The sequence below is a fragment of the Plectropomus leopardus genome, chromosome 14 (assembly GCF_008729295.1).
Source record: "Plectropomus leopardus isolate mb chromosome 14, YSFRI_Pleo_2.0, whole genome shotgun sequence".
NCBI classification, from domain to species: domain Eukaryota; kingdom Metazoa; phylum Chordata; class Actinopteri; order Perciformes; family Serranidae; genus Plectropomus; species Plectropomus leopardus.
In genome coordinates this window covers 22798165-22907144 of record NC_056476.1, presented here as the reverse complement: position 1 = coordinate 22907144, position 108980 = coordinate 22798165, and the positions used below count along the sequence as shown (strand labels likewise).

Sequence of the window (108980 nt, the reverse complement as noted above, 5' to 3'; positions counted from 1 at the left end):
AATAGTAAAACTTTTCTTAACAAGGTTACAAAATGCTTTTCACTTTTCTCCTAAGTAGTGAAATTTTGTTCTAGTGCATATAACAGTTATTCAGGACACGTACAGAGGGTTTGGGGATCCTCTGCCAGAAATTTGAGCATCAAACACTTTCAACACGGCTGTGGCTCAGAGGTAGAGTGGGTCTTGCCCAGGTATCCTCTGGCAAGATACTGAACCCCAAAATGCTCCTGATGGCTATTCTATCCACTGTGTGCATGCATGTGAATGGCGGCGCCTTGAACGATCACTTTAGCTACCAGTGTTTGAATGTGTGTGTGTCAATGGATTAATGTGACTTGTAGTGTAAAACGGCTTTGAGTGGTCAAAATGACAAGTGCTACATTTACCATTAATCGTTGTGCCATAGTTTGCTCCTTTTCTGCATCAATTTAAGGTTGAAATGTCTTACTTTGTCAATATAAACGTCCTATATGACAGTTAGTTTCATAATTAGATTAGTTTTTTCATTCATTCATTATCTGTAACTACTTATCCTGTTTGGGGAATGAGATGGCATCCACCCTGGACAGGTTGCCAGACCTTCACAGGCACACAGAGATGGACAACCATTGATGCTCACATTCACAACTACAGCCCATAAGAGTCACCAATTAACCTGCATGTCTTTGGACTGTGGGGGAAAGCTGGAAAACAGGAGAGAACCCCTGCTGACATGGGGAAAATGAAAAATATTGAGGGTGACATGTCACCTCCGCAACCCTCTAAAATCTACACCTATACATGCATAACATTTTAGAGTTAAAAGATGAATGAGCTGACTGGGCCTGCATCTGGTGATGGTCCCCTCTCTGACAGCCGAAACAAGGAAAGAGAGACCATTTCCGCTGTTTGCACAAGAGTGCCTGTCCTACTTATTGATGTTTTCTTAAGCCGCTATGTGACTATAATAACGTTGGAGTTCTGAAAGCCATTAAGAGGGAGAGAACGGAGAGTGCCGATGTCGAGACATGAGCAAAATAGGAAAAAGTTGTTTCCTTTTTTTCAAAAGGATGTGAGCGGAGGAATAGAGAAAAAAAATAACAGGGTGTGGGTGGGGGGGTATGAAAGCAGCATTTTCCTAATGGGTTTAGATAGCTGCTGACAGAAGAAGAGAGGGAGAAACAAGTTGCTGGATGGAGAGAATGAGAGATTCTCTGAGGGATACCATGTACTCAGTTGAGCATGCTATGAGCCTCGGGGTTAATTAAGAAAAAAAAGGAAAGAGGAAAAGGACATATACTACATAGAAGGAAAAAAAACACAGGCGCTGACTTTTGAAAAAGCAGCTTTTATCTCAGAGAAGACAAACGTAAGGTTAAGAAAGTAGGGAGAGCGATGAAGAGAATGGGGGGGGGGGGGGGCACAAAGATGAAGCCTAATCAGCAAAGGAAGGTGAAGAGACTAATTACGCCTGGGTATAAAGGTAGAATGTGTTAATTTAACCAGCAATTCCTCACATCTAAAGAACCTTGCTCTCCTTTAGAATAAACACAGTCAGTATTTCAGATGTCAACTGCTTATTAAAATGTAATGGCTTTCATTCAGCTATAACACACATTATACACCTGAGGTATTGTGCTGTTAATGTGCCATCCAATGAAAAAGGTCAACATTTTTGCAGAAAATGTGAAGCAAAAACAAAACAATGCCTTGCGGTAAAAAACATGGCTTGTAAATATGCATGTCAAACACTGGTATCCATACCCCCAGGATTACATAATCTCCATAAAAGCCACCTTGGGATTTGACACATATGTTGAGTTAACACTGTCTGTGTAGTGTGTAAATCCAATCTAAGGCTACTCTCCAAATTTATGGTAAGTAAAGTGTACAGCACTTCTGAAACCTGAATGAAACCTGAAGAAACTTGTCATACTAAATATGCAACTGTCGGAGTGCAGAAAAGACAAGATGGAGAGACTGAGTTCAGTCTGTGTAAACTCACTGTTTAATCAGTAACAATAGAGGCTCAGGCCCCTTCTCTCAACTCTGAACTCTGCTTCTTCTACTTCTGCGTTCTTGTGTCCTAACACTGCCTCTGAACAGTAATGCCACACAGGAGTAATACTCTTTTTCCTTCAGAGTTAGTGTGTGTGTGTGTGTGTATTTTTATTTTATTTTATATTTTTTTAATGTGGGGAAACCCGTTAGAAATAGGCCTAGACTCCTTTCCCACTCCCAGCAGATGATCATCCCTTTCTGTTTTTTTTCTGTTGTGTCACATTTGACAACACGGACAGGCCGGAAAGCATTTTAGTAAGACATAAAGCAGTATGGAGGCCAGTGAGAATGTTACAGTTGTATCTTCTTTTTGTCTGTCTTACTTATTTGGTCTCTCTCTCAAACTCAGTGCACACTAAATTTTGAACAATGTTTGAGTGTTGCTATGACAGAGACCTACGTTATTGTGCCGCGGCTTATCATTGCATCACGTCATCACTGGCCGCAGCTGGAGCTGATAAATAACCGTTCCCTGGAGTAAATTCTGATTGTGAGCTTTTCTTTTAAATACAAAGGGCAAATGTTGATGGGTGTAAATATTTTTTTTTCCCAGTGGGAAAGGAAAGAAATGTGAAATGAATGTTGTTTTTTTCTGTAATGTATCACTATACTGTACAAACTGGATTAACAGAGATTGTACTACAACGGGTACCAAGTCTGTATGTGGCAACCCATTCACATCCGTATTATTTTGCTGTTAATCTTAAAGAGTATCAAACTATCAGCTGAGCTTAGATATGTTTTAAGTGTTATCAAGTGCTCTCTTCCCACATATCTTTTAAAAGAATAGTGTTCACCGCTCCAGTTGAGTTCTGTACCATAAAGTGTTGAGGCCTTCTGTCAGGACTGTTTATGTTGGCTTTTCCTTTCATGTTTCCTCCATCTGTATTTCAGACACAACCATTCCAGCTGATAACAGCTAACAGTGGCTAACATTCCTGGAACAGTGTGATTAAAAGGAAAGGAAAGCAGGAAAAGTACCAACTGCGGATTTATTTTATTATCTGTTTTACATTTCTATAATAGCGCTTCAATAAAGCTCACTGCAGCATTTTTTTGTTTGTTATTAAGAATGGACTGCACAGTACATACATACACACATACACCCATACCCTGGAGCTAGAATTAATTCAGAGTACTAAACATACATCAACAGTCTTGTTACCTTGGATATCAAAAACGTTTTTGTTTTCACCCATGAATTGAAATTACAAGGCATCAGCAGTATATGATGACAGGAAATGTCCTCACAAATCCATAAATATTTTCATATCACACTAAAGCATCACACTCCTCTAAAACTCAAGTCACGGCTGAGACAGATTATTATTTACTGACACACATCATTATTGCAAACATCTCGGCTTCAAAAACTCATCCCAACGAAATGTGTATAATTCAAGTTTTCCTGCTTTGTGGGTCTGCATGCTGATAGGTTTACTGTAATTGTATGTTCAGCCAAGATATACAGGCTTGAATGCATGTCCAGAGCAGATTGCACACACCAGAGAGCCTTATAAGAGGCTGATTAGACACCTCAAGAGACGAGTGTATTTAAGCTAAGAGGATTTTTTCAATGGAGCCAGTCCAAAATTGACTGGTCCCTATCTTAAGTCTCCAGCAGATGTTGAAAACACAAAACACTGTTTCAGTATCACTTTCTCAAAGAGAAGGTTATTAATCAGAATTTCAAAGACTTTGCTTGAATTGAGGTTGCACTGATTAAACAAAAAATTTAAAAAAAAAAAAAATTTTAAAAATCAGATGTTGCAGGTACAACATCCTGGAAACATTCTTAAAAAAATGCTCCTCTTAAAGATTAGACGACATCCCTAAAAATGGGTTCCTACTGTAACCTAAGTTACTAACATACATATTGCTCATTTTATTCTAGTGCTAAAAAATCATCTATTCAATCAATCAATCAACTATTCACTACAAGTATACAAGACCAGTCATTTAAGTGATGCGTGAACAAAGCACTCCAGAAGCTATTAAAATAACAGGACAAAAACGAATTGTCACTGAACCATTGACTTTAAAGTGAAAATAAAATGCATGGCATACTGCTGACTTATGCTATATTAGACATTTCTGGAAAGAGAAATATGGTGTTAAAAGAAATTCAAAAACAAAACAATGGTATGAGACAGGGTAGAGAATTCACCTTAGCTTAGGGCCAATCTGACAGATAATGCACGCCACAGAGTATAACACTGTAGGTGTAACACTGTTGTGACAGTATTTTCAACAGATGACACATCATGGTTAAGGTAACGTCAGATCTTTGAACGATGCGGCTGAGGCCTTACACTAACCAACACAATTTCAACACAGGTTGCAAAATGAAAGCAGCACATTAGCAGAGCAGCAGCTTCAGTCCTCCATTGCAGTCTTTACAAGATGCATTCAGCAACAGCACTGCCATATAGGTCACTTGTGTCTTGGCAGTGCTCAGAGCTGAACACACAACCATTTTATTTATGGGTGTAAAAAGGAAGTATATAGTAAATAAGTCTTGAAGCTTAAAAACATGTTTTGTTATCCAGACTGTGTAGACAGCTGTATTGAGTAAAATGCAATGTGTCAGACACGCGTTAGAAGGACAACTAATAAAGGAAGCTGTAACACTGTCTGTGTAGACAAGCCTTTTGTTGAATCAACGTGACTTTCCTGAAGACCACTCCACTTGCATATTTTGCTTCACCTGACGGATAAAATCTCAACAGCACTTGATAATGATGAATTTATTTGTACCATATTTCTGGATCAATCAAAAGTATTTGATACATGAAATCAAATAGTTGTTATTATTCTGTAAAGAGCAGAAATAAGATTCTCTTGACACAGAAATTGTATTGCTGAAGTATATGTTTGTGAAAGAAAATATTGGCTTGTCATTCTCACAAAGGGCAGTTACAGTGTGGTGACCCCCAGGGGTCCAGTCTTGGGCCTCTATTGTTCCTCATTATTGAGCCCTTGTATTAAGTAAAGTAGTTAACTCTGGTTTATATGAATGCAGAATGGTTCAAACTAAATAAACAGTCTCTGAATATTACAGAATATAACTTCATTATTTTCAGTAGCAAAAAGACATATTGTAGAAAAAAAAAAAATCAAGGATCTCACTTGAGAATAATGATATGCCTCAATTCCGTCCAACTAAATTCCTTGAGAATATAATTATGCATGTAAAAAAGTAACAACATGCATTTGTACAATTGTGAAATGAAGTTATTTTGTAGACAAGTAATGCCTTAACACCCTTTGCTATCCTTTATTCTATCCTTCTCATATTGCAATACAGTCAGGGCAAGTATATTTCCCACCACTCTTTGCAAAATGTTTTTTGTCAGAATTGCAACCCATTTAAATGTTTTCTCCCCACTGGCTTCTCCATTCCAAGAAACTCAACTTCTAACAATATATGATAGTAACATTTTCAACAAATAACAATTTATGGATGGAAATATTCTCCATCACTTCAACCCCTTTTCTAAAAGTCTTTCTCTCTCTCTCTCTCTCTCTCACTCTTGCTCAACTGGACTGCTGTCCTCCAAAACATCTCACACAAAGAGGCCAATTTTCAATCACATATTGAGCCCTAACTCTTTTTCTCATTTGATTAAAACGTTCTCCTCCTAAAGTCATTCAGTAAATAATACTATCCAAACATCAATGTATTTGTGTCATTAAAAACCCTACCACAAACACTACCACCAACTTAAAAGGCAAATGTAAGCAACAAGATTAAGTATTCTCTTACAGTTTTCATACCTTGTTGTGAAAATAGAACATCTTTACATCTCTGACCAAAACAAATGAAAAACGCATTCTTATTATTTATGTATTTAAAGGCAGGGATGATGGCACCTGGCTCATATAACCACATGGCACATTGATGTGAGGAGTCATGCAGGGCGATGGCCCCAGGCTTCACGTTTGACAACTCAGACTCCCTTTAATCACAAGTACAGAGGACTGCTCAAATGTGTCAACACTAGCACAAATGCCACTGTCAAAAGGAACTCATTAGTGTCATCAGATGTATCGATGAGGCCAATAAAACACAACCTCCGGGTTTTCGGGACATATTGTCAAATTCCTCAAAAAAATCTGCTCTGAGCTGACAGATCTGTTTTTGCTTCTATGGGTGACCACTGGCACGAATCAACGGGGACCATTAGTCATCAGTGAAAAAAACTCTATATAAAGGGCCTGCACTCACCTTTGAACACGAGACGGAGGAGCAAAAACACCATGTTTTGGTGGGCAGGTGAAGTACCTCACTCCTCCCACTGATCCATCGTTCTTACCACTTGGCTTGTCCAGTTCAATGCCCAACCAGAGTCCTGCAAGGACAGAAAGACAGACAAACCAGAAATAAAACATTCTGTCAAGCAACCATTGAAAGATAAATGCATACAGTGGTGAATGAAGTACCTGAAAGTGATACTTGAGTAAAATGTACAGATATCTTACCAGAAAATGACTTTGGTAGAAGTTAAAGTCGTAAATTGGAATATTACTTCAGTAAAAGTCTAAAAGTATCTGATATTTACTGTACTTACGTGAGAAGAGCAATTTTATGATATTAAATGTACTTAAGTATTGAAATAAAAGTACAAGTAAATACTGTTAATAAAAAAACAGTCAGAACTTTGCTAATTTTTAAGTTGATTTCTTTGTAACATACACCATTTTAAAAAGGGAGTGTACATTACACTTGAAGAAAAACAAAGTCTTTTTTACAACTCAGGATTTAAAGGACAAAATTCATTTTTTTCTTCACTCCCATTCCTTCATTTGTCTATTTGTTCCTTCCTTCCTTCCTATTTTATAGTAAGTAACTAAGATGCTAAGGGAAATGTATTGGAGTAAAAATATCTATTTAATTTAGGAAATGCAGTGGAGTAAAAGCAAACGTTGACAGAGAAATAAAAACTCAAGTAACACAAATACTCCCAAACAATACTTACGTACTGCAACAAAGTATATTAATTAGTTACATTACACCACTGATTACACATCAAATGGCCTAAGAAGAGAGATCCACCTTAAAGGAATACTTCACCTCCCAAATTACCATTTGTTTATCAATTACTCACACCGTGTTACGCTGGATTTGCGAAGAAAACATTTTTTCTCGTGCTCCCAGTGAACCATGAAACCAAAAACAGCAATGCTTATTGATGAATTAAAATCACTGATGACCACATTTAACAACAGTAAGACTATATTAAACACATTTTGTAACAAAATCCAGGTCCATGTATCCAGTCTTTTGCTCAGTGCTTCCCAAACACACTGTATTACCTTGCCGTCAGCTCTTTTTAACCGGGACTAAAAGTTAAACTTGTCTATGCTTTTACTTCCAGTCCCAGTCAGAAAGCGCTGATGGCAAGGCAATGCAGCGTGTTTGGAAAGCACTGAGCATATGATTGGATACATGAGACTTGAATTATACTGCATGAGCTGTGTGAAAATTTGTAAAAGGATGATTTGAAAAGTTTTTTTTTTGTTTGTTTGTTTTCAACAAATTCCACATAACATGGGGTTTACGCATTGGTATACACATGGTATTGGCAGGTGAGGTATTTAAAAAATGTTTGAGTCATGAACAAAGAAAGTAGTGTACTAGTCATTTAATGTTAGCAATTGTAAATATCTGATGTGTTAACACAGCAAGACAATTATGTTTGCATTATGTTTGTTACTGTACACAGCAGAGCTATTAGCTGTTGACTGACAATACAGAATCCAAAGGGTGTTACATCATAAGATGTGTGTGCCACATAAAGAAATAGACACAATGTTAAAAAAAAAAGTCAATTTAGTGAGAAGATTTCAGAAAGAAGAGCTGCTTTTGGTGTAAACACGAAGGCCTCATTGCTCTCAGGCTGAGATAACAAGGCATAGCTAGCACTGATTTAAGAGCATCAAAGGGAACTTAAGGCTGAAATCCCCTCAAACATGATCCTCAGCGGTGTGAGATATGTAAGTACTTATTCATACATGAACCATGACTGGGCAGAACTACTGTCAAAATGTTAATGTACTGTGAGCTGCCTTCTGTCTGGGTTTTAATGGCTTTTGCTCAACAGCAACTATCTCAGTTCTTATTTTTCAAAAGTATCTTCAGTCCAACTCAAGGCTGGCCGCTGCAATGACTTGTGAGGAGATATTTCTCCCAACATAACTTTGAAATAACGACACTGCACAGATGTTTTAATAATCATGCAAACAATTGATATTTCTTACTACAAAAAGAATAGAGATTAAACTTAAATTTTCAATCCATGGAAACCAAGGAAAACTTTACATTTGAAGACAAAATCCTTGATCCTGATTATTCATTTATCCAGAAACTTGTGAAAATATAAAAAAAACATTGAATATAAGCAATATGTACACAAATAGTCAGCCATATTAACTTTCTGTGTTCATGTTTCTGGAGAAACCTGACTAAATCTGATTCTTTTAATACAAAAAAATTAAAAAGAAAACTCAATTCATTTTTAACTTTGTGATGACAACAAGGTTACCTTAAGCTGTGCAATCACCAGGATTTAATTCATTAAAGTCACAAGCTCACCAGTTTGCTTCCAGGATGCATTTAGAGAAGCACTGAAGAAAACTACCGCAATTCCAATTCTTCACATCTGAACAGACATGATTTATTAAAAGGGACACTTAATATTTTAGTCCTTAAAGGCCTTATTTTAGATATTTGCAATACTCTTAAATGCCATATAACCACCACTAATAAAGCTGAAACTTTTCCAGAGAGTACAGTTTAGCCCTCTTGGAGCTTCACGTAAGATTCAACACATTTAGTGTATGCAAGTAAACAGAGGTCAAATTATTCATATAGTTCATTATATAAGAACTGTGCAGTCTACTGTTTCAGTATTGTAACTTGTTGGTAATTATAAAATAATGATTTCATTTTTTTAAGAATGTGGGGTTTAATCATACATCTGAACAACACAACTAAAGTTATGAGACAAAATGATGTTGATATACATTCATTGTGCATAATTGACGGAATATTCCTGGCAAATTAAACCTCAGAGAGCATTTCAATGTGACTGTGCATCTTTCACCTTTCAAATAATGCAATTTACCACAATTTACAATTCACATTAGAGATAAGTTGATGTTTTTTATGGAAATTAGACTGGATAACATCTTTGTGCTAATGATTCAGGCAAATGATTGAAGTGCCATCCTGATTACACAGATGAAAAGCATCGCTGCAAAGCATCTACCAAATAAAGAGTGGATTAATGGTGAAATATCAAAGAGATTTCAACTTTCAAATCTTTGCAGAGAGGGCAACAACTTTTAACAACTGACCTGGAGCAAAGCTGGTCTTTCCATAGAACTGGACTACACCAGTTCTCTGGCCTACCACCAGTACCCTCTCCCCAAGGCGCAACTCAGGGCCTCCACACACAGAGCTACTAGCTGAGGGGGTTCGACTTCGAAGACCTGGGAGAGATGAACAAAGAGTGTTACTCATGTGATCATTACTGCCCTGAATTTGATTCCACTGGATCTGTATGAACATGAAAAAAATCCGAAATAATGCAGATCTGTATTTAAGTGTTTACACAATACAGTATACACCAATCACCAAAAAATTAAAAACCACTGACAGGTAAAGCGATTAACATTAATCATCTAGTAACAATGCAATTTTCTGTTGGGAAACCTTTGGTCCTGGCTTTTATGTGGATGCCATCTATGTGCTCCATCCACCCAAATAATGCTGCAGACCCAGTTCACCCCTCATGGCATCCCATATTAGTGCACATAAAAAATGTAATTTACGTAATTTGGCAATGTTTTGCTGGCTCTTGGCACTGAACTACAGCTGGTCTTCCCCATTTTCATAGTGCCCACCAACCATGGCTCCACCACCACCACAGACTATGCTAGGAGTTCATCCAAAGATACACCCATCCTTCTCTCTACCTCTATATCAAACTTGAAATGTAATACGATCAAACAGTCAAACTAGGCAGTGCTTAACAAACAAAAAACAAGTTTACTGCATTGCCCATTTCTTGCCTCAAACATTTTTAGAAACATGCACTGTCATGCTGGTGGGGGGGGCACTACCGTTGAGGAATGCAATTGCCAAGAGAGAGGGTATTGGTCTGTAACAATTTTTGGGTGGAAATTTGTGTCAGATGGCATCCATATGAATGCCAGAACCCAAGGTTTCACAGTAGTAATGAAATGATCAATGATATTCACTTCACCAACTGGTAGTTTTTGTGTTTTGGATTATCGGTGTATAAAGTCTAACAATACAGACCTGTAGTAGTAAGTGCACTGGTGTCAGGTGAAGAGCGGAGCGCCGGTGACGGCGTGGTTCTTGGACTCAAGGAAGCACGCTCCCGTCGCTGTCTGGGAGGAAGACGTTGCCTTGGCAGTGGACGAGGCCGGGCACCTGGCCCATGCCGAGAGTCCAGTGAAGAGGAGGAGGAGGAGAGAGAGCGGGAGAGAACACCTGTGGTGAAATTGACACAGAGGAAGTAAGTGGCAAGAAACACAGAAAAGCAATTTAAGGAAAGAACCCAAAACAAGTGACTGAAACAGAACACACAATCAAAAGTGAACTAATAAAACCTAACCACTGCATCTACTTGTGGGCCCCACTTTTGGGACACTAGCTGTAAATGTTGATATCAATTTTGTCGCCTAAAATCACACGGCACAAACTGTGTGCCTCCCCTCTTAATGCTGAACCCATCATCCATCCATTCATGCTTTTTTCGGGGACTTTTGTAATTCCATTGAAATAATGAATCTCAGCCCATTATTCATTTTTTCCATTTTCCTCTTCTGAATGTGACAGCGCCAACAGCACTCAGATCCAGACAATTACCACTGTAGTTTCTTCAGAAATCCAAGCAGCTGTGTCACATGATTCTATGGCAGCACAAATCAACGGAGCACAGTCTGTTCAAGTTGCTTGTCCTGTTATCAAGGTCCAATTACCGGCCAACATGCTAAACCACTTCAAATTGGAGAGAATGATAGAGGAGGGGGGGGTGCCCAATTTCATTCTAAAGAAGCCATTTGGACACAGGACCTCATTAAGCTTTTAACTTTCACAGACCTTCACAGGCCATAAGTTCATTAAATGCCCAACTCTTAGAGGCTAATTGATTAAATCTGTGCCAAACTGATTTAAGTTAGAGAGAAGATTCAGCTACAAACAAATTGGAAACCAGAGAGTGACGGGGAAAAAACTTTGTAACCTTTGGTAAAACTTGTTTCCGACAGTAAGCCTTAGCCAAAGGGCCTCCATGATTGGGCAACAATACACAGAAATCCCATTTGAAGCAGCTGATTGTGTCATTGCTTCTGAGTTAATCAGTCCCTCATTGCCTTAACTGATTACTGGGACTGTGTTCACTGTGCATGAAACTAAAGCCGAATAGCTGCAAGTATGTTGTGTTTTCAGGTTGTGGAAAATATCAGCAATTCAGATTATTTGTGTTTCACAGCACTCAATAAAATAGGATTTTCTGCATTTATCATAAATTGTGTTATAGTGACAAATGAAATGAAATACAGTACTTTTTTTCTAAAGCCACTGATGTTACTGTTCGACTACCCATGAATGGATTATGATGTTGGATTCATGTATTAAGGCGCACTTATGATCAGAGACAGTCGATGTGTGGAAGTAGAGTTTGACAGTTTCCATCGTTTTAACCAAAGAGAGATTATAGTAACTCACTCCCACACCTCATTCTCTGATATATAGTGCGTTAAAGGCCACTCAGCTGTAACTGCAGTACCTGTCTTTGTCACTGAGGCGTCTCCCTCTGTGCCCTGATGGGGACCAGGTGGACTTTTTTGATTATCAAGGGTTTTTTTGACAGATGGAGACAAACCTTTCCACCCACACACACACACAGACAAAAGAGACACAGTGACTAAGTTTCAACATAGACATCAATATTCATCACAGTAAGGTCTGGATGACTGAAATTATGAAAATGTGCATTTATATTCTTAAATTTTACATCTGGAATAAGCTAAACTAGGATCTTACGCAGGATTCACTCTGAACACATACGCTGATTTTCTGTGGAGTGCTGCCTGCTTCCTTACAGCGCCCATGTTAACCAAGTGGGCTGTCCACAGTGGAGATGTTGCAGAACCAAACACTGCTGTCCGCCAGCGATCTGCAGCACTAGTTTCAGCGTCTGATCTATTTTTACATGAGCCGCAAGCAATTCTAGCAAGAAAATACTGAGAGTCTGTTATGAATGATATAAAGGCCATATAATATATATAGTTGCTAATGAACGTTCCTCCAGTTGACCTATTAGATCATGTACCAAACGAGTCAGCAAGCGGCAAACAGGTTGCATGTCGAACTGTGACAACATGGATAACTTTTTGGCGCATTGTCCGAAATCAGCCCTTGTGGCACAAAAAGGACTGAATGTCGGTATGGTTTGACCGGAGGAGTTTACTACTTGGTATCGGGTTATTTCCATTGATATCTTGAGACGTATTGAGTACTGATACCCAACTAATACAGAGAGGCAGCAGGCAAAGTTTGGGGAATTAAAGAGAATCACAAACGAGGAACTAAGAAAACACAGTGAAGCACTCCATGAGTGGCAGAGTTAAAGGCAGAGACAAAAAAGGCTACAATGACAAGATAAAACACCAAGAGCAGGAGAGTGATGAAATGCAAATGACATTGTTGAGTAGCGATGAAACAGGAATTACTCAAAGGCAATTTTTCTTGATTGAACTAAGACTGTTTCTTTAACTCCAACACACAATAAAAACACTTAAATATGCTGAGACAAGCCTTTACACCCACACAAAAGCCCAAATGACAACGAATAAAAAAGAAAAAAAAAACTCTTCAAAAGGAGTCTTGGTACCGACTCAAATAGCATACATTGAGACTAGCATTTCTTGCAGAAGTAAACATAATTATGTTCTTAACTATAGCACCAAAACTTAAAAACCTCAATCTTTTTATATTGTTTGTTGACTTGAATTAAATTTTCAGTTTAACTGAGAAAAAGCCTTTTAGACTCTGTTCTATTAGAGGCAATAAAGATCAACACGCACGTATCTAGACAGATTTAAGGCAAAAGTAATCACCTCTAATGAGCATTTAAGTTACACATTAATCTGCCCACATTAACTGTTTCACATCGCTCTGAAGTAATTAACATATCACCCAAGTTTGAACTTTATATTGCACTTTGAAAAAGGCATTGGAAAAATCTGAAATCAGCCTGGGATTTATGGATTGCCATTTCAGTTCACATTTAGAGGGAGCTAGGAAACGTTCCCCTTAGAGGCAGAGTTGTGTCTCTCCTTTGAACTCCAAAGACTACATTTCAACTCAGAATACCAAACATTTCTTGTCACTTGACCTTTAGCTTGCAGGGACCTCCTGGCTCTATCTATCCCGTCCACATAGTGACATTCGCTTCAAGTGACAGACTGCAGCACAAACGGAGGCTTTATGAATCAAGCAGTGATGCTTTGTGAGCGTTGTCTATGTTCCCACCGCCCTTTGAGGTCTGAGCTACAGTTGACACACTCTAATAGGGGCCAGCCTGGCATTCTGCTGTGTGGGTCTCTGCTGGTTAGCCAGGCGAGACACTTCCACAATGACCCTTCCAATCTATAGATACACACGAGCGGACTGTCTGCACTGCCGATCCAATGGGACACTAAAACACAGGTGGCTCCCACTGTTTGGGCTATAAATGGCTGACAAAGGCTCTCTGAAAGTGTTTGGCCATAAATTAGGCTGGTTCCTGGGTTGCATGGAGGTGCTGACACACACGCCCTCACATGCATTGCATGCCGCACATACACATTCACATGCGCCTTGTGATGAATGGCTGCCAGGTATTTCAGCCTGTCTATGGCCTAGTTATTAAACCTTGCTTAATTGGACTATCAATCACAGAATTCCACAGACCTCTCTGAGGTATGCTATTCCACTCACGTCCAGATCAACTGGCCTTCAAACCCTTTGAATATTACTTCAATATAATACAGCTGTGAACCAAAGAGGGCGCAAGAACCACAGAAATCTACCAAGACAATGTTCTGAGGTGACTGGACTATATTATGAGAGGACATTAGTCAGGAGTGAAGGAAATGGGCATCCAAGGACTGTGAGAGCAAGGTCCAGTCAGAGAATTTATGCATTGTCCTTTGGCACTGTTTAAGAATCCACTTTTCAAAGTATTCAAGGAAGATTAATATGAAAGCCCGGAAATCCAGCCATGCAGTGACTTAGCTCACAGGAAAGTTACGAAAGCCTCCATTTTGGCACAAAACTCCAGCAAGTGGCCTCATCTGGACACTGTGGGGGCCAGTCTCTCAGCAGTAGGCTAAAAGCCCACTGTGTCAGCATGAGAACTGTCAGTGCAATGACCCACATGGTATCTTAAATGTTCTACTACTATCAATACAGCTACAAAAACTTTTTTAATCACATCAAACACATTTAATTTCCTGAACTTAATACTCCTTTTGTTGAAAAAATTCATAGTTCATGCATATTTAAGATTCAGTTGCTTACTGATGTACTTACTGTTGTATCATTCCAATTATCCCTAAGAGATTTTCTTGTTTATCTGCCTGATTAGGAGACGAAAATGTAAAGTTAAAGCAAAGTGACTTACAAATCTCAATTACAGACTATCACATAGCATTACCTTTATATTACTGATTATGACTGCTGTCACTGGATGCCCCCTGAAGTTGTCAGTCATTGTGTACAGACAATGACAACGCTCTCATCTCGCTTTGAAACAAAAAAAAAAACTTATTTGGTTTGGTAAAGTAGTCCAGTGGCTTGCTGTAACAACCTGCAAAGGTCTGGTTTCACAAGCACAGATGAATTTGTCATAAACCCGAAACACATTTAGTTCAATGAATCACAGAGCAGAAATTACATTAGGAGATATTTAGAGGATTGGAAATGCAATTTTTGAGACTCTCCTCAATTGTTTATCTTTATTGCTTTCAGGAGAGCGTGTCTCCCAGTGGATCCTCCATACTTCAAACCGTGCCAAGAAAAATGTAGAATCAATCCCAGGAATATTCTCTGGACATTTTGTTCAGCACTTTTGCCCCTATAATTTAGAGGATTTTTTGCTAATAATATATTTACTGTACATGTTGACTACATTGAGTTATACAGCAGAGAGAGAGAGACAGGTGTTTTAGGATCATCAGAATGTCACAAACAGTGCGGACACTGTTGTAATCCAGTTAGTGCAGAATGAGGGACCATTACCACCAACAATTTTTAAGGACAGCATCTCAGAGGTAATGAAAAAATGGACAACCAACCACAAGCCGCTGTTTCTATTGATGCTCTTACTCTAAGTCCCAAACTCCCCTAAGTGAGCACACTGGAAGGATTATTTTTCTACTAACAATATAAGAAAGCCATTCATCAGACTAATACTGTTATTTCCAAAATGTTTGTGTTTCTATGAGCTTTTGCAATTCTTCTTTTTTATGTGATATGTGGCCTCTAATAATGTATCCAGTGGTCTCATCCAGGGGACTGTACATGAGATTACCTGTGACAGAAGGAAACAGTTGCCACTGTAACATTTTTTCACCTGTGTTCACAAAGGTTCACACATTTCTTCGCCCCCGGCGTCCTACAGGCTATTCAGCTCAACAGCCTTTGTAGTTTATGCCGTGACTTGATAATTTCAAGTCTTTTTTAATTTACGGCATTGTGTGCCAGAACACCGTAGGCAAACTTATTCTTCCGAAAACTTGTGAGCCTCGCGAAGAAGGTGCAGTGCTCAACCATCCGTAGCTCTCTCATCAAGTAGACCTTACAATTCCTGTATAATGTATCATATGTATCCTCTTTATACCCAACAAACATTTAAACACGTTCGTCTTCATTCAAAGTCAGTGCAAAGTGATAATTAAAATGCGTTCTGAGAGGTGTTATTAAACACCTGACCATATTTGAATCACCAACGAAATCGCCAGGTATGTAAAAGAAGGTCTCAAAATCAGTATTCAGTATTCTCTGATCTGAAACGCTGGGGGCGTGTCTGCTGGAGGAGTGTAGGCCACGGCCAATAGCGGGACTATGCAAATGATGCTTCTCGTTTTTATACTGCTACATTGTCAGGGGCAGTTATGCTGAGTATAGCTCCAGTGTTTCATCGAGCTACGGTTTTAGGCCCACCCAAAAAATCTTAAAACTGGAAAATGGTGAAAAGACAGTCAACCATCTAATTTTCACAATTTAGTACTATATAGGAAAGGGTCTTTGTAACATATTTTCAACAATCATTTTCCAACATTTATAATGTGTTTTGAAACAAATTCACTTTATACAGACTTTAAGTAAAGATCTAAGACTTTTAATGCACTCAAAAGAAATATCTTTCTAAAATTTGTCCACCAGAGCTGCTGCCCTGAACTGCATGCTTATTTCAACACCACATGATGTCTCCAATGTCCATTCCCTGAATTTGGCAGCACATCCAACCAGACTCACACACACACAAGTCAGTTATGATGACAAACCACAATCAGGTCAAGACCCTGGTGACGACGCCAAGCATGCAGATGAGCTTCCCTGAGACAATTTCTGACTGTGCAGATATTCTTCAGTTATGCAAACCACCTGATGCGTCAGCAATTTGGGATGTCTTGTGAGTGTAAATGCTGGATGCAGGAGTCTTTGCCTGGACTGGCTTCATGTGGTTTGTGGTCTTAAGAATGGTTGGATGTACAGCCAAGTTAACAGAAACTGAAATGAAAATTCAGTTCAAGGGCAACAGCTCTGTTGTGTGCATATACATGAAAAAAATATCTGTAACTTAAATCTGTAAAAAGAAAAAGAGCAAAAACCAAAGTATTACATTTAAATTTACAGTATATGTCTTGACTGAATACCCAACATATCAGATGCAGATTTTAATAGAGCAGCAATGTGAAGTGTTGTTGTTCTTTACCTGTATTTATCTTGGAGGTGATGCGAGACACGTCAATGCGACGAGGGGGGCGTATGGGCGTAGACGCCTTCCTGGTGCTGATTTTATGTCTTTCCAAAGGTTTGCTTATCTTGGACAGGGGAGCAAAGATTCCTGAGAAAGAAAAATTGGATTTTCATTCAAGCTACTCTAAATGGTTTGGTTCAAAATGCAGCTGCCAGGCTTTTTTAACAAGAACTTGCCGTCGGTCCCACATTACGCCCATTCTTGATTCCCTCCTTTGACTTCCTGTAAAATTTAGAATAAACTGCAAGACCCTATTTGAGGCACTGCATGATCTTGCCCCCGGTTACATCTTTGATCTCCTTGTTCCTCATTCTACTTCTCGACCACTCCAATCCTCAAGTGTCAGAATTTTATCAATCCCCCACTCTAAATGCAAAACAAAAGGTGATATGCATTTACTGTGCTTGCCCCAACACTTTGGAGCAATTTTCCTGATCCGTCACACTTGCTAAATCATTGAACTGTTTTAAGTGGCTACTAAAAACCCACCTTTACAGGAGAGCCTTTCTATGAGCTTCTTTGTCTATTAAGTTTTTGTTGTAGTTTTGTCTGTCTCTCATTGTGCTGTGTTCCATAATGTCCATATTTTTGTAAGATCTATTTATGCATTTACATTTTGAGATTAAGAGGAGATTAAGGTTGAGATATGCCCCCTTTCAGCAATAGACCAAATTACAATGTTTATTTACCATAACTTTGGGTTGGAAAACCGCTGCGTCCCGTACATATGATCCTACGGCACTGAGCAGACCCTTCTTATATTGATTGGTTTTAGGCCACCTATAAAAGGCCCACCTAAAAAAGTCAATATTAGTTTAAGTATTTGCTATATTTAGAATGTTTTTACTGCTTTACCATGCCAAAAGACAGTACTTTCTGATGGGGATTTTACTCCACCAAACAGCAGAGCTGCTGCTCTACCGCTGCCTCCATCAGCCTTTGTGTGAGGTTAAGCAGAGCAAATATTCAAATATAGTGTGAACCTAAAGTGACACAGATTTTTTTAAGTGGCTAAAATATGTTGTGCACAGCAAATCAGAGCATGCGCGGAATGCCTAGACCAGTTTGGGTCTGACTGAGGTGTATACATCAAAGCTCGATTCTGAACCGAAATATCTAGGTGTCAGTCCGACTACAAGAAATTCAATTCAGTACAATGTCAGACAGGCTAACGTTTACTTTTTCTAACAACCTGTTAACTTGCTGACTGTGTTTTTAAAAAGTGCTACATAAAAAAAGCTATATATACTCTATTTTTTTACTTCTTTACTTCTACACACACAGTCAAGATAAACAGAGTGATGATAAGACGAATGGATAAACAACAGCAAAAGTAACACTGCATATATTAAGTTGAACAGTTTTAATTTACTGACAATTGACAAAAGGTGCACATCTAATTTTATGGGGTGAGTTTCGATACCACCAAAACCTGTTTGGACCAATTAAGTCCTATAAAGTCAATGATGGTCGAGGTAATTGATAGAGCGAGTGGGTGAGTCAATGTGCTCGGCTGTGGCACGACCTACCATGTTTGAGACGACAGGTGAAATACTGAACCCCTGCTACCGAGCCATCGTTCTTCCCCTCTGGTTTGTCGAGCTCCACTCCGGCCCAGAGGCCTCCAGAGAACTCAGTGCTGCCACAGAATCTCAGGCTCCCAACCTGAAAACACATAATTATATACCAAAGAAAGTCAAGGCAAATATAAACACGGTGTGCAAAACAAAAACAAGACCTGGACGGTGCACAGAACAGTGTGTGTGAAATCATTACATCTTTATCCATGCATTATGTCAAGGGCAGAGCCTCAAAAACATTTTGATGTGCCCGTGTTAACTAAAGCAGCAGAAGAGACAAACAATTAAAAGGGAAAACAGAGATCAAAGCATGAGACTGTGCCAGAAAGAGCAGAGAAGATAATAAGAGTTTTGATTAGCCAATCTCTACGACTTGGCACACTCTGATTCTGCTCTCAGCGTACAACAAAAATCTATTAACGGCTCATTCTTTCAGCGCAAACGTCCGACTGGCCAAAAATAAGTATCTTATCATCTACATGTCTGCATCTACGTGAGTTCAGTTTGGACACAGCACAGACTACCACCACAAACAAAAAAATTACTAAGGTATACAGGGATTTAAGAGCCCTGATTAAATGGAGATAACTGGGACTGATAATGGTTGTTAGTGGTTTTCTTGTAGTCACCATTTCTGTGCAATCAATGAAAGTCAGGCTGTTAACAAAAGCTGCTGCTATAATGAGAGGTTATTTTTGTCAGACAAGCAATCATCACAATCACTCTTTTCCTGGGTTCATGTTTAAGCTCCTGATGGCTAGCAGCAGGTCAGTAAGCTTTCCTTTGACACTAAATGGAGGGTAATGGACCACTTGACTGCTAATGTGCAGATGGACGTGTCACACAGTACATAATCATGGACTTGGCACTCTTTAATATACAAGGTTCCCACACATTTTTACTCCTGAATTTTCAAAACTCTTCCAGAAATGTTCCATTATTTAATTTTTAACCTTGTTTCCATGACTTTATTTAAGTTCTACAAATGAGTAGGTGTATAAACACACACTTCCTGGTAATTTACAGATAAGCAAACTGCTAGCACTTACTATCTTAACTTGCAAGTTAGACATTCCTGCCACCAACCAGCTGCATAATAGACCATACTGGTATGTATGGCTATTTCACAAAATATCAAGGCTGCGCTACTTTTAAGGGGGTAAAAAAAACACAGATCCAATCAACAGTCAGGCATCACAGATTTTAAATAACGGATTTTGCACAATGTTCGACAAGTTTCGGGAGTTTTATGGATTAGTTTAAAAGACGGCCAAAATAAAGCATATTTAAAACCTTTCCAAAGCTTTTTATTAATTCCAAAGCAAAACAGTGATCTTAAAATTTTCAAGGAATTTCATGAGCATGGGAACCCTGAATATGGCTCTTCACAGAGAGACTGGCTATGAAAAACGTGTGTTATAGTGCACCGTGCTCCTTTAAAGCTCATGTTGGTAATGCTAGTTAGAGCTTGCAATATGAAGGCAGATGTGTCTGAAGATTCTTGTAGCTTTTAAAGCTTGCTGCTCTCCATTTATCCTTACTTGTCCTATTTTTACCATTAAGCATTTTCTTCAAAATATGTGCAGCAAAGTGGAGTTGTCTGAAAGGTACATGCACAGCATCTTCATAGTAAATTTGAAAATCCTTAAAGCCAGTGTTTACCTTGACAGACAGGTGGAGTTAATTCATACAACTATCCCTGAGCCTAGGACGACTCACTTGTTTGGGTATTTTCAACTTTTTCTATAATTCACACTGCATTATACACGTTAAAAGGTGGCTTACACTGACCATTTCACCTTGTCATCTCTTATCTCATTTTTAGGGCTCCATTCAAATTTAATAAACTCCTCAGCCCCTAGAGTACAAAAAGCCACTCTGATCTAATACGCATCATTTGTCAGGCTCTCTGTCAAAAATTGTAGAATGATTATAATTGTTTTATGCCACAAGAGTGAAAATCAGAACACTGTGTTCTAACAGTCAGGGTTTGCACACATTTTTACCAATGAATTTTCAAAACTTTCTCATAATTTTTTTTTTTTTAGTTTAAAAAAGGTAAACTTATAAGGCAATCACAGGACACAATACTAAGGCTCTGACTCCACTGTGCTAAGACAGGCATTATTAAAAAAAAATGCTTATTTAACATTTGAAAGCCATACATTATTAAACATGCATTTCCCAGGCATTGGCGAATGACTAAACTGCAAGGGCTTGCTACATTTACTCACTCAATAATCACACGGCCAACTAGTTCAATACTAGGACTTCACAATATCGTGTTGCTAGCGTTATTGTGATGTTATCTTGCATGATAAACACATTGCGAAAAATTGTGTTCAGGTATTTTTTGAGTTAGTTAGTTGTAGGAGACTATCAGTAGAAAACACACTTTATTAAACTTTATTAAATATAATTTGTTTTTATTATAGTTTTTTATTGTTAAGTTTAATGTTCAGTTGGTTTAATAAAAGAATTGACTGGAAATGTTTTTTTCTGTCAGTGTTTTAATCCAACTAGCAATTTGTTGTATTTTAACAGTATACTGAAAGCAGCAGAAAACTGAGTACACTTAAATATATATCTATCAATTGCAAGTAATATTGTTATCACAATAATCAATGACATTAACATATTGACTTTCAACTTTCAAATGACTGTCAACAGTAATGCAGTGCAGCACTAGATTTTCAATAAATATTTTGAGCAAAGTTTGTTGCATGTTTGACATGTTTTGGTCTTTTTCTGAATATATTTTTTTAAAAATTTTTTTAAAAAAGCCAAAACAATGAATATTCAAAACTTTAAAAAAAAAAATGCTGTTAATTCAAAACCATTTCCTTGAGTAATGACCTGAAAACATTATTATGTTGCAGTGAAGTTGACCTTTGACCTTTTGAATATAAAATGTCTTGTAGAACCTCATCATAATATCCTATTCAACATTGGTGTGAAATTGTGTTATAATTAATGTATGAATTCCTAAGTTATGGCTAAAAACTTGTTTTGTGTGGTCACAGTGACCCTTGATCATCGAGCTCTAATCCGTTAATTAAGTCCAAGTGGACGTTTGTGCCAAATATGAGGAGACACCCTCAGACCTTCATGAGATATCGTGTTTATGAGAATGAGAAAGTGAAGTCACAGAGACCTTTACCTTTTACCACCAAAATCTAATTAGTTCATCATTGAGTCCAAGTGGACGTTTGTGGCAAATTTGAAAAAAATTGAAAACATAATGCCTCAAGCCACAGTTATCGCTGGCACGGAGGCATAAAAAGCAGCTTGAATAAAGAGCAATGGGTAGCAGCTGTGCCAAAGGACTGCAAAGGCAATTGGACACATTCATCATTTGAACATAAGTCCCGAAAATCATGAATCATGAACAATGTCGCCAACAAGCTCATGTTTAAAAATGTGGATGGTTTGTGGTCACTGTATTATTGGGGTCTATAGTCTATGAGCTGACATGAAACTTAACTTCATTTCCCTTAAGTACTATTACCAATATCATTATCTGGCCTTTTTTTTCATTACTCTGGTAGTTATCTTGCTACACACTTCGACGACAGTGTACGACAACTGTTGCCAGGGCCAAAAGCACAGAGTAGAGCCTAACATAGGGAAACTTCAATGTGTCAAGGTTTGAAGAAGGAATGTGGAAAAAGCCGTTTCCAAGAAGAGCAGAGAATTCCTCATTTTTTCACAGAAATGATGGAAAACCATGGTCACGTTTTTTTCCTCACCTATGTTGGTGCACAAATGATAATATTTGAAGCCACTACCAGGACACAACATACAGGCAGAGACAGAGATGGTGTCTGCAGGCAGTGTAATGGACACAGGGGTCGGTGTTTAGTATGAGTGATGCAGCTGCAAAGATGAGCGCTATAATTAGTCACACTGAGGATTGGAGTAACCTCAGACTTTGCTGAGCTCATCTGCCCAAATAGTTCCAGACTTTTGGTCACATTAATCTCATGTATCTGGGGTTTCTGGCAGAGACTGGAAATGTCAGTGTTAAGTGCAAAGTCAGCTGCAAGTGATGAGAGAAAGGATGTCACGGATATTGCTTAACTGAGCACCTGAGCACGTACTCATTAATTTGAAGCACAAACGGCTGCAACAGTGGTGTCTGGTGATTTTGTGCCAATGGCACAACAGTGGATGTCTCTTTCACCTGCTTTGTTGGATCATTCAGCGAATTCAGGATGGACTGAGCCTGCGCGGTCAGCCTGATGGCTAAAGGCACACATCAGTCATTGGGGGAAAAAAAGCCAGTTTTTGTGAAATTTTGCACGGATTTCTGGGGTTTTCATTGCATTTTGAAGCAAGAGCACTGCGTAGCAAATTGTCAAAGTCCAACTGTGCCGTCGACATAGTTACAAAACTGTAAATTATTTGACCTATGGGGCTAAATCTCCAACGCTTTCAAAGAGCGCTTATTGTCAAAGGGATTACACATGGCTTACACCACCACACCGAAGTTGGGTGGTGAGGATGAGCAGCTACAATAAAGTATTTCTTTGCATCACAGGAAGGAATTGGGCAAAAATAAATTGGTTGTTTGATGAATTTCTTTGCCTAAATTCATGGGTAAATTTTCTTTCCCTGGCTTATTAAAAATAATTGTGTAAATCCACAAATTTCTTGCAGTTGTGGAACATTTCTTGCCAAGTTGCTCATTTCCTTTTTTCTTTGTAAGGAGGAAATCGCACCAATTTCCTCAGGGTTCAAAGTTTTAAATAATTGTGAAAGGCATGTTTAAGCAGCTTAAGAAAAGTGATATCTCTGCAGGTTTCAAAGGCTTTACAGAAATTGTTAAAACATATAGGGTGATTACAGGGTGATTGGTCAAGAGTAGAATAACACTACTAATGTGATTACTTCAGTGTACCCTTTTGTTTATACATTATCAGTTTTCCAACACTTGAGCTAATTGCACTTTTCACCGTTACAGAGAACGAACCATCACAGCAAAGAGAAGAGGATGATCAGCAGGCAAAGAGGAAGAGTTTGAGCATTTTAAAACAACTAACACTCTTACCAAACATTTATCAGAATCACAGTTTTGAGTTGGATGAACTTGAACATGCTCAGTTCATTCTGGCATATCATCAACTTCTATCTGTCAGACATAACCCTGAACGCTGGAAGGATGCCAGCAGGGTGTTGCTTAGCAACTGGAAACTATTTTTCTTGGTCAAAGGCTGAAATAATTGTAAAAAAAACATTAGCCAAAGCCTAATTTTTTTAAGGATAAACCACTGCACAGCTGCATGCCACTGGTGTGATGTGGCTACTGACATGACACCGTTTGTGTATCTTTCTATGTCATTGCTTTCCGTGATATTTATGCAGCGCACTTTAAATTCATGTGCTACTGTTAGTAGACTACAGTAGGTGTTTGTAAGATATGTCAATTCAATCAATAATCCCATGGAAAGAAAGATCAGTGCATTCTCTTCCAGTTCTGAAAAAAGGGCGGGAATTCAACCACAGCCATTTGATGCACAAATCTGCTCTGTGCCTCTGAGTGCACATTTGTGCTGTGTGTGCATTAGTGTGTCTGCTCCCCCTCCTGTACTGCCTCTGTAGTAATACACAGAGAAAAACATTGTTAATTTGAACATTTGTATAACTGCAGGACCAGTGGTTCAGTCAGCCTGTGTGCTTCCAGTTTAGCCCAGTGCTCTGTGTCTTTCACTCAGTGGTGAAAGCAGGTTAGAGAGACGAAGACAGTTAGAAGCGAAGGCCTCCAGATCACAAATGTTTGTCTTCCGCCCATGCCGCCAGCTCTTGGACCTCTATCAACGGATGAGTGGGAAGCTCTGGGGGAGGCCAAACACTGTTAATCTGCACTCACTGCGATGACACACAGCTGGTTGTTTCCCTTCACTGTTCCAATATAAAAGCAGCAGAGTAGCTCTTTATTCACTGTTGAAATCATTAAAAAAGAAGCCAAATCATGTGTAACATTACTACCTTGCTAGCTATCTAACCCTTCACTTTCCAGGGTTGGATTTTGGTTTTGGAATGTGGGTGAAATGTATATCTCCTTCCAATCTTCAGTTAACAAGTATTATTATAACATTTAGCTTGAATTCCACAAAACCAGCCTGAAAATGAAAGAAATCTGAAACTATTGCGGCAGAGTCTCTGGAGCAAAGCCCTGTACTTATCCGACCCTTTTCAGAGCTGGCCAATGCTATGCTATGAATGGCTAATCTACGTTTGAAGGGCAGCACTTAGCAAACAGTCAATTGTAGGAACCTCTCCACATTTGCAGATATACTGTGCAGGATTTTCCTAAGAATAAAACAATGTGTAGAGCAGATTCATACAACAGTAATCTCTCTAAATCACCCACTTATGCCCCCCTAAAAGTGGATGGCAGTGTATTTATTGCCCCCCGCCTGTTATCTCTTGCATTTTTGCTGTGGTTGGGATGTTTATAGGCATGTAGCTCCTCTACCTTGTGTTTTTAGGAGCACCCTCGACGCCTCAATTTGGGAAAACTTAACTAAGAGCGAGAAGGGGACCAGCATCATCACTGTTTTTTCCCCATTGTCCAGTCAGATGAATTGAAAGGTGGACCTTCTGTGGTGGTAATAACAACCAGATGATGGAACACTGTACATGGTTAGTGTTAACTATCTAATTATTTCACAGCAAAATAGCATTTAAGCTAAGGACACAATTAGGTGGTTACCTGGTGGTTATTGGTGGTTACGACAATAATTTTAAAATATTTTTAAAGAAAGACAGGGCAAGCTGCTAAACATGGCCTGTCTGATCAGAGTCTTACTTTGCTTAAGTATCTGATATCACTGCTTCAAATGGAGTGTGGAGCTCTGTTAGATGAGCGATACATTTTCACTGTTAACTGCTTTTCCCATTAAAATTAGCGCATGCACGCAGGTTTTTTAAACACAGACAGACCCACTAAAAATAGGCTTTTGACTGCTTTCTCATTGCCAGTAGAGCAGAGCTGTGTAGATGGCTCTGCAGCTGATGAGTATGCATGTGTGTGTTATTTTTTTTGGTGTGTAACGTTCGATATCACAGACGAACGGCCAACAGGTAAACAGTAGAGAACAGCATGGATAGAGGCCTGTGAAAACTTTATGATAGTTACTTCTCTTTACTTTTCTCTTACTTATTCAGTCTCTTCTTCAAACTTGGCGTAGACTGATTTGAATTGATGTTTTGAATTGATGTTGCGCTGCTTAGGTGAAGATGGATAGTAATTAGTGGTGGCAGGTCATTGCATCTCGCCAGTTAAGGAGCTTAAATTTACATGTTCACCAGGGTGTTGTGTTTCGATCAATGCTGATCAGAGCCGGAGGCGATAAAAACTCATGACTACTGCAGAGCCATTTGACCCGGGTGTGAATGCCAATTGTACACTCTTCCATTGGATTAAAAAGCCAAATGTTAGAAGGTGTTAGCGGGTTTTTGTGCAGTGGAAATGAGAGAGCTCTGTAAGATGAGCGACACATTTTCACAGTGAGTAGAATGTAATAATGGCAGCCCTCTCTCACTGCTGCTGGACATTAGTTTTTTTTCACAGACATTCCCCCTGTAACTACAGATGTGTGCGCTCTTTTGAATCAGCTAATCATTAGGTTGGGAAACATTCCTCTATAGTATCACTTTATTATATGGCAAAAGAAAAAGGACAGGATTTAAAATATAATAGATTTAAAATATTGGCACAGCTTTGAGGAGGACTTAAATACAACCACTGAAGGATTAATGAAGGTATTATTAATGATAATTCTTGCCTTTTGATAGTGACCTACCACACACCTTCTGTCCAGCGATCACCACACGGTCACCTAGTCGGATCCCCATGCTGGCGAGCTGTATCCTGGCCTTATCCGAGAGAACAGGAAGGGACTGGGCTGGCAGTGTGAGGGGCAGAGGGGAGCTGGGTCTGGGTAAAGCCTGTCTCAGCAAAGTCCGCAGCTCTTTGGCCACGGCGGCTGCATCTGCCATCTCCAAGGGCATGTCGAGGGGGTCAGGCACCACGTCTGCTGGGCACTGCCCTTTTTCATTCTGTGAGAAGAGACAAGGAAAAAGCACATAAGATCAATGATACAATGATGAACAAGAAGTGAAATCCATCCAACTTTCTCTTTTTTTTCCTAAACGTAATATAAATGATCAATATTGATAAATATCAAGTGTGGTATCAACCTCATGACAGGCTGCTAGGACATCAAAAAGAAAAACTTTTATTTTTGCTGCCATTTTGGAAAAGTTTAGTTATCGTTTCTATAATGAGGACACTGGGCTTAACAGAATCTTTAATCTCATCTCTGCTCCCAGAACTAAAACCCCCCTCTGTGTGTTTCAAAGCAGCTGATCTGCAGGCACACAACATGGAAGTTTAGTCAAGTGAATCAAAGAGAGTAAAGTCAGTGAGAGGTGAGACAGACTGAGTCAGCAAACCCGAGGGGAAGTGACGGTAGAAGGAAGCCGTGTGACAGACGAGGGAACCTCTGTCTGCTCTACTGTGCTGGAGTAACTGGGGCGCACTCGCATTAGCCATTCCCTCCAGCAATAATAAAACTGGTCTTTGATAAACATCAAAAAGGAGCTTGTCTTTGATTACCAAGGCCTGTTGTTCACATGTAACACCGAGCCAATGTACAAACCACATAATCTGCAACAGTGGCTTCAATAAATGTGTGCCGCTCTGTGTGTAGTCTTTTGAGGCACAATTTCACAGGGATGTTCACAGAAAGAAATGTTTAGTAAAATGTGGATTTTCCTTATTTTTCTTTTTTTTGAGTGAGTATTGAAATCATTCTAATTCTTCCTATTTTTTTTTTTTTTTACAATATTTAACCTATTCATCAGCCTTGCAGATATGAGACAAATGCCTTTGTTACATAACAGCCATACATGGGGTTTATGGGTTTAGATTTGTACCCCCGAATAAATATTTAAGTGATGGCAAATGGACCTGCACTTGTATACTGCTTTTCAAGTCATTCATACACTGGTGATTGAGGCTACCGTACATGGTGCCACCTGTTACTTACTGTTTCATACATTCACACGCACTTACACACTGATGGAACAGCCATCAGGAGCAATTTGGGGTTCAGTATCTTGCTCAGGGATACTTCAAAATATTGACTGGAGGAGCCTGGGTTTGAACTACCAACCTTACGATTAGTGGACAACCTGCTCTCCCTCTGAACCACAGATGCTACAGTAGAGGAGGACTTTTACTTTGAAAAAAGTAAAGACATTAACACCATGAATTAATGCAGCAAAGGCACAAATTAGTGCAGAGGACCCCAAACTCTCCTGCATGTCCTTTCCAATATTAAATCTACAGTCATACCGACAATGGTAGTTAGAGCATATGTTTCATTTTCTTGAAATCTACCCTAAAGAAAATAGTCATATGGTATTTGCAATATTACACTCTTAATATACACTTGGCATCGACTCAGTACAATAATAGGGTAAATAGAAAGACATTATATATTATAATATATTTAAGCCAAGTTATGAGTTATAGTTGGACAATTACAAAAAATACAATTATGCAGCCCTGGGATAAATCCTATCTTTATGGAGATAATGTTCAGTTTTTGTCAACACTGTTGAGGCTCTACTTATCTGCTACTGTATTGTCCACTGTCAAAAGATAGGATGATTGAAAATGATATTATGGTATATTCTGAACCCAGTCAACCCAGTCTGTCATGTAAGTAATCTGACAGTTAGGAAATTTTACAATTTTAAAATTACAAACCACATGTCTTCATCCACATGATGTATAGTTGTATACCAAGCAGTAAGCTTTACCTATCTTAGTTCACCTCAAACACAGCTATGGAATAAAGAGGCATCTAGTTTAAGTAAAAGAAGGATTTCCTCCCAAAATGCATGGCTGTTAGGAATGAACTTTTATTGAACTATTTACTTACAAAGTCATAAGACATCGTAAGTCAACGACAACGCCTGCAGCATCTGTATAAACCTCATGGGAGCTGTACCTGCTGGCAAAACATGATGGAGACAACTTTACTCTACCCACCAAAAATCCAGCACACACTAACAGACTTGTACCAGTGTCTCACTTCAAATCTAAAAGTGAAACAGTCAAGTAAGCAATCCACTACAGCAACCTGCCACTAAATTAAAGTAGGATGAGTTGCCACAACTATTATGGCACAAGATTTGTGGTAAGAGAAGCAGTATTTTATTACTTTTCCATCCTTATAAAAAAAACAAACTTTCCACTGCTCAAATTCAAGGTTAGTTGTGACGAAGCTCTCCTGAACAGGAGAAGAGAAATATCAAAATAAACCATCTCCAAGTCTGACCTTTACTCCAAAGGAAAATAGATTTAAAAGATAAACTATGCAGGATTTAAAAAAAAAGTATACACTCATACAAAAGTAATCCCTCTCACTCATCACTTATGACCCTCGAAAAGTGTGTGGTGGTGTATATATCTGCACAGAACCTGCCCTCTGACTGTATTCTCTTATTTTCTTCCTATTTTGCCATGTTCGCGACGGTCCTGGGCACACAGAGTGCAGGTGAGGACAAAGTAGTAGCCTCATAGTAAGCAGCATACATCCATGAAGATGCAACAAAAATAAAGCTAATACAAGGAGGCAAAATGGCAAGTGGAGTGAATATGTGGTTAGCTTTCATTTATACTGGCGATACTGTTTATAAAAAAGTAGTAGACAATTTCTGCATAGTGTATCTTTAAAGCTGGAGTGTGGAACTTTTGTCTCCCCCTCTGGCAGTGAGTAAATACATAAATACAGAGTACATTTAAATGCACAAAAAAGTCTGGTTTTTGCCCTTAATCCAAAAAAAGACAACCTTTCTACTAAGATGTTTATATGGCCAATGAAAAAGAATATCCCTCTACTATTGCGTTTACATGCAGCCGTGCATTCACCGAATAACATGAACTGACATGTTGTTAATCATGTCAAAAGATGGAAAAGTGGAACGGCTGAAGCCGCTTGTCATTTTGCTTCTTTGCATCAAAATAGGACTTTTTTTTTTAAGTTTCTACCAGTGGTTGATTTGTTGGACCATACAAACACATTCTCCCCCTTTTACTCCCTCAACTTTCTTCTTGAAAAGGTCAGCGCTGCAATATTTGCACAAATCTAGAAACCTGTGATATGCAAGTCTTTCATAATGTTATTTTTAATAGGTTATTTAGGGACAATGCTAATTAACATAGTGGAGCTTCTGCCTGTTACAAGCATGCTGTAGTAACTGATGTTTCACATATAGAGATTATAGCTATTACTAGTTTTTACCTCCTGTCCCTAGTTAGGCTTTTAGTAAAGAAAAAGAAAAAAGGACAAGATATGAAGGTTACATAGCACAGCATGCAGACAATGACAAAAAAGAAGGTATGTTTCTGACCAGAAATGTTGGCTTTACTTTTGCACATGTATCTCTCCCATGACCTTGCAAATTGTTAACCAGTTGGTTTGTGTACAACTTATCCATGACCATTAACAGGCAAGAGACATGTGCCACAAACTGCAGTAAAAACCCAGCTGAGGAGTATATTCTGAATGCACTTGTATACATGCCCTATAAAGCTACTTGAACATGAATAATAACATAACTTCCCACATCTCTTGATCGAAAAATGCTGAATTTGGAAAAAGACCTTATTTGGAATATCTAAATGGAAAATGCTTTTTACTTAACCTGCATCAAATTCAGAATATTGTCAATTTGGAATAATTAGTATGCATGTAAACATAGACACTGTGGACGCATGCTTATAATGTATGCCTGCAGGTGAGTTGCCACATCTCCCCAACCCCCAGGAGCACTCTCTTCAAGTCTTTTTGACTTTAATCCTTCCTCTGAATGCAGAGTTTCTTTCTTTATCTGGAGCATCCTTTCAAGAAACCTTTCTTGGACGATTCTCAGAATTTTGGGTGACAGCTTCAGACATACTCCTAGCTGCCTTTCTAACTGTCAACAACATCAGAATCATGCGCAGGTACAGAAAGCAGCGCAGTGCCAAACAGAAAAGATAACAAAAACTGACAAATCAAACATAAAATGAAAACAAAATTAATCTCTCCCCCTTTTAGTACTAGCTGTTTGGCTGAAAATGCATCCCTGCTAGTGTGCCTGCATGAAAAAGTCGCTACAAACATCCAACACCAAAACTCTGGTATACTGAGAGCTTTCCCTGGCTGTGACAGGATTAATCAGCTTTGTGTGATCTTGTTTGGCTTGAATGTAACAGATGTTCATTTATATATAAAAGTACTGCACACAAGCCACTTTTCTTTGTGTGTCTGTGCATTTTGCAGTGTACTCTCTTGGGTAATGATCAAATTAGTTTACTCAATGTTATGACTTCACACACCCACATGAGTGATCTGTACCTAAACTACTGGCTTAGGTCACAGTAAACATACTGGTCCTTTCAAAATGATCAAGAGGACTACTGGGGGAATAAAAAGAAATGGCAATATCAGCACTTGTGTAGCAGAAGCAACATTTCACTGGGGCTAATTGGAAGCAGGAAAGACTTGATAAACCTTAAATAACAAAGCAGCCAGAAAAATAATCTCTCCTAAATGGAGTTTTCACTATTGCTTGGCATGGTTAGGAACAAGTATCAATTCTTATAACATGGAAGATCTCTAAATGAAGGGTTAAAAAGACAGTGGGTTCATATGCACCAGCATTTTACATGCTGCCTGAGCTTTACAATCACACATTAAAAGATACAGAGCCTCTGCACTCCTCTTTAAGCAAGGACATTATTGGATTATGGTGTGCAGTGCTTTGGTGACCTCCAGTGGGAAAATTAGCGCATACAAAGCACAGGCACCGATTTCTGTTCAGACACAGCTTTACTGCATCGGAAAAATCCTTTTGTTAATATAAAGATAATAATGGCACATTGAGACATGCACATTCTAGTATGGGTAGAAATTTTTGATATATGCGCTACAACAGAGCGTAGAGTCTTGATGCCACATCACCATCTACTGGGAATCTGCTGAACAACCTTCAGTTCAAGGTAACAGTTGATCAGGGCTGCCAGCAAACCCCTCAACCGAGGCTTTAAATGACTGAGAGGCACAAGGCACACAGACTGAGCACTGAGAGATGTTCCAGTGGCAATCTGTGCAAAAAATGTCTGGGAAATTTGTATAGCAAGCAGTTGCCTTTTAGGTGTTATCTGTCAGCTGATTTAGTAAATATACGCAAAGAAAGACTGAATATTTGAAATGGTATAAATGTGAGGCCTGAGAGAGTAAATAAAAAAACTGCAATCTGTTATGTTTTTTAACTGAGCATAAGGAGTTTCTTTTGCAAAGGTCTCCACCAAATCAATTCAAATCTGTAAAGGAGCTCGGATTACATCGCATAAGAGAGGCTTTGAAAATTTGATGGTGGGAAAATTGTGGGAGTGAGTTTTCTATTTCCAGTGCGTCCTGATAGATGACATCTGTGAGTAAATACAGGGGGCGGGAGCAGTATCACGAACACCCACAGTCTAATGAAATCCAATACAATAGCTGCAAAACAAACAACTTCAGTTTATGACGTTCAGTTTTTGTTAAAACGCTGTGAAAAAGTTCAATAACATAACAGCTTTTCATTTTTAGGACTGCATTATATGAGGTGACTTTATAGTAATAAGTTAATAGGCCAACTTATTGTTTTATATACAATTTTAAGAGGGCACTTGTTTGATACTGTGAGGTTTGGGATGGCTAGACAAACTAAGCAAACTAATGATGTCACCTTCAGATACACAGTACATTTATTTTTAATCAAATTAATCAGTTTATTTTTTTAAGTGTATAGCCAATAATACAAATAATCGTTAGCAGTCAGTAATCTTAGTACTGTATTTGGTTACCCTTTAAAGATATAGGTAGGGGACAGACAAATATGAAAAACTTGCCACACTAAAATATACTGTATAAATAATGAAACTTAAAAAAAAAACATTTTAATTGAACTGAAATGAACTGATAAAGCTGCTCAAGAAAAAAAAAATGTTTTTCCATTTGAGAAAGAGAAATATGAAGTCATTACAAGTAATTGTGTGTCGTGATACCCTCCTAGAATTTTTACTATACTGTACCCTTTTCTAAGTTATGAAAATCTGTGATAAAGACAGCAGAACCTTTTCGTGCGGCAGCACTGCAGGCTTGTAATGTAAGAGGGTGTCAGGAGAAAGGCCTGCTGTCATGATGGTTAAGTACAGAAATTAATTAGGATTGTTCAGTATCTCATATTGAAGCTAAATGCCTGCCTTTCTGTAGACAACTACAATACTAAAAAGGAGAACAGGATTACATGTAATAATTGTTTGGATGAAAGGATCAGTTTGGTCAAAACTGCACGATTTTATGTAAGAGAGAGAACAATGTTACTTACTCTAAAAGCAGGGTTGGCTCCGAGCTCCAGGAGACATTTGACAGCTGAGATGCACAGGTTGGACGCAGCGATGTGCAGGGCGGTGCCAAAGTCAAAGTCACTGCAGGTGGCATCTACCTCTACAAAAAAAAGGGCAATCAGGAGGATTTTCAAAATGATTGATGGGATAGACAATTTTCTTGCAGTTACCTCACATTTAGAAACTGAACAAGAAAAAATTAAATCCTTCCCAAGTAGAGATGAAGTAAATATTGCTTCATTAACATCACCTCCATCACATGTTGTATTCAAACAAATTACTGAGAGGAGATTCAAAGCAAGACATGCCAGACTTAATTTGACATGATCATCAGTGCTGGGACAGCAGTTTTTTTTTGTTTTGTTTTTAACATCGGAAACTTAAAGGTGCATAATGAATAGACCAGAAGACAAAGTACCATAGTAAATTAATGTGAAAGAACTTGTGACAATAGAGTTTTTGTCTATGAATCAGATTTACTTAGTTATCTTAGATTTGCTGAGTAAAACCCAGAACCTCAAAACCTAAAAACTGGGCTGATAGGAAAAAAAACACATCAGTTATTCCAATATGCCAGCAAACCTGCATCAGTAAACAGGCTCCAGGTCCCTGGTTGAGTCATTGCTACAGTATCTGTTATCAGGGCCAAAGGAGGTCCTTACTTTAGCTGAAGTGAAGTGGGCCTTACTATCGTTCTGGTCTCTCAGGTGTTTGGATATGCATGCTGTGAGCATTCAGGGTCTGTGATGTTGCCCTATCTAAAATGTTGCTACAATATTCAACCACAAATTAATCAGCTCCTGTACAGTAGCCACACTTATTTTTTTGTACAATATATGTACTGTATATGTATAGTTAAAATCAAATTTTTCACAGTTCATGGCCAGTAACCAATAACCACTGTTATATAACCACAAGCAAAACAACTGATCTCACTAATGACACGTTACATTGTTATAAAATCAGATTTCTGATATGCAATGAAAATTGTGGTGAAATGAATGGGGTTTATGTAATTATTTCATATTTCCACACATGTATAACATATAACACATGTATAAATGCATATATTACTGAATTTGCTCAGTAAATCCTGTATTTGAGGCATCATAACCACATGTTCATTTAGACAGAGCACAGCTTGACCAGCTGTTTGGCCAGAGGTGATAATCATCATGTGCTCTATCACAGGCACAGTAATGCTAAACTGAACACAAAATCAGTGCAACTATGACTCTTGGTGACTTTTAAACTGAAAAGCTGTCTCCAATGCATTTTTGTACCGTGAAGGAAACTGCTCAAGTTGAAACATATTGGTCCATCTATGTATTAATAAAAGTTTTTTAACTACAATCAGAGAGCCTCATTTGTTTTTCAGACTAGCAACTTACACCATGGACTTCTATACAAAGAAAGCTGGACAGCCAGTGTTTTTATGCTTGACAAATAAACTAGATTGAAAACAAATATAGTGCACACAGTTATACAAAATATAATCTATTACAAAAAAGGACCTTAGCACCCTGGCAAAATGTGACTGATATACTAAATGGATAAATGGCTACTAATAATAACATAAAATAAAAATTCATCATTAGGCCCATGAGTTAACAAAGATATCTAAACAGCAATGTATGCTCTGCAGTAACTTGTCTAAATATATGTGTGTAATGTCAGAAAAGAAATTCACACACTCCTGTCTGTGCAGTATTCATTTACTGAGGCAAGCTTTGGGGTCAGGAACCTTTTTCAGACAGACTGCAGTGCACAATGCTTCTCCTGTTATTCTTTGTTTCGCCAAAGCTCCAGCACCATCAACAAAGCCTTATCTGCTGAGCGCTGATTTTTCCAAATTGGACTCAATACTCGTGTGAAATGAGTGATAATTAAAAGAAATGTAATCAATCTGCAGTAAACTACTGCTGCTAGTGTCCAAGTCTTTCCACACTGCAACATCATCGCCTGTATACAATGCCAGCAGGTACACACCAGAGTATCCACTGCAATGTAGAAACCCTTATCACATAATGAAACTTCTCTGTGACACGTACAACCAGAACTGACTGTGAGAATCATAAAGTCCGGCTGCATTGCAGGGATGTAAGAATGGATTGAATGAAACTACAGTGGGTGCACCTAATAAGCTGGCAACTCAGTATGTGTACCACAGGAAAAAGATACATTACTGCAGTCTTAATTGCCACTGCAGCTGGGTATGAAAATAGAAATGTTTGCCCTGTACTGTCTATCGGGGTGACCTTCTCCCCCTCTCCTCTGGTTGGCGCTCTGCGCTCACCTCCAGGCTGGGAGGCGTGCAACACCACCCGGAGAAGCTGGGGCACATCGAAGTAAGCAGCATAGTGCAGAGCCCTCATGTTAGTCCAGCGTGAGCGAAGGTTGGGATCAGCACCCAGGGCGAGGAGCTGCCGAGCAAAGCCGGCTGCTGTCTCTGCATCACCTGAGGAACACAGGAGGGAAACAGGTATGTCAACAGACAATATGTCATCTCTGCAGATGATGTTTTCAAGCAATCCTTCACCCCTCATTTGTATGATAATTACGTATCACGTGTTTCCCTATTGAATTTATAAGTACAACATGTTTTTCTTGTATTCCTCTAGTGAAAGAAGAATTTAGATTAGATTAGATTGTCTTTGCTCAAACAATACAATTGTGCAACACGCAGGTAGGAGCAATAAGCTATAGAAATAATGAAAGAGAGCACATTTTACAAAATAGCTGTGTTCCCTGATACAGTCATTCTGTGTTCATGGTCTTTATGGCACAGGGAATAAAGGACCGACTGTAAATGTTCCGACTGTTTCTTAGGACCCTAAAAATCGACAGCCAGATGGGAGCAGCTCAGACTCTGAGTAATGGATGTCAGGCATCTCCATTTATGTTTGGCCTTCCTGTGTACAGCACTGTCAAATATATTGCTAAGTTGTTTCAAAAAACTGTGGAAATTCTTAGTTTAATAACAGCAAAACTTTATCATACCACCTGCTTACAAAGTTTCGTGCAACTTGTGCAGCATAATCCAAGACTCATTTATCATTCAGTCATACGCTCAGTACTTCCCAAACGTACAGCCCTTTCTGACAGCGAGCTAAACTGAAAGTGAAGCTAATGTTTTCAACACAAATTTAATGCAACATTGGGTGAGTAAATTATATACAAACGGTCACCTAGGGGGTAAAGTATTCCTTTAAGAAGTGCTAATGAATTGCTGCTCATACAGGATCGTGTTCAGTGGTCAGAGTAGCAAGATAACTAACACACAGACGAGACAGAGAACATGTGTATGCACTTTTACAGTCCAGCCGAGAGTGTTTATTCAACACCCTTGGTGATACTAACCGATGCCCGGGGCCCCGGCTTTGCAGCAGTAGTGCAGGAGGCTCATATCCGTCAGTCCGTCTCGATCGTTTACACCGCAGCCTCTCTTTAGGATCTGTGCAAAGACAAGATCTGCAGTGTGTCACTAAGGACCACCAGTGTCACTGTGCAGAAGTATTACATAATAGGCGATAAAGTGAAACGGCAGGGCACTGATCTGATGAATGACAAGCAAGCTGGGCCTCTCATAACTCCACTCATCTTTACATTTGGACCAGGATTGTTGCGCAAACTGACATGGAAACGAGGCATTTATTTCTCAAGGGTAGCAGTTATTAAGTGAGAGTGAGAGAAAATAATCTCCTGCTTTTACCCTTGAGACAAGTGCTTCCCTGCACAACTTACTGCATTGCAGCTATTTTGTGTAACACTGCGTGGAGGTTTGGGGGTGGGTTGGCAGAGGTTTATTTTATTCTTAAGTATTCGAGTGTTTTCAGTTATCACATTCTGTGTGATGCATTTTGTATTGACTTGTGAATAATTCAATTAGCAGAGCTGTGAAATGTGACTTGTACAAACAGAGAAGAGTTTGTATCGGAGCATACAGACTGTTAAAAATGATGGATGGCGTCACCTCATTGCCGATGAGGTCGATGTTCTTCTGAACCTGGGGCACCCACTGCCTGAGGACGGCAAACAGCTCCGGTATGGTGGTGCTGGGATCCAGAAGAACCTCTTTGCACTGCGGCTCACTGGGGTCGAAAAAGGAGAACTCTGGAGGTGGCGAGATGACAAAAATGACAGATACGCTTTAACTGTTATGCAATTCACCTTAAACCTGGGAATCCAAAGCCTCATGTTCTTTTTCACCAGTATATGCATGTGAGGAGAGCACAAGTGAAACTCTGCAGCACAGACATACATTAACTTTCTGCAACACACTGCTCAATCGATTCAATCAAATTAGTAATCTTGGGAAATGCCCTTGCTGTGCTTGCAGAGGCGAATGAAATCAGATGTGACAGCGGATGGCATGCCGCGAACCAAATGAAGCATTAGAGAGCTCGACTGAGGCTGAAAACAAATAGGCTTGGCCTTTCACAGTGAATACCAACGCTTATAATTTAACCAGCGTCCAACCTTTTGCTTTTGCTTTACCGACTGCATTACATTTAAGAGGGGGTCAATTTAAGAGCCATTTGTGTGACTAATAACCACATGATTTCATTCATTTTGTTCAGAGATGAAAAACTGATTGTATGTCAGCACTGCACTCCATTACAGCTGATATACCGATTGCCTGTTTAGGAATAGATAAATCACTGAGGTCAGGGGTCTTCAGTGTTTTTCAGATAAAGGACGCCTTAACTCAAAGAGAGACGGAGCAGGGACCTCCTACATGGATAAAACTGACTTGTACTTGAGACAATTCTCTGACTATTTTCAGGTCTTTTCTCATTTGCAATTGCCTGTAGCTGCTAAGTCAGCAGCAGTTGTAGCATGGATGCACCAGCCTCACCCTCTGCTCCTTCACCACTGGTTTCTGAGGTGGATGGTGTGATAGAGTCTCTTGCTCAAAAAGTTATAAAACGCCCTATTGTGGCTCACAAGAATATTCTTATTCTCAACATAATAACACAGCTAAATGTGTTTCAATAGTACGTAAATGTTTCCTAATGAGTTCATCTAGCTGTTATGGAGAAGTGCTGCACAGTGACTTAGCGTTAGCTAGCTCACAAAATTGCACACGGATTTAGGCCGAACAGTTAACCCTTTGAAACCTGGTCAAATTGGCTTGATTTATTTCAAGAACGAGGACAGGCCGCGTCCTTGTTGCCGCAGGTTTGACTCCGGCCTCGGCCCTTTGCTGCATGTTATCCCCTCTCTCTCTCACTGTCCTTTCAAAAAAAGGCAAAGAGTCCAAAAAAATATATATATATTTTTTTAAAGGCAATAAGCAACTTAAGAAAAAATTACCCATAAATCAGCAAGAAATCTGTAAAAAAAATTTAAAAAAAAAAAAAGTACAAGAAAATGAACTGGAAATAAGTGGAAAAAAAAAAAGAAATGACCTGAAAACGCTGCTGAAAAGTTAGTGTTCTGGACATCTTTCCCTAGTTTTATTTAAGAAGTTATTTTCTAAATCTACCAATTTCTTACAATTTGCAAGATATTTCTCGCTAAGTTTGCCTTTTACCTATGTTTTTGAGAGAAATCAAACCAATTTGCTCAGGGTTCAAAGGTTTAAACACTTGTGAAAGGCATCTGAATGCAGCACTAGAAAAATGATGTCGATCCAGAATTCAAAGGGTTTATGCTGTGTGTTTCATTAATGTTGTGTGTATGCATGTTGTGTACTGTAAATTAAATGGGGTTTATTAAAACGACAATTTATCTTTGCTAATATGTTGGGTTTCGGATAATGTGTATTTTCAGGATTTATTTTCTGACTTCATTATTATTATTATTATTATTATTATCATCATCATCTAACAATATTGTGGCAGCCCCCCTACAGTAACTCTGAGGACCCCATAGGGGTCACGGACCACCTATTGAAGACCTAGGATTTAAGTTGTATACTTTGTCAAACACACTGGAATGCACAAGATTAAAAAATAAGAAAATAAAAAACTAAAACCACCATGTTTACTATTTTAAAAAAAGCTGATATTTCAAAGATCAATCTGTAAGAAATGCATCGTCACTTCATCCACCATCAAAACTGCGTCTAACTATTCACTATATTGAAAATGATGCCCTGATATGATAATAATACTAAATGAGGAGCAAGAAATAGATATCTGCCATCCTAAAACTGGAATCATTGGTCAGAATAGTTATTGAGTGCAGTTTCAGAACTTTTATATCTCATCCCGTCAGCATAATCATCATCATCATCATTGATTATTACCACATGAATCTTGATTAGTCTGGCCAAGTGGTACACTAATCAAAACACTCAGCAATCACAACTTACTGATCAGGTTTTTAGCACGTTGTCAGCTGATCATCATCTTAAATGCAAGGTCGTGAACATTTTTCAGATTCCATTCATAGAGCTGCTGCGTGTACGTTTTTCACAGTCTGTTCACTGGTGCAGTGAGAATGTCACAAAGCTCCACTGCACGTATGTACTGAATGTGTGCATGTGTGTGGGTCCTCACCACAGTCACTGGGCATGGGTGCAGAGGCCACCTGGTGGATAACCGGCCGCTGATGAGTAGAGGCCCAGCCCAGCACAGTTCGTCCCTCAACAGGCTCTGAAACATCCTCCTTTGTCATCTCCCCCTCAGGGCCTGTGGCAAGAACAATATTAGAAGACCTATTCTGAGCACACAAGTAGGTCTCATTTCAACAAAGCAGTGAGAACTCCACTTATTTTATGAGGAGACATGACTCAACTGACGGTTGATTTGGCACCATCCTACTAAAACATTGAGCTTCTCAATTTTCCTCTAAAGGAGGCTTATGTAACTGTGTATTACACTGAAAATTGGGTCTGAATGAATCTCAAGGTGAATTATGCTGGTTAGACAGAAATATATATGCAGTAATATATCACAGAGCCACCAGCCTTAATACTGTTTACACTCCTGTGATAGGCCTTTCATCCTCCCATGATGCTGTTGTATACTGCAGCTTCCAAGTGCAACACGAAAAGTTAGTACACACAGTATGGGACAATTACAATTGCAATATTATCATAATATGATTTGTGTTCTCTCTAGCATTTTATACAAAAGGGGGAGTGATATCACCTGCATACTGAGGTATAGTGTGATCATGTGCAGTATGGTAAATGCATGAGGATTAGGCTATACATCTAAACTAGTATTTCTTTGTCTGGTTGTACGTTCTTTGTCTAGTATTTCTTTACCTTAAGATTTTTTTTAAATCTTAATTGAAAACTATTAGTCACCCATACTTCCTATAAGAATTACACTATAATTATTTCAATAAAAATTTAAATGTGAGCTTTTAATTTCATATTCAATGTTTATATTTTATTAACTGCCAAAAATTTTAACTGCCGAAACAAATGCAGTAACATTCACGTTCACATTTTTGGGTTTCTAACAGAGCTGGTTATCACCAAAAAAAAATGCAATATAGTGCATCCTTAACAAAGTACCAAGTGGTATCAAAACTTCTCCCATCAAAAAATATCTGCATTCCATTCTTTCTGCACTCACATCTAGAAAAAATGACTATTTGTATGGTTTTCCTCACAGCCAATTTCTGCATGCATTCTTCCATGTAACACAACATATGACTGGATATATTTGATGGCATTAGCAGTTCAGCTAGCCAATATGCCACCAAAATGCACAGAAGTCTGGTGCCAAAGAAGTAGAAAAAAAAAGGTATCAAAAGAAGATTTGAAATGGTATTGATATCACTTTAAGGATACTGATATTGGTACTGGTATTGTAATTTCTTAAATAATACCTAGCCCTAGTTTCTACCAAAAATGTTTTGTGTTGGTCTGAGGGTTAATGGTTGAAAAAAAACTTTAAAGGGGGTTTGTTATTGAATAAAGCTTAAGAACCACTGATCTGAACTGTAAAACCAACAAGATCATCTGATATTTCGGGCCTAAGGGTAAGAGACAAAGAAGGTCTGTACTTAAAAAAACTTCAGTGATGTTCTTAAGAGTTTCTAAAGACTTTGTGAGCATATGCTTAACTAGTCTAATCTTGAAGCACTTTATACATTACTCTTAGGACATTTTAAAAAGGAAAACAGGAGGCTGGGGGAGGACAGAAACCTTAACAGGCTGAACTACCAGCACAAACACAGACACAGGCCTAAGCCTGGAAAGGCAACACTGAACCTAAAAGCTCCCAAACCAACCAACACTCACTGTCATCTTCTTCATCCTCTTTCTTGTTGGTCTCCATGAGAGTTTCCCAGTCCAGCTAAGCTAAAATCAAGAGACACAGACTGGTTCCAGTACAACATCTAACCAAGCTGCTTCCCAAAATAACTCCCAAGAACATCGACAGTCCCTTCGCTCTGATTATACCCTGTGATCCCCTCACTCCCAGGTCCAGTGAGCTATTTACAGCCAGTTCTCACTTCTGACTCGCCCCTGCTGGAATGTCACTCTCATTTTTCAGTCGTGTGGACGGCTGACCCCGCTGCCACCTCATCTGACTAGTCAACCATGAGGCCCACGATGCAGAGAATGTGTCTGTGGGGTGACAGTGCAAACAAACACAGAGTATAAGGGCAGCAAAGTGGTGGCTGTGATTAGAGCGACTGTCCTTCACCGTAAAGGCCAGTGTCCAATTCCCCTTGACAGCAGGCATCCACCCCGCTGGAGCACCCACTGGAAAAAAGACTGACTCCCTACCAGCTTCAGAAGACAGAGGTGAAGCCGAACTTCACCTGTGAGATTTCTAAAAAAAAAAAAAATGCATTTTCTCCATTCACTGTACCAGTATAGAGTGCCAGTGGAATGAGTCCTAAAACCCAGAAAAGAGTCATTTTATATCTCCCGGTTCCTTTGAATGGGCACTTTGAATGGCTTTTTGGTTGACTGAAATAACATCCATGGTTAACATAAGCTTAAGGGACTTTTACGTGTTGTGTTATGACATAAAATGCCTCATTAAGTTACCCACAAACTAATTTTGAAGCTTTTATATGTCTAAAGAAAAAGTGGCTGAATAAGACTACAGAACATCATCACTCCAAACTTGGCTTTTACAGCCTTGTTGTGGTGGGTAATGTGGTGGTTTAGTTTGTTTCCTTTTTACTTCTGGAAATTGCATTCAAGCTTCAAAAATCAGAAAAGTGATGTTCATTTGTTTAAGATTATCTTGCTGAGCAAAACCTGCAAGTATCACACACATTTGTTTACCACATAGCTTATTTTCTGCACTAATCCAAAACCTAATGGAAAAATTCTGTTTTTGACAAGGGATCCAGGGCGATGCAATCCTCCACATCAGCCTACAGTAAAACATCATCCCTAAAGCAATCTATAATGGGGTTTCAATATAACATAAACGAAGCTGTAGGCTAAAAAGTAAGTTGCATCCGCCTACAGAACAATGCATCATATTGTAGAAAATACTGCAATGAGAGAAGAGCAATAGGGATGCTGGTAGTCATTTCTACAGCACACAGTAGAAAAAGCACAAGTGTTACTAATAACAATAATGATGCCTCGATTCTACTCAGTTGACCCAGAGAGCCACACCAGTTTGACAGCGAGCCAGCATGTACACCCATGACTGTGAAACTGAAGCAGCTAAATGTAACTCTGCCATCAGTCATTCAACCATTTACACCCGCACTTTTCCCACTATGACATGTCAATATATCTTCTAAGCAAGCGCCTACAGAACTTCTCACCTCATATTTTACCATTTGATTGAATCCATAACGGTCTAATAATCTAACAATACGGTGTCAGCAATGCTAAAGATTTAAGCTTTTATTCTGAGTAGTTTGATTCATATCATGATAGATTTTTTTAGGAATGTTAAAGAGGAAACTTTCATGTTAAAAAATTCACGCAACTTCAAGATTATATCTTGAAAAAATACACTGAAATCAGGATTATTATGACATGGTTTCGTAATTAATTTATTTTAGCCAATAGGAATGATTATATAACACATTGCAGTTTTATGCGGAGTCCAAATCCCAGTGTGGAAACGTTTACATCGCCCAGCTTTAACGCTCAATCAATGCAATACCAGAGTAAAGATTGCCCTTGAGGGCTATATAATCTAATTTTCTAAGCACAATTGCTGAGGGAGGACTAGCTTTTGCAGTATAAAATATAGATAACAACACCAGAACTTCCCAGGAATACCAATTAAACCAATACACTGTATATGATAGCTTTCAACTACCATGGTCTCATGTGTCCTGCACATGGCGGTATAGAGAAAAAAAATGTCTGTTACAGTATTCGATTACAATCCTCTAAAATGAAAGCCTCAAGTGGAAATGATTCATTGAACATGACATGCAGCATCACATGCAAAAAAGACTAGTGGAAGATGTTAGAATTGGTGTTCAGATAGTGTTTCTTCAACTATGAAAAACTTGAACATGCTGGTAAATGGTCACTTAAGCATGTACTATTTACAAATGGTTATTTCTTAAAACATAAAATCACACCACAAGCTAAGACAAAGAAAACCCAAGCATAAACTAAATTTCATTATTTCTAATACCTGAGACAATATGAATTAATTAACTTTATGAACTGGCTCTGGTTTTTTTTTTTATTCTTCATTTACTGGAGGCATGTGAAAGACAAAAGATTGCAAAGGGTCATTTTAGTCAGTTTAGTACCAACTTTTGTGTCATTGAAGAGTGAGAGGAGATATTCGTGATAACTCTCTGAGGTCACTGTCTGTCTGTCTGTCTGTCTGGAGATTAGCACTTTGCAGTGTGACCGGGGACAATGGCCCACTTTTGCAATAAGCCTCTCCTTGTTCGTCAGACTCATTATGTCACGCTACTTTCATCCTCGCAGCTAATGGAGAGACAATACTGTGACATGTTTCAAAGTGATAACTCAAATATTTCGGCACCCATTGCTTTGTGACTACTTATTCAGACATGCAAACTATTTGTCTGTGCGCAGTGTATACGAATCATTTAAATGCCACCTTGAACACTACAATCATTACAATGTAATGCCATAAATTGTTACAACATTTGTTGCAGGACTTTGGCAGGACATAAAAACATGCTAGAACCATAATACCTAGATAAAATATAAAATCAAATGTGAAATCAAGTCACTAAAATACAGTATATGTTGCACTGCGGAGTCTTGACTTTGTTTCAGCATTTTGTAGCTGTCTTAGTAAGCTGGCATTTTTCACAGCAGATATTTTGACTTGTCATAGCAGGAAAAGCTGATAGAAAACAAATTTTTAATAGATTGCTTAGCTCCAAGTGGCCATGTAAACCATGACAGCGAGCCAGCTTGCACAATAACAGGACCCTGTATCTAGCTCACCTAAATGGAATGCAGTCTGTACTAAATATATCATACATTGTAGTTTTATGTGCAGTCAAAATCTCAATGTGAAAATGTTTGCATTTCTCAGTTTTAATGTTCAGTGTAATACCAGAGTTAGGATTGCCTTTGAGAGCAATATAATCTAATTTCCAAGTTCAATTGCTGAGGGAGTGCTAGCTTTAGTGCTGAGAGATATAGATAATAACAGCACTACTTTTCATGAATACCAATTAAATTAATACAGACTTTGTAGCCCCATGTGTCCTGCACATGAAGCTTTAAAGTTAGTAAGACAATCATTTTAAAATATCTGTTAAACTCATAAGGGGCTATGCTGATGTCATGGGGTTGCAGCAGTATAGCGGTTTGAAAGCATACCGTGGTATGAAAATCAACAGTTATCATACCATGTACATTATGTATCGTATTGAAAAAGAATGCGACTGGAAAGAGAAGCTCACCTTTATTTTAGCTATTTTCAAAAGGGAGACTTATTACTTATACTTCCATTTTAAAAAAACTATTTCAAGTTTTAATTATAGTAACAAATCGATTGTTCTACCAGAAGCAAACCTTGTGTTTTGATTCCTTTCAGGTTCATTGTAAGTGATAATAATTATGTGACGAACTCGTGATATTTTCTGAGGCAGTTATCATCGCCCTGTGCAACCCTATGGTCAAAACCCAACTTTAATAAGAAATCCTCAAGCAGAAATGATTCACTGAACATAGCAGGAGATGCTCACACTGTGAAAAGAAACAAACTGTTTTACCTTTTCAAGTGACTGAATGTCAGAGGACATGTTGAGGTCATTTTTTTAATGATTCAACTTACCGTCTCTACTTCACTCAACTTAAAAAGTTAAGTTAAGGCAGCCCGGACACTGACATTTTTATGTTACAAACAAATGTTGTTAACTAGTTTGCTTAGTTCACGTGTCCCTGTAAGCCATGACAGTGAGCCAGCATGCAAAATAATAATGCAGTCAGTTTTAACGTTATCAGTTACAAGCACTACTTGCTGTGATGAGACAAAATGTCTGCAGTGAAAAAGAATATCACATTAAATATAATAACTTCAAAGCCTCTACACACAAATGGTCCACTAGCACAGGTGTTTTTCACTTGGCCTAATGAGACTCCTCAAATATTTTTATTTGCACATGCACTTGGTGACTATTCCCAGCATAACATTACCATAATAGTGACAAAATGTCATGTCTATCATTAGGGATGCATGATAATATCAGCACGTCATCAATATTGGCAGATATCAGCATTAAAATGAAATATCGGAATCAGCCAACATGCTGATTTCTGCAATTATGACAAACCAATTTCTTCCTCTTGGTTTTTTGTAATTGACAAAGTGTACATGTACAAAACATCAATGCTAAATTGGAGGATTTTTTTGTACTTTGAGCAATGAATGAATATCATACACATTGAATAGCACTGTATTTTATGTCTCCATCAGCTGGTATGCGTAATCTGATGTTAATTCCACTACAGAAGAGACTTGATGATCACTACAATGAGGTGAAGGGAAAGTGGAAATATTGATATCGCTTATCAGCCAAATGAGTTATTATATATCAGCATATCGGAAAATAAATCCAATATCGTGCATCCTCTTCAGTTTTATTATTTCTATCATTAGATAAGGTCTAATCACTCTGACCAATTCAAAACACTTGTGTGAATCCCACTCATTTACAACGTTACCACAAAACTCTTCCAAGTTATTTGCAAATGAATACACAGATATTGTTCCACAGTTGGGCAGGATATTCCCTTTATCAGCTTAGATTTAGCTAGGGTTAAGTCATGTTTTGTTTACTGATGAAGACATCATGCTAACTTACTCAGCAGTGACCACTCCCTCATCTCTCAGGTTTGAAGCGTTGAAGGCAACTGAAGCTATGTTAGCTTATCAAATGTTAATAACACTTCTTTAACTGATTATTCAATCAACTTTCTCGCATGACACATCTGTTTTTTATCCCAACATAAGACAACCGACATCAAACTGTTAGCCGGCTAGCATATTTTGTCAAACCGGCTCGCGTTACACTAACGTTACATCGTATTTATTTCAGTCCATAACTGGTAAATATAAGCAGTTAGCAGCCACATATTCTATGCTAATGCATTGTGGAAAAAGTTACCGAGTGAGACGGAGTGCCTTCTCTCTCATGTTCACTCATGTTAGCTCCTCAGAGGTAATGTTATCCAGCACAAATACTGGGCCGAGCACACTGACAGCTTAAAATGCACTTCACGACCAGAAATAGTAAAAACAGCGTACCTTGTTCAACTAACGGTACACAATAAAACATTTACATTACCTTGGCCTTGCTGCTCGTTTCAATTCGCTCATGGGGAAATGACTAGATAGTCAATAAGTTAGCGGATTTAATTTCCGTCAATTCCCACTATGTTGTCCATGGCTAGGGTACATCCGGTTTTGGCATTCGGGTTTCAGAGTAAAGGCGTTTATTGTACGTTTCCGGTCTTCAAAATAAATGTCCGATTAAAAAAGGCGCAAACTTCATGCAATAGAGATTGGATTCAACGGCATGGTATAGTACTGATGAAAATAATTCAGATTTGGGGGAGGGGGGGAGGGTAAAAAATTTTGAGGATGCAAAAATAGGCTAAATCCAAATACTGAAATATCGGTAGGTCTATGTGTAAGTAAGTAAGTAGGCACCTCTCATAGAGAGGACTCACAAAGTGCTTTACAAAGGATAAAGGAAATACAAAATACAATAGAATATAGTATGCAATCAATAAGATAACAATTTAAACACAGAAAACAGGAATGCAATCAATTACAGTCATAAAAATAAAGATAGACATATAGTCAAAAATGTTCGGCAAACGCCTGTCTGAACAGAAGCATTTTTAACTGCTTTTTAGAAATGTCCACAGTGGGCACAGCTCTCAAGTCCTGTGGAAGAGCGTTCCACCATCTCTGTGCAACAGACTCAAAGGCTCTATCACCTTTAGTTTTGAGCCTGGTGTGGGAGACAACCAATAGGCCCCGGTCAGCTGTCTTGGGTTGTCTTTTCAAGGAGAGAATATCTGCACATTTAGCCTATATCTATACTTAATTGTTTTAATTTTTATATGAACTATTTCACTGAATATGACTGGGAAACTCACTTTGATGATACATTGATCTCTTCTAGAGCACCCAAATAACCAATGGAAACTACTCTGAAATAGAAAATACTACACCATATTTGCAAGTAGCACTGTGGAACAGAGGTGGACTGTACATGGAAATACTTTTTTTAGTTCAATGCGTCTTTTATTATTTCTGCAAAAGTCTGGGAGCTACATACACATACTGGGACATAATCAATCTTCCCATTCAGCAGATGTCATGCAGAGTCAGTTGTGTAGGAGGCTGGACAGTGGACACTCAGTGTGGTTTCATCAACCTGAAGAGCCCTCAGCATATCCAGCTACCTCCGTCAAAGACCTTGCCCTTTACTGGTTCACATAAGTCCCACTGGTTCAAGTTTGGGTCAGCTCAGAGTCATTCATCCTTTCACCAACACCCATCACCTTGTGGTTATCTTCTGTAAGTGTGTGTGTGTGTGTGTGTGTGTGTGTGTGTGTGTGTGTGTGTGTGTGTGTGTGTGTGTGTGTGTGTGTGTGTGTGTGTGTGTGTATGAGTGATGGAGGGAGGAAAAAAGCCCTTAGGCCTCAATGTTTTTAGTTAGGTGGTGAAAATAGCTCATAGAGTTATGAAATAAAGAATCTACAGCTTTGAAAAGAAAAAAAGTTGGTAGCATGCACAATGTCACAAACACTGACACGAATAATATCACAAGTCATAGGCTGCTTATAAATGCATTTAGTCTAACAAAGCCTTCCATTATGATTCGCTGTGTTGCTAAGCTGAAGTGTATCTTTTTATATGGTCTTAATTAAATTTATGTTGACTTTATCTCACTGAACACAGCCTAAATTAATGGTGCATGGTATGACTAAATCAATTTCTCACTTGCTGTAAATGTGGGTTAAAAATATGCATGTATGTGAATGAATCTTTATTGGCAACATTTAGTGGTAAGAAGGCAAAGTAGGAAATTGCCCAGGAATGTTCCACAGTATAAATATAAGGAAATGTATAAGGATATCAGCCTTCATAATGTACTTCATAATGTCATAGTCTATATATAATTATACATATTCTTTATGCTGTTACTGTGTAACATTTCTATTCAGTTTCCTATTGTTTAACATTTTAGGACTTACAGTGCAATATTATTAAGTAGGCGTTTTCTATTGCATCTGTAGCATTATGCCAAAAGTGATAGGTGTACAAAGTGTATATAGATTTTCATATTATATTATTTTTATATTATCTTATTTATTTTGTCATTATATCACTCAGTCAGCTATTTCACATTTTCCCCTTGCCTCTGACTCTTGAGCTGTTGTAACACGTGAATTTCTCCAGTATAAAGTCTTATTTGATCATGATCGTGGGTGGTGATGTAGCCATCAAGTGTGTTAATTATGGCTCAGGTGCATTTTATTGTGAAAGTATTGTTATTTGTGCTCGGATCACTGTTTCCATGGAAACGCAAACAAACCGGCTTCAGCACTGGCAGTGATTTCTCTACACTCACTCTGCTCACCTGCGCACAAGCCACGATTTTGATCTGCCTTTCAAAATGGACTTGAACAATGTCAGACGCGTGTCCTCAGCAGGCTACCGGTTACCGGAACCAGCCAACGAGACCAGGCCGACAACGACCCGGCAGCCAGCAGCGGACAGGACGCGCTCCGCGAAAGGAGACGCGGTGTCCGCGAAACAGAATCCAGACAGAAGCGACCCCGTCAAACAGGACCGGGTGTGGAAAGAGATGGTGTGGAGTGAGAGGAGAGGAGTGCGGGAATGGTGAGGGGGACTCTGGTAATCAAACTGTTCTGGCATCTGCCTCAAAACATGTGAAAATCAAGTTTGGGATGTCAGGACTTTTCCACAATATTGATTACAAACCACCTGTGGCAGTTCATATTAATTCAAAGGTCACCAATCTCCTTTGTGGTCCACAGGGAGAAGAACTGGAACTTTCTCAGGAACTATGATCAGCTGGTAAGACTAAATGTGTATATAAACTGGCTTTCTCAAATGTTGAGATTCCTCCTCCTCTCATCAAGAAATATTTCCTGGCACAAAACTTCTGATTATATTCAAATATGGTCTTATATTTCTCAAGGGTTTTTTTTTTGGTAAACATCCTTGCACTCAGTAATATTATGATGTGCATGGAAACCATGAGTAATATTGCCCATTGTTGCATATGCATAGATTTCAGGGTGGGGGCAGGGAGAAAGTCCTCCTCAATATTTAGGACACACTGCAAAGATAAACTTCTTGTTTTAAATAAAAAAAAGTTAGTGTCCAGTCTGCCTTAAATTTTTAAGTTGTCTGAATTTGAGAAGACAAGTTGGATCATATCAAAATTACTTCAACTTGTCTTTTCAAATTAAGTCAACAGTAATTTTAAGGCAGCCTGAGAGTAGGAGAGGAGTTTTATTCTGACAAAATTAGGGGAATTTTCATCTCAACCTGATGCAGACAATGGAGAAAATTGTGCAGAAAACAATCAAATAACCTCTGAATATATACAAATATGGTATAAGAATTTTTCATGAATTTTCACAAATAGCATGGCACTTAATTACACTAAAATGTGCATGGGAACAACATTCTGCATTGTTGCATAGATGTAAATTTAAAGAGAGGATGCATTGGGCGAGCCCCCCTCAATATTTACAACACCATGTACAAATAAACTGTTTGTTTTAGAGAAAAAGAAAAGTTAATGTCCAGGCTGCCTTAAATTTGACTAAATTTAAAAAAGACAGATTGAAACATTTCAAAATTACCTCAACTTGTCTTCTCAAATTCAGTAAGCTTAAGATTCTAAGGTGGTCTGAAAATGGCAGAGGACTTTTATTCTGACAAACTTAGGGACATTTTCACCTTAAACCTGTGCAGAGAAGGCCCAAATTTTCCATTTTAGAATTATAAGGTTCTGTTTACATTCTGAACAGTTTTGAGATATTGAGCTTTTGAGCATGTTTTTCCATTCCAAATAGCAAAATTGGTATGTCCCCTTTTGTTTTCTGAATGAAAAGTCCAAAAGTCTACCTGTGTGCGTATATAGGGGCAGCTGAAGCCAGAGGAGACTTTACCCAGCTACGTGTCACTCTTCTCCGATCGCGTCCCCAACACCACCAATCAGATGTTTGGCAGCAGGCTGTCCACTCCGCTGGGGAGCGATCTGGTCAGACTGGACAGGCTGCTACTCTGGTCTGCAGGCAATCACAAGCGCAAGCAGGATCCAGAGATGCTGCCCTGCTAGACCGCTCTGAAGACAGATTAACCTCATCATCTGGACCTCTGCACATTAGGTCTTTTTTAACCTGGACGCTAAAAAGCGGGGACTGCTGTCCTTATGTGGAGCTTAGATTTTCCTATTTTTTTCTAGTTTGGCATGGTGTGGCACTCACCATAGCTCAGCCTAACTGAGTTTAGATTTCATGTTTCCTTTTGTTATTTTGGTCATTTAATGACAATACAAACATTAAGCCATATCAGGGAGGGAGTCAGGACTAATAAGAAAATGATGTTTGCTCTCCTGCATGCGCTAATTTGCTAGATATACAATCAATTTCATATTGTACTTAATGTGCAGAAATGTCTTCATTTATCCACAGGTTGGATATTTTTTTGCAACAAAAAATGTACATGCACAGAGTACAAAGGCATTTGTTCACTGATACAGACAGGTGAGATGGACAGGGACACCTGCAGATCAGATTCAAGTCATCTGAGCTCCATCAGGTGTTTAATCGGATACTTGATAATCTAACAAGATACCTGATCAAATTTGGATGAGTGAAAGGTTGTAACATCACTACTTTTCTCTGTGCACTCAAATAGCGCTGCAGGGACATGCAAAAAAAAAGTAAGTAGGGTTTAAAAATAGCTCCTTTTCTGCTTATGCTATAGGAATATATCTTATTTTGGTCTTAAATTGGTTATTTTTTTATATTAAATGCTTAAAATAGCTGCTACATATTGTTATATGTTTACCAGGACCTCTAAGCCATTGTTCCATGACAGAGGCATGGAATTACATCAATTGTTCGTGATTTTCATAATGATGTACATGCATCGGCACTTTATTTGAGCAGCAGCATGACTCAGGTTGTTGTAGCCTACTGTAGCAGCTTTAAAAGGCCATTGTGTATATTGTTATGTCATTATAAATCACTGCCTCTTTGCCTTAATTTGAATAAAAATGTTGGCCCCCAATTAATTTGAAAAACTTGTATGATCTGAGTCAAAGTCAGTTTCATTACAATAAAGATTTTAAAGTCTGAACTGATTTTGTCATGGTGCTGTTTTTATCATTCTGTGTCCTCTCTCTAAATGTGACGTTTTTTTGCGGTGCCATGAACACAGCGCAGGTAGAACTGGTTGTGATAAATGATCTGCCAATCCGGTCAGATCAATGGCTGAGAGGAGCATCTGCAACAAGGCATCTGAAAGCAATCTTTTATACCGAACACAATAAAATAAAGTTAGACTTTCAGTATGCCTGGTGTCTGCTGCTCCATTTATGTCAATAGTAGCTCTGCATTACTAGATTGTGTCGCAAGGAATTAAGCATAGTATATATATATATATATATATATATATATATATATATATATATATACGGTCCACCTCAATATATAAAATCAATTTGTGGCGCACATGTTTTAATTGAGGCGTCTGAACAAATAAATGAATTTGTTTCGATGTGTATTGTCTCCCCCACTAAAACTAAGTAGATGAGAACTTTCACTTTCATAAAATTGTAGGCCTCATAAACCCTCCACAAAACGACACTGATGGTGTTGGAAGTTATTACATGTAAAGATGGACAGTTTGTTTTGAGTCATGGTGCGTGGATGCTTTCCATCATGTGCATGCAGAGTAGACTCGGGACTTTTATGTAATTTCCAGACTGTTGAAATGCATACTGATTTAAACGAGAAAAAAGGAAGAGGGGAATCACTGCAAGTTCCGAAATGAAGACTTCAAATGCTTTGGTTCATTTTTTTTAACTTGTGAGCACGACAGGCCAATCAGATTTCAGAGGATGTATGCGGAAGTGAAAAAAGATGCCGGCAGACGGGAAACTGTCAAGTTAGCAGAATTGTAAAAGAAATAAAACAACTTTATCTTCAAAATAAAAGTTTATTTATTTTTCTGTTTGAAGAGTATAGACAAAGTAGCTATTTTCAGACTTTCAATAAAACCACAATCGTATTTTATGTTTTGCTTTTGGATTTTTACCACTTTAAAATCGGCGCGATTTCAAAATAACCTATACTTTCTTTTATTTTGAAAGTTCAAAACTTAAAGGTTTTCTTAATTGATCTACCTTGACACTGGTTTCGGCGCAGCAGCAGCATCTGGGTGCCACTTTTAGCAAAATCCTGTGAGATCTGATAATCCAAAACTCACATTTTGTTATTCCATCCCCAGACAATGGCGGACGATATGTTGTTGCATGCTGCCAATTTCAGCACACTGTTTGTGTGTATGGTGCTGAAATTCCCGCAGATTTTTGTACTGATGAGAGCGAAATCCACGAGTGGAGTCAGCCTCAACAGTCTGCTCCTCGAGTTGATCGGGTATGTGAGTGTGAATGCTGTTAATGATGATGATGAACAATGCAACTTTTGGGGAAAGGAGTGAAATTGTAAACAATATGCTAAAGTTTTCTGTGCAATACTTACTTTCATTTAACTCTGATGTAATTCTGATGAAATGACTTCCTGTTCCGTACTGGTTATACCTCATGTAGAGCGAATCCCACCTCCGAACTCCTTTTGAAATGTTTGTAATTTATTTTTCTTTAACCCTTTAAACTCTGGATCAACATCAGTTTTCTCGTTCTTCTTTCAGACGCCTTTTATAAGCATTTAAATCTCTGAAACATGAGCAAATTTTGCTTGAACTTCTTTTGAAAACATGGGAAAAGGGCAATCAGCAGCTTAGCCTTAAATGTCCCGCGAATTGAAAAATAAAATAATAAAAAAAAAAGGGATAAGAAAATTACCTTAAAATGACTTTAAAATTAGTTACAAAAATTTCAGTAGAATCAGTGGAAAATTATCAAATAGAAATGGCAAGAAAACTACATTTATTGTAATTATATATTTAACATTAGGTTATAGTAAAATATATAACATTATTAATTTTTATTTTAGCAATTTGTTTTAAAAGTTACTTCCTTTCTTTCCTTCTTTTTTGTGTGTGCTTATTTTCAGGTGACTTTCTTTTAACTTTTTTCTATTTTTTCACTAATTTTTGGGCCGTGTCTTGTTAAAGTGGCCACCTCCTTCTCCTCATGTTTTTTTTTTTTAACAGAATCAAACCAATTTGCTTAGGTTTTAGAGAGGTAAACATTATTTAAAACTGCTGCTGCTGAATCCCTAATATATAATGTTAATTACTACCAATTAATAACATATACAAAATAAAACGTTATAAAACCTGTATTAGTGTGCCACTGTCTGCAGGGGAAATGAAGGAAATTCTCATCCTCATACATAGTGATTAGGACGAGGATGTAAAGCCTTTTTTTTCTTACACAAGGTGTGAAATAGGACATGTACAGTAGAGATTGTCTCCTGGAGGATCCCTAACTGAGTTTTGAGGTCCGCAACTGAAAAGCTTTCGAAAAAATTAATCCTCCTGCAAGGGCTTTACACTCACCAGCTGCGTGTTGTTTAGAGAGCTGAGGATTTTGGTTGAATTAATGAGGGCGAGGAAATGTAGCCGCAGTTAGGCCTGTGTATTCTAACATCTGTGTGAAGCAGTGTGAAGCCTGAGGCTAAATCAGTGCAGTGGGTCGGTTCTTGAGTCTGGAACAGGAAGTATTGACACAAAAAAAAAAAGCTATAAATCTGTCTTCAAACCTGCAGTTAGAATTGCCTGTTGGGGTAATGAGACTTGGCCAAACTTTTATTTTTGTGGGTTTTATAAAAGTTCTACTAGGATTGTATTAAGTTTCTGTCTCAATGGCTGTATAATTTCTCAGTGTCTTGTCTCTCCCCGGTGCCTGGCAGTAGCTGCACTCTCCTAAATGTCTCTACTGTGCTGGTGAGCGATAGCCTGCTGTCATTGTGCATGCTACAGTGAAATAGCCAAGCCTTAAAGCTGCATTAGGTATAATGTTTATCTAAAAGTAAAAGCCATTTAGTAAAATATTACATTGGCATCCCTTATGGTAATCAAACTTTACTGTTGCCATTGTCACTGGTGGGAAAAATCAACATTCACACAACACATGACCACATCTCAAAGTGCAATTAATATCTTTTTGCTCCATGGTAGACTTAACTTATACTGTGTCTGCAGGCACTTGAGTGGCTTTGTCTTTTTAAACTCACTTTCCAGTCAGAACAAACACAACCACACAACCTATCAGAGTGTAAAATGAATTTGCTCTTTATGTAAATTACAAGCCACTGTAAGTTGTGCTTCTGATGATGTGCCATAGTCTTGTTCAGATAGACATTAATAGAATTACTCACTGGAACTGAATGTAAGTGCAAAATTCAAATCTCTCTCAACCACTGCTGTCAGTGAGAGCTCTTTTTTTTCTGTGTGAAAAAGCCTTGTGCAGCTTTAACTTGAATTTCGTTGATTGTTTATCGTTATGGCAACTTCACCTCACATCAATTTCTCAGCCATCACTGTACCTACAGAGAGAAACATCCACAAACCAGCAGCCTGACAACAAATTAATTAGGGCTGTGTTTATGCAAGAATGTGACGTGACGATACGATACGATACGATACGATACGATACGATACGATACGATACGATACAATACAATACAGGAGACATATCATTATGGGTCGCAATTCAGTATATTGTAATACTGTAAGCAAGGCAATATATTGTGGCTTTAAAAAATAGGAATACTATCATAGTATCAAGAATATACAACCACATGATAGTAGAACAGCACAGCACTACTTTTTGTACAATCTGACCATCAGAGCAATTCACATTTGCTTATATCAGTAATAAAAAATAAATAAAAGTGATTGCAGGATTCTTAAGGTGAAAAAATTTAACATTAATAATTGATAGTGTTTAGGAGAATCAATATAGTATCACAAATTATAATACTGTGATACTCAAGTCTATTGACATCTCTTACACCCCTAAGATGCATCCAGCTACATTTTAGTGTGGTAAGCTGGATCTTCTGCTGTCGACTACATTTAATTAAAGGCTGAGTTTCTTAAATCCCTTCACATCAGGCTTTGAGTGATTTGTTTTTTTATTTGCCACTCACCCAGTCTCTGCCTTGTTTGCTCTTGAACATTGCTTCTATGTTTCAGCTTAGTTAGTAGTGATTATGATATGACACAGTAATAACCAGACACAATCTACTTTACAGGTACATTGTTTTTGTAACATATCAGATGTACTATGACTACCCTCCTCCAACATACCTGGAATATCCTATCCTCATTGCACAAGGTGAGTTGTCTGAAGTTACATGATATCCTTTTAAAATGTGTCGTGTTTAAATTTTGGTGTGGTTATAACTTTGTAGGCAAATATCATAAATCTGTGTGATAAATATATATTATAGGGCCATACCAAATAAAAAAAAACAATAGAACAACAATATATGTTATTATTTGCAGAATTCCAAAAAACAATTGATTTGAAAATTTGCAAAATATGTATTATTAATAGTCTACTTCGATCCATATTTGTTGGTGTTTAGCCTTTCAAACACATTTCTGATACAGTCAAAAACTTTTTGCATTCCCACTTTTCGCGGACAAACAGGGCATCATACATTACATTTCTTTGTTACAGGAAGTAGATCTCATAAAATAGACTAGTTCATTTAATCCAATTAATCAATTCTAGAATTTTGTATTTCAAAAAACAACAACAGGGTAATATAAAATATGATGAAAAAATGAAAAAAGACATTTGATACAGGCCTAATATATAATATTACATATATCCCAAATATTACATTTTAAAATTATCTATCATATGTCTCTTGTTGGATCTAGATTAGTCCCTGTATGGTGAAATAATTAAAAGGAGACAGACCTCAAATGTGGTAACTAATCTTATCATAGCAAAGCAGACCATCAATTTGATGATTATGTCGCTGTTGTTTAATATCACACACAAGGGTCTGACAGAAAATCAATAGATCACCCTCAGGGTTGACGTGGGCAGCAGCTGATGTCATATGAAAATGTTCTAGTGTCACAGTAATCAGGTTTAGTGTCCTAACAAATGACTTGACATGGGTCTCATTGAGAGGGGCATTCAATCGAATACGACCTTTATTGATCTCTATTTGTAACCATTACTACTGTACTCAAGCTTCTACAGCTGCCCGTATTCACCCCAAGAGCCCCGTTACTGACATCTTAACAATGCAGGACTCTGATATTTTTTGCATCTTTAGAAACAAGTTTGTGACCAGAGATTTTAGATCCTGGGTGAGTTAATGAGACAGTAAGAACTAATATCAGTGCCCCTTGTTCTGTGAAAAGTGCAGTCCATTGATCACGTGTGTTATAATTTGCCCTCTGTCCTCAGATGCCTTTCTTCTGCTCCTGATCTTTCACTACAATGGATGCCTGCGGCAGAGCCTCATCTACACTGTGCTGTATCCTTTCATCACTTTCAAACAGCACAGGATGTGAAAGTGTTCGTTCAGCAGTCAAGACGATCAATGACCCATCGGTCTTTGTTGATACATTTTACAGTACGTCTCGTGTTACTGCCTTAACCTAATGTGTTCAGGTTTGTCGGTGGTTGGAGGCTCCTCACTGTGGAGAAGTGGATCATCGATTTGGCTATGGTAATAGACAACTTCAACATCAATCATAAGTCACAATATGTCACAAAAAAAGCAAAGAGATGGCAAGTCATCAGTCAGGAGTAATGAGGTGGAGATCTGAACAGAGAGTTATCCAGACCTCATTGCACCTGGTGCATCTCAAGAAGAAACCCAGACTTTATAAATGCCAAATGGTCTTGTTGGTTAATGAGATGAATGTGTCTGAATGTGTATTTGCATATAAATAGGTGAGAGCAGTGAACCTGCAACTGCTTTCCACCTAAAAGTTTGTGCAGGCTAACGAAAATGTTTGAAACTTTCAAGCTGAGTTGTAGAGTTACACGGGTCATGAGGTTATATAAACTAGCAGAAACAATGGAGAACGCATTTATATTCAGTCTGACCTCCACTCTCTTCTCAGAGCTTGTGCACATTCATCAGTGCAGCGAGTAAATTTGCCCAACTGCAATGCCTGTGGAGGTCAAAGGACGCTGACCAGGTTAGCGGGCTCTCCTGGGCTATGGCTACCTACACATGTATAGGTGAGTATTACAGTGTGGGCATGAAAGCACACTGGTGCTGGACTTTCACCTTTCCTGGTTTCTCAACATGAAAACTTTAGAGCAGGAATAACGTTTTTTTTTGTTTTTTAAAACTAATGTCCAAATTGACAGACATTTTAGCTGTTTTGCTGTCCACCAGCTCCTAGGAAAATATCTGCCTCTCCAGCTACTAAATGTGCCAGTATGTCTTGCTGTTTGTAAGTGGACAGGTAGCAATACCTGTGAGATTTAACATTGAAAACAGCAAAGGAAAAATTGCTAATAGGAGCCCTGAGAGTGAAACAAAATAGTAGTTTTGGGCTGTAGAACCAATGACTTAAAAGATGTTGAAAAGCTACTTAACAGAGTGCTCCAGGAATGAGTCCCAGAGCCTGTAAATGAGTTAGCATTTTAGCACTCGCGGTTCCCTCATCTCAAAGTCAATGTTTTGTTTTTTTTATGGGTATTTGGTGAAATGCCTGATATAAGGTCTGTGGTTAACGCAAGCTTAAGAGGCTTTCAGGTTTGTTCTTCAATTTAAAATATCGCAGTAAATACGCTACATGTATTTTTTACGCTTTTATGTGAAGCGGTTGCCAGTAAATGGCTAAATGAGACTAAAGACCATCAACACGCCAAACTGGGCTTTACAGCCTCTTGGTGGCAACGTTAGTCATATGCTCATAGCTGTAGCCTAACTTGAGCTTTTCAAAGGGAAAATCCCATTGGATTTTTGAAGAGAGAACCAAGGCGATGTTAACTTCCATGTCAGTCTACAAAAAAGCATCCCTGCGCCCATCTATTACCTCTATAAGGGCGCGTTCATACTTTCTTGACGAAAATAGATTTGTTCCTTTCAAATCTTGTGAGCCCTCTCACTTCCATGTGTCCTTTATGTTGGCATACATACAGCCAACAGACAGGACTAAAGGGCAGACTCAAAAGCTAAAGACAAGAAAAAACTTAGCGATGGATGAGGTCTTAATAATGTTCCTTTTAACCGCGGCAGCATTGTAGGTGGCGGTCATCTATGAGGCCATTGATTCATTCCATTTGGCCGTTTTTTAAATGTCTTTGTTGTCCCCTACGGCAAATCTCGCTTTAACTTTGCTATGATCTCTGGTGGCATTGCTCAGTTTAGTCTGTAACTGTAAGCTTTTGGAAAATGCCACAAATACAGATGAAATAAATATAAGAGTAGGGACAGAAGGCTCCAAAGTGCCTCAAAGTAACTAACATAACTTTCTGCAGTAAAGAGAGACTCAGCTAAGGTCACCATGGTTTGTCGGTATTCAGGAACAAATACAGTACAGTACAGTACTTTTCTGAACCCCAGAAGGACAAAAGAGGACACATACCCGGCAGTGCAAAAGCAGTATTGACTGATAGTCTTGTCATCCTTGATCTCTACATCTCCTCTTTTGTTTATCAGAAGCCTCAAATGCCGTTGTTTTGTGTTGTTCACCACGGTTAACTTTAGGAATATATCTCTCCGTTGCATACTGTAGTAATTGCTGTTGGCTTCTTGAAACCATATTGGCTGACACCCCAAAACTATCGAGTAAATACTGCAGCACCTGGCTAAAGGGAACCAACATCACCATGTTTCTGTTTGTTAAGCTTCTCTGACCAAGCAACAGTAATCAAGGGAGGCACGACTTAGGAAGGGTCAATTTATTATAATGACAAAAAAAAAAAAAAACAATTTTGATTGTAAAGGCTATGGCATTTAATTATCGGCAGGTTTGAAAAGCCGGTGAACACTGTCATGAAATTCTATATTGATAATAACAAAGTCATGTATGGATCGCAAACCTTTGGGAAATGTCTCATTAGAATCAATTAATTCAGGTAAACAAAGTCCTATAAACACCCAGTTTAGTCTGGGATACAATAAATACGTATCAAAAAAGGCGATCTCCACTTTTTAAATGAACATCATCTTCCCGGGTGTCTTATCCTCAAAGTTTGGCATTCCTAATACATTTAGACACGCCTAACCAATTTCTGACTTCTACTTCTCCCCAAAGAGCTGTTACTGTAATGTTTCTGTTCATGAATATGTATAATACTATTTACTCTGCTCCTTATTTAATAAATTAGAAAATTCCACGCTTCATTAATTAAATATTAGATGCTCCCTTTGATAATGAGGATGTCATTAACTCGGCTTCCTCTTTGTTTCAGCGCGAATTTACACCACCGCAGTGACAACTGGAGACATGCAGGGTAAGTTAAACTGAATTAGAAATGACTGTGGGATGTGTGGTATCCCACATAGGAATTTTACGATCTCAATAAACATCTGAAAAAACTATTTAAAAAGATTTATTTGAAGCATTTTGTGTCCTTTGTGACCATTGCCTTTTTGAGGCAGTGTTTGTGTCTCTGTGGGTGTTTTGCAGTCATTTGTGGTCATTTTTTTGTCTCTCTGTAGCTGTTTTGTGCCCATTTTGTGTCTCTTTTAAGCTATTTTTTGTTTTGTTTGTCTCTTTGTTGTCATTTATTGTGTCTCTTTATATGCGTTGTGCAGCCAACCGTGGTCTTTTTTGTCTCTGTAGCTTTTTGTGTCCATTTTGTGTCTTTCTGTAGCCGTTTTTTGTTTGTGGGTTTTTTGTGTCTCTTTCTACCTGTTTTGTAGCCATTTTGGACGTTTTTGTCTCTCTGGAGCTTCTATGTCTCTTTGTGTTTGCTTTGTGTTTCTTTGTAGCTATTCTGTGTCCTTTGTAGCTGTTTTATGTCCCTGTTGTCATTGTGGCCATTTTGCGTTTCTTTGTGTGCCTCTTTGTAGTCGTTTTGTGTCTCGTCATTTGGTCCTATTTTTTTTTTTTTCTCTTTTTTGTAATTTTGTCTCTTTGTAACTGCTTTACTCAGTTTTAATCCGTATGTGGCCATTTTGTCAGTTTTTGTCATTTTGTCTTTGGGGCCATTGTCAACTCTTAGCACACCATGTCTTTAGCACCTATGTCTTCTGCTCATTAGTTTGTGATGTCAAAAACAGTTTCTTCTTGTTAGTGTGTCTGAAGTCTTAGTAAGTTTTGAAGCATAAGTGTGTTAAATAAAATGTCCCTCTTTGTCTCAGTTCTGGTGCGGTTCATCGTCATGACTTCCCTCAACATGTGGGTGCTGCTCACTGTGCTCTACTACCAGAGACGCAGCAGCAGTGCCAAGAAGCAGGAATAAGCTTTAAACCTGCAATTCACTGCCATGTCTTCCAGCTTTGTTTCAGCAGGGATTACTGAGTTACTCTGGACACAGCCAGGACCCAAAACAAAACTGACGAGTAACAACGGTTATGTAAGCGGCTTTCGTAGTACTGACCCGTAAAATGTGCTTTTTTAAAATTGTTTTTACCTCAGTATTGAACCCACACAGCTTTTTATTACATTCCAGTTACTGAAAATCTGTTACGTGTTGTGAGAGCAGAGAACAGTGCTTTTTCATAATGCATGTGATAAAATGTAGTATTATTAGATATGACAGCATAAGCCATGTAAAACTTAAATCTTCCTACTCAGGATATGAAATACTGTATTTTGAAAAGAGTTTCCGAACTATTTTAATAAAGTAAACATTCCAGCTTCTTACATTGTCATAATTTCAGTCAAATGCACTAAAAACTCACCCAGAAAACTTCTTGTATTTGCCTTTTTAAGACAGAAAAATAATTCAAAACCAAAAGGCACATCCATGTCTTTATTGTTGAAGTTGTTATTATTATAGAGCTGTTTGGTAGCAAACATGCAATCTGGATGTAGAGCCCTTAAATACAAAGTGGACAAGGCTGTATAAATAATATAATGTGCACTGTATGGCATGTAAAATATATACTGTGTATATTTATATGTATAAAACATGCTTCTTGGTTAAAGGAGAGCACTCGGTACACACGCACACACACGCACACACACACATAGTTACTCTCCACCTGCTATGTAAGCCACATACACAACAATGTGCCCAAACTCAGAGTTTGGTTACTTTTAATACAAAAATATCAGGACAAAACACTTAGAAAAACTTTCAATGGAATAGTGCTGCTCAGTATGTTGACTCATGGGACATGATTGCATACCTTCATTTTTTTCTGCTTCATATTGGTCATTTTGATTGCTAGGAATGACTAAAAAACTACATTTCTATCAGAGGCCTGCGGGTGACAGCACTTAAGTGTGTGGCCTGAAAAGGCAAACACATGCAAGTTCACTCAGAGCAGTTGGTGATGAAATGGGGCTTTAGTCAAGTATATTTGGATAGAAGTAATACAATGCCTGCGTGTCATCTCTGGTAAAGCCCAGATGTACATTCAAACAACAAAAGGAGCCGAGCTCGGATCAGGAAAGCATTAACGGTGCACCCCTTGAGTTCAGTAAACATTAACCCTCATAACTGACAGTGCAGGTTTGAAAGATTATAGGACTGTGAGGATCTCATGTCAGGGTCTTCATCTAATGCCATTCAGAGCAGGATTCTGTTAAAACCATTAATGCAGTCATACAGACTGGTGATTTAGAGCGTGCCTGAGTCAGAAATCTGAATAAGAGCCACTCGAGGAATTATTTGCTCAAATCCAGGAGCAATATGACACTCTTTCCCCACAGCTGGTTTGCTTAAGTACCTTATTCAAGTTTCTGTGACCTGTGTGGACGCGCACCTGAAAGCAGAATCGTGTGAAGCGAGAAGCTACAATCAGTATGTTAAAGAGTCTGAATAAAAGTACAGATACTGTATCTGGGATCAAGTTCAACAATCTCAGCTGTATTCAGCCAACAAATTACAGAATTTACTATCTTCTATCTGAGTGTAGTGTTCCCCATTAAACCCTTCATATTGTTCACAATCATTAAACGCAAGAAAGTCTTTTCATTTGGCCACAAGAATCCCCAAAAGGTGGTGAGGAGTTTAGAGTTTTCCTGTTGGGTCCTTCAATCAGACAGTGTGTCCTGGTGAGAAGTGTTGAGGTAAGTGTATCCCCCTCTTGCCGGCCCTGGTCGGGCGCTAATAAGAGCTCTCTTCTGTTCTGTGGGAGCTGAACGAGCTACTCCAGCCCCCAGAGACACTTAACTGCTCTAGTTAAGGGCCCGAGACAAGACTTCAGCTAATGTGCTTACAAGCAATCCAGCTTGGTGAAAAGATCACAGGTGTTCAGGTGAGTTTTGGTAGTCGTTACCGCTTCGAGAGCCTGGGAAAGGAGTTCAACAAAAGGGGAGAAACAGACTTTGTAACTCTCACAGGCTGAAGCACGACAGGGTGGGTTGTGGAGAAGTGATGTGGAGTTCAGTGTGCTGATCTGCAAACGGAGCTTTGTAAAGTCTTTGATATAGGAGAACACGCACCCCACCACCCCGACGAGGTGACACACTCCCAAGCAAGGTTAACTGGAGGGGAAAAGAAACAGATTTAAAATTAGTCTCAGCAAAAATGTTCAGAGGATTGCAAGAAGGAATGTCCAGATTGGATATAAATATAACCACAACCATTAACTGTAGAAAAAAAAGTGGACGTAGCCTCCGAGTTTGAAAAGTGAAGCCAATGCTAAAGTGCCTTAAAGCCAGGGTTTCCACATTCATTTATTTGTGGTGGCATGACACAATATTAACATCTGTTCATCAAGTTCAAAACTGGAGTGTTCATTAGGAGCTCCGCTGTAATGATTACTGTTCAGTTATTGATAGCACCACACTCTAGGCGCACAGAGTGTACTCTGGGCACAGACGGAGCAGCACAGCGGCAGGCATAATGAAATTGAAACTTAACCATTCAATGCGCTGAGTCTTGCTTTCACAATGATGCTATTTCTCCCTTTATTTATCACCTCAGTAAACATTTTGCCAATAACTTTATGGTCTCAGTCAGCAGTTCCAAGTCTTCTTCAATACCTTTTGATTGTATTTTGTAAGTTCTGGTCCCATTTAGAGTAAAATAGATGATAAGGCAGGGTACGTTTTAGGGTGTGGCTACTTTGTAATTTACCAGCTGCCACCACTGTGCCATGTCAATCAGGATAAAAGCATAGCAATATATATCCATGGCAGCTTTAACCTCTCATCCAAATATGATCACGTCTGGCTCTAAAAAACACCAACACAGCGACAGCCAAAATGCCAAATTCAAGGCTTCAGAACTGGAGTCCACAAACCAATGGGTGATGCTACGGCAGCTAAGTCCACTTCTTTTCTCCAATCTATGAGTTCAACTCACTTATTTCATGTTTGGTTCCTTTGCAGTCAAGACCCTACTGTATATACACATCTGTCAATAAGACTTTATGGTACTATGTAATAATATGTAATAACACAAGTCCATTTTTCATAAATACCAATTAAATACTTTTTTTTTTTTTTTAAAGAACCGTGGCTGGGATATATACAGAGAGGGGCAATTTACAGCAGAAAAAGTTAACTTGTCAGTGCTCTCTGGTGGACAGACTACATTATGAAGACATTAAATTGCTGTAAAAATATCCTTAAATGCTGCAAGGATAGAGCAATATATGTATACCAACACAATATATCTGCACTAAGCCAAAACCCCAGACACACAGGGCTCTAGTTTTAAAGAGAAAAATATATGTGTAATACCATTTTATATTACCCTTAGATATTTTATCGCAAACAATGATAAAATAATTTAATTTTAAACACACAAAACCAATACTTTCACTTGCAAAAGAGTGTATGAGAAAGAGTGACGTAACCAGGCATTTGCATTGAGTTCAGCCACTAAATAAATTAATTATGAAAAATCCTAAAAGTGAGCAAGTTTCTGTTTTAACCCAGGAGACAGTGCATCTGCTTTCATTTAAAACACCCAGTGGCAAGCTGATTTAAGCTTTCCAGTAAGCAACTGAGGAGCCCCAACAAGCACATGCACCATGACCAACATATGTGGACATAGCCCACCACCAGTACCACCATGAACTGAAAACCAGGACTGTGTCTGGACATTTAGTGCAAAAAGACATGTTTTGGTTATAAACACATACACACATTAGGAGATTGAGGTGATTACAGAATAATGTCTGCGTAAAGGAAGAAGATTGTGGGAGAAGTCGTCATTTGTACCACTGTGTGAGGCCACTTTGGGATTCGCTCATTCTGAAGCCATTTGACCTGTGAGGGTTGAGGTCAGAGGACATGAGGTCACAAAAGATGGGACATGTTTAAGGACATCAGCAGGATTATATGACTGCAGAAAAGCACCTTTATCCTCAGTAGCTTTAAAGTCTACTCTTATGTAGACCTTGTGCTCAGCTACTAAAGGTCAACTCACATTTTTCAAGATAGCAGAGAATAAACACCAGAGGGTCCTAAAACACTCAACCAGTGTTTCACTCTCCTTAAAATCTTAAATTGATGCCTCATGGAAACGGCATTCCACTGCCACTGAAATCAACGCACTGCACAGCACAGCACACACTGCACACAGTGTTACCATATGTGCTCATCAGAAATGAATAGAGGAACAATCATCATCGATATCATCCAAAGCCCAGTGCCAGTCCTGAAGACCGAAGTCCTCCAATCTGTAAGGGGAGATTATTTTTGATGGCCAGGTAACAATTACTGCACATACAAGCCGGTATCCATAAAAACAGTACATTCATGTTGAGTGTAGGGATTGCCATTGTTCTCATTTAAAGAGACTGCGGTGTTGTGTATTGCTATGGTGAGACAGGCTGAGTCATTCTCTGCACTCGCTAACTTTCTCACACAAAAACACCTCTCACTGAACTCTAGATGGCAGGTTTTATACTCCTCTACAAGAACGGCTCCACTGCATAAAAATAACAGTCTTTGGGGTTCACACCATTAGCTCTCACACGGGTTGAGTATGGAAACATCAACTTTGCTTTTGTTACATTTGGTGGCTCTGAATGCACGATACATGAAACCAACACATCATTTTAAGACTGCAGTGGCAAGGAGATAACAGGTAATAAAATAGGTAATATTTTCAGCATGTTTAATTTGGACCATTTTTGAGCCAAAAGATTCAGAAAACTCGAGTATAATACTTTTACTCGAACTCGTCAGGGTGGAAAGCCTTTGAAACAACAACTAGAACATGGGACACAACTCTCCACTACTTTTGCTTTTCCTTTCAATGACTTTAATAAAGGTCACTTTCTCAATCAGGGTTCCTGAAGCTAAGCTATACCTATAGGTAAGTTAGATTTAAGACTTTTTAAGACTTTTTTTAATGCCATTTAACCAATTGTTACCAATTATTTTCAGGATCCATAAAATTATATTTCCCATGTCTCAGCACTATTAAAACTTTTGAAATGTTGATTTAAGACATTTTAATAGCCGTTAAGTCCATATTTTTAGATGCCTTTGAAGACTTTTTTAAGATCGGTGGAAACCTTGTCAATAGTGTGTATGAAAACCTGAAAAACTCTGCTTAACTGAAGACCTCCTGCATATCCCAATATTTCAAACAAACTGGAACACAGCAAAACTTTTGACTGTCAGTTACTGAAAGATTTTTGTTTTGAAGCTTTTTCACAAAGCAAAACCTTCTGACACGATCATCTCTCTTCTACCTGCTCTTGCTGGTGGGGAGTTGTCGACTGGGCCTCCTCATGGACTGGCTTGGTTGAACCTTCATGGAGGCGCGTGGCGAGGAGCGTGCAAAGTGCTCTGGTGGTGGAGGCTTCTTGGGAATCTTCTTGACCAGTCGGCTGACCCACTTCTGCTGCTCCTCCTGGGACACGGCCAGCAGCAAAAGATTCTTGGCCGAAGACACGTCGTAGTTCACTGGGGGTAGAAGAGACGAGCAATTTTCAGTTATAGTCTTTAGTTAGCTTTATTAGCAACATTAGTTTTGCAAAGAAATTCACAATTTCTTTTTCAAATCCTAAAGATGCATGAAAAAAATCTATTTGTTCATAGATCAGTTTCTATCGGAGGCATCTTACCTTTGCACGGAGCAATGATCTCCTCCTTTTTGTCCATGTGGTCCTTATGGCACTTGATGTGGCAGCGCCGGCACTCGAGTGCAGGCGGCGGCTTGAACATGTTCCACAGCGGCTTGGTGCATGCCTCACAGTTGGTGGGGAAATGGTAGAGCGTGGGGATGAACTCGTGGCCCTTGTGGCAGATGTAGCTGGACTTCTCTCCGATGGGCAGCGGATCCACCGGGAACTCTGGCTCCTTTTTGCTCTCACCTTCATTGGCATAAAGAATCTGTAAAAATTGAAAGAGAATTAAGATATTATGATGATTTTTGTCTAAATTTGTGCTTTTGATCATCCAGAAGTTGACATTTCAAATTTTTAGAAATGAAACTATTAAACAGAGACAGACCTGGAATATCCTGGGAATCTCTTTGGCGTCAGCTCGGTACACATCTGTTTGAGTGACGGGCCTCACATGGAAGAGTTTGCTGTGTGAGGAGAATACGTTAATGTCTCCTCATCACAACAAGTCAGCCGTATCTCAGTTCAACAACAAATGCCCCTACTAGGAAATAGTGAAACAAACTAAATCTGACTTGAGTCCTGGTTTGTCTTCTCAGCAGATGTGGATTAGGTGTTATACTCACTCTATATCAAGCACCATGTAGGGAATGGACTGCTCTTTGTCTTGCTCGTTGTTGTAGAAGAGAATCTTCTTGCTGCTCACTACAACATACTACAGCAGAACACACATGGTGAGGTTAAATGAAGGAGGGACTGTTCTCTCATCATTATCGAAGCAGCTTCATTCCATAGAAACACAATGAGATCAGAATAGACATTTGCATTCAGTTTGGAACCACACATCAAAAACACCACCAAACTGTCATTTTACCACCTTAGAAATATTGCTAAGGTCAGACCATTTCTCTCACAGGCTGACACTGAAAAGCGAATGCACCTTGAGGCTTGACTAGCGTAATGCCATCTTGTTTGGTCTTCTTAAAAGAGCTGTTGGCCGCCCACAACTCACTCAGAATGCAGCAGCCAGAATACTGACTGAGACCAGACAAAGAGATCAAATTCACTGCACTGGTTGCCTGCCAGTTTTAGAACTGATTTTAAGATCCTCTTATTACTTTTTAAATCACTAAATGGCCTGGCACCAGCTTTTTTACTCAGATATGCTTTTTAAATATGTACTTAGCTGGTCCCTAACATCCTCTACTGCTGGCCTCCTGGTCATCACAAAGATTTCAACAAAAATCCATGGGGAATCAGCGTTTAGCCACTGCGGCCCAACTTTATGAGACAGTTTGCCTAAGCATTTGAGGGACTCCACCTCTGTGGACATTTTTTAGGAAAATCAAGACATATCTTCTTAAGCCTGGCTTTTATTTAATCTTGCCTCATCATCTGTTGCCTCTGTTTTTGGTCTTTTGCACTATTTTATCTCATTTTCATTGGTTGGAATGAGAGCCACTATTTAGCCAGCAGCTGAGAGGCATAAGAGCGACTGCAGATTCACTGCCTGTAGAGACAACATTATTTTAACTTGGTGAATTAAGGACTTATCTCAATCAAACTAGAGTTGGTGATTGCTGGAACACAGAAAAACGTACAGAATAACTAACGAAATTAAGACTGTTTCAGTGAGTTTTGCTCCGTTTCTCTCAAGTTTGAATGAAGTGTGTGGCAATCAAGCAAACGTCAGTCTAAGTGTAGTGAAAGAAAGAAACTTGTACTGGTGTACGATTGTGTTTTTCTGTTTGACTCAATGCACCGCCACACAATTGTATGCCTCCACACGCCAATCAAGTTGCATTTAAAGTTTACATCCATGTTGATGGAAACATGGATGCTTCTCACACAGATATATACAATCAGTCACCTTGACCTTTGACCACCGGATTCTAATAAGTTCATTCTTAAGTCCAAGTGGATGTTTGTTCCAAATTTGAGGAAACCAAATATTGCATTCACATATATGAGGCAGATGCAAGGTCATAGTGACCTTGACCTTTTAACACAAAATTACAATCAGCTTATTGTTGAGTCCAAGTTAATGCTTGTGCCAAATTTGAAGTAATTCCATCAATTCCATTCCATAATTCCATTCTTTCTACTCATTTTATTGCTATGCTTCAATTGCTGTACCTTCTTCTCCCATCCAAACTTCTTGGTATTGTTTCTGACAGGAAGAGACAGCCAGCCCTCCAGCCTTGTTTCTGAGTGGGAAAAAAAACACAGAAAAAGTATGTGTAAGGACACTCTACTGATAATCTTTTAGTATTTTCCAACTAGCTAAAACAGGGTAGCTGCCTTGATTCAGCTGCTAGTATTTTTGCCAGAGAAATGAAGCCAATATCGTTCCACCTCCACCAGCTGTATATTTTCACTAATTGTTTCAGGTATTATCCAATTCTTTTTATAAACTATAACGGCCTTCAATGAATAGAAGTGCATTTTCAGGAAAAAACATTTGCACATACAAAATGCTGAGCTGTACAGCAGCAACAGTGATGTAGTGAAAATAAAAGATGACTCTGACTCTCAGCCACCAATATAAAAAATGCTTTCAGAATTACTTTGATTCATTTCCTTTAAAACCCAAATCCTCATCTAACTTGCCTTTTTATCCCCACTCACATTAGACCATTATCAATGGAATTAATGTAACTTAGAAATTACCCCCCATGTCAGTGTTTTGTGTGGCACAGAATAAGCAAAGTCTATATTTAATCAAATTTACTGACTTTTCCCCAAAATATTATGTCAAACCTCTGCGTAACACCCAGTTCCTGAATGACAAGAGCAATGGCTGCTGAGAAGAAAAACACAGATTGGACGCTCTGTTTAATTGCTGTGTGGGGTGAATTTGCACCCAAAAGGCTGTCAAATCTTTCATTTGTAATTGCCAACTCAGCCTCCATAAATCTTGGCTGGGAAAAAAAGGCAAAAAAAAAAAAGGTGTGGTGAAAACAAAAAACAGGACCAATGTTATCATATAATGGCTGAATATGGTTTGTTGTTAGTTATATTAACATATTTGGAGAAGGTTTACTAAGTGGTAGAGCTCTCACCTGTGTATGCATCATCAGCATCAAACTCCGGCCCACTGCAGACGCTGGCAGAGTCCATAGACTGAACACTGAGCGTCTGCAGGAGGTTCCTCAGCTGCTCGATGTCACTGTCCTTACTGTCCAGAGCCATCTGCAGCTCAATACGCATCTGGCTCTCATCTGCCAGTTGCTGCAAATTAAATGAAACATCACACGAAACAAAATGAAGTCAAAAATATTGAAAGAGGGGAAAAGATGCACCTGCTAATCCAGCCTACAGAAACAGTTGATAATCAAGAGGATTTGGTGAGACAGGGAAAACTATATTTAGGACATCAGAGACAAGAGAAGTTCACAATCACTGTACAAAGTTAACTGTGATTGTTCTACTGACCGCCTGCATTTCGTTGATCTCTCTCTGGTATTTGATGATGCTGCTGTTGAGTTTTTCCTTCTCCGACCTCAGCTCCAACTGCAGCTTCCTGTTCTCCTTCTCCTTTCGCCGCATGTCCGTGTCGTTACCACGGCGACTGCCTCCGCCACGTACCTCCTTGCGGTTCATGATCTCTGCCAGCTTGTTGACAGCCTGTACACAGACATAAGTAACACAGATCATGCTTTAGCTTTTTTTTTTTTACAGAGCTGTAGATCTGATGAGAGGTGCTTCTTGGAGAAATAGCCTAAACCCAAAATGTTTGTGGACCTCTTGAAAGTTTAGCTGTTCCAATTTTGAATCAAAACCTCTTAAGTTGTGTTTAAGTGTACTTAAGTGGCAAAAACGAAGCACATGCACGGTGTGATTAGTAGTGAAGTTTAAAGCAGACGTGCCTGAGTTTTCAGCGTCCTCTCTGACTGCAGCTGCTTCTCAAACGCCTGCTTCATTTGGTTGATCTGCTGCTCCCAATCCTTCGACTTTTCTGATTCTGATTTTTTTAAAAAAAGCCACACAGAAAAGATAAACATCAATCATGATAATATTTGGCTTATAATATAATTTGAAGTTGAAGTTTAAACTTCTTAGTTACCTTCTATTGCCTCCCTTAGTTTGTTGTTCAGCTCCTCCTTCTCATTGGCCAGGTTTGCAACATCACTGGTCAGGGTCCTGTTGGCTTCTTCCAGCTGCATGGGGCAGGAAATTCAGTCAGATTCACTGTGTTACGGGTAATTCTGAGCAGTGTCTAAGCTGTCTACCGCTGCCACTTGTTGTCCAACTTGAACTCTAAAGCCTGTTATATTGTTGTCTTTAAACAGCTTGAGAATGAATTGGATTTACAAATCAGACCCTTTGAAATCATACACAGGGCTCGAAATACATTTTTCTGTGTGTATGCGCTTGTGCATATTACTTAAACTTACATACACCTTTTTTTTTTTTTTTTTTTTTTTTTATTATCTCCACTAGCTATTGTCAACAAATGTAACTGTAACACAGTGCGTCAACCACGGCTGTGTGTTGTTGTTGTTGTTGCTCTGTTTTTTCATGTGCTGTCAGTTCCCTCTTTCAGCTCAGTAACATTATCAGTTATAGATGTGATTTTCAATGTGTGAGAAAATGGCGCTGTGTGCATAGACTGTAGCAAGAGAGTGTGTAAAGTGCATGAGTCTTAGGGACAGTGTATGAGTTGGCAGCTGTTCTAAATTGCATTGGTGCATGTAAAGCTGACTTGCACGTGGCATTTCAAACCCTGATACAGATTTAGCATATGACTGTAAAGGCCACTCACCGAACTGATGGTGATGTCCTTCTCTGATAGCTCCTGACGATGGCGGGCCATCATCTCCTTCAGTTCCAGCTCCTTCATTATCTTCTCCTTCTCCAGGTCTGAGTACTGCTCCTCGGCGATGGAGCGCGCCAGCTGCTCTGAGTCAGCCTTTGTTAGTGTGATCTCAAGCTGAGCTGCCAATGAATCCCTGGAAAAAAATGTAAAAAACAAATTAAGGGCTGAAACTATTAATCACAAACCCAGAATATAAATGTCTTATTCAGAGATACAAATGAACTGACTGCTTCTTCCTTATTTTGTCTTGCTTTTGGCCATGTTTCGAAAAAGAACTGTCAAATGTGTCATTGATTTTTAAAGTGGATTAAAAGGAAAATATCACATATTCAAACAGCCAAAGCACCTCTCCTCCTGTAGCTCCTGCAGAGACTGCTGTGCATCTTTGTAGAGCTTGTTCCTCTCCTCACACTCCTCTTTTAGTTCACGAACCTGGGTCTTATACAGCGTCTGGAAAACACAGCAAATAGGTCAAAAGCACCTCGCAGTAAGAGGTAAAACATTAACAAACAGTGGGATGCTCATCTTTGCCTCCATGCAACTTATGAATTCAGCAGCCTGCTGCTGTGCATGTCCACTGGAAATACAGAGAAGTCAAAAAGTCCCACAAAGGGAAATAGTTTCCTAAGTAGTAATGAATATGTACAAACCAAATAACTGAAACTACAATAAAGGGAAACATATCATTTGAGTTCTATTATATTACTCCACACAGTTCAAGTAATGTTTATCTTATTATAGAAATACATGAAAAATGATCGTCTATTTAATACAGACAAAACCTGTGTTAGCTACTGAATTAAAAAAGTATTGTTGTCGTGATGGCATATTACAGCCCACACACACAGCAGGCAAGATCCAGAACCATAATGTGTTACGCTTAGTCATTTTCCATCCACATATGTAATTACAGAGCAGCGTAAAGACTTACAGAGAAGTACTGCTCAGCTTCCAACTGGTCCTGTAATTCCTTCAGTTGCCCATCTGTGTCCTGTCTTTCTCTACAGTCAAAATTAAAACATCCTGTTACTCATCATCCTCTTTGTGTCAAAATGTCAAGCCATGAGTATGAATGCTAGAAAGGTTTTTTTTTATTAATCGTTAACGGACTTGCGCAGCTCCTGGTTCTGTTTCTCCAGGCTACGTTTGATGTCCAGCAGATGATTTGTTTCCTGCTTGAGTTGCTTCTCGGAGGTTCGCAGAGAATTGAGCTGCTGGTTCTGGGCCTTCAGATCGTTCTGAGTCAGGTTACGTTTCTGGGTCTCCTGCTCGATCTTCAGCGTCAGGTTCTTCACCTGAAAGAATGACACAAGTATGGCACAATTTATTGATTAGAATTAGGGCTGGGCGATACAGCTGATGGATAATATCTCAAGATTTCTACACAATAAGTATCACAATATTTTCAGATTTTCTGTAGAATTGCAAAACTGTAGAATCTATTGCACGTGTGTCCGTGCTGGAGAAGGGATGCCTCTTCAGTTGCAAGCCCTCTGAGTAAAATTGTGATTTGTGATATTGTGCTTCCTAAATAAAACTGAGTTGAAACTAATCTAGATTTAGAGGGAACACAGCTCATATATGACATTTGAGAGCGCTTTAATTTTAATACCTGATGTTGTCTGAGTGCCACTCTGAGTTGGTCTGCGTTCATTTTAACCTGAAATTGGTCTCTGGAAATGTTTTCCTTGTTGATATGTTTGATTAACTATTCACACTACTGGAATTGAATTTTTCACTGAAATAAAATTTGCAGGCTGTAGTTTTTTTTTAAATATCATTATTTAATGTATTCGTTTAGTTTGATTTAATTATGTTTTTTTCATTATTGACAGAATAACTGACATATTGAATGAAAGGGAAATTGGCAATTACTTTCAACAGAAGGTTGCTTTTATTTTGGAGTAAGTTCTTACACGTTCTTACCGTAATGCCAAGAATATACACATATATACACAAATATACACACACCGCAAAACACAGTGAGGGCGAGTTTTCTTTCTTTTTCAAAGTGGAGGCTGGCTTGACTGCAGTGTTGTGAGTGATGTACCAGATTAGCGGTGCTGCTACATTTAGCAGCAACCGTTTTGTGGCATATTATGCAGAGGATAGTCTTTTCCGCATCTGCCCTCCCCAAACCGAACCACCACCAGATGAAGACACACTCTGGGATCCTCCTAGATTTTGAATTGACATGAACTGAAATATGGATTGACATTTAACTGGTGGATGGGGTTGATCAGTTTTGGGTGTCTGAGTGTGAGAGCGATTCACCTGCACGTAAACACAGGCTGCTTTTAAATCATTAATAAATTACTAGAATGCATAAGGAGTATTCTCATATGACAACATGGTCATGCGCCACATCGCATGTAAAAATGATACTCAGGTATATCAGATCTATTTGATATATCCCTGAACCTATTTGCTATTGTAATTGTTTTCTCTTTATTTACTGTTTTTGTTTCAACCGAATCACAGTTATTTCTCTGCATCTCCAACACACTGTTACATAAGCTATAAGATTTGTTTCCGTAGGTGGCTATTAATATGTAAACATACACCTCGCCGTTCCCCCACAGAGAGTAAACACTCACCTCCTCAGTCAGTCGATCCTTGTGTCTACGCAGCTCATCTAGTTTCTGCAGAGCTTGTTTATAGTCACAGTCCATCATGCTGCTGTGCTTCTCCAGATCCAGGATTCGGTTCTCCAGCCGAAGTTTGGCTGCTCGCTCCTCCGCCAGCTTCTGCTCCATCTCTGTGTGTGAGTTGTTTAATTGTATTTGCATGTTACAGCCATGTTCTTAAACAGTGACAAGTATGCAAAACTGTAAAACTAATAACAATGTATTAAATGCTGATGGCAACGTCCACTGGTGCCAAATTATTTCACAAAGTTCAAATCTTGAAACATTTAATGTGTGACGATAGGAACTAGGATGAGCAGGCAGGTGAAGTAAACAAAGGAGGTATGTGGGAAATGAGTCTGACAGAAAAGCTTAGTGACCTCACCCTTCATGGACTCTGACTTGGCGCCCTCGATGGTAACTTTGATCTTGCTCTTGTCAGCCAGCAGCGCCTTGGTGGCCTTATGCGAGGCCTCCTCCTGCTCCAGCTCCTGCTGCAGCACCTTCAGCTTGTAGGTCAAATCAATCTCCTTGTTACTCTTCTCCTGTGCAAAAAAAAAAAACAAAAGATAAACACAATGAAACCCTGAGAGCAAAACCTAGCTACCAACCACACACACAATAACATAACAGTTTGATGCTAAATGCTGCACTCTCTCAACTTCAGACTTCCTGCAGCAGAATACAGCTCTGAGGAGGCACACTTAATCAACATAATCTGAAATCATTATCAACGAATTAAAGCGCTGAGTGAAACTAACCATCCGTATAGTCAATCTTCTTCTCTAAAGTCCTTAAAGCTTCATGATCAATATGCCCTTTGAATTATTTCATCAAGCAAATTGACCTCACCAGTTGATCTGTGTAAGTACTTGGAAATAAACAATTTTATAAAGATTGAGGCCATTAAGTTACCTGTAATCAGAAACTTATTTGTAATAGTCAGTTGTGCTATTATCTGTTGTATAATAATCTGTCTTTAAACCTGTCATACTGGCCGCCTCTTAGAACAGTTAGTAGATTATTTATCTGTCCTCTGTTGCGTTGCTCCCACTGCAGAAAAACTATGTCATGTAAGTGTTTAACATTGACACTGGTTAACTCATACACATTATGTTGATTTCAATGTTGCAGTTCAAGATATCTGAAATAAACCCCAGGTATTCATATGACAACAGAGCTTCTCAATACCAAATACTGAGGAAGGTTGTAAATACTAAAAGGTTAGTATTAGTATTTGAAATATGTATGTTCCAGCGTTTCACTTGACTTCTTGGGCAAGTGGGACAGAAGTCTCTTTGCAGTAGTCAATTTCTACTTGCCTATATAATAGCCATTATCATGTTTTATTTATTAGTGGTTATCAAATAATAATAATAATAATCAAATAAGTTAAGTTAATTGTCATGAAAAACATACATCCTCCAACACCACCTAGCTAAAATCCTGTTTCCAGTAAAATTTAAATGCTTGTTATCACCTCAGCTCATAAACTTTTACCTGCTGATGCCAAACCAGTACTGCTTGCGCATGTGCAACTCTTAACAGAGATGAGAGGGAAGCAGTATGGCTCACTCCTGAGCACCTTCCATCATCAGCACCAGGAAAAAACAATTTTTTCAATTCTTTTCACCACTTACCAGATCAAGCAAGTAGGTTGTTAGATTTACTACGTAGATGTGGCGTTTTACTTGCACCAGGAAATCAGGCAATCCTTATTGTTAAACCCTGTGCTCATAAAGAACATAGTTCATAGAGGTTTAAAAGAAAAAAAGTCATCTTGAGTCTGATTTCCTGGTTTACCTTCTCCAAATCGGTGTGTTTTTCTTGAAGCTGTCTCTTCTCAGTCTCAGTTTTGGACAGAGTCTGTCTCTGCTGACGTGCCTCCTCCTCCAGGCCAGAGATTCGTCCTGCAAGAAAAAACAGAGAGATTCCTCAAAGAAGAAGCATGTTTCAAAGGGAATATAAAACTACCCCCAAAATATGTTCATAACATACAACATACTGTGTATGCTTTGAAGGTGGCTGCCAGGCTGACAACCAGGTATCAGCCTTTGGCTGCCAAAAGCGAGAATATAGGTACCATTTTTAATCACCTTATATTTTAAGTAAATAAGGAACTATGCAGTTACACGTCAGCTTAATACCAAAAATGTGACATAAAAGAAAGTTTAAAAGCTTTACTTCACTGAAGCTTCTGTCGAAAGCTACAGAAATTAAATATGCTGTCACACTTCATTTCATGGAGAGTTATCTACAGATTATGTGAACAATATCATAACACACAACAAAATTCCATGACTTAACCAAAACTTTCAATAATTTTTACTAATTCAATTACTTTTCCAGGTTTTCCATGACTGAGGGAACCCTGCCACTTTTATTTGTTTAAAGGTGGTTGCATATGAGCCAGCCGAGGGCCAATTGTTTGCCAGTTGCTCAAAATGGTTGCCAGCTGTAGCTTGGCAGCTGCTACTGTTAAGCCAAACACAAACCAGCAAGATTAAATGCATACATTGATCTGTGGCCAGCAAGACTGGAACAGTAATGGGTGTTGCTTTTTATCAGCAACACCATGTGCCACAATTTGTTAATATGCATAAACACAACACCATGCTTAAAGAAAGGAATCAGCAGAAAGCAATATTTTACTTATGAATATTTAAGTGAATGCTATTCCTCAAATATCCCAGTTAACTGGAGAAAATACTGCAGATTCATTCATGTTGTGCTACACTGATTAATTTGTAAGCGCACATGTGGTCACTGCATGTCAAAAAAGCCATAAAGGAAGTAAGCTGACACGTTCATATGTTGATACAAATAGAGAGACTGAGCAGAAAGCTGAGTGTGTGAACTGCGCTGTGTTTGCTCAGAGTATGACCTCACCTCAATTAGCGCAATCAGATATAAGCTTTTATATGACGGTTTAAAACAGCCTGAGTTCTGCCTCAATCAGATTAAGGTTAAATTATCAGCCCTGATGTTAACAAAGTGCCTTGTACAGTTAGACAAACTCAGTTTGCTGCTGCTGCACACTGACCGGCTGCTAAGTTGACACTGGCTGTTGTTTTATTCAAGGACAGAGAGAGGTGAGATTATTTTCTTACTTTCAATACTGAGATTTGTTCAACCAGTGTGACAAACAGGGCTTAAGCCTTGTATCTCTAAATATCAGATGTATTTGTTCTTGTTTGGATCAAGGCCACTGTGGCTCTGCAAAGCACCTCCAGACAAAGCTGCCCTGATAAAAACTCTTGCAAATACATTCAAATCAACCTCTCTCACACACACAAACACAGATAGTGAACGTGTTGTTTGCTTAATGGATTCTGACTACAATCATGTTGCACTGCAAACTCCTTATTAATGCCTGAAAATCCTCTTTGCTGCTCTCTATATGGGAGTGTCGCATTACTCTTGCCTGCCTTGCTGCCCCGGTAAATCTGCCATGTAAGCTGCTGGGCAGACACAAGTGGCTGAAATACCACATTTTTATCCAAGGCGTGTAATTGGATTTCCGACTCATAAAAATACAGGTTACTACTGGCTATCAGTAACTCCTTAAGGTAGACCAAAATTGCATTTCACTCACTACTATCACACCACATTGTTTATAAATAGATCTACACAAAACTAAACTTAGTCCAATCTTAAATTGTTTACAATGTGTGTGTGTTACCCACCCATCAGGTCGCTGATGGTCTCCGAGCCCTGGCTGTGCTCCCTCCTTTCCGCCTCCAGCGTGGCTTGCAGGCCGATACACTCCTTCTCCAGGCTCAGCTTGCTACGCTCCAGCAGGCAGCATTTGTCCTGCAGCTCGCGCACATTGGCCTCGAGCTGCTGCAGCTGCTTGCTGTTCTCCGTCTGGGCTTTGCGGAGCCTCGTCGCCGCCTCTGACTCGGCCCGCAGCAACGTGTTGGCTTCTTCCAGCTGATGGAGACAACAGCAGAAAAGTTTCAGAACTTTCATTTGGTTATTTATCTCTTTTCTTATTTATTAACTGTTACAGTATTTCCTCCTGCGTCTAGTTACATATAAACTTAATATCTGAATACACTATTTTGAAAAAAAGACATACAGGCTTAGTGTTGTTTATAATACACAATTTAGTTTTCTCTACTTAGAGACATTTCATCACCTTAGAATTATAAGGTTACATCTGACATGTTTGTCAAAACTGAGTTAATCATATATTCTTTTTCTGTGACAATTTATTAACATTATGTGAGGTGAGGTTTTGTTGTTGTTTTTTTAAGGTTTTGACTTTTTTATTTTGGAAACATAGAGGTTCAGATAGAACAGATAGAACCTTACATTTTTTTAGGTGGCGATATTCCTAAAATATATTTCTGTCCATATCAAGGCTTTAATTAAATCTCCCAAGGAGGTCATGTTTTCAGTTTGGTTCGGTTTGTTTGTTTGTTGGTTTATCAGCATGATTACAGAAAAACTACAGGCCTGATTTGCATGAAACTAAAAAAGGTGTAGTGTGGACCAAGGAAGAATGTATTAAATTTTGGAGAGGATCCAAATTACAGGGGAAATACAAAAATAATTTTTCAAGTTCGTTAACTTGCAAAATAGGGCATTTGGTCTTGTTGGAATAAATTAAATATATCTTAAAATCCAGTAGATGGTATTAAAGATCAATAGTGACAAAAAATTACATGGCCATTGTAGAAATACAGTAAGTTTTTGTTTTGATTCTATTTCACAATCCTCATTCGCAGGTTACAATAATGCTCTGGGGCAGCCTAAACAAGTAGATGCTCAAACTTTATACAGAAGGCAGTCATTATGGAGCACTTGTTCTCATAGTTTTAAAATATATCTTTACATACAGTGCAAAGTGTTGCGCTTGCAGATTTGCATATAATTGTAAACTGGACTGTTGGCCTCGGCAGAAATCTGCACTCTCCGACAGCTCTTCTGGTTCCATAGTGCCCCCTTTGTTTTGAGAACTATAGTGTACTGCAACACAGTGGTTGTAATTTCACAACTTTTGATAATACGTAAAATGAATTTAACCTCTCAGTTTTATAATATTTGACATTTGTTAATACATTGGATGACGGTGGCTTATAACAGTCATTAGCTTTTCTTATCGGTTGAGCAGATGGTTTTTCAGACATTACACTTCAGTGGCCACAGACGAGATGTAACGCTCAGTGACCGACCTGTTTCTGCAGGTGAATGTTCTTCTCATTTGAAATGTGGGAATTCTGGTTTCTCCTCTTCATGTCATCCAGCTGGTCTCGAAGGCTGTTGACTGCAAGGACACAGACCAATGTTTCATGGTGGATTTCAAAATACTTGACAACAATACTCAAGTATTAATCCTTTTTTACTCACTGAAGAATTTGGGTGTCACAGAACAGAGCAACAGTTACGTAAAAATGTGATGAGTACTATTGTGCAAATTATACAACATGCACAAAGCAAGGCAAGAGAACAGGCCTACAGACTTGTGTTTCCACACCGCTTAAAAAATCTGTTTGACCAGGTGATGGCAGTAATGTCCACATTATATCAGTCTGTCTGTAAACTTTCCATCAAAACTCCTCAAGAGATTTAGTAAATGCATACAGGAAGCTGTCAAACATAAGATTTTATTGGATTCCATAACTGCATTAAACAAACAAACTCTATGAAAACTTGACACCAAAAAGAATTAGTGCCACTGTGTGTGTTGACTTGATAGCTTTTGAAAATTGTGATAGCACATACTTGCTATTTCTTAAATAAACTTATTGCAAGTAAAAGGGAATTTAAATGAATATTATGTCATAAAATTCTCATACTCATTTGAAAATAACTGCAAGAATGGCTGTTCTTGGCTTCCTAGTTTAAAACATTTAAATCAATAAAATATTGATTGAATTTATCATTCTGTTCTCCCCTCCGTTATATTTAAGTCCTTTTCAAGGACCAAGTCAAAAAATGTCAGATTTTCAAGGTATTCTTGGACTTATATTTCTGAATGTCAAATTCAAGCTCTTCTAGCACCTGAAGCCCCTTTTATGAACTTTGAACAAATTAAATGAAATAAGTAAAAAATATAATAGTTGTCAACTGTTAAATCGATTGCCAACTAATTTAATAATAGCTTAATTGGTTTTGAGTAGTTTTTTAAAGAGAAAAAAGTCAAAATTCTCTGATTTCATCATCTTGAATGTATATATTTTCTGGCTTCTTTACTTCTCTATAACAGTAAACTGAATATCTTTGGGTTGTGGATAAAACGAGACATTTGAGGACGTCATCATGGGCTTTTGGAAATAAAGATCGACAACTTTTTTTTTTACCATTTTCGACCATTTTACAGACCAAACGACTGATCAATTAATCAAGAAAATAATGGACAGATTAATTAACAAAAATGTAACTAAAATAATCATTAGTTACAGCCCTAATATCTAATATGTGTGTGATAAAATGTATACGTGTCTCATGTAACCTTCGTTCTCCAGGCAGCGCTTCCTGTCGGCCTCGCTCTCGGCCTTGCGGAGGCTCTCCAGGCTCTTGTGCTGCAGCAGCGCTTTCTCTCTCTCCAGCTGCCTCAGACTCGACTCCAGATTCTTTCTGCTGCTCACCTAAAAACCAATCATTAAATACTTTGTTCAACATCTCCTATAGGGCTGGTTTCACGGGGCTGCGATTCTATAACTCGCTTTATGAGAAATGATTCCTGAGAATTCAATCGGGGCTCGACACAAATCCGATCCCAATAGACGTTTAATGCAGCTATTAGAATTCGGCTAACGGCGACACATTGGCATTCAACCGAAACATGGTCAAGTGAAAAGTGAGAAATTATTATTCTGACTTGAATAGTTTTTGAAAAAGGCCATAAAAAAGGGTGAAAAAGATGGAACTAGAGTGAGCCCAGAGGGGGAAACCGGGTCATTGCACCAGCAAATATTAAAAGTAGGACAGAGCCAAAAATATGCAAGTGATCTCCAACACTAACAGGTGTCTGACTGTGTTTTCACTGTTGTTTCAGGGAGATTAGCTTACCTCTTCCTCAAGTTCTTTGGAGATTTTGTCTAGACGGCTTGTGGCAGCTCTGCAAAAAGAAAACAGGACAATGTTTGCACGAGTTGTAACGGTGATGATCAAGCTACTGTTGTTAAGTCATATTTGCACAGCTCCTGTACCTGTGTTTGTGCTCTAGATCACTTTTGGCCTGCTTCTCGTTATTCAGCTGAATCTCCAGCTGACGTAGTTTCTTCTGTTGTGCTGCTGACTGTGGAGAGAAAACAACCAATCAAACATGTCCCAGTGACGAATCAAAATGCTCAAGTTTAGTGACCCTTACTGCATGTCATCCATCTTTCCTGTGACTCTACTGTGTCATGCAATGAAGCAATTAACACAACTGACACTCTCAGGACTGTGTGACTGTAAATCTGCATCAACTCAAGGTTTTGGCAACGTGGGGGCAACATAACAAGCTGTAAACACAACATTGATATATCATCACTTTTTAAGTTGATACAGAGTACTTGTTTTTGAATAATTATTTATTTAAAATAAGATACTGAATATAAGTCCAATATTCCTTTTAGGTCTGTTTTGGTCTCCACTAACTCCTGAGTGAAACTTTTGTCTCTTTAGTTGCTAAATATTTCAATATGGTCACCAGGTTGTTGTTGTTGATGTAACCACTGATGAGAGCTGTGGGAGTTATCTGAAAGACTTAATTTGCGGACTGTAAACCAAAAGAAAGATGCTGAGACACTGTGCAGCTGAGAAGACAACCAGAAATGGGATCGAATTCTTTGGGTGTTTGCCACTATGACTGACCCCTTCACATGTAACTGTACTTCTGTTTTGACTTGAACAATAAAGATACGCTCTTCCAAACATCCCATAATAGAAAGGATTCTAGACATGACAAAAGAAAACTACTACGGGAGCAATGTGTAGGATTAAGTGGCATCTGTCAGGGAGGACTGCAGATCCCAACTAGCTGAAACTTCTACTGGTTAGAATTCCTTCAATATTTATTGTTCAGGTAGTTTTTACCAGAAGCCAAATTATCTGCAGAGGTCTTTTCCTCTCCAAAACAAACAGACTAGGTTTTCTCCAAAACAAATAGAGCAAATGAGTAAAACCTGTAAAAATTATAAATGAAGCAGTTTCACTTTCCGACGCTGCCCGTTGAAGAGAGGCTGCTAACTATGCTAAAATGCAAAATGGCCCAATCTAGAGCCAGTGTTTGGTTTGTCTGTTCTGGGCTACTGTAGAAACATGGCAGTGCATCACTGTGATCTCCATAGACGACGACCCGCTTCCTATGTAGACATAAACAGATTGTTCCAAGGTACCAAAAACAAAATGATTCTTATCTTCAGGTGATTTTACACCAAGGTAAACATACTATTATATTCATTATATCCAATTTCTGCCAATACATCCCCCTAAATCATACAAACTGGAGCTTTAACCCACAAAATAACTATAATGTTTTTTTTGCACTTACTTATTGCTGATTTTTTGCAGAGCTCAGAGCTTTAAGAAAGAATATAAATGTTAAAGACCCCATACCTCATACTATTAACAAAGCCAGTTATCCAGTGGCAGTGTATCAACAGGGAGTGTTAAATTGGGCCTTTGTTGTCTTCCTCCAAGTTGATTGATTAGGCGGCTCAATTAGGACTAAAGTCAATAAGAGATTAGCTTTTAGGTCAGCCACTTACACTAATAGCTGCTTAAGTATTTCTGTGTGACTAAGAACATTGAAATTCCAACAAAGTCCACATAAATCATGGGATCAGAGAAATAAATCCTTTTCTGAGTCATTTCCATCATAATCCTTAACATCTTACGGTGTGAAGCTGGATTGATCACAATGTCAACAGGCCTGTGTGCTCATGTAAAATTACGACTGACTTATTCATTTCTTGTGACGTGTTGGGTGGACAGTAATAGTGGAGTTACTCAAGGTGCAGTTGTTTGTGCAGAAGTGAAAGAACCCACCTCTCCTTTTAAATTATCGTGAGCCACTGAGGTATTGTTGGAAGCATTTAGTAACCTGAAGAGAGGAAACGGACAAAATCAACACAAAGTTGAGATCACAGCCAAGAACAAATCTCTCTGAGTGCTGAAATTATAAGATACAGCTAGAAAAACAGATGACTTACTGGTCTTCTTTGAAATAAGTAAATCCAACAAAGGGTAACTGGTTTCCAACAAAGGCCTTAGGTGTGGGGAAAGTTTCTACATCGCCTTTGTCATCTTCAATCTCATCAAAGTTACTGGTGTCTATGTCACTGCTCAGCTCTGGGACCACAGGGGCAACCGCTGAGGAAGGAGTAAGAGGGAGAGAAAGGAAAAAGGTGTGAATTGCTGGAAAAAGGAAGTGCTGTGTAAACAAAACTTTGGGTTTCAGTCTAATAAATCATTCTGTCTTGTACTCTGATCCTGCTGCAGTTCTAAACAACTCTACTTCTGAGTTTGAGTTGCGTAAAAGGTGCATTTGATATGCCCAGGTGAAGCTGCTTGTTGAACTGTAGAGATACTAACTGTCTCTGATGGTGTCGAATGTCCACTGGTCGTTCTTGAAGAAAGGATGCCGCTTGATTTCCTCAACGCCGTTTCTGCCCAATCGCACCTCCCTCAAAACAAAGAGAGTGAATGAGTTGTGGAGCAATGACTAAATGCTTACTTTATCTTAGTTCAAGAGGCAAACATGACCTATTGATACATATTCTTCTGTGAGAGTCATTAGAAGTGAAAACAGGAAAGGGATAGTTTGCATTTTTTCAAGTAGTATGTGGTTGTTGTCCATAGTCAGTGTATTACATTCTGTAGATGACAGTCTGCACACACCCAATTTGGAGAAGCAGACTTGAGTCCAACATGAATGCAAAGAAATGCACTGCAAGAAAAGTTATTTTAGGCACCAAAAAAAAGTACAACCAGAAAAAAATATTCATCAATTTAAGTGTACACTATATTTAGAGCAATTTCCCCATCTGCGCTCTCGTCAAAGCCACCAGACTCCACTGACAAAAACAGTAATTTTACATCGCTGAACACAGGAGCTGCTGGTCTACTGCTGCCTGATCAGTTAGTTTGTTTGTGTCATTGTTTGACTCTGGCCAATCTGAACCAACTCTTTAAAATACCAAAGTCACACAATATACAAATAAAATAACTTTTAGAGGCAGAAGTAGACCGAAGATCATTTTGTTGCTGCAAATCACTCTCTGACATTAAGGTGAAGCAGTGAAAATATTGTCAATATAGCGTTTTTAGGTGGGACTTTTTTTAGGTGGCTAAAATATGTTTTGTTGCTGACCCCTCCGCAGCAGTAAATTGCTTAGCTTCCGCGTCTGACTCCAGCAGGCATCTCTACACGATGGACTGTGACACCATACAACCCCACTTCTAAAAATCTGAACTATCCCTTTAAAGCCAGCTTTAAAGCATCACAAAGTAAACCAGTGCTAAACAAAAGTGTGCAGCATCAACATGTTATATAACATCTGAGTACTGCTCCACATAAAAGTAACCCTGTGCCCCAGTCTGGCGTCATCACCAGCAACACTTTAATTATGTGTGAGACTATATCTCTTCCTACCTGTCAGTCAGGAAGGCACAGATGATATTCTTGGCATCTTTTGAGATCTCAACATCATCAGGGAAGTTGAGGGAGTTTTTGTGGTCCATGATTTTACTGTAGGTACCAACCAGAGAGTCGGCATAGAACGGTGTGTCACCTAACAGAAATTAAGAGTAAGTTAGCGTCAATAAACCGCACTTGAATATTGGAATCAGCAGTTGTTTCTTGTACTGAGATGATTTTAACATAGCATTTAAAGTGCAAGACTAGAAATAAAATCTCTTACTATGCAAATATATCACTTGTTTTGTAAACGTCATTATATGTTCACTGACCAACAAGCATTTCGAAGATGAAGACCCCTACAGACCACCAGTCACACTCTCTCCCATAATACCCGTCTCCTCCCTGGGACTTCAGCACCTCCGGCGAGATGTAGTCTGGAGTCCCAACAGCTGTATCACAGTGCACCATGCCGGTCTGCAACAGAAATCTAGGAATCAATATCCTTTAAAATCTTGACATTATAGCATTTTTGTGGACAACTTTAAAGGGACAGTTTAACCCCAAATCAAAAATACATATTTTTTCTCTTACCTGTAGTGCTAATTATCATTTTAAAGTGTTCTGGTTTGAGCTGCATTGTGTAGGAAATATTGGTCGTACAGATGTCTGCATTCTCTCCTAAATAAAGGAACTAGATGGCACTCGGCTTGTAGTGCTCAAAGCACCAAAAAAATACATCTGAAAAACTCAACAGCAATGTCTCTTTTCCAGAAATCATGACCTGATTACTCAAGATAATCCACAGACCTTGTTATGAGCACTTCCTGTGTAGGAATCATTTTCTTTCTATCAAACTACACCCATCAACCATATCACTGCGCAGAGGGAAGCGTACATCTACTGCTAGCTCACCTAGCACCAGTGAGCTAGCTAATGTCACAGCTCAGCCGAGGAAGGTGCCATTAATGTTTATATCGCAAGCTGTCACAAGCCTGTCGTTCATGAGGAGATGCACGCCTCCTTCTATTTGATGATATGGTAGAAGTTGAAACAAACAAAAAAAAACTACATGAAACTGCTCATGACAATATCTGTGGATTATCTTGAGTAACCGGGTCTTGATTTTTGGAAAGGAACAGTGATGTTGAGTTTTTCAAATGTTTTTTGGCACTTTGAGCACCAAAAGCTGAGTGCCATCTAGTTCCATCATATTGCAGAGAAAGCAGACATCTCCACAGCAGATATCTCCAATACTCGGCAACTCAGACCAATACAATCTCTACTGATAAATAGCGAACTGTCCCTTTAAGTCAATTGCAACATATTAATTTAAATACACCAGTTTATGAGATGTGTCAGAAGAAACTAAAGTTTGCTCTCTGACTGAATAATCCAACGGTCTAAAATCTCAAATGCATCTAAGTTCTAGAAGAGCTGATTTAAGTCCTGAGCAATAATGAACTTGATACAAGTTTGTCATGCTCACGATGAGAATTCAAAAACGTTACATTACAGCTTTACCATCAAGATGCTTTCAGTCTTTACAGCTTTATCGCCTACACACTGTTAAGTTTACCGGAATTTGTGGGACTAACGAATTGTGATTTATATTGGTGTCTATAAACTGTGGATCACATCTCAACAGCACTGTGTTATCTGCATTTTTTCTTATAGTATCAGTGGTTTCATTGATGGGATTCAACTCACAGAGTCCATCTTCATGCATGTGCCAAAGTCGGCCAGCTTGAGGTGTCCGAGTCTGTCCAGCAGCATGTTGTCGGGCTTGACGTCCCGATGGATGAAGCCCATGGAGTGAATGGCGTCCAGGGCCATCACCACTTCTGCTGTGTAGAACTTGGCCCATTTCTCCGGCACATCGTAGGTGCTGGTGAGGTTGACCAGGTCACCTCCTGGCATGTACTCCATCACCATGTAGAGGTAGTGCTCATCTTGGAAAGCACAGCATAACTGAACGACCCAAACACAAGCTAACATTACTAGAGGTAGCTATACTGGTATAGGTGACACACCAAGAGATGAAAACCAGCACCAATCTGTTTGCCACAGCTGTGTGTATTTCTGTAACACTACTACATTGTCTGAATAACTGAGAATGAAGAATGTCTTGTAAAATGTAACAGTATGCACAAAAAAAAAATTTATACTTTGTTTTAAAAATTTTAAAAAAAGAATAAAAAAATGGCATTATATAGCATTATCACCAAAGAGGGAACAATGCAGAAACACTTCTAGTAAAAAACTAAGCTGTCTTCTGTCTTTTGAACTTTGAATATAACTGTAAAAGCACTAGTAATAATAATCAGGCGCTGAGCAGTGAACTAAATGTCATACCTGCACAACCCAGGGACTGTTGGCAAAGGCCATGATGTCCCTCTCTTCCCAGAAGAAAGCTGAGTCTGAACGCTTGATCATCTCAAACTTGCTCAGTAGCTTCATGGCGTAGACCTTCTGAGAGGCTTTGTGCCGAACCTGCATGGCAGCGATAACCAGTTAATCACAGTTGAAAGACAGAGCAGAGAATATGAGCTTGAGTCTAAACTTTATTCTCGGGGTGTCTACAGGTATCAGACACTTTAATGCTTTTCACAAGACCTTTTCAAGATATTTGAGGGCCAAATTTTAGACTGATTTTTGGACAAATCATTGTTTTCTTTTTAAATATTGTAAGTTTTATGTGCAGAGGTAGGTTTTATCTAGGGGCATGGTCATTAGAGTGAGTTGGGTTAATTTACATTTTGCCAGCAGTTAAATGCAAGTCGTATAAAGTAAGAAGACAGTATTATGTTAAATAGTAATGTGGTCTTTGACTTATTTTCACAAAAAGAAATGAAAAGATTTAAATATAAAATCAGATGAAATGTTTTCTGTCAATTAAGACCCCACAAATTCATATTTAGGACTATTTAATGCCTTTAAAGGACCTAAATTTATAAACTTCATTCTGAGAGACCTTTTAAGGACACTGTCACACTAATTTTGAGCCACATTTTGGCCAAATGGTGACTTACAGGTTACACAAAACTGTAAACTGCATATAATCATTGATTGCCTCGAAATATCAGTTAGTTCCATCATAACCGATGTTTCCAGATTATGAGCAGCTTTAGGGTGATTTACAAATGGTATTCACCTCAGAGGCTTTGACTAGAACAACAGTGTTGGAACTGCACTGCAATTATGAGTAGTCTTTCAGAAAACCATAGCAGAGATTATTATAAATACTCACAAGTTGGACTTCACCAAATGCCCCTCGACCAATGACTTTAACTCTGTCAAAGTCTTCAGACTTCATCTGGAGGTCTCGAGTCTGTCCCACAACTTTCTCATCTGAGTAAAGAGAGAAAAAAGATTCCCATGTTGTAAGTTTACTACAACAAAAACTGTTCTCCATCTTCCTGTGTCACATTATCACTGGAACACAAAACTACTTACATCTGTTCAAGAAGGTTTCAATGTTTTTGTTCTTGCGTAGTGCAGGGTAGTCCAAGTCTAAGACCAGGGCGTTTATGGAGTCCTACACAGAGAGACAGAACAATAATCATCAGTCATGAAAAAGACAACACTGATGAAGTAGTTCAGATAAATCAGATCACTGTCGAGCATGTATGTATTGTTGTTATTGTGTGTCCATCTTTCCCATGTCACTGACATGAGATGAGGAATAAAACTATGTGGTGCTGAACTCAGAAGGAAATTTGTACAGATTGTGTGTTATCACGCAGCATTTTAAAAACCCAAGTACCAAGCACAAGTTACAACACATTCTTCGCAAACATGAGTGTGTTGATCATAGAAGGTTACGTCATACTGCAAGTCACTGTGTTGCAACTAAAACACGACAACTACTTAGTGACAAACCAGGAAGTGTTTTGTTTTTTTCTTTCCATTTATAAATTTAATCACAAAACGGGCAGATTTATGTGAAAATTCACACCTTGACTGTCAAATATATACTGTTAGTTTCCAGTCATTTAGGTTAATGTTGGACATAATGCATTAATGACTTTGCAGAATGAACATCTGCTGCCGCCCGCATACAGAGGAAATGTGTCATATCTTACGTAACTTTGACTCTTAATGTTGTGACACGGTAGCAACAGTGCCACTACAAAAAAAGGAAAGACTGTACTTTACAAAACATGAAAAGAAACTAACTGGTGAATACATTCTTTATTTATTTATTTTTCATTTGATAGGACAGCTTAAGTGTGGGAAAGGACACACTCTTAGTAAGTGGGCACTCGCTCTATCAGGTGAGCTATTGGGCGTCCCTGGTGAAAATAATCAACCCAATAAAGGCAGTGGAGTGTGAGTCCCACAGGGCTTTATACAGCAGCAGAGCTGCATTCAAACTTAACATTACTGACCACTGGGTGTATTTCTAAGGAGAGTTTATTTTCTGTATATTTTCTCACCACCGCACAGAACAAAAATGGTTACACATCATTGCTACAGACCTAGCGAGTCTGAATAAAAGTAAAAATAAAATAACAGCTTTGCCACAGCTTTTCATTTAACAGTGATCAGCGTGATGGTTTGGATACGTAAACAGCAACTACATGCAAAGCAAATGGTTTTAAATGAAGGCTTTGTTCCGAGAGAGGAAGAGAAAGAGAGAGAGAGAGAGAGAGAGACGCAGGATGATTAATTTCACCATCAGCAGTGACCTACTTGATTCTTTCAATGTCTGTGTTATTTATCTGCCGACAAATGATGACCACACTGTTTCTGTGTCTGTCTACGAGAGATGAGCTCACCTCCGCACAGTTTGACGTCACTGTTTATGAACTGCATTCACCACACTCATCATGGTACTCAAAGTACTCATTGGTACTTTCAACATATTTTGCCTGAACACATAAACTGTGTCTCGTGGATATGACAACCAGCTTACGGAACATGAACAGCAAAATAATGCTTCACACATGAGTAGAGCATTTGTAAGTGGTGACTATAAGTGTTATCACAATAGGAAATTTTTTCTGACTTTGATACAATACCTTGAAAAATATCAATACTCAATATAATTTTCAGTACCACAGGGGAAAATTGACATAGAGTATAGCATTTAATTTATTTTGTTAAAACATAAATAGAAAAATACTAAAACACAGCAATGACTTTTTGTTTCTTAGTTAGTCGCAAAAAAAAAAAGCTAAATTACAGTAAACATTAACAATTAGAGAGTCGGACAGCCCTAGTACCAGAGTATTGATACTGCAGAAGATGAGTATTCAAACTGTTTCAAATATTCAGAATTAATGTGTCAATTAATCAATATTCTTGACAACATGAGTGACTATCATGAAAAACCGCAAAAGTTTAAATTAAGCCTGTAATAAATGGGTTATTTATTGCAAAGGCTGTTTGTTGACTCATTTGTTCACCTCAAGAAATAAAAAGTACTGAAAAACATTCTGGATCACCCTCAAAAATCCAGTATTCTTTGAACTATACCACCCAATCAAGACCGATCCTTAAAGGAAATCCTGATCCATGCAGACTGCACAGGTAACTTTTGCCTGATGTTAATATTTTCATAAGGTTCTCAGATATCACATCATAGTTCCCCAGCACAGAGAAAATATAAATGAACTCATCAATAAATATTGTTAAATGATTGTTGAGTAACTCCAAGCCATGTTGATTGAGGTCCTTGATGAACACAAGAGACTTTAGGATGAAGATAATGTTACATTATTGATGTCAGTTTGCAGGCAGTGATGCTACAGCAGTATGTACTGTAGTACACAAAGTCAGCTTAAAGGAATATTTCATCCACAATATGACCATTTCTAAACTAACAAATGAAGCCATGTTACTCTGAATTTGTGAAGAAAAACTTGTTTCTTGCATTTCTCCACTGAAAACGGTGAACAAATTGTTTTATTGATTGGGGACCACTTAAACATTGGGAAAAACTACATCAAAACATCAGTTTATGAACTCTCAGACACATTTATCAAGTTGTATGCTCAATACGTCCCAAACACATGCATTTTCACAAAAAAAAAACTTCACTATTAGATTCTGGCTTTGAGGAGAGCATGGATAAGTGTCATTTTAATGTTGTATTAAATACCAAGGTTTTAGCGAAAATCTGTTGAGGAAGCATTGAGCATACGACTGGACAAATGAGACTCATGTAATCATGTAACCAACAATATTATTCACTGATGAATTTAGTTGGATTTTTGACTTGTCTGATACACTATTACTACATTTTGGCAGTTTCGGGGCTCCATATCATTTTAAAAATCTAAATCTTTTCAGTGTCTTTATAGGTGGCTTTATTCTCCACTCTGTGAGCAGCGTTGCAGCAGCCTGAACAGGAACAGAAGCTGGCAACTGCAGCAGGTTTGGTCCACTGAACACAAGCTGACTATGTGTAACATTCAGTCATTTTTTAATGGATACAGTTTGACCCAGGGCAATGCAGGGAAACTGTTAAATAAGCAAAAGACAGACTGATGCAAAGCCATAATTGTTACAGTGTGTTACAATGAGGAAGTCATCTATCAACTTTTGTCAGCTACGCATTCCTGAACGGTCAATGAGGAGCTGTTTGAAACACTGGACCAAGCCAAATGTTATAACAGAGAACACAGGAACCCCACTTTGACCCATTGGTCTAACTGGTTTCTTTCAAACATGTCTTGTTCCTTTTTCGTCTTGTTCTTCCATCATTCACATCATCACTGTACTAGACAGGATGGCACAATCTGTTTCATGTTACCCTCGCTCCCTCTGTACTCATTTCTCCTCCACTTTTCTCTTTTGCTCTTTTTCTGCCGCTCTCCCTCCGTCTTATCAGCCTATCCTCCTGCTCTCTCCATCGCTCTCCGCTCGGCTGCAGTCCGTCTGCAGCGAGCTGCACACTCTGTTTCATCATCTCTATTTCACTTCCCCATTAAAGGACTGACCTCACACAAAACTACTATTTAAGGGAAAAAAAATACAAACGCCGGGGGGTGGAGTGGGGTTTGCCGAGTGCGTGTGCACGTACATACACGCACGAGGATCTCCCTACGAGCAATACAGGAAATGATCCACCCCACCCCAAGGCTGACAGATAATTTCACTATGTCATGAAGCCAGTCCCTGTGTGCAAGTCATTTCCTCCAAGGCAGCATTCTATGCTACTGCTGCTCTGCATTCGTCTGCAGCCAAAAATTCAATCTACACATGCATTGCAGTACAGGTATGACCGTGTAAACAATGCATCCAATACATTATCTGTCGTACACCTTGCCAAAATATCTGCAACATTTGAAATCAACACCCGGTCACTTCTTGACACCTGCTCACTGTGTAATGCTCACACATTACATGTTCAAAGATGTCTTCATAGTTGACTGTGGCCTGTTTTAAAGATGGAGCTGCTGTGGTATCTACATTACAGAAAACAATGGTTGTGTCAAGATGTGAAGAAACTAACCAACAGCTGCACAAACCACAGATGATATACATGTCCTATTCTTCTTTATTTTATTGTTAATTTACTTTATCCTTTTTTTTGAGTGTAAGATTTTGTTGTGTGATTTCATATTTCACTGCTAGAAAAATGGCCTTTTCTTAAAAGAAGGCTATGCAGTAGAGAGACACGAATAGTTTGAAATTGTTACTACATGATCACAGAAAACAGAGAGGAAGGAGTGTGGCATTTGCTCTTGCTCAAGAGGTTAAAAAAAAACCCCTTTAACTACTAGAAGGCACTGCACCACAACAGACAAATAAATGCTTCCGCTGGTGGGTGACATAACTTGTACGTTTGGCACAATGGTGGCCTGCTGGTAACAAATGATCTCATATTGCAGTTAAACTGTAAACTAGAACATGTTTCTGAAAACATTTTAGGTGAGAAATAGGCGATGCAGTAAAATAATTTCGATTTCTATTCAGTCAGCACTGTCTAGTTTTATTTGATGTGATTTTGGTCCGAGTTTGAGAGAGAAGCGGATCCTATGCTTGATCTGCTTCCGTACTCTCTGTGTCTGCGGTGGCAGCATGGGTGGCAGACAACACAAAAATGCAAAAGTAATGCCTGTAGCAGCAACCGCCCTGAGAGCCAGCAAAAACGCGCCAGAGACCTAGGCACTGGTTAGATGGAGGGAAGTTTACCACAATGCACTGACACATACAACCCGCACTGTTATGATACAAACCTAAGATAAGCTGGCAAAGTATCCCTTTAAACATGTCACAACATTACTTTTTATAAATAAAATAAGTTAAAATGAAATCTTGGTTTGCTGGTTTACAGTATCTGAAGAGCAGGAGGGCAACTGGTCACTGTGCATTCAGCAGCAATGATATAGCTCAGATATAATTCCCATAATGCCACAGGCCTCAAATAAATCATGCAGTTTCCAACGTTTAATTTCAAACATTTAATCTTCATGTAAGTCTGTGCTTTTATGACAAATGAATGCTGGTGTATTTATTAAGTTATTGATTTATTGCTGTTGTCATTTAAACACTTGGTTTCCTAGCAACTTTCGAGCCAATGCAAACCACAGCAGCCTTAGGTTGCGGGCTGAACTCTGTTAGATGCTGGTGAAAATCAAATATAATCAGTTTGGCAATCTCCAAAAATGAATACTATCATAATCTGCATAGCTGAGCTGCTGATTTCTCAGGAGCAAATAAGTACACCATGAAACCACCACATTTTTCAGGCCTCTTGAAGCAAACAAACTGCCTTTTTTCAGTAGTACAACATGTCTATCGGTCCCTCAGCTCTGCGATCAAAAATGTTGATGGTTTGCAGAGGCAGACAGCCGGACACAGCTGGAAAAGGTCACATGTGGAGCTTATGCACCTGAGGTGCTGTCCACTTTTCCGTCCAAGGCAATGCACGGAAACAATGCAGCAAAAAGAGATCAAGTGACACTGAATAGTTCAGAAGCTTTAAGTGTTTTGTGAGGAAAAGGTCACTGCTTATCACAAACTTCCATTAATAATCAATCATGTACATACTGTTCTGTTACACTGTGCTGTTGGAAGTGATACCATCCCAAAAAGCACAATAAAGCAGCATGGCAGGCAGAGGGGATTCAGTTTTACAAATTTCCAACTTTGGACATGATAAAGTCGACAAACGTTGATTGTCAACAGTTGCCACACGAAATACAAAGTAAACACTCTGTTGCAATACTTGGACTCGCTACAGGCATGTAGAAAACATTCCATATCTACAAACTGGACCTCTTGATGACATATTATTGCTTTTCTCTGTCAATTCTACATCTCCCCGTTAAACAAGATGAATCAAGTCTGGAGGAAGGATAAATAAATACATGTTGCCCTGGTGATGATGAGAGGCGCCTGTGGGTCTTTGTGAGAAAAAAATGTTTTTTTCTTTTGCAAATCAGACTGCATTTTAAACAGAGTTCTTACACACTAAGGCAAGTTAGATTTAAGACTTTTAAATGCCCCATGGAATGAAATTTAGGATTGATTTTGCGATAACCAAAGAAAAATAAACAATAACAGACAACTACTTAGGGTTATGGACAATTTCGCTCTAACTGCCTTGTTTCTATTGTGCCAAGCTTGAATTTTTTTTTTTTTTGCATTAAAATACACGAACCCTCGTAGGCATTGCCTTGAACCTTGTTTTGCCTTGTGTTGCAGTCATGCCAGGGAATACTGGTTAAACAGACAATTTTTGTGAAATTTGCACTTCCCAATGTCGTCCGGGGTACAGTGACAGCTAACTCCGGGACAGTTGATACTCTGCTGGAATAAAATAAGTGTTGTTGGGTCTATGTGCTATACTGATTTATGTGACGTCAGTCACAAAGAGGTGTTTGATAATTTAGCATTTGATAAAATAGACGATACCAATCATTTTGAGATTTTATGACGCAAAGTCAGAAACAAAATGATTCAAAAAGTCCTACTTTCAATGTCAGGGTTTTCCACAGATTCATTTATTTGTGGCAGGGGGCCATAATTATAACATCCATTGCTATTGAAATATATATTCCGTGCGGTTATTCATTGCACAATACTAGCATATGGTTAGCATTGTGCTCGGTCTAAAAGTTTGCATTCACTCAATCTGCACTCTGCTTCTCCTCTCATCCATTGATCTGATCAGCTCTCACTGAATCAACTAATCAATTTCTCCCCAACCCCACCTCCATCATCTTCAGCTACCGCAACACACAGATTCTATGGGAAACAATGAATGTCTTTGCTTTTTTTTTTTTTAAAGAATGATTTAAGATATTTTTTTATTACCAATTAAGCCCTTTTTTAGAATTACACAGTTTAAAGAACATTTTAAGGATATGCAGGAACATTGTTACTATTGCTTGGCTGGCTTACTACACAAAAAAAGGCTGAGAGGCATCAGCTAGGCCTTTCTGTAATATTTTGCTCTTGAAAATTGGTGCATTACCCTTTAAAATGCTTTATTTCACTGCATTAGCAGATATTTCAAGACATCATGATTCACAGAGACCCTGCAGGTCATACATAATAAGCTGTTTAGTGCATTGGAGTACCACAAGAGAAATGGCTGCACACAGCTCTTCCAATTTGCTTCCATTAGTGTTACTGTAAAAAAAAATGCCAACAAGACTCTGGAGAACATTTCTCGGCTACTCAGCTGAAGTGGTTATTTATAAATATTAAAAAACTGACAAGTGTCTGGGGAAGTGTAAAGCTGGATCAACAATTTAAACTTTCATGCATCTGACTGATCTGGACCTGTTCCAGACAAAGACATATCCTCCTGCCCTCGTCCACAGTTAAGCTGGCTTCACTTACATCTGCAAGAAAGGCTTTCTTTTTTTTCCTTTTTTTTGGAACAATAGATCTAAATAATTACAAACGATGATGTCAGCTCCTATACTCGGGCTTGATATACAGGACACTTCCCAGTACAACTCACAGTGACAGGCTTACAGTAATGTCTTCCTGAGCTGATAGGAGCATTATCCGTACAGTTAGTCTTATCAGTAGGGTTGTTATGTATCTATTAGATAGCACTTGAGCATTTTATCTCTGCTATACTGTACTCCAGCCAATGGGTTATGGCTGGTTGCTTAGCAACTCCTGCAAAATACAAAGAGTTGAAGCTGCAGAGAAGCAGCAGGCAAGAGTTTTATAAGCACCCTGTTTCAGCACTTTCTATTCTTTTCCATTTTATTTACCCAACCTGCTGTTGACATTACGGAGCTGTCGCTCTCCCTTCGCCTGCCTCCGCTCTTTATCACCCTATAAAAAGCCACGTGGATCCACCAGTCAGGAATGTGATGATGTTTCACCTGAAAGGCGCTAAACACAGAGAGGAGTAACACTACTAACTAGTCAAAGCCTCTAACAAACTGTCCCAGCTCAATATGCAATTATTTCTCTTCAAAAAAAATCCCTCTTCCTCCCCTCATACCCATCTCATCACTAGGCATGTGGAACAGAAAACAAGCAGCACTGCTGCGGCTTTAAAAGGATTGAGCAGAAAGTTAATGTTTTGATTGAATTCCAGCCGTTTTAAAAATAGTTGTGGGGATAAACGGTGGGCCGGGCAGAGTGAGGGGACCGTGCCAGGCATGGCCCGTAAACCCTCCAAGAAAGACACAACGGCAGGAATCCTGCTGAGGCTCACAAATAGCACAGCTAATGTCTCCACAGGGAATAACAAGAGTATGTCTTACTCTAGCATTTGACAGATTTCTGTCCCATGCTCCTGTGCCCTGTGCAGTTTTGGCACCCGTGCTTTATTATAAAGTATACTGAAAAATGTGCCTGGAAAAATACATAGCAAAGAAAGAACTGTATGTACATAACGTCCTGCTGTGTGTTTGCCTTAAACTCGGCTCTCTAAATGCTCATAATGTTCCACTTACAAAAAAGGAAAAAAGATAAAGGGGGGGGGGGTTATGTTTCTAAATGCAAACCAACTACATTGTACTCCAACATTTATGTCCTTGTTCTTTTAAATCAATACATATATAAGCCAGGATTTGTGTGAAATATCAACTGTAACAATTGTTTTCATCACTGATTAACCTAGAGGTTCTCTATTTAAGAGTCAGAAACCCCAGAGGGGGTGCCAAGATATATCTGAGGAGTAAGAAAGAAAACAAAAAAATCTCAAAATTTTATTTTTTAGTTGCAAAATAATGAATACTTTCACCTCATTTAGCCTCTGAAAAAACATGAAAAAGAAAAATTTGCAGTTTTTTTCTTTATTCTTGAGGTGCTCATGATTCATGTTGATACTAAGGCCATAACCCCTGGTAAAGGGTCACAGGTAGATATTGCCTTGTTTCAAGAGGTAAGGAGCCAGGTGATCATCTTCTAAATGAATCTATAAAGTGTTAGCAGCTAGCAAAAATTGCCAATCACAAGTTCCCAAAGCTCAGGATAAGGTCTTAAAATGTCTTCTTTTTTCTGATTATCAGTCCAAACAGAAAGAGACAGTTCACTATCATACAAGCCGAAACACAATGTCTGTCCACAACAATTTGTGTGTAGAAAACCGCACTGCGTCACTTACTTAGGACAAATGAAACGGCACTGAGCAGACATGGCCTCAATTGGTTCATTTTGTTTTTCAACTAAAAAAAAGAACTGAAACCGTAATGACAAAGCCACCAGACTCTAGTGACAAAAACAATCGTTTTAGAGCACAGAAGCTGCTGGCCTACTGCTGCCTTCATCAGTTAGGGTGTAAGATAAAATGATGAAATTATTCCAAATATAGCGCATGTTTGAAGTAATACTGATTTGTTATTGGTGGGTCTTTGTAGGTGACTGAAATAAGTTTTTCTGCAGCCCCTGTCCACAGCAGTACATGGCTTAGCTTCCATGCTGGTAGATTTGGGTTTATAAAAGATGATGGCAAAGCAAGAAAGTACATAAAATAAGCACAGCAGAAACGTCAGATAAAAAAGACCAACTTTAAAAGTTACAGCTATGGCTGACATAAACACAGTCTACCCAATTGAAATCAAAAACCGGTTATCTACATGGAAGTGTTAGTGCAACATCACTGTGGTTTGTAGGGCTGCTCCCCAAAAATCGGGGATTCGAATTATCAGTCGGAGACCCCTCAGTTGACTGAGATTGCTTCAAGTCAAGAACTTTTGGTTTGTTGCGGTAGTCAGTGTGCTGTGCAGCAAACTTTAGAGACATTTTGGTCCCCAGATTTTGCTGTAGAGTGAGTGCTCTTGACTGTCAAATTACTCTTTGGTAGAGGCTGCAGCGGACATAATACGGCAGCACAGAGGAAGAAGAGATTGCACTGTATGACTGTGAGATAACACCATCCTCTCTCGTCTGATTAGAAGATGTGAATTTTCTGCGCACAGCAAGTTACTACAACACAGTCTCTGGCTTTTGTTTAATACCTGCAAAAAATGTTGTTGAACATCCCACTGAACTCACTTAAACTTTAAAACTTGATATGGAAAAACAACCTGAAATGTCATATATTCATATTGAATAGCCACATCTGATTCAACTGAAATAATGTAGTGTACAGCCCTGTGGATTTGGTCCATAAGGGTAAATAAAAATGAAATATTCATATTTGAGAAGCAGGAAACACTAATTAGTTTATTTTTTGTGACATAATTCCTTATCTAATGCAGCAAATGACTTCAGTTTCCCTGCCTTTGAATGAATAGAGTGGACCAATTTGCCATTAAAAGCCAGTAACATTATTATGACGTTATTAGGCTGGGTTTCAATTGAGGGTTTCAGTTTCAGCCCTCTGGCATGAACATGGTTAAATTTGTGTATAAATATTTTGAGTATCAGCACAAACTATTTGAAATATAACTGCCAGCTTCAACACTGAAACACCACCAGACTAATACCACACACATTCAAACACTCATGTTTGGGTTTGTTAAAGGAAATACAAGCTGCACGAAATCACCGGGAATCCACGGCCGTTTGCTCATGTGTCGTATTGTTCTATCGTTGCTGCTGGTTTCACACAATGCACCTTGTGTGTTGCTAAGATCAAGTGAATAACGTGTTTGTGAAAATGAAAGCAAATGTGTGTCCATGAATATCCAAGCCTGTGCATATGTATGCGTGAGAGAAAGTGCGTGTATGTGTGTGGGAGGCAGTGTTTCAGCAGCGCGTTGTGATGGAATGATAACGCTGTGGCCAGATGGATGGGTTATGTATTGTGCGTGGGAGACTCCTGTTCTCTTCTCCTCTCTGCACACTCACACCCTCATTTAAAACTAAAAATACACCAAGACTCAGGTAACAAACTCCTTAACATTCACACAACTGGATGAAGATTTTGCACAAGCCGACAACAGAATTTAACAACAAGAGGTGTGCACTGCGTGTGTGCTTTGCATAACTCGGTTCACTTGTCATTTTGATCAGTGTGGAAACTGAAGTTCTTCAAAAGTCTAAATCTTCTATCAGAGCTGCGATATCCAAAAGTATGCACAAAGATTAGACTGAGTGCTGTTTGATTTATTTATATTCACAAGCTGCGTCGTTTCTGAATGCACCGTTGTGTGCACGACCACAATATCTCAGCCACGGTCTTTATGTCTAGACAAGAAGATCCAGCAGATTATGACAAATCTCAGGGTGTATGCATTTCCTTTCACATGAGAAGCATTCAACTGTAAACACATCAAGACATCCCATTCCAGCTCTGCATCAAGTCCAAATGTCAGATTATGAGAATAGATGAGATTTACAGCAGTTTATTTAAAGGTTTATCACAAAACCAGATGGGGAATTCAGCTGTAGCATAGTCGCAGTATTAATAACACTTTGAATAGATGGAATATTTGATTTTTTTCTGGACGTACAGCATAGCCATTCACTTCTTCCTCATTTTCTGAATTCCTCCTCACATCCCTGTAAGGTGGATCTTGGATCTTCTCACATCTTGTTCTATTTGTCCGAAGTATTATATAATATGCTGTTAAGTATGTGTATATTTATCTATGTGCCTCTGTGAGCTGGACTTTGATTTTTGCTCAGTTTGTAATGAATGTTTTACAGAAGGCTGGGGAAAGCCTTTTACCCTGTAAAAGCAAAATGCTCAAGATCTATCAGTAACTTTACTTTTTTGTTTCAAATACATTGCTTTTAAAGTCATTTGACATAATGTTCATGCCAGTCAGAAATAAATTTTAGGTAAACAGTGAACAGCAGCCGTCTGATGTAGCAGAGCAGCTGGGAGATCAACAACAATCCAGCTCATTTAACTTAAGTATAGCTATTTTCCCACAGATTTTGTTTTTAAAATGTGACTCTCCATCAGAAAAATGTGGGAATAGTGATGTTAAGAGATGATTTTGGGGCCCAAAAAATTAACATCAACACTAACAGAAAAGTACTAACATTAAAATGTAACATACAACATCTTGAGCAAAGGTCAAACCAGAGCACAACATTTTAGAAAGACCTCTTACTAACTCAGTATGATGTTGCTAATAAATAAAGACATGTTGTGGTTTTACAAGGAATGACACATCAGACAGTTTCTAGGTCAGACGCAGTAACTTCCTGAAGTCTTGCATGGAAACCATAAAAGAAGGATCATTACATCACTGTGTAGCGTGTGAACGCACACTGGTGCCAGGGATGAAAACTCTTTTTGTCCTGACAGCAGGTAGGTCTGTGCTTGTGTGTGATTATCAACGACTAACCATCACACTGTCAATGACATTTAATAATACTTTAGAAATCTGGACTTTATCACTCAGTGGTACTTTCTTTTTTGTTTGTCGGTGAACTAAGTTAGCATTGTAACTTTGTTTAGCTAGCGGTATTTTAAGTCACTTTTAAAAGGTCGAGAAAATAGCGCTATTGGCCAGTGTGACTGCTACTCCAATAACTGAAATTTGAACTGGAGATTGTGCTCGCTCTTTGTATTGTGTGATCGTTATATTTGTTTGTCTGTATTTATTGTTGTATCTTTGTTTTAAGCTGCCCTCTTGGCCAGGTCACTCTTGGAAAAGAGATTTTAAATCTCAAATAGTCTTTTACCTGGTTAAATAAAGGATATATATATTAGCAAGTAATGTCTATGTTGAGGCATCCTGTGTTAATTTAGAGATAAAACTAGGGATGCACCTGGTTAACACTGCTATCAGCCGATATTTGCCTTGTTGGCTGTCATCGGCCTATTAGATGACACTGACCGATGGGAAGGGCTGATGTTTTGCTTTGCGCAGGCTAAAAAGCAGGGCTCAACAATGGCAGCCAATAACTTGAATTAATGAGCAGGTACAAGGAGAATACAATGACTGTTTGACAAATAGGCGATGTGATCTCACTGTTGTGTGACAGATTAGCTAGTTTTATCCGGCGTCCCGTCAACAATAGAAAACATGTTTGAAACAAACAGATGTTCTCCAGGAAGACTTTAGGATGAACAGATGCAGTAAACTCACGATGATCATGTCAGAGGAGGCACTCACGCTGCCCTGAAAATGCTACATCCACTACAATCCACTAACGATCCATGTTAAAATCAGCTACTTTCCTTATCATTACAGTGAGGTTGACAGGCAACCAGTAGAGACTCCATGAAGCCATATGGCCAAATAATATTCACACATAACCCTAAACAAAACACTTTGTCTTTTGTATGGATTTAAAAAAAAACGATTTATAACTAGGGATGCACGATATTGGATTTTTTTTTGCCATTATCTGATTTTCCATAATACAACAACTCATACCGCCAATAAATGATATGGAAAATAATGCATCTTTCTTCCCCAAATCCTCTGACCAAATTTACCTCTTTATTTGTATGCCTTTGACCCTGTTTATCGTTATTTTCATGTACTTTATTTACTTATCTGTTTTATCATCTGTTTAGTTTTTGTTATTTATATTCTTCATACATACTTGTATCAAACTTACTATCATACTTGTATATGTTTCAGATATGTTGTTTTGTTACCTGTGCTACATCATTTATCTGATGTTTTTTACATGATTACTTTGTCACTATTAAAACAAAAAAGTTGGTTTGTCATATCTGCACAAATGAGCATGTTTTTAACTTCCAGAATTTGAAACATATAACAGACTGGGATAAAGGCCTAGAAGAAGCCTTGAGGGGGGTGTATTTTTTTGTTTTGTTGTGTACATGTTATCTGTTAAAATCAATAAAAAGAATATTTTTTTAAAAATTAGCATTTTGGCTGATTCCAATATTTCATTTTAAAGGCAATATCGGCTGATACGATGATGTACCTATATTATCACGCATTCCTATATATAACATTTTAAATTAGTGAGCATTAGAGGGGCTGACAGGTAGATTTTGTTACCTTCAGACAGAGCCACACAGAGCCCCCCCCCTTTCATTTCCAGTCTTTGTGCTAAACTAAGCTAACAGGCTGCTAGTAGATATGTATATATTGAGAGTGGTATCAAGCTTTCCATTAAACTCCTGGCATGAAAGCAAATTTTCAAAAATGTCAAACTACAACTTTTAAATTACTTTGTACAGAGGAGTATGTATTGGAAGTTCAAATTAAAGCCCTGACACAAAACAAATCATAGATATATGTAGAAAAACATCTAATGGACCATCTATAGCTTTAATAAACAGGGAAAACCCCGGTAAAGTTACTTAGTTGTGATCACTAACGAAGACCAGATGATACATAGCTGAACTGAAGTGTGACATTTTAAGACTGCTGAGGGCTTGCACACCCGGAAGACACTGGGTCTTCTTCACTGGAGTGGAGCAAAAACCAAAAAAAGACTGCAGAGAGAGGCCCGGCTGTCTCACCAAGAGGAGGTGTGGAGCAGAGAGACTGGCTTGTTTTGCAGGAAAAAAAAATTGGCCGGGGCCACCGTCCCCAGTGCCTTATAAGGCAGTGTTTCTATCCAGCTAGCACATTGAAGCCGGGACTGCTGCTGCTGCTTGCCTGAGAGCAACTCAACTGCACACCAGAGACAGAGCCAACACTCAGGTTGACTATCACTGTAAAGGACAGAGAAAAAGACACACAGGGGTTTTCCCCACATCCCGAAAAAAAGCTACAAAGTAAAGAAAAAAGTGTGGGCAAAGAAATGGAAAAGCGCAGAGGTAAAAAAGAAGGGAGACAGGAGATGCTGGATGAGAAGAAGGGTGATGAAAAAATAGGTGGGAAATGAACAAACTGAGGCTATGTGTGAAAATAAAAACTGGAGTGATTAATCAACATTATGCGCAAAACAAGAGCATTATGATGTTAAATGACTGCCTCACAGAGATGATCTGGAAGATTTCAGACATGCTCTTAGCTATCCATATCTCGTATCGTTCACACTTAAGTGCTGGGCACTAAGTTATCAGGCGGTACCAGGTCTGCAGCTGTATCAAAGGGCTTTGGACTGGAGCTACAGTTAAAATACCTGCAGTGTGTTTAACAAGCCTGAGAGGAGGGGCAGAGCTGCAGGCTGAGAGCGAAGCAGAGCCAGAGAAAAAGAGATAAGGCTGAAAAGTGAAAGGGGAAAGTGCAGTCATTCGCAGGGACTTTGAGTCCCATATATAGCTGCCAACTATTTACTCAGTGAGGTCATTTCCTTCAGGACAGCAGAAAGGCAACTTATGTGACTTGCAATCAAGTTTTTTTTCTTTATCTCAAGAAATGCCCTTTCTTTTGCTTGCCCTTTAGTCCAACACTTCAGTCAGCAGTGGTTTGCTGCCAAATAATGATCACCACAGTTTGCACAAGGGGAAGGTTGCTGAGACTTCAGGTTACATTTAATCCAATGCTGATAGAGGCATTACAGCGATTTACAGTTTATACCACAACAGTGCATGGTGCCAGTAACCCTTTGAACCCTGAGCACAGAGATTTGATTTCTTTCAAAAACAATAGTTAAAAAGGCAATGAGCAACTTGGTTAAAAAACAAAGGAAAAAGCTACATAAATTGCTAGAAATGAGTAGATTTAGAAAATTATTTCTATAAAAGCTAGGGGGAAATGACTAGGGGAAAAAAGCCAGGGAAGAAATGTATTTTTAATGATATTTTTCAAATTGTGTCACAGAATTACTATATTTTTTATAGTATTTTTTTCCAGGACATTTCCTTGTTGTTGTTTTTTTAGTTTTTTAAAAATTATTTTTCTTCTGTTTGTTTTGTTTTTTAATTAATAATTTTACAGGTAATTTTCTTGTATTTTTTTATAATTTCTTGCTAATCTTTGGGTTATGCCTTCAGTCATTGCTCAGTGCCTTCTTTCCATGTTTTCGAAAGAAATCAAGACAATTTGCTTAAATTTCAAAGGATTTAAGCACTATTCATGTGATTTTTGCTTAGTATTTGGTTCTTTTTGGTGGCAGGTGTGACTTGAGAGTCCAGTACAGATGACAAAACGGTTTACAGAGGAATCTCTGCTGCCTTATTGGGATATTAGTGTACAATACTGTGTGTCCCGGCATATAAAGGGTCAGATTTCTTTACAGGAAGGTCACCGAGTTTACTTGACAGATGCTGCGGATTCCTCACTGTCAGCTTTCCGTATCCTCAGGGTACTCAGCCCACGGCTCCCTGGCAAGTCCTTAATACATCTAATTTCAAGTCAACTAAAAAGCAGATTTAATTATTGAGTTTCTTTCACAAAGCTGTAATTTAGGGGAGTCAACAAAGCGGCTTCTTCGGATGCTTTTTTCTTTTGCTGTTGCTATGCCACAATAGCAGGGGATGTGTGATTCATTGTTTACTGAATATGAGCCTGTGAGCAATTATTACGGCACTTAGAGTATTCATGTTTTTATCCCACCTGCAAAAAAGGACATTTCTGAGCCCTTAGTGTTTGTGTTTGTGCATGAGTCTTCGTTTGAATCCCACCGTGAGCACCAAAACTTCTTGATCCCTGCGACAGCTCCAAGGCTGCTAAAAATGGAAAACTGCAGCCTGCTCTCTCCTACGCATGCTTCCCACTCAACTTTTGTCTCAAACACTCAACACCTCTATCTCTCCGGCTCGCGTGCAGGAAGTAAACACCACCAGTGTTCATGCAAGTATTCTGCTCAATGTTTTAAGGGAAGAGGGAACACACCAGGAGTGGTTCAAGTAGTGTGGAAGGGGGGACAGGGGTGGGGGTGTACAGAGGGCCCCAAACTGGATGGGGCCCGTTTAAAGGGGTGAGGTGATGCTTTTTAAGATAGACCCGACAGTGTGTTTGCCCTCTGTCAGGTCCAGTTAGGGGGCCCAGAAATTTAAACACCAACACTAAAACGGATGTCACTCCACAGTTATCGCAGGTGCTGTGGTGACACAGAGCTGGCTCTGAAATAAAGTCGTGAGTCTGAAAAAAATGTCCTCATGTTCATAAATTAGTATTATTACACAGTGACATCAGGCACAAGAACTAACATCTATGACTCCAACTTTCTCTGCTCCGAGCAATCAAACCTCTTTCACTCAAGCTGAGATTGTTCCTGTGGACTATAAAAACACACTAGATTTTATTCTATTTTTTCTTTCCTATTTCAGCCTAATGTCATGATGTATATTGGTATAATGTATTTTTCCACTGCTTTATGCAACTTTAGGTCATTACAAAACTTGCCAAAAGCATCTATCAAGAGGTACACCCCTTATACTTTTCCACCAGAACCACTTTAGAGCACCGCAATTTAAGACTTGTCTCCATTGCAAAGTATCTTTTGCCAAAAAATCAAACTTTACTCTCCAAAAGAAAGCACTAACTTTTGCAGTTTGCAGAATGAAGAATTTCCCTTTGTATCAGTATGACATGATCAGATCATATCAGTAGAGGGAATTCTAAATCCTGATAACCTATTGTATAATGCAAAAAATCCATGAGCGGTACTGGTCTATCCATAGCTTGATAATTGCACTAGGGCCGCAATTATTTTCAATTATTTGTCGAGTAATCTGCAATTTATTTTCTCAATAAATTGATGAATTGTTTGGTCTATGAAATATCACAAAATGGTTAAAAAATGTAGTAACTGTTTCCCGAAACCCAAGATGACATCCAGATATTCAGTGTACTGTCTAAAGAGGAGTAAAAAATACCCAAACCAAGTAACTGATTTTTAAATCAGTAGACAATTAATTGGTCAAAAATTTCAGTTCTCAATCATGACAAATGCTGTATAAACCAACGCGATTCAGTCTTACAAGTGCAAACACGAGGGCACGAGTTTGCTGCTCAACAACTAAAAAATCAATGATAAATCTCACAACTTCTGACCACGTCAACTCAGAGCAAACTGATGGAAATGTACCAGCTCACTTCCCAGAAATATATGTGGGAAGCAAAACAGAATCATATTAGAGTGGAATCAGTATAATTCACATGAAGCGTGCAGATTGTAATTACTCTGCACTTACATGGGCTTTAGTGTTACAGTTTGAGATGAATAAAAGGGCAATTTACTGAGCTGACAGTTCAGGGCTTGCAGTGACAATGTTTAGTTTTGCAAATATGTATGAATTTAGGGGAATTCTGGTTGAGCATTTTCCTGTTATCAATTCATTATGCCAAAGATAGCCAGTCCTGTATTTTTGTTTTTTTGAATACATTGCATATCTGTAGCCTGATCACACTGGTTTTCAGACAACCCTCTGACGAGAAAGTGGTATATAAATACAAACATTTTAAGATTCATGAGTTTTGTCTTCGGGACTGTTCATAATTTATAAGATTGGAGGAGGTGGTGTACAACAGGGGAGGCACTTCACATCATTTTTTTAAGCGCTGGGGAGGGAATAGAGTTTTCTGATTTGGCTTAATTCAACTTTAAATGGTTGTGCTTTGTATTCATTTTAAATATCCACAGAGCCCCAAATCCTTTACGCAGGTTTGAAATAAAGCTTGACCGATATATCAGTCAAATGATTTTAAGGGCTGATATATCTGTATCAGTTTATATGCATTCCAAAACACATGATATTAAAAGTTTAAAGAAGACATAATGCAATCCAATGAAATTCACTCTTTCAGTGCACTGATGTCATTTTTTACAATAAAGCTTATTGTTAAGCTGTAAAATACCCTGAATTAATCACAAGTATTTGATAACCTTATCTGGGGGATAATTGCATATATATAGGCTATAACATTAGCCAGTATGTCAATTTTGGAATTTGTTACTCCCCTATATCAGTATTGGACCCCAAAAAAACAGTATGAGTCTGGCTCTAGTTTGAAAGGCACGTTTTCTTTAAAAAATCACCCAAATCACGGCATTTATCGCAGCTAGAAACTCTGAATTATGGTTATTTATGGTGGAAGGAGGGTCATGCAATTTCCCACATCGCTCAGGGAGGCTCATCAAAAATATTTGTAGCTCTGGGGAGGATCATGATTTTTATTTTATTTTTTTAAAGTTGCACCACAGCCACCCCTACTGTGGTAAATAAGTTACAGTAGTCAAAAGTTTAAAAAAATAAATAAATAAAAATACTGGGCCAACATCTTTCTGATCACCTATCAGTGAGACCAAAATAGCTCTGTAGATCTTGTGGGTAGTGGGACAATCCCAGTCTGGAGAACCCAAAATGTTACTCAGGAGGGAGTTTTAGCCGGAAATATTAGTCTCCATAAACACACGGAGAGAGACATTCTCCATGAGTTAATCCTAATCTGCAGACACGCTTCACAGAGTCCCAAACTGCCCTGTCTGCACTCAGTCTTAACTATTAATCAGGCCTACAGTATGTCCACCATGAGGCTCTTATTTTGGCAGCTTTTTCTAAATAGATATAGTATAATGACATTTGATTTCAGGACAGAAAATGAACTGTGTAACAAATGGTTGCGATAAGAAAAAATAATAAAGAATAGTCCTATAGAGCATCACAGTCTGCCTGATGTAAAAACAATGCTAAAAGCAGCAGGTTACTTTTTGACAATGAAATGAATAACTGGGGAGATATTTGTCAATAGCATAACGTTACCCAAGTGTGTGTGCATACGTGTCTAACGTTTCAGCGAACAGACAACATGGCATCATTAATAATCTATGAGGTGTATCCCACTTGACTCACCAGCAAACTTTCCAGGTTTATGGCAGATCTGGGCTCTCTGATCATGTCCTCCAGCTTCTTCAGCCGGGTTTCCATCCTCCTCTCCGCGCCCAAAGACATGGCTGCAGCGTCGGCGGTCAAAAAAAGTTGAGCAAAATATGAAGAGCTTTCCCAAACTGTTTGAGTTTACATGTGAAACCTCTTTGTTCCTGGCTAATGGCCGTGGGCCTAGCGGAGCAGCCTTGGGCACTCAGCCCACCCAAATCGCCTCCAACAGGAATAGTGTGCACAATGAAGAGAAAATATCCCCAAAAAGCTGAGATGTCCCCAAAAACTAGCCAAGTAAGCGCAGTAAGCTAGCCGTTTGAGCTAATTCAGATAACGTCACGCTTGAATTATCACCTCCCGTTAAGTGAAAGATGCATTTTTACAACTCGGCGATAAAAGTTTGAATGTGGAGATACCAGCAACAGGCAGCAGGGCGTTTTCTTTGCCCCCCTCTCCTCCCCTTCCCTTTGGTTTTTGGCCGCTTGGAAATGCTTTGGACTCGCCTTTAGGAGAAAATTCCGCTTCCTTTCACCCCATTCAATGATGTTTGGAGCCCGTTAGTGTTGTAGTTTATCCTCAGTGCTGCCACAAGTCATCCGAGGGGGTGATAATGTCTGCTCTCCCGCGCTGAATTTTTAATAAGCACACACTCTCTTCCTGGATTTCTTCTCGCATTTTCGCATGTGTCTTCCTCGGCTTTTCCTTCTTATTGGCTTTATTGCCCCAAAATAAGTAGTTTGACTCGTTGGGAAAAGTCCTCCGGCGGTTGAATTTTTCGCCGTACACTCACATCTACACACCAACACACACTGACTGAGTCTGGAGTCTCTCTCCTCCCCCTGACATCAACACATGGAGGACTCAGTTACCCAGAAGCCGCCTGGCCTCTCCTCCTGCACCCCTACCTCTACTTGTTTATATATTCAACTATAAACAAAATTAAAACCAGCTTATTACTGAACAAATACTAAGATGGTAAGGGACTGTACTTTATTTATCAGAGGAGGAGGATGGCTCGGGTGTGACTTTGCTTTTCTCTTTTTTAATATATATTTA

General features: G+C 38.8%; 4 protein-coding genes across 5 annotated transcripts; 2 read left to right on the top strand and 2 right to left on the bottom strand.

Annotated features, from left to right (window-relative positions):
- Nucleotides 1-524: 524 nt before the first annotated feature.
- LOC121953616 (CAP-Gly domain-containing linker protein 3-like) lies at nt 525-41445 on the bottom strand. Its single transcript, XM_042500799.1, has 14 exons — nt 41344-41445; nt 39644-39775; nt 37111-37250; nt 36498-36591; nt 35434-35595; nt 33119-33237; nt 26498-26746; nt 18632-18767; nt 17058-17189; nt 11862-11957; nt 10367-10561; nt 9400-9534; nt 6269-6392; nt 525-579 (listed from the first exon to the last, which is right to left on the bottom strand). Exons 1-14 carry the CDS (start codon nt 41378-41380, stop codon nt 525-527), a joined length of 1806 nt encoding a protein of 601 aa, XP_042356733.1. The 5' UTR covers nt 41381-41445.
- Nucleotides 41446-49169: 7724 nt separating this feature from the next.
- Nucleotides 49170-50870, top strand: c14h2orf50 (chromosome 14 C2orf50 homolog). The gene is made up of 3 exons (XM_042500211.1): nt 49170-49396; nt 49555-49594; nt 50673-50870. Exons 1-3 carry the CDS (start codon nt 49170-49172, stop codon nt 50868-50870), a joined length of 465 nt encoding a protein of 154 aa, XP_042356145.1.
- Nucleotides 50871-52958: 2088 nt separating this feature from the next.
- slc66a3 (solute carrier family 66 member 3) lies at nt 52959-61530 on the top strand. The gene is made up of 7 exons (XM_042501399.1): nt 52959-53196; nt 55984-56066; nt 57162-57231; nt 57369-57426; nt 57827-57947; nt 60135-60176; nt 61030-61530. Exons 1-7 carry the CDS (start codon nt 53051-53053, stop codon nt 61128-61130), a joined length of 621 nt encoding a protein of 206 aa, XP_042357333.1. The 5' UTR covers nt 52959-53050; the 3' UTR covers nt 61131-61530.
- On the bottom strand, nt 61340-108745 carry rock2a (rho-associated, coiled-coil containing protein kinase 2a). 2 transcript variants are annotated; one of them, XM_042501397.1, is made up of 33 exons: nt 107898-108745; nt 88349-88430; nt 88143-88243; nt 87248-87385; nt 86603-86863; nt 85225-85369; nt 84908-85046; nt 83848-83939; nt 83466-83625; nt 83302-83356; nt 81477-81565; nt 81337-81385; nt 80777-80912; nt 79497-79588; nt 78003-78249; nt 76120-76226; nt 74702-74861; nt 74287-74447; nt 72800-72984; nt 72621-72690; nt 72036-72139; nt 71636-71822; nt 70937-71030; nt 70740-70834; nt 70306-70497; nt 69933-70101; nt 69007-69077; nt 67497-67585; nt 67259-67337; nt 66871-67138; nt 66496-66709; nt 64933-65059; nt 61340-63325 (listed from the first exon to the last, which is right to left on the bottom strand). In XM_042501397.1, the coding sequence occupies exons 1-32, from the start codon at nt 107994-107996 to the stop codon at nt 65002-65004; spliced, it is 4188 nt and encodes a 1395-aa protein (XP_042357331.1). In that variant the 5' UTR covers nt 107997-108745; the 3' UTR covers nt 61340-63325; nt 64933-65001. The 2 variants fall into 2 exon arrangements, with proteins under 2 accessions (XP_042357331.1, XP_042357332.1); XM_042501398.1 differs by lacking the exon at nt 64933-65059.
- Between the last annotated feature and the right edge of the window lie 235 nt (nt 108746-108980).

What these genes read in the sequence shown, in the direction of transcription:
- slc66a3 (XM_042501399.1), top strand. Translation starts at nt 53,051, where the DNA reads ATGGCGGACGATATGTTGTTGCATGCTGCCAATTTCAGCACACTGTTT. An exon ending in AGCCTCATCTACACTGTGCT is followed by an intron (nt 57,232 to 57,368) that starts GTATCCTTTCAT and finishes TAATGTGTTCAG; the next exon opens with GTTTGTCGGTGGTTGGAGGC. An exon ending in GGCTACCTACACATGTATAG is followed by an intron (nt 57,948 to 60,134) that starts GTGAGTATTACA and finishes TCTTTGTTTCAG; the next exon opens with CGCGAATTTACACCACCGCA.
- rock2a (XM_042501397.1), bottom strand. Translation starts at nt 107,996, where the DNA reads ATGTCTTTGGGCGCGGAGAGGAGGATGGAAACCCGGCTGAAGAAGCTG. An exon ending in CCAAAGAACTTGAGGAAGAG is followed by an intron (nt 80,913 to 81,336) that starts GTAAGCTAATCT and finishes ATTGGTTTTTAG; the next exon opens with GTGAGCAGCAGAAAGAATCT. An exon ending in ACATTCACCTGCAGAAACAG is followed by an intron (nt 78,250 to 79,496) that starts GTCGGTCACTGA and finishes TGTCTCCATCAG; the next exon opens with CTGGAAGAAGCCAACACGTT.
- LOC121953616 (XM_042500799.1), bottom strand. Translation starts at nt 41,380, where the DNA reads ATGGAGACCAACAAGAAAGAGGATGAAGAAGATGACA. An exon ending in AGAGGATGAAGAAGATGACA is followed by an intron (nt 39,776 to 41,343) that starts GTGAGTGTTGGT and finishes TTCTTGCCACAG; the next exon opens with GCCCTGAGGGGGAGATGACA. An exon ending in CAGTGCACTTACTACTACAG is followed by an intron (nt 9,535 to 10,366) that starts GTCTGTATTGTT and finishes CATCTCTCCCAG; the next exon opens with GTCTTCGAAGTCGAACCCCC.
- c14h2orf50 (XM_042500211.1), top strand. Translation starts at nt 49,170, where the DNA reads ATGGACTTGAACAATGTCAGACGCGTGTCCTCAGCAGGCTACCGGTTA. An exon ending in AGGAGAGGAGTGCGGGAATG is followed by an intron (nt 49,397 to 49,554) that starts GTGAGGGGGACT and finishes TGTGGTCCACAG; the next exon opens with GGAGAAGAACTGGAACTTTC. An exon ending in TCAGGAACTATGATCAGCTG is followed by an intron (nt 49,595 to 50,672) that starts GTAAGACTAAAT and finishes GTGCGTATATAG; the next exon opens with GGGCAGCTGAAGCCAGAGGA.